General features: G+C 42.3%; 4 protein-coding genes, 5 long non-coding RNA genes and 2 pseudogenes across 10 annotated transcripts in view; 5 read left to right on the top strand and 6 right to left on the bottom strand.

Moving 5' to 3' along the window:
- The first annotated feature begins 807 nt into the window (after positions 1–807).
- On the top strand, positions 808–2,667 carry LOC146975254 (uncharacterized). The gene is made up of 3 exons (XR_015037330.1): positions 808–1,053; positions 1,491–1,564; positions 2,222–2,667. It is a non-coding gene; the product is annotated as an uncharacterized LOC146975254 (long non-coding RNA).
- A 1,071-nt stretch (positions 2,668–3,738) lies between these two features.
- Positions 3,739–74,775, bottom strand: LOC146975255 (protein NLRC3-like). Its single transcript, XM_085794682.1, has 10 exons — positions 74,740–74,775; positions 72,972–73,109; positions 72,330–72,443; positions 69,498–69,576; positions 69,109–69,337; positions 66,426–68,226; positions 66,138–66,311; positions 65,873–66,046; positions 32,462–32,508; positions 3,739–4,276 (listed from the first exon to the last, which is right to left on the bottom strand). Exons 2-10 carry the CDS (start codon positions 73,058–73,060, stop codon positions 3,744–3,746), a joined length of 3,240 nt encoding a protein of 1,079 aa, XP_085650808.1. The 5' UTR covers positions 73,061–73,109; positions 74,740–74,775; the 3' UTR covers positions 3,739–3,743.
- LOC146975256 (uncharacterized) lies at positions 9,666–16,167 on the bottom strand. The gene is made up of 3 exons (XM_085794583.1): positions 15,864–16,167; positions 9,870–10,265; positions 9,666–9,694 (listed from the first exon to the last, which is right to left on the bottom strand). Exons 1-3 carry the CDS (start codon positions 16,039–16,041, stop codon positions 9,666–9,668), a joined length of 603 nt encoding a protein of 200 aa, XP_085650709.1. The 5' UTR covers positions 16,042–16,167.
- LOC146975257 (uncharacterized) lies at positions 20,796–22,806 on the bottom strand. Its single transcript, XR_015037331.1, has 3 exons — positions 22,652–22,806; positions 22,333–22,560; positions 20,796–20,853 (listed from the first exon to the last, which is right to left on the bottom strand). It is a non-coding gene; the product is annotated as an uncharacterized LOC146975257 (long non-coding RNA).
- On the top strand, positions 40,529–41,438 carry LOC146975258 (uncharacterized). The gene is made up of 3 exons (XR_015037359.1): positions 40,529–40,609; positions 40,820–40,906; positions 41,242–41,438. It is a non-coding gene; the product is annotated as an uncharacterized LOC146975258 (long non-coding RNA).
- Positions 42,185–43,032, top strand: LOC146975259 (uncharacterized). Its single transcript, XR_015037332.1, has 3 exons — positions 42,185–42,408; positions 42,475–42,653; positions 42,737–43,032. It is a non-coding gene; the product is annotated as an uncharacterized LOC146975259 (long non-coding RNA).
- On the top strand, positions 43,138–46,151 carry LOC146975260 (uncharacterized; the record flags this gene model as incomplete). The annotated part of the gene is made up of 6 exons (XM_085794382.1): positions 43,138–43,249; positions 43,413–43,529; positions 43,689–43,877; positions 44,020–44,172; positions 44,315–44,511; positions 44,631–46,151. Coding segments are annotated over 5 exons (768 nt in total), but the record flags the coding sequence as incomplete, so codon positions are not given.
- Positions 54,419–57,679, bottom strand: LOC146975261 (uncharacterized). The gene is made up of 4 exons (XR_015037333.1): positions 57,591–57,679; positions 56,616–56,683; positions 55,552–55,595; positions 54,419–54,595 (listed from the first exon to the last, which is right to left on the bottom strand). It is a non-coding gene; the product is annotated as an uncharacterized LOC146975261 (long non-coding RNA).
- Positions 74,776–89,291: 14,516 nt separating the features above from the next.
- Positions 89,292–90,764, top strand: LOC146975262 (E3 SUMO-protein ligase ZBED1-like; annotated as a pseudogene).
- Positions 90,765–106,246: 15,482 nt separating this feature from the next.
- LOC146975263 (protein NLRC3-like) overlaps positions 106,247–144,179 on the bottom strand; it is a 51,706-nt pseudogene continuing 13,773 nt past the window's right edge. Inside the window, exons 2-11 of the transcript XR_015037409.1 lie at positions 124,909–125,046; positions 124,673–124,786; positions 123,365–123,478; positions 111,788–111,866; positions 111,399–111,627; positions 109,075–110,872; positions 108,554–108,963; positions 108,356–108,360; positions 106,968–107,014; positions 106,247–106,815 (exon numbers count right to left, since the gene is read on the bottom strand). The product of XR_015037409.1 is annotated as a protein NLRC3-like (transcript). The remainder of the gene's footprint in view (positions 106,816–106,967; positions 107,015–108,355; positions 108,361–108,553; positions 108,964–109,074; positions 110,873–111,398; positions 111,628–111,787; positions 111,867–123,364; positions 123,479–124,672; positions 124,787–124,908; positions 125,047–144,179) is intronic.
- Positions 138,763–144,179, bottom strand: part of LOC146975264 (NLR family CARD domain-containing protein 3-like) — a 19,211-nt gene continuing 13,794 nt past the window's right edge. Inside the window, exons 9-10 of the mRNA XM_085794732.1 lie at positions 139,511–139,557; positions 138,763–139,364 (exon numbers count right to left, since the gene is read on the bottom strand). Of these exons, the coding sequence (XP_085650858.1) occupies positions 138,778–139,364; positions 139,511–139,557 (634 nt within the window). The 3' untranslated portion in view covers positions 138,763–138,777. The remainder of the gene's footprint in view (positions 139,365–139,510; positions 139,558–144,179) is intronic.

The following is a 144,179-nucleotide window of genomic DNA, read 5'->3' on the forward strand; positions in this document are numbered from 1 at the left end:
TTGATGGACCAGTTGGTTTGAAGAGTTCAACAAAGTGCTCCTTCCACTGCCTATAACCACCTCAGTCAATTCAACAGGGTCCCGTCTTTGCTGTAAACAGCTTGGATGGTCCCCTGCTTCTCCTCCTGAGGTTCTGGACAGTTTTTCCAGAAGCACCTTGGTGCTGTCTGCAAGTCCTTCTCCATGGCCTCTCTGAACTCCTCCCACACCTGCTGCTTTGTCTCCTTCATGGCTGAGGCTATCACCCGTTAGTAGTGCCAAAGTTTCCCGGGACAACGTCTCACAGAAGGCCTTCATCTTCAGTTGGACAGCTTCCCCGACCACCACAATGTTTGAGGCTTACCACCCCTTGGGGTACCTATGGGCCTAAGACACAGCTCACAGCTGCAGCTACTGCAACAGAGGCTTGAACATTGACCATTGTGATTTGATGTTACTTGCCTCACAGGGGAGAGACAGAAGCTCCACCAGAGGTGGGAGTTGAAGTTCTCTTGGGTAGAGGCCTCTTGCAAATGCCTCTGCCACCCGGGTCTGGGTCGCAGAGGCCCCTTGGCCACCCATCTGGCAAATCATCCGACCCCACATTGCTCCAGACCACATGTCCCTCAGGTTCATGGGGACACTTCTCCACCACGATAAGCTGATAGCTCAACATGACTCAGCATCTCACTGCTTCAATAGATTTGACATTTATAGAGTTAAAGTGACTCGTCTGTGATTCTTAAACAATTCATGTAGTTTGTCAGTGTCCAGTGCTCTGATGGAGATGGAGGAGGAGGTTCTACTGAAGAACAACACAGGAACAAAGGAACCACAACTGGTTCATTTTCATGAATGTTGATTAAAAGGTGATTTTTTTGATGTGATGATCAAAGGTGATTTCACATGTAGATGGATCAATGTAATTTATGATCAATAAGCATCAATGACAGTGAGGTGCTGCCAGTGCCGTCACCATGGTGATCCAGATGATGAGTTCTAAACCTGGTCTCTGTTTTCCAGGTCTTTAAAGGTGAATTTCAGCTCCCAGATTTCCTAAAAGAACAATCACAGGTACAGTAACTCTTCTGCCTGTTGCTGAGCTTCTTCTCTTCTCCACATTCAGCTTCTCATTTATTTAGTTCAGTTTTTTTTAGTTGAAACCATCTGTGGCTCGGTTCAAGGTCTCGTTTCAGATTTCCATCTGCTCTCAGTTCATGTCTTGATTTCCTCACCATCTAATGCCGCGGCCTCTTGTTTTGGTCTCAGTTGTTTTTTCTGTTTGTGTGTGTGTGGCAGCGCCGCCCTCTGCTGGTCGTTAGACGCACCTACACCTGTTTCCTCCATGTTTTTATTTCAACTCTTCTGAAGAGAGACTCTGCTTTATGTTTGATCATACTGCACTTATTGGGGTGGTAGTGGGTGGAGCCAGTGTGGGATCTTGATGGAACAGGTGTCACATTGATGTTTCCTGAGCAGATTTGACCTCTGACCTCTGTCCTCCTCCACAGATCCAGAAGTCTGCAGAGAAACCCAACCCCAGTTAGGAGCAGAGGGGGGAGGGGGGCATCACCTCAGCACACAGGTACGACCGGACATGACAGTAACACATAAACATAAACAATAACAAAAAACAACATCAACATAGAGGATGGACATGTGGAACATAGTAAATAAAAGTGTTTTCCCAATGATAACAAGGTATTTAGTATGAAGTGTCTAATGTAGGAAACTGTGTGTAATGTTCTGCAACAACTGTGTTTAAGAATTGCAACCAAAGTGCAAAGCAGAAAATGTGTTTAAGGTATGGTCACAACGTGTTTTAGCTATTGTTACAAGAAGTTTTGGTTTTAAAGCTAAGCATTCGCCTTTTGGGTGTAAGCAATTGGCAAAAGCTGTAACGAAATAGAATATAAACTAATGATCTCAAATAAGAACACACACATTAGTGATAAACTGTAAATAAAAGTTTGAATAATGACGTTTCTTAATATCTTCTCTCTCTTTTGTCTGATGATGAACAGACTGTTGTGAACATGTGACTCAGAAGATAAAAGCTGTTGATGTCAGAGAGAAAACAAGTTCATGTTTGAAACGCTGCACAGAAACAGTGTGAACACTGGTTTTTCTCACTGAGACTGAGACGACAGACGGAGTCTCTGATCAGAGGATTCAAACTGAACTTCATTAGATCAGAACTGAACCATCTCATGTTTTCATCTCCGTCCTCTTCCTGTTTCAGGACTCGGTGCCGTAGAAGAGAAAATCATGGACGTCGTCTCAGCATCTCAGCGTCTGCGTCTCAGAGTGACCACAGTCTCCTCCACCAATCATGGTCTGTGGAGAATCTGGGCCTTTCATATTGTACTGTACAAAACAAACGAATCCTGGTTGTCACAGCCACAGAACGTCTGCTGATTGTTACTTTGGTGTCACATCACACTCCATGATTTTTACAAACCATCTCTGGCTGTTTAGAAAAAACAAAGAACCACTCTGTGATCCTGTTGTACGAAGCTGCAGTGACCTAAAAATCACAACAAGTATTTATGAATGGAAAATTAGCTTTTGGAAGATGCAATACCTATTTTAATGTTTCATGTTGTTTTTCATGCCTTTGTATTGTGCAGTGTCATGGGTACTGATCAGTTTGAAGTATGGAGCGAGATAAAAACAGCTTTTTTTAAACCTTCTGTGGGTCTGAGTCTTTTTCTGTTGAACAGGGGAAACACATGAGGGACAGAGACAGAACTAAAAAAACTGATAGAAAGTCCAGATGCTTGTTGATCTTTGACAGATGCGCAGATACAGATGATTCTTTAAAGGTCCAGCAGTTCCTCCTGTGGGTGGTGGGTCCAAGGGATGGGTGTGTAAAATGGGGGTAAAACCGTGACATCTAGCATTTGGATTCGAGTTTGCAGCGCTCATTTGCACTCACCCCTCCCGTCTGCAAAGTGACAGTGGCCTCCAAGGACAAAAAAACTTGTTTACCACGACTCGGAGTTCAAGAGCATGGAGCGATGAGGTGAAGAGCTAAACCATTTTACCATATGTCTGCTGTTTCCCACTCCTGCTTCTTTCCGTACGCCGCCTTCTTTGTTGGTATATTTATGCACGTAAAACGTGCTCTCTGACTGACTGGATTTTCTGTTCAGGCTGCTGTACAAACATGGCGGAGCAAGATGGCAACGCTCTCTAAAGCAAGACAATTGTTATATGTAGATATAAAAGAAGAATTATAAGGCTACGAAAACCAAACAAATTTTATTTTATAGCGATTATACACTTATACAAATATATTCATGGGTAGTATAGTCAGATTTTGCCAATAAACCTTGCCAATTATTACACACTGAACCTTTAACAGACAACCAGGAAACCAAAACACCAACTTCCTGTGTCCACAGGTCGAATAGTCTCGCTCGCCAGACCCTCAGGTCGAATGACATTTGGACCAAGGAGCTTCAATATCACTTCAAACAGTAATGAAGATAGTTTCTTTTCCCTGTTTCCTGAGGTGGAGAGGAAACTGATGCACTGAAAACCTTCAGTGGAGATTTTTAGTCACTGAATCCAATCACACCCAATAACACCAAACATTGAGAATCATGCTTTTATTGTGAAAAGACAGGAACATTAGACTTTTACCAAAGTAAAAGTCAACATGCTTTTTTTTCCTGTAATAATTGAAGCTTTCATCTGTAAAGAAGAGGAAGAACTTTACAGTGAGAAGGTTTCTGTGACAGGAGGAGACTCTGGTTCACTCAACACAGAGACACTGAAGAACCAAACGACCAGAGCCTAAACCCAGGATACAGAGGTTGAGTGAAGGTGGTGTTGAAGGTGTAGATGTGGATCAGTGAGTCAGAGGAGACTCTGTAGAAGGACAGAGAGCCAGCAGGACAGTCCACATACACTGCTACTCTTCCTCCTCTGTTACAGACGGAGGAGGAAGAGATAAGTGTCCCTCTGTTTCTATGCCAGAAGTAGTAACAACCTTCAGAGCACTCCAGACTCCAGGACTGATTGTTCCATCCGAACACACGGTCTTCATAGTCTCCTTTCCTTCTGATTCGTCTGTAACTCACAGAAATATAAACCCAATCTCTCCACTCGACCTCCCAGTAGCAGCGACCAGTCAGACCAGTTGAACACAGCAGCTGAGGCCACGGGTCAAATCTGTCTAGATGATCAGGATATGACTGATCCTCCTCCACATATGTCGCATTCCTGTTGTTGTCAGACAGTTTGATCTTTGTGTTCACTGTGTTTGTGTCGATTGTGAGTTGACAGGAATCTGATGGAGAGAACAAGACACAGCTGCAGTTATTGATCATGTGATCAGTTATTGACAGTTTGATGAAGACTCATGAGGTCAGTGATGCGACAGTGTGAGGATGGTTGAATGTGCTGCTCAAAGTAAAAACACACTTACACTTCCTCAGATCTTGTGTCAACCATGGGACTCCAGCAGGCTCCACCCTGAAAGAAGGAAAAGAGGTCTTTGTACTACTTTGAGGGGGCATTGTACTCGGACCATGTACTCGGACCATGACACAGCTCGAATAATCTTTTTTTGAAGGCTTTTCAGAGAACTGGGGTAGGTGTTGCACCATATGACATTACAGTAATTAATTTGTATAGGGAGGGAAACCAGGAAATACCATGAGCCTCCGTAGTGTAGCTCTGACAATTAAAGGTAACGAACCAATCCCTAAGACTATAGGGATTATGGCAATGGGCCAATTTGCCAAAATGTTGAAATATCCCTTTAGAGGAGAATTCCGATCATTTTTGACCCCTAAATAGTTTTCCTGATGGTCACCCAGTGTTGGGAGGAGCAAAACACGCGACTAAAATTGATGCAGACAAACCAGAGTTACACCATGGCTACCCGGCGCTAGGGATAGCCACAACGCTAACCTATGGGGGCAATTCTTTCAACCACAACAAACACTCAGAAAACAATCAAATATCTATGGTACATGACTGGAATCCTTAGAGACACCACTGAACTCATATAGTGTAGAGTATAAACAGTATAACTTTGTGTTTTTGCATGTAGTCATCACCTCAGATAGCCGAACTCTGAAACATCCTGGAAAGACATTACTATCCAATCACAGAGCGCCTGCTCTCCCCGCCACAGAAACTAACACTTGTTCCTTGTTGTGATGATTTCTTTACAAAAATAAACGGTCAGAGATATTTTGGACATTACCACTGCACTGCTCGGCCATTTATTTTTGTAAAGAAATAACAACACAACTGATAAATGTGCATGTTGGAGAAAAACTGATGAAAAATATCTTCAATCTTTTAATAAACACAACAACTGACTTTTAGAGAGAAAAAACTTTGTGATTGTTTCAAATTCTGACCTTTCATCAACAGATCGACTGAAGTTAACAGGACAATCCAAGGAGATGTCGCTCTTCATGGACTCACAGCTGGATCCAGGTCCAGGTCCAGGTCCCTCCTCTCTGTCCTCACACTGATCCATGCTGCTGAGCTCACATCCACATCAGCTCACACACACTTTGTAGCTTCACCTGCAGAGGAAACACACATCATTCATCTGCACAGCAGCTCACATGTCCATCATGTCTCCAGCTGGAAGCTGCCATCAGCTGCTGTACTTCTACTATCAGTCCACTAGATGGCGTCATGAAGCTGCAGCCCAGCAACATGATCCATGGACCACTGTTTCCATCTACTGGCACACACAAGGACTGAGATCCACTGAGTTGATGTGACACAGTCTCTGTGTGGACAGCGTCCCTGTAGAAAACCACTGGATCAAACAAGCTACAGCTGATTATTACACACACAACAACTGGGCCTCAACTTATTTCACCTCACAGCTCCACTATCACAACATTCACTCATTTCACTCACACTGGAAATTCAAAGGGAGAAAAACACTCTCCAGCTGCCACTGACACTTATTGTCTCTGTCCATCCATTCATCGTCTGCTCCATCAAATGCCACAAAATACAGACAAATGATGCGTTCAGGTTCCTCTCAGTCTGAGGCCACGTCTTCAAATGTCTCAAAAATATTCAGTTTACAGTCAAATCAAACAGAGAAAACAAGGAAATCTTTTTGATGCTGAACACTGAAAATTTAGTTCAGTTAATTTATTGTCTCCCTTGTGAGACATTTTAATGGACACAAGAGAATGTCTGTTCACATATAACACATGGCACAGAACACAATTGACATATATCCACATATCAACATAAAAGTATAGAAACATAGCACCAGATATCCACAGCCCTTCTATCTCACAAACCCCACACATACATACACACACTCTCTCCCTTTGCACTATTGATTTCCTCACATCATTTAAAAACATCAGCTAGTTATTTGTGAATAATGCAAACAGAAAAGTAGAACTTACACATTCTTGTTGGGCCCCTGTGTTTATTTTAAGTGTTAGAGAGTGTTGAATTTCTGCTTGAAAATGTTGATTAAAACAACAGCAGCTGGAAAGTGACCAGTAGCTTCACCTGTCAGGTACATGAGCTGCAGTACAAGCAGGAAGTAGCACAACAAGGAAATACTCAAGGAAAGTACAAGTACCTCACAACTGTACTGCAATAAATGTTACTGTGAAGAACCTGATGCTGAACATTGATCAACACTGGAAAATCAATCATCAATAAAGAAAACTGGCAGTATTGATCAGTGATAGGCAGTAACAGCTTCTGCTTTTATTCCAGCACTTCTACCCACAACATCCACACAACATGGCGGACACGGTTCTGTTGGTCCAGACTTCACAGTTACAGCTCTGACTCAGCTACAGTAACATTATAATAACACAACAACACAACGACAAGTTGAAGGACAGAAAACTCAGGTAACGACAGGTGTTAACGAGGAAAAACATTCAGACTGTTCACCTTACCTTCACATGAGGAAATAAACTGCGACGCAACTGCTGGGACAACGTTCAACTTTAAAACTTTGAACTGTGTCTCACCTGTTGGACGTGACGCTGTTATCTTATCTCTCTAAGCACAGCTCCACTACTTCCTGAACTTAATGCTGCTCCTTTGTTTCCTGTTTTACATAATTGGACAAACTGATTAGTCCAGGTGTGTCTGAGTAGTCACAATGGTCAAACGCACCTGGATTAATCAGTTTGTCCAATCATGAATAGTTGGATTTTTCATTCAAGATATCTGTAAATCAGTTTTGCCTCTAGTCAAAAAGAACATTTCAGATATCTGCAACTACATTCTTCCTAGGACAAATGACATCACTTTTGCCATTCATGTGTATGGGGTTTGTCATTACAGATATCTACAATTCAGTTGCAGATGTCCGCTATGTGAATTACGAATATCTGTAACTGAATTACGACTATTACTAATTCCAGTTACAGATATCTACAACGTAATTTCTTCTAGTCCAAACTTAATTTAAGGGTTAGGGTTTAAGATATCTGAAAAGGGACATGTAGATATCTTTCATTGAGGTGAATTAAAGATATCTTGAACTGGAATTATGACTTGTCAGAATCAAATTGTAGATATCTCACCTGGTATTACTACTAGTCTGTGGATATCTTAAACGACAATTGTGGATAGGAAGAATGGAATTGCGGATATCTGAAATATTCTTTTTGACTAGGCAGAACTGAATTACAGATATCTGCAACTCATATCCAGTCTGGCTTTTAAATGTTAAAATGTTATAAGATCCCTGATAAGTTATAGCAAGTGTGATAAGTGCGGCTCAGGAACAATGACGACTCAGATGTGATTATTTTCCTGGATTTATTCACTGCAGGGCACATGAAAACACATGTACAGTACATACATACAGTCTCCTGGTCTTTCCTGTTCCTATACAACAAAGCACTGTTGCACTGGCTAAAGCAGGGCTGTGGTGGCTGCACCGTCCCCTAGAATCAGTGCTGTGTTTATTTGGCTTTGGAAGGCGCTTCACCTCAGCCCCGACTGGTTTCCATTTGGGCGGCAGTGGTTCAGGAGGTAGAGTCGTCCAATAATCAGAGGGTTGGCGGTTTGAATCCCGCTCTCTTCCAGTCTCTGTCGTAGTGTCCTTGGGCAAGACACCTTACCTACCAAGACACCTGACCTTGTGTGAATGCATATGAATGTTTAGGGTGGTAGTCGGAGCGGCTGTTTGGCGCACATTGGCAGCCACGCTTCCGTCAGTCTGCCCCGGGGCAGCTGTGGCTACACATGTAGCTTACCTGTGGTATGAATGAATAATGGTTACTGTACGCGCTTTGGGTATCGGGTATCAGTAGAAAAGCACTATATAAATGTAATCCATTATTATTATTATTATGTTTTTAGCACATTTTAACATTTTGATATGAGTGTGACATTATTTTAACCTCTGTCTCTGCGTCAGCTGTATTTCAGACCTGAGTGCTTTCCTTTGTTAATATTCCTAATAATAATAATTATGGCTTACATTTATATAGCGCTTTCCACGATACCCAAAGCGCATACAGTAACCATTATCCATTCATACCATATTCACACCGGTGGTAGTAAACTACGTCTGTAGCCACAGCTGCCCTGGGGCAGACTGACAGAAGCGTGGTGGCCATTTTGTGCCAAACGGCACCTCGGACCACCACCAAACATCCACACACTCTCACACGGGGCAAGGTGGGCAAGGTGTCTTGCCCAAGGACACTACGACAGCAACTGGGAGAGAGCGGGATTCAAGACAACAACTTTGTTTTCCCGCAAAAACTGCAACCAAATGGCTTCACTTTTAAATTGACTTTTTGAGTGAAAGAAAAGATTTATCTGCTGGGTAAATCTTTCTCCAAAAATAGCACAAAATGGTTTCTCCTGTGTGTGGATTCTCAAGTGCATAAAAAAAAATTCCCTTGACATCTTTTTTTTTTTTTTTTTACCACATCATCACAAGTCAAATTGCTTCTCTAATGCATGGACTTTCATAATAAAGACCCATTTTAAAAGTAAATTTTTTACCACAGATTGCACAGTCAAATGTTTTTTCTCCTGTATGGATTATCATGTGTCTTCTGTAATGCCCTTTTGTGCAAAATTGTTTACCACAGGTAGCACAGTCAAATTAACTTACAGTCACTGCGCACTTTATTTTCTACACAGTTACACACATTGCATATTTTTTTTACTTTGCACTAAAATCAACACTGCCAATTCTGTTGTATATACTTTTGTACATTACATTTTATCTATCTCTCTCTCTCTCTATCTAAATGGTTTCTCTCCTGTATGGACTCCCATGTGATTTTTAAGATTATTTTTATGTCTGAATTGTTTACCGCAGGTAGCACATTGAAATGGTTTCTCCCCTACATGGATTCTCATGTGGACATCAAGATTCCCTCTTCGACTAAATGTTTTACCACAGGTGGCACAGTCAAATGGTTTCTCTCCTGTATGGACTCCAATGTGGCGTTCAAGATTACCTCTTTGACTAAATGTTTTACCACAGAAAGCACAGTCAAATGGTTTCTTTCCTGTATGGATTCTCATGTGGACTTCAAGGCTCCCTCTTTGACGAAATGTTTTACCACAGGAAGCACAGTCAAATGGTTTCTCTCCTGTATGGATTCTCATGTGGACTTCAAGACTCCCTCTTTGACTAAATGTTTTACCACAGGCAGCACAGTCAAATGGTTTCTCTCCTGTATGGATTCTCATGTGGCGTAGAAGATTCTTTCTTTGACTAAATTGTTTACCGCAGGTAGCACAGTCAAATGGTTTCTCTCCTGTATGGACACTCGTGTGGTCTTTAAAATCCCCATTATGTTTAAATGTTTTCCCACTCTCTGAGCAGCTCAGAGACTTCTTACCAGTGTCACATTCTTGATCACTTACATGAACAGCTTCACTGTTCAAACCTGACTCAGGTGCTCTGGTTTCTCTCCAGTCATCATCATTGTCTTCAGTCTCAGCAGACAACACTGAGACCTCATCATCCATATCTGGTTGAAGATCTTCAGGCTGAACTGAGTTCCTGTCTGGTTCAGATCCTCCGCAGTCGTCTCCATCGGCCTCTATCTGTTCAGCTGAGCTGCTGGTTGGAGGCTCTGCCTCAGTTTGTCTTTGATGAGGTTGTAGGGACTGAGGTTTCTCCTCCTCTTCGTCACTCCTCACATGAAGAGAAGTGAGGGAGAACTCTGGAGTGGTCAATAGTTCCTCCTTTTCTTCTTCAATATTGTCTGGGTTCTCCTGATCCGGACTAGTGGTCAACTCAGGAGGATCTTCTGCTTTAATCATCAACAGGTGCTGATCACCTGCAGAAACAATGAAACACACATCATGAACAACAGTGTCTTCATACTGTGGGTTGGGCGGTATGACGGTATTATACCGTGTGACGGTATAAAATGTCTACCGGTAGAGATTTTGCAATACCGTTTATACCGGAGAAAGAGCAGATGTCTGCGGCATCTCTCTGAAGTCACTGTAGTTAGACCGCCTAGACACACGGGGGAGCCGGCACTGCAGCAGACTGCTTGGCGTGGTTGCATCAGCACGACGAAGAAGAAACAGCTTTACCGTTACCGGAGGCTTACCGGAGTGATAACAATCATGGCGGAGGCGGAGAGTGAAAGCAGAAGTGGGAGCATAATATAATACATCCATGAGTGGGAGTCACGAGGAAACGGAGGCAGCCCGACCCGCCCAACAAGACGAAAAAGTGAAAAGTGAAAGTAATTCACTCCAGCCGTAATTTTTTTCGATCGATCAGCTGTGTTTACCGTTTCATGTGTCATAGTTCTGATGTTTAGACAGATGAATTAGACCTCTAACACATCCTAAAGTTTGACTTGTCAGAGTTTTTCAGAAGAGGAGTAAGTCAGGTTATAAGCAATGCTAATTTCTGTTAGCCCGTCTATGGTGTTTTACATTATACGTTAGCATTAAGCTAGCGGGCTTTTTATGCTTAGTTGTGACACTGGCTGTGTGTGTTTTAAACGTTATTTCAAACTATGTGGGTTTGATTGAACATCTTTGATGCTTAAATATATATTGCCGCTTAACATATTGCTTTACTCCTCTTTCTATGTGCCATTTTTACTGTAGGACAGGCTAGCATAGGACACTGTTTATTATGGTCACTTCCGTCCCTCTCACCCACCGTTTTTCCGTCAGTTGTTGACATTTGAGCCCGTACTACCATAGACTGTAAAGGTTACTTACTACCTTAGGAACTCTAAAGTAACTTTTTTGATTTTCCCGGTTTGACCTGTTTGAACAGCCGTAGACAGCACAGACCGTAGGCATTTTTGTAAAATGCAAATTTGTGATGTTGTGATTTCTTTTTATATAATTGCACTAACTGGAGCAAGACTGCTCTGACATGTTTCCTGTTTGTTTGTTTTTTTAAATAGAAATCCAAGTTAAAAAATAAAAGAGGAAATTGATCAAATGCGACAGTATGGTTATTTTAAGCACTTGAATTTACAGGGGGAAAAAAACATACCGTGATATATACCGTTACCGTGATATGAAATTACTCATACCGTGATATAAGATTTTGCTCATACCGCCCAACCCTATGTCACTCATATAACTGGTGTCTGTATGAACCCCAATTATCTTCTCAGTAGACACCAACAGCATCTGCTACAGCCATTCATCAATCAGTAATCCATAAAGTCACCCTAATTAAACAGAATCCTCCAGTTACCACCATCAAAGTACACCTTCATAGAAAACGACTACTATAGGAATAAAGTATTGTAGACTATTGGACTCTAACCAAAGCCCTAAGAGCCCTGAGCTACATCAAAGCTTTCAAACTGAGATAGAAAATGTACAGAATGAGAAAAACAATTACAAGTATGATCAATACTATTGTTACTCTTTAGAAGAAGGTCAAGTTTATTTACACTGCCCGTCGAGAAAAAAGTCACACACACTAATATTTGCTGTGGCCCATTGCCACATGATAGTCATAGCAGGAGTTGCGTTGCCTTTATTTGTTGGTGTAAGCTACTCAGAGCTACGCTACGGAGGCTAATGGGATTTCTTGGTTTCCCTCATCAAACTCATCAAATACACAATCCAACGACTCCAAAATGCTCTGGTGGACAAGTTGTGACCTGCACATTCAGCACGCTATGAGATAATAACAGAACGTTACCAGACAGAGTTGTTTTAGAGGGAAATTCATGCAAAACCGCTGATGCGCGTTGCCTTCAGGGACAGTTTTTCAGCAAGCAGTCTCTGAATTTCCCTCTAAAACAACTCTGGTCTGTCTGGTAACGTTCTGTTATTATCTCATAGCGTGGTGAATGTGCAGGTCACAAGAAACACATTGCTCAGGACACATTCCACAAAACAGGCAAGACACATTTCATAAGAAGATCACAAATTAAACAAGACTTTGAATCAGTCATTACCTTCCATCTATTAGACTACTAAACAACTAATCTAACATCTTTATATGTTCGTAAATGTAGGAGGCTATGTGCATGCCTTTCTCTCTTTTAACATTTATTCTGTTTGAATATAAACTGTCGCTCTTCACAAATGAAGTTCCTATAACGTCCTTCAAATTTGAATGGGCTCTTTGCAGAGCTCCACTTTCCTGAACTTCCTGATGCTGCTCCTTCATTTCCTGTCTTACATTATTGGACACTCTGATTAATCCATGTGTGTCTGAGGAGTCACAATGGTCAGACACACCTGGATTAATCAGTTTGTCCAATAATGTAAGACAGGAAATGAAGGAGCAGCACAGGAAGTAGTGGAGCTGTGCAAAGCAAGGGGGCAGATCGGACTACACGCAGGCGTAGCTCACAGTCGGCCATATGAGGACGGGCAACTTGCTCTGACTCTGGCTGCAGTTACAGTGCAGTAGATAGGTGATCCACTCATCTGCACTAAAGAAACGATTCATAACTCTGTGAAAAATAAATCAGTATGTAGCTATTACTTTAACTATTTGCATAATGTCACTATAATGTTACTTTTACAAAAAAAAATACATTATTAAAACTATCCGTGATTCTAAGTATGCTGCATCATAACTGCATAGACGTTCATAAAAATCAAACCGTTTTGAAATCGGACAAAAACTGAGCAAGTTGTGGTCATTATAGCAGAACATGCAGCAGAGGCTTAATGCTCTGAGGGAGAGAGTTGCCCGTCCCAAGATGGCCGCCGTACTGGCTACGCTTTGTCATTGGGAAACAGCTGCGGGTGAGTCATCTAGTCTTCTTATATATATCTATGGTGCAAAGAGCCAATGGGCTCTATGCACAGCTTCACCACTTCCTGAATTTAAGGCAGGTCCTTCATTTCCTGTCTTACATTATTGGACAAACTGATTAATCCAGGTGTGTCTGACCATTGTGACTACTCAGACACACATGGATTAATCAGTGTGTCCAATAATGTAAGACAGGAAATGAAGTGGAGCTGTGCAAAGAGCCCATTGAGCTGAGTTGAGTTGAGGGTCATATACTGTGGGTCCTAGGTCTACCACACAAGCTTAAATAATGTCCAAAACATACTCTGTAGTTTGTGGTTTAAAATTAATATTCTAAGAATGATATGAAAACACTCTCGCCTCGCAAATGGTACACTCATCATCCTCTTCCCACTCGCTACTTCTCTCTTGTACCTGAACTAGGGTGACCAGACGTCCCGGATTTTCGGGGACAGTCCTCGATTTGGCCGACCTGTCCCCGGTTAAAGCTGTCCCTGGAAAATGTCCCCGATTTGAATGGGGGAGAAAAAAAGTTGCGTATGGATGCAAACTCTATTATTATTATGGTTAAACCATAGGGTTACGTGCTGATGTTACGTGCGCAGTAAATGGCTTGTGTCTACCGGCTGGTCTCTTTTTGTTTGCTTTAAAAAAAATAAAAATAAAACACACACGCGCTGCTCCCGCTGTGCTGTGGCACATCCACGCCAGAAGAGCTGAGAGCTCCTCTACTCGTCTGTGCAGATGCAGGTGAGTGACGGGGAGCCGGCTGGAGAGCCCCTCCTTTTTTATTTACATGGTGAAGCACGCGTTGCAGGTTGCACTCAGAGTTTGTTCGGACTTTCTATCACAGGGAGTGCACAGCATAAATGTAAATCCTCTCATGTAACGCTTTGCTGTGAAATATGGCTTAAGGCACGAGTGGAAGTGTGCACGTGTTGACAAGCTCCCATGAGTTATATACATAGCTAAATAACAATAATAATAATTTAAAAAACATAATAAGAAGAATCAGAGTCAAATCAGAATCCATTTCATTTTGTAACATTTTTAGTTAGTGGTGTGCCACGGGATTAATGAACAAAATGTGCCATGGCTCAAAAAAGGTTGAAAAACACTGAGCTAAGAATCCACCCCGGAGTGTGAAAGTGTTTGTTTGTGGCAGAAGCTTCTTCCAGCACTGGCTTCTGTTTTGTTGTTGTTGTTTTTGTCCTGGTTGTTTTTCTGGTTTTGATTGTTACAGCTCTAATGTTAAATGCTGGACACATATGATAGAATAAACAGCTCCTGCAGCCTGAACAGAGGTGGCTATTCTCTAATTATAATACAGTAGCATTTGATGATGTTGTTTATTGCTGCTGCTGTTGAACTGGTAGCTAGAAGTAAGTGACTGAGAGGTTGGAAGGGTTAAGGGTAACTTCTTATTGGCTACTCATTTGCTTTGCCAAAATACATTAACATGTAACTTCCCCTGTTATTCATTTCATAACGATAACATTTTAATTTTGACCACCACGCTGAAAATGTCCCCGATTTTCCACTAGCCTACTTCCTGAACTTAATGCTGCTCCTTCATTTCCTGTCTTACATTATTGGACAACCTGATTAATCCAGGCGTGTCTGACCATTGTGACTCCTCAGACACACCAGGATTAATCAGTTTGCACAGCTCCACTTCATTTCCTGTCTTACATTATTGGACAAAGAGCCCATTGAGCTGAATTGAGTTGAGGGTCATATAGGTCCTAGGCCTACCACACAAGCTTAAATAATGTTCAAAACATATAATACTCCGTAGTTTGTGGTTTAAAATTAATATTCTAAGAATGAAAATGAAAACATTCTCGCCTCGCAAATAGTACACTCATCATCCTCTTCCCACTCGCTACTTCTCTCTTGTACCTGAACTGCTCACACTACTTCCCCTTTACCTCTCTAGCGTTAGTAGTCCTCTTTTGTGCTGCAGCAAACCACAGATTACTTTTCATATGAATAGGGATGTAAACATGAGGGTACTACTACTATTCCCTGGATGACTCAGGGAACAGCATTATTGGGGCTTTGACAAGCCCTGATAGGAGCTGCTATAGGTATTCCTCCAGGCTTAGAAAACACTGGTGGGATAGCCTGCTTGTGAATTATGTGGAGAATTCACTTTATGCACAGCTACACTACTTCCTGAAATAAGCCAGCTCGTTTAATTCCTGTTTTACATTATTGGACCAATTGATTAATCCAGGTGTGTCTGAGTAGTCACAGTGGTCAGACACACCTGGATTAATCAGTTTGTCCAATAATGTAAAACAGGAATTAAACGAGCTGGCTTATTTCAGGAAGTAGTGTAGCTGTGCATAAAGTGAATTGATTCTCTGTCTCTGTGTATGTCTTTTTATCTCTCTCCTTCTTAAATCTGTTTTATCATGTCTGTTGTTGTTCATATGGACCGCTTGTTGTGTCTGCAATAAAGATTAATAATAATAATATTAGCCTAAATGAATGGTCAGTTAATCTACCTTTTTCCAGGGGATTTTTTCTGTGAAATGTAAACAAGCAACATGATTACAGCCTTGTAAAAGTTAAAAGATGAATGTAGTAGGCTACAACATGTCCTCTTTCTCTACAAACCGAGACTAGTAGGCCTATGATGTTAATGGATTTAAACCTGAATCACCGGTTTTGTGCTGCAGGAGAACATCCAGCAGGTTCCTCTGCCGCTCGATCTCCTGTCTGAAGCCCGAAGCCTGCGCCTCGTAGCCGGCTACGACTCTGTCCACGGCCGCTAAGATTTCCTGGGAGGCGGCGGTGAGTCTCTCGGTGACGAATCCTCTCAGAAACTCCACCTCAGACATTTTACTCAAACTCTCGGTTGCTCCGGCCCAACAACAACTAAACTCGGCTGTATTAATGTTTCCCCACAACCAGAGAATTTCTAATACTGAGTCGTAGACAGACTGACTCTGCCCAGACGCGACTCTTCTCCTTCCTCTGCTGGTTTGAATGGCGGCTGGTTTCCAGTTCTTCTCTTCAGGTTTATGGCAGCTTGCTTCCCATTTCCAGGGAGCGTTACCGCCTCCTACTGAGCAGGAGTTTCAGACTAGAGTTCAGTATTCTTCCAAGAATAAACACACCAAGAGAAAAAGGAGAAAAGAGAAAAATAAACACAACTAATAACTACTAAACTTATCCTCATTAACCCGGTGTTACGTAACTCTACGTAACTGACTTTCAGTGCAGCCATGGAGACGAGTAACTTACAACCGTAACTTACTTTGTTTAGAGACAAACGTTTAAACAAACATTCACTTTGATTTATTTAATGATTATTTTTCTATAAAGTTAATTTTAAATAGAAGTCTAACCGCTTCATTTCAGCGATTTGTTCAATACGGACCTTTTATTTTGAAGTTCTTCCGGTAGATGCAGCCCTTTGTCTTGATTTGAGTTTCGCGGGCCTCAGACAAAGGAGGACAGTCATCAGATTTGACTCCCGTAATTAAGCTTCTCTTGTGATGGGTAGCCTACAAGGTATTGTATGTTTTGAGTTTTAAGTAGTAAAAATGATTTGGTCGATTTGATGACAACAAAGTGTTTAAAAGTAACAATATGTGTAGCCTACAGTGATGAGTTAGCTTGCTAGCTAAAGTACAATTACTGTGAACCACGATTGTAGGCTAATATGTTTGTGTTATAATGTGAATGTGATCGTATTATTTTCTCTGTTCTTTTCTTTAAAAAAAAAAAAAAAAGTATAACAGAACTTTTTAAATATTGTAGGCTACTTGTACTTAAAGCAGAAGTAAGCGATCCGGTGGTTTTGGCTAACTTCCTGTCAGCAGATGGAGTTAGCAGTCCCCGCCCTCGTCCCTACGTCACCACATTCACGCGCATCCCTTGGCTGCACACACAGAGAGGACTGCCCCTTTATGCCGTTCTCTCTCCTCATTGGATAAAGATTGTAGGATACAAGGAAAGTTTTCTCCTCGGCTCAGAGCAGAGTGACTGACAGACCCGTGTTTCAGACCAAACACTCTATGTAAGTGATTGCCGTCAGAAGATTTAAGACTTATTAACACAAATATTCCGCTTACTTCTGCTTTAACCTGTTTGTTTCTATTTTAGCATAGGGGGACTGGCAATGGAAATTAGCTTGGTAGCTAGAATTGGGTACATTTACATTTTATTTTAAAATGTGTATCAATGTACATGTCCTCTCTATCAAATAAAACTGAATTGAATTTAAAGTAGGCCTAGGTACTACTGATACTCTTGAATGTCACAGTGATGTGAACCCTCCTCTTGATGTGGAATACAATTGACTGTTAAATCTAGTTTAATTTCAATTTCTGTCCTTTAGGTTTTACAGGGGGTTTAAAGAAAAGGAAATTAAATTTATGTTAAAATCAGGAGGTCAGCTTCTGGAAACATCAGTTCACCATGGTCTGACTGCAGTTAGCTTCAGTAACAGCTTCTCCTTCATCTATGCTGATGACCTGTGACCTCCATAAAGAGTCATGACAGAGGTGTATTTTATATGTGTAAAATAAGAGCCTCACAAGTGACTAGCTGGTTTGTGTTGTTTACTGCCAAGACATGCTTTGACAACACATCACTTTTGACCCCACCTTTTTTTATGACAGCTACAAGAAGAGGATCATCACAGCTGCTGCTGCTACATCACATGCTGTCCACCTGGATTCATCACCCAGCACATCTTCCCATGTGTCACAGCTGATCTACAGGGATTCAGGCAGCGTTCACACAGACTCTACACAAAGGTCAGAGACATTCACATCCACCAGCACTGATGCACAACTCTGATTATTGATCTATTCATATAAAGTTAATCAGTTAATCCATAACTGATTTTTAATTCAAAAGCAAAGTACCTGTAAATTTGCTGTTTCCAAATGAAATGGAAAAAACAACGTTTGACATCAGAATCAAAATACATTCACCTGATCATATTATTAACAATGTAACGCAGTGCCACCTAACAACCACAAGGGGTCAGGGCATGAACATGAATGAACACTCATATGAAAGTGGTGTGTTCAGGTAGAAGGTCACATGACCAGGCTGGACTGCAGGCTCACTTCACTGTGTTTCAGAGTTGACTGGTTTCTGGCTCTAGTCAGAGGAGTTAAACCTACAGTCACTGATGTGTTCAGGCGTATTGTGCGCGCACTGTGAGCAGCGCGGACTCCGTGCGCACTGTCCGCGGACGTTTGAGCTTTCATAGTCGGTCATACGGCGTCACATTAAAAACAGGTCGATGTGAAGATTGCCCGCCAAGCAGTCTATTGTGTGACACCGAGTACGCGTACGCGGAGTCCGCGCGGTCGTAAATATTGAGCTTTGCGCGGACGTGTCTGGCGGACGTCCGCTTTGGGTCTGCACTGAGTCCGCCTCGAGTACGCGCGGACGTCCGCGGACCCATGTACGCCCGAGCATAGACATATAAAGAGTAGACGCCGCATCGAACGTTGGGCCTATTGGCGCTGACGAGTGGTGGGGCCGCCATCTTGGACCGGTCTACCGCTCCACTCAGTGTAAGGACAGGACACGGTTCGGCGTATTTTAATATTCATAGTGGGATTAACAGTAATAGAATATTCTGATATATGATATATGTGATGTATGATAGGTGTTTTGCAAACACTATAAATATAAACACAACAATAGAAATCATTTATAGAGTATTAATAGGCTATATTTCATACATGAATACATAAATCTCTCTCTCACTCACTCACTCACACTCTCTCTCTCTCTCTCTCTCTCTCTCACACACTCAGAGAAAATTAAAATACATATAAATCAAGAGTATCAATACAATTAGGTCAGAGAGAGAGAGAGATGACATTTTGGACACATCTAAATACAAGTCAAACAGACACACTTCCATTTAAAGCACTAAAAGCACAAAAAAAACAAAACAAGAGCCAAACCCTATATGTTTATAAATATTCAGGAATCATCCATGCTCTGCCAGTCGCATAGTCGTGGTAGTGGAGAGAAGAGGGAGGGTCCACATTTGAGCGAGTGTGTGTGTGTGTGTGTGTGTGTGTGTGGTATAAAAATATATATAACATTTTGTTAAATCGATCATTTTCACACTGTTTTGTTCTTGCACAATTACCAATTAGAGTGTAGCTCTAATTGGTAAAGACAGTGATGTTGTAGGAGTACTTTGTATAGTATCTAAAATGACTGTGTCCTTTGTTTTTAGGCAAGGTCTAATTATGTGAATGTCTTCTTTATTACATATTTTAATTATGTAGTAATTGTATTTAATGTGCAAACAAAAACACAGGGCATAGTTCAGTAATATCCATTTTAAATTATACAAACGATTTAAGATTTTTCCTTAGTTAAATAAATGTATGATTTTTTCTTTCAGACTGTTTCAGCTTCTGTGGTACAACTGAACTAAAAAAACCTGGACTCATCAGTTCTGGCTTACAAACGTGATGTGGAGAACCAAGTAAAAATGTAGGGAACATTTTGTTCAGCTGGGAGAATATCGGGCACAGAGTGGATATACATGTTCACACTTGCCTCGTAAATCTCTAATTCATTCTTTATTATAACCCCACATCATGTTGCTCCTGTTTGATGAAACAGTTTAACAGCAAAGGATATTGATCAGATTCTGCCACTTCTCCTTTGATAGTCTAAACTTTAAAAAAAGTGACATGACATGAAAAATTATCTCATAATTCATGTCAATGTCATGTTCAATATTTAAAAAAACAAAACTGAGAATATCTGAGGTGACCTGAGATTAACTGTCTCTGAAGTGTCTTCCTCTCATGAAACCACAGCCAATGGGCTCTATGCACAGCTCCACTACTTCCTGAACTTAAGGCAGCTCCTTTATTTCCTGTCTTGCATTATTGGACAAACTGATTAATCCAGGTGTGTCTGACCATTGTGACTACTCAGACACACCTGGATTAATCAGATTGTCCAATAATGTAAGACAGGAAATAAAGGAGCTGTCTTAAATTCAGGAAGTAGTGGAACTGTGCATAGAGCCCATTAACAGACAACAATATTTAGATATAACTTTTAGTAACAGAGGCATAACAGGTCTACCTCCATCATCATTTACCTGCAACATGTTTCATGCCAACTTGAGCATATGGCAAGCGTCCATCATTACAAATACTTTCTCGCCAGTCACCGGATGCGGGAAACTGGTTTGAAGTGGCTCTTGTGGGTCTCCTTTCAGCTCACACCCAAGCTGGTTACACATGCTAACATTGGAGGCATGCCCATCCATTGTTACGCATACAACCCGAATGCCCCGTGCATGCAGCTCCTCCAAAGCATGACTGAGAAGGACCCTTTGTGTTTCTGGAGACAGAGACTTATGGTGCGTTCCAGGCAGGCTTTTTAACCCGTAAGTCACGACTTCAAGTCACCAGTTACGAGTTTGTAGCGTTCCAGGCAAGTTACGAGTTACGAACTGGGAACTGGGAGTAGATCGATCTAGTACGAGTTCACAGGTGGGAAGTTACGAGTTTGACTGTACGTTCTAACGGGTAACCATAGGAACAGGTCGGAAAAATACGAGTTACGGGTTGCCTGGAACGCACCATTAGTCAGATAATATGCAATGGGAGCCTTCCAATGTCCTTGTAGACCAACGACCAGGGCTGGACTGGCCATCTGGCATACCGGGCAATGCCCGGTGGGCCGATGCACATATTTGGGCCGGCCCAGTACTGTGATAATTAAAAAAAAAAAAAAAAAAAAAAGGATATAGTTTTTTATCGACCGCAACGGTATCTGAGACACTAAACGTGGCCCATTGGTTGATTTTCTTGAAGGACATTGGGCTAGTCCAATGAAATCTCTCAGCTCTCGTTGGCCCGCCCCTCCCCTCCCTCTTGATCATTTGTCTGTGCCGGGGATCACCAACGCCCCCCCACCCCCCAGCAGCCACAGGTGCTGCTGCGCCGGGAGACGAGCGAGGAGGACCCGACGATGATGAGCGAGTGGAGGCAAGTAACATTAGCCTGGGGCTGACTAGGCTACACTTTTGAGACATGTCCAAAACAAAGCAAAAAACGTTTTTACATTGAATGTGATAACTAACTGCATACTGGTGAATGCAGCTGCCACTAATGCTAACGTAGCTCCTCAGGGATTGAAGCAGTTATTTTTCTAACTTTGATAAATTAACATGTGACAACATATTAGCCCATTAGTTGAAGGGCTGTGAGTCATCCATCATACATCTGAGACCTTCATCTTGACTTTGTGAGTTTTGTTTTGTCTCAGATTAAAAAAAAAGAAAAAAAGGTTTGATTATGATTACCGGTATCCTTGTTGAAGCATTAGAGATGATGATCTGCATATCTTTTAAATTCAATTAACAGGAATGCAGTAGGCCTTAGGCCTCTTTTGAGACTTTTATGTCATCCTTCATGACAGATAAATTTGTTCACTAGATGTCACCATGTCACAAAAAGGCTACTTGGCTACATATACTTGTCAGTACACAAATACTGAGTACAAGTTCTGTTTGCTGTTTCTTGCAGGTCACAAATTTGGTGAGAGTGGAGCTGGCTGGCTGCGGACAAGGAAGTAGGGCAATACATACTTGTGCACATACACATATGAGAATGCATATCTATTCAGACCTGTAATTCTTAGACTTTTTTTCCCCAATTCTCTATGGTTTCATAATGACTGAGTCACCTTTTAATAAGTTCCATCTCTAATGCTGCTACTGTCTGTAATATGTTTCTATTTAGATTATTTGTCAGGATATTTTGTTATTATTGTCCCTGTTTGTCCTTATCTCCCTGTCTCTCTCTCTCGCCCCCCCCCTCCACCCAATTGGTAGAGGTAGCGCCCACCTCTAGTCATGACATAATTTCTGTTGTGATTTGACACTATAATGAATACAGATGTATTGATTGATCAATTTTAGTCCTTGAGTTCATAGCTACACGCTTTATTTGTTAACTGCTATCAAGGAATATGACTCTCCTTTGTAGTATGCGTTAGAGAAGACGCCGCAAGAATTGTGGACTTCTACGCTGTGTGATAATGTAGTGGGCTGGTCTGGACAGAAAATGCTCGGGCTGAATTTTTGTCCCAGTCCAGCCCTGCCAACGACCATGAACACCAGAGCCTCTGTAGCAACATCAGTCTCACTGCTGCCATCACCCATGTCTACAAATCCAGACATTGACTGGGTATGTGGATTATATTGAATATGTTTCCTGATGGCCATGGCGTCCAACATGAGTGCAACATATCCATATTTAGCCTGGTCTTCTTGGCATTTTTTCTCCAGCATATCCAGCATCATTTGGTTCAGGCCAGGCTTGTCATCCACTGAACGCAGCCACCTGAAAAAAATTGATACGTAGCTTTTTATTTATTTTTGATGTGTTTGCATCAGTAATTTCCAAAAATTCAATCGGACAACATTAAGACTACCTTTGTAATGTATGTGGATGTGGGAGGGGAAAATGTTTAGTCTCCCTGAGGTATTTGTATGCCTTTGGACCATGCAGATGGAGCGTGAGCGCAAACTCTCTGTAGTCCTTTGTGTACTCATGATGACCCTGTTTTGCCATGAAGTCTATCTGAAGATCTGAAATGTTATGAGCAAAAACTAAAAAGTTCCCTACAGATAAGGAATTTAATAAAGAGTGTAAAAATAACATGTACATGAATTTGTACAAGTGCTAATTTTGTCTTACCCGAGTAGAATTCTCTCTTCATTAATGAGGTTCTTGTCCCTCAAATCCCCCAAAAGACTCTTCACTGTGGTCTTTGCCCTCTTTTCTCTGGCCATGGCATTCTTCTTCTCTCGCTCCAAACTTTCCACTCTTGCTAATGCTTCATTAAGTCTGGTCTTAAGAGCGGTAGGAGAAGCACGCAAGGCATAGCCATGATCCTAGCAGAGGGATGAACATGGTTTGAGTGATGTTTCACTTCACACACCACTAGTGTCAAAACCACTGACAGTACCGTGTGTGTGTGCCAGGAATGCATGTTCAACATGTCTTCAATTGTGTGTGTACATGGGTTTATTTGTGAGTGTGTTTAATATGAGTGGCAGCAAACAAGTGAGATATCCAGGACCATTATAGTATGATGTTTAAAGTAGAAATACTCACATCATTAGGCTGAGGTTGTGGGTGTGAGGTTGCAGTTTCTGGGGCATCCTGAAAGGCCACGGACAGGTTCTCTTCAGCTCTTCTGGAGGTAGACGTGGTCCTGCCCTTTGCTGGCTAAATGAAGAAGCATAATACTTGAAAAGAATATACAGGGATAAGTATCTCACCCCGCCCTGTGATTGATAATAGAATATTTACATTTATGAATGCTAATAGCCTTATGATATTTGGAGGTGAACTGGGAAGCTGAAGACGGATGGAATAACACCATCTCTGAGTCGGACAATTTGACCTGTCCTATCAAAATCGCCCTGCTTAAAATGTTCACAGCAAAGCACAGATGAATCACTTGCAGTGAATCCTTCCCTCCTCAAAGCCACTTCCCACTTCTTCCTCACAGCTTTGTCTTTGGGAAACCTTCAAAATGAAAACAGGAGATTCTGTAGAGTCTACACAAAAACATTTTACAAAGGAGGTCAAGCTTATTTTCTTCCTTCAAATCTCTTACAACCTTTCTTCAACAACACTCCTATTTTGATGCATATCTGTCGATAATGAGCAAAAGCTGCTTAAATTGTGAATAAGCTTGTTTGCAAACTATTCCACAATCAGATGTTCTGTTGTCTGCATTTTCAAAGCAACACTACATAGTATTTCGGCCTTAAAATAATGTTTCTAAACTCATTGAAGTGGTACTAGCTGAGCAGCAGCTCAAGCTAGATGAAATATACAGAGTTAAAGCAGAAGGATCTTATGTGAGATCCAGAAAGCAATGGCTGGACGAAGAGGAGCAAGGCTGGAAAAGTCACACAGTAGAGCGAGCTGCATTCAAAAACTTAATATTGATGGAGCTGTCACAGATGATCCAAAAAAGGTATCCAACCATTGTTTCATGTTCTAAATGAACCTGTATAAATCACACTATGATAAAATGTAACAAACAGTTAAAATCTATTAATATTGACCAAAGGACCCCCTGTGACAAGCAATAACCAGTCAGATCGGCCATTCAGCAACTTAAATTAGCCTAAACAAATCTTCTGGAACTGATGGCTTGACATCTGAATTTTGCATAACATTTGCTGATAAACTTGCCCTCTTCCTCTATGTTGTAGTCACCGAAAGCATCCATAACCAGACCCTTTCTCCAACTGTGTGGACGAGAGAAGTGGCTATTTGATCGGATAGGTGTGTTAATGAGGAAGACTCTGGTGAAGGACGTTATTACAATCAAAGTGTGGCCAATAAGAAAGTCTGTGCCACCTGTGTAAAATTCGCTGGTCAATGTTATACCAGTGTAAAGTTAATATATTAATAGTTGTTATTTTGTAGCCTGTATTCCTATGTGTCGTTATCATCAGCTGTTTCCCCTTGCCTGTGATGTGTGTGGGAGTGGTGATTGTTTGTGGTTGTCATGGTGACGGGGCCGGTCAGTAAAGTGGAGTGTAAACATAAACATAAACATAAAGTACCTGTTTTCCCGATCATCAAGATTTATACCACCACAACGAACCCTCATTCTACACCAGTAATATGTCTTTTATTTCTACAATAGCATTCTTGTGTCAGTTGTAATCTCAGTCAGTTAGTTCATAGCCGGGGAAACACGGGGACCGTGGACATAAATACAGTACAGTAATATTCAATTCACAAAATGCAACCAATAGTAATGTCAGCGTCGGAAATTAGCGGGGGCCATGGGCCATTTGGCCCCAAATTTTACCAAGAATGCCCCCAAAAATCATGATCCTGGGGCCAAAATTGCCCCCAAATTTTCAAAACAAATATATTTATATCTATACATTATCATAAATTTATTTTCATTAATTTACCGTCGCGCCTCATTATTCTCCTGATGTAAACGAGATTGCGCTGATACGTGAGAGTCATGTGACAGCGGGGCAGTGCTGCAGCTGCTGTGCTGCGATGGACCTGATCAGACTGGCGGTGGCCCACAGTGAATCCCCCGAAAGCCCCAGCAAATAATAGCCTACATCGACAAAAAGTTAAAGTGAAATTCCGGCGTAAGTGTAAACCATGGTCAAACACACCGTAACACCGAGTTAGACCCCCCCTCGAGAAATCAATTTGCCCGACCGCTACATTCACGAGATCCACCAACTTCAGCAAATACCGCAATATCGCCACACACGGCGCTCTCCGGATCCACTGTCTGACCGCAACCAAAACGCCACCATTTGCCCAAAATAATGCTCAGAACTGCACCAAATGTCATCAATAGTACACACAGGGTCCCAGCACGTAGTACGAGTTGTCAAACATCTGCTAGCTTTGCCTGTTTTCTTTAGCAAGGAGATGCAACTCAACTCACCTACTTCTCCTCCGGGAGCCGCTCGTTGGTGAGGAAGCCCTGACGAGTCGATCACCGAGTGCACCGGAGTTCCGCAGCTCAATCAACAATTACCTCATGGAAATACAATCAGAGTTTTTTTTTTTTTATCTTGCATATCACTTTATAACTATTATTATCGAGTGCTGGCCACGATATAGGCGCAAATGAGCATTTTTAAGAGCTGCGGAACTCCGGTGCACTCGGTGATCGACTCGTCAGGGCTTCCTCACCAACGAGCGGCTCCCGGAGGAGAAGTAGGTGAGTTGAGTTGCATCTCCTTGCTAAAGAAAACAGGCAAAGCTAGCAGATGTTTGACAACTCGTACTACGTGCTGGGACCCTGTGTGTACTATTGATGACATTTGGTGCAGTTCTGAGCATTATTTTGGGCAAATGGTGGCGTTTTGGTTGCGGTCAGACAGTGGATCCGGAGAGCGCCGTGTGTGGCGATATTGCGGTATTTGCTGAAGTTGGTGGATCTCGTGAATGTAGCGGTCGGGCAAATTGATCTCTCGAGGGGGGGTCTAACTCGGTGTTACGGTGTGTTTGACCATGGTTTACACTTACGCCGGAATTTCACTTTAAGTGGCAAGTTGCACCTTTTCGTCGGCTTATTATTTGCAGGGTTTAAAAAAAAAAAAAATCTTATAACGTCACTGCAACATGCGGCTCTCAGTCCTTGTCGGTGTTGTGTAGTTAGAGCTGTGTCTCCCTCCTGTTTCCCAGGTAGGAGGGGGACAATAGCCCACTTAGGGCTGGGTGATAAAACGGTAGAAATTGTGAAATAACTTTTCCTCAATAGAAATATGAGACATGGTCGATAGGTTTCATTCATCCATGTTTTGGCAAACAATACAAATAGCCAATGATATTGAGAGTTGCGCCGTGCCGAACCAATCATGTGGCTGGAATAGAGCCAGTCAACACGTGTATTTGTTTGGGTTGCTGCAGACGGGCACATCAGCTGACACCGCCGGTAAAATAAAAAATAAAAGAAAGAGAGAGAATGAATGTTGTCTCAAAAGAGAAAGTAAGGAGAACAAGGACGAGTGACTGAAAAGACGCATGGTGCGCAATGGGGACACCAGGCAGTTGGAGTGGACCGTGGTCACGGTGCGGCCGCTCTGCTGCTCACAGGGCCGTTACTAGGAATTCTGGGCCCCCTGAAAGAATACTAAAGTGGGCCCCTGCCCCCTCACGTTTCCACTTTTTTGCTTAGACTACGTATGTATTATCATTTTTTTATTTAGCCTACTTTGTTTTGATGCTAATGCAGCATTACTATGAGTATTAGTCAGGGTCTTATGCAGAATAATTCAGTTATACAAAGATTAGACTACTGGGGTTTTTTGTGGGCCCTACTGGGCGCTGCATGGGCCACTAGAATTATCATCACCTTTCTCCCCTATACAACGGCCCTGGCTGCTCACCCCAGAACGACTGTTGAGTTCACAACAGCCCCCCCACATCGCCCAGCCCTACCTACCAGTGATATTCTCATATTACTGGTAATATCTAATATCTAATATTGACCAACCATAACTTTATATAACCCATTATTTATATAGTTTATAGACTATGATAGGCGTTTATATAGCTTATAGTTTGTTATTTATATATATATATATATATATATATATATATATATATGAAATGGCCCCCAAGTATTTTGAAAATGCCCCCACTTTTTGGACTGTGGGGGCCAAAATTGCCCCCAAAATATTTTCTTAATTTCGTACCCTGAGTAATGTTCAATCTTACTTGTGAAAAGTAATCCCCCGAGTCCGGTTCTCGATTGTCCGCCGATTAGAGCAGGAATACGCTGCACAGTACTCTGGCATCTTGTTCCTTCTGCTGCGCAACTCATAGGCTCAACTAGTCAATCATAGAACTTATCTAGTAGAAAGACCGGTCCAAGATGGCGGCCGCATTTCTCACGGCCCAACGTTCGATGCGGCGTCTACTCTTTCTATGCGCCCGAGTATGTGGGGGCCTTAAACCGGACACTTCGAGCTAAGCTCCGACTTTCCGTTCCATCAACCTGAGCCTCAATTCCGTTCCAGCAAAGTGGTTAACACCATAGACATATAAAGAGTAGACGCCGCATCGAACGCTGCGCCGCGAGAAATGCGGCCGCCATCTTGAACCGGTCGTTCTACTCAGTCGAGCAGCAGAAGTAACAGGATGCAGAGCACTGTGCAGCATATTATTTCTGTTCTAATCAGCAGAAAACCATCTAAAACAGCTGGCTCTGGGGATTACTTTTCACTAATAAGATTGAACATTACTATTGGTTGTATTTTGTGAATCAAATATTTATTTATTTATTTATTCTCTCTCCTCCCTCTCTCTCTCTGACCTCATATGAATTGATTCTCTGGTTTATATATATTTTTATTTTCTCTAATATATAGCGTTTATCTCTATATATTTATTAATAACAGGAATGCTGCTATCTGATCAATTGCTGCTCTCTACGGGCTGTTATTTCCATAGACATATACATGGTTATTTCTGTATAATGAATGGTCGTCAAGTGTAACATACCGTTGCTAGGGACGCCGCTCTGATCAGCGCAGCGCAGAATAGAGAAACTATGCAGGATATTTACCGTATGTTTCATGTTTACCTTCAGTAAAAAGCTTGGGACTAATAGTGATGTTAGATAAATGACTTGTAACCTGTTACAGGGAGAGTGGAGGCTGAAAACCAAACCTGCTGATCAGATCAGAGCCTGTAGTCCGCGACACAAACACGCCCCATAAACCTATAATATCTTGTTTATGACAGGTAAGGCTACACGAATAGTAACACACATTGTAACATATATGTGATAATCCATTGATCCAGTTATTGATTATAAAAGGCTTTGGGAGGAGGCTCAGCAACTCCATTTATGTTCAAAAAATGTCCAGACAGTTCTGCTGGTGTTTTTTACACACTCACCGTCATGTAGCTAGGTAATGATAAAATGATAAGATATAAAATAATGAAATTCATATATAAAAAAAAAAAAGTTAACTAGCCTATTAAAAAATTAAAAAGATTAAATTAATTTAAAACGAATTAAAAAATAATAAAATGAAACTTCATCTCCTTGAATTGATGGATTTGGTATATGATTTTCTACAGTCAATTCTGAAATATATGTGACGAACCATATGAAATAGTTGATAAATGTGATAAATATCACTTGTTAAAATAAATTAATAGCCTACATTTTGTGAATTTATTTAGGTCTTAGGCTAAATTAATTGTTAATAGGTGTGGCTATCTACTGTACAGTATATCCACTTTGTCCCTTTGATGAGGGGATTAAAGTATCTTTTTGGACTTTTACACCTTTATTTCTTATTTTCTTTTGTATAATAGTAGGTAGGTAGGGATTTGGGGGCGTGGCTAACGAGCTTACCCAGCAGGCCGTTCATCTGACCACCTCCCTCACTCAGGGTGTCAGTAGCTACAGCTTTTACTATACAGAGTCATTTTAATACTTTAATCATTGTTTTAACAGACAATCCATTTAGAGCAGTGTTTCCTTTTCTTCTTGTAGAGTCCTTATATTCATCATAAATCTCCATAAGCAGCGTTTAGTAGCTGTGGAGAAGCTTCGGTGCGTTCGTTCCCTTTGCTTTCGGCCATTTTATGGTATTTTCGGCACTCGACTGATGTGGGCTTGGACCAGGTGAGGCTTACAGGTGAGGCTTGAATTAGCGTCAAGTGAAGCCAGCTGGTCTGGTTTGATGGAACGGGTCGGGGCTAGGTTTGGAGTTCTCGCTAATTCAAGCTTCAAGATTACACCATAGTCTGGATGTTCTTAGCAACTTTGATGGAATACCGGTTACGCCTACTGACACGCACGTCTGTCACGGGAGCGCGCACAAATAAGACGGACATAGGAAAACAAAGTAGAGTTTAGTTTAGTTTTTTTATTTGCACATTATAAAACCTGTATAAACAATGAAAATAGTCAAATTAAACATTGTGCAGGCTTATAAAAATACCTCCCCTATGAAAAAACAACAACAGCAACAACAGTGGTGGTCTTCAGAGTAGGAAGACAACACAGAAATTCACAACATAAAAAACAGAAAAGAAAGAAAAACAAGGAAAAAAGAAAGACAAGTTAACATAGAAAAATGAAAGATACTGAATTAATAAAAAAAAAAAAACAGTTTACATAATGAAAAAGGAAAAAAATGTATTTAGTTGGAAACACTGTTACGATAATAAACAATAAAAAAATAAAATTATAGTGAACAATTCTAAATCATCACAATTCCAGGTAGTTTCCTCTTTACCTGTGCACGCTCCCGTGGCAGTGAACATGATGTCAGAACTAATGGAATAAAACTTTAATGTAATAGAAACACACTCTGACTTCTGTCGTTTGTTTCAATATTTTGGGATGAAAAAAAAAAATTAAGAAAATGCATTGGATAAAAAAACACAAAGTGCCAGACATCCAAAAAAATATTTTTATTCATACTTATTTCATGCAACTTACTTAATCATATCTGTACAAAATCTCTGTTCTGCTCCATTTAACAATATTTTCATGCCTCACTAACATTTTGAAGGAAAATAATGAAATCTTGTAGAGAACCAGGGAGGGAAAGAGAAACTTTGTGTTATTATAATGTTTCTATAAAAAGTTATTGAACCAGGAAGTTTGGATCTATAAAGATCTTTCCAACTTTACTGAAGTGTTGGACTGTGTGAAAGGTGATGGAGCTCAGTAGTGGAGCTTATTACAAAGCAGAATAAACTACACACAACAGCAGAGACACTCATCCTCCTCTCTGGATTTTTTTTTTTTTTGAACTTTACATTTTTAAAAACTATATTTTTAAATCAGAATCACTGTTTACAGTTTGATGTGAGTGCAGACAAGGGTATGAAAACCACTGCCCCCTGGTGGTGAATATAGATGTAAGGCTTTATCTAAAATTACTGTAATAAAACCAAAGTCCTTCTAGGCAATATACAATATAGAATGTCTCTGATAAAACACAAAACATCATCAATATACAACCGGCTCAAAGGCCACAACAAAGACAGAAGACGAAGCCAAAGACACATTGATTAAACAAAAGGTCCCATAGTGTCAGTGGAGTGACAGTGTAACTGTTGGAGACAGTATTTCATGGAGTTAATGAAGTGTTTAAAAAGATTAATGAATAGACATATAAATTCATGATAATAAGAGAGTTAAAAAGAGCTTACATTTATAAATAAGTTGATGAAAATTATTTCAGTTGTGATATTTAAAAACCTTCATGTGAGGACATTTCATTTTGAAAGTGTGTGGTCACATGACCCCCTGGTCTGTTATGAGGGTGAACTGTGGGATTGTGGGTCAGAAGTAAAAAGCGGGACCACAGAGAATGGAGGCAGGAAGTCATGACACTGGACATTCAGAGATAAATACACTGCGTTTAATATGTATTTCATTTTGTGGTTGTGTACAAAATGCTTTGAGCATACAGTGGACACTTCATTTGTTTATTTGTTTACGTTGAGTTAGCATTTAGCTACAATGGACTCATATGGACTCTCTGCTTCTATTTGTAGTTTTCACGGTGTTCTATGATTTTACCAACGTCGGTGGAGAAGGAGAATAAAAGAATGAAAATCAAGACATCAGTATGAATCGTGGCCTTTTGTTGAACCGGTGTAGCTACAGACAGAGTTTAATATAAGATAGTAGAAATGGGTGAAAAGCCTCTGATGAATATTCTGATATATAATATAATATATCTGATTGACTTTAGTCTGAACTGAATCAGCTCAGTCGTCGTCACATTCAGAAACACCAAACACTGAGACTGATGCTTTTATTGTGAAAAGACAGGAACATCAGACTCTTACCAAAGTAAAAGTCACCATGGTTTTATCCTGTAATTAGTTTACAAGAATCATTAAGAAGAGTTAAAAAAATTAACAGATTTAATCCATGAATGTGAAAACGTGAGTGAGAGACAGAGACAGACATGTAGAGACTGAACTGTCTGTTCAACAGTGAGAAGGTTTCTGTGACAGGAGGAGACTCTGGTTCACTCAACACAGAGACACTGAGGAACCAGACGACCTGAGTCTAAACCCAGGATAGAGAGGTTGAGTGAAGGTGGTGTTGAAGGTGTAGATGTGGATCAGTGAGTCAGAGGAGACTCTGTAGAAGGACAGAGAGCCAGCAGGACAGTCCACATACACTGCTATTCTGTTAGAGGCAGAGAAGAAGGAGAAGAAGGAGGAGGAGGAGGAGGAGGAGGAGGTGATACGTGTCTCTCTGTTATTGTGACAGACTCTGTAATCACCATAACCATAGCACTTCAGACTCCAGGACTGATCGTTCTCTCCAAACCAACACTCATCACTGTTTCCTTTCCTTCTGATTCCTCTGTAACTCACTGATATATAAACCTCTCCTCTCCACTCGACCTCCCAGTAGCAGCGACCAGTCAGACCAGTTGAACACAGCAGCTGAGACCACCCGTCAAATCTGTCTGGATGATCAGGATATGACTGATGCTCCGTCCCCCATATCGCCTTCCTGTTGTTGTCAGACAGTTTGATCTTTGTGTTCACTGTGTCTGTGTCGATTGTGAGTTGACAGGAATCTGATGGAGAGAACAAGACACAGCTGCAGTTATTGATCATGTGATCAGTTATTGACAGTTTGATGAAGACTCATGAGGTCAGTGATGTGACAGTGTGAAGATGGTTGAATGTGCTGCTTTGTTTCCATGACTCAAAGTAAAAACAGACTTACACTTCCTCAGACCTGGTGTCAACCATGGGACTCCAGCAGGCTCCACCCTGAAAGGAGGAGGGGGGTCAGAGCAGCACCTTCTCTGTCAGCATGCACACATGGACATTACATGGCTCTCACACACACACTGTTTTATCACTGTGTTCACATGGAGGCTGGTATGTATGGATGAACATTACAGTAAGTGCAGCTGTGAACAGAGGATGGTTTCAGTGTTTGATGAGGAAGGAAACACACTCAACACGTTTGTTAGAGCTCAGTGAAACACACAGTGAGTTTAGTGAGAAACACTGAGTGTCAACACAACTTGTGTTTGTCTGAAGAAAACTCCACAGGAAGCTGGAGAATGAGGCTGTGAGCAGGTTTCCACAGGAGCCACAGCAGCAGTGAGTGGATGAAGGAGCTCTAATAGAAACCATCTGGTCACAGTGACAGGACGGATCAGGATCTCATGATCAATGACTCTGTTCTTCTCTGCTCTTCACACAGATCAGCTGCAACACACTGACTCACTGAGATCAGTCACATCATGTGGAATAAAGCAGCCGTCCTCAGGACCAGTCCTGAGCTCCATCAAACCTGTCCACACATTTTGACCGGACCTGAAGTCAGAGTCCAGAGGAAGCAGAGAAACTGTAGAGCAGAGAGAACCAGGCTCAGCTCAGACTCAGACAGGAAGTGAAGCTCCAGCTGCTGGAGACTTTCATTAAGGAGCCACTTTGTGGCTTCATCTGATCTGGAGTCAGCACACACACAGTCTGAAAACAGCTGTTTGATCACACACACATTCAGCCACAAACACTGATTATTACACTGTTCACTACACTCACTTTCTTCTGATTGACAGCTCCAGGCCTCTGGACAGTGAGGACATCTGGATGTCACACTGTGATTTACTGTCTCCTCAACACAACAACACATCTCATCAGGACAAGATCAGGATCTCAGAGAGACTGAGCTGATTATTGATCATCAATATCTGACCAGACAGAGACCTGATGGTGCCGCCTGGTCTCTGGCCTTGTCCACACGAGCCCGGGTATTTTTGAAACCATGAACATATGTTCCCGGTTGTATGTCCTGTCCACACGCAACCGTGCTTTTGGAACCCTGAAACCGTGGTTTTTTGAAACCGGAGTCCAGGGTGGGGTTTTGGGCCGGGGTTGGTTTCACCGGGTGCGTGTGGACACTGCAACCGTGATTGTTTTTCTCGTTTACGTCATAGCTGAGCACGTGCTGATGTAAACACTGCCAGCTGCAGAGGTTGTTTGCAGCGGTTTGCAGAAGTTGACGTGAGCTCGCAAAAATGGAGGTGACAAAGTGGATTTTTATCACTTTTTATTTTTTTTACATCATCTAAAAGCTATTTGTATAGTTTTTCGATGAGAAAAATATAACGAAACGGTCGTCAGGGCGATACTCTTGTCAGCTCCAAACTCACCCTCAATCACAGACCACAGCTGGTTTTCCACACAGCATCATTTACAGTAACAAGTGACGCTACAGATCAGCGGGGCCGCTGCCGGTGTGTTTTTAAAATTACAGAACTACTACAGTAGCGCCGCAGTTTCTTATTCCCCACCTTGTTTGATTGAGCGTTTTTCGGGATGATTTTCATGAATGAACAGGCAATAGCCTAGGTCACTGTCAGACCGGGTACGACGGGAGGGGGGGTCGCACTGCTGTCATGCAGTGATAAAAAGAGCCTATGCGGAGATGAACGGAACGAGCCAAAGGCCGAACATTTATTCGTGACGTCCGCGGTCGATATAAAGTGGATATGTTTCATTCATCCATGTTTTGACAGACAACACAACAGCCAGTGATAATGAGTTGCGCCGCACCGACAGTCATGTGGCTCAGCAGCCAGGTGACGCACACAGCACAAGAGTCAAGACACAGCGCAGCAACATGTGCAGGCTGCTGCAGCAGTGCACGTCAAAGGGACACCGCCGAAAATAAATAATAAATAGCTAAGGGTCCGTGTACGTTTCGTTAGTTTGATTTTTCCTTTAAACCAAACTGTCAGAAAACGAAAGTAAGCTGGTAATTTAGTTTTCCGTTTTAAACCAAAAACTAAAAAAACACAATTCAGGCTGGTTTGTAGGTTTTTTGGTTTTTGGTTTTAAAACGAAAAAACGAGGAAACCAAAATCAAATTACGGTCAAATTTTGATTGTCTTTTCGTTTTTGATCTTAAACAACACATTAACGCCGATTATAGACCGGAAATGTCTGAACTTCAAAATAAAAGCCCAGTGAATTGCATTATAGCCACAGACTGTAGATGAATGGCCTATACAATCTTTTTTTTTCTTTGTAAATGTTGTGTTTTGAGCATATGGATACATTTTCACAGCTGTGTTTATTTTTACACATAGCGACAAGCTGATCGTTAATTAGTTCATCTTCCTCACGTGCTGACCTCAGTCTGTCCGTTGCGCACGCTGCAGCGCTTCGCTCCCAGGTCAATCAGAGCATTTTCACAGTGTGATGAGGTCAGCTTCACTCCACTCAGTCTTCACAGACAGTCCACAAAGAGTTTCTGAACATTTCCTCCTCAGTTTGTCCCAGGCGGCGGCAGATAGTTTTTAATTTAATTAATTAATAACGCCATGAGACCCGGCTATTAATTGAATACCGGCTGAATGATTGTTTTGTTATTTGAGGAATATAGCTATATTACGATCTGCTGCAGTAACGTTCACCACCTTGTGGAATAATGCTGCATGGGGCTGGGTCATAGACCAGACCTTCTCAGAGACTCAACCCGACCCTGAGATCTCCAACCCCGGGCATATTTTGGCAGGTGGCAGCGGCCCCTTTATGGTTCTTACTCTTTTCAGTCACATGAGATCCAGTCCCAGACCTCGGCTACAGTCCGGGATTTCATCAGGCTCCCTTCCCGGCACAGGGCACTCTAATTGGCAGCTTCGATGAGGGGAATCGCCGTGCGTAATGGTCGCGCGTAATGACAGCTCCTCGCCGGTGAAACACAATAAACTGCGCTACTTCTTGCATGTTTGTCTCATGACATGGTGGAGCCTACACAGAGGTACACAGACAGGTGGATCAGGCGGCAAAGAAGTCCGCTGTGAAAATGATCTGACTGAATAGAAGCGAAGCGAAGCGCTACAGCGTGCGCAATGGAGACAGAGACCCAGCGCAGCGAGGAGAACAGTAGAAGATGAGTTAACGATCAGCTTGTCGCTATGTGTAAAAATAAACACAGCTGTGAAAATGTATCCACGTGCTCAAAACACAACATTAACAAAGAAAAAAAAAAGATTGTATAGGCCATTCATCTACAGTCTGTGGCTATAACACAAGTCACTGGGCTTTTATTTTGAAGTTCAGACATTTCCGGTCTATCATCGGCGTTAATGTGTTGTTTAAGATCAAAAACGAAAAGACAATCAAAATTTGACCGTAATTTGATTTTGGTTTCCTCGTTTTTTCGTTTTAAAACCAAAAACCAAAAAACGAAAAAACCAGCCTGAATTTTGTTTTTATGTTTTTTGGTTTGAAACGGAAAACCAAATTACCAGCTTACTTTCGTTTTCTGACAGTTCGGTTTAAAGGAAAAATCAAACTAACACGGACCGCTAAGGCTGCACGTAGTTTTGAAATTGTTTTTGCAAATGTTTTCATCCATAAAATGACCAAAAATGAACACTATAAGCGGATTTCTTGATAACGAATTATTTAAACAGCATTTGTATAGAAATGATTCCGTCCCAAGCCTTTTGATCCATAGGCGGTTTCCACTGTATTTTGATTGGTTAAAACAGCCTTCCACACGTGCATTGCGTCACTTGGTAGCGGATTAGGCTTGGGCGATAGGTAAAAAAATTCCAATCGGCCACCGAACCCCTTTAAATCGGCGGTTGACGATATATTCGGCCGTTATGACACGTGTGCAGAGCGCAGGTGATAGATAAATAATTTCAACAGAATTGCTGTGAATCTGTGAACGCGCGCGTATAAAGGGCGGATTCAAGGCAGCAGATCAGCCACAACAGAGCACCAACGCGTCAGAGAGAAGCGAGGTGAGCGCAGCGCAGCGCACACCTTATTTCTCCTGTGAGGAAGAAAGAAAAAAAGAAGCCTGTGGTCCGACTCCGACCTGACCCGAGTTATTAAATGTTTACGTTTAGGCTATTTAAAAGTAATTTAATTGGTGCTGACTTGTAAATGAATGCTGCTCTGGATCCAAAGTATCCAAACAACAGAACCATTTTATTATATTAGACTATATATTTTCCATCTTTGCTGAGCATGTTCTAAATTAAATAAAAGCCTGTCCCATAGACGCGTGTCTCTATAAGATGGGTCCGCTCGGCGCACATACACACACACACACACACACACACACACACACACACACACACACACACACACACACACACACACACACACACACACACACACACACACACACACACACACTCACACACCCTCAAAAAAAAAAAAAAAAAAAACTATTGGCAGAAGTCCGGGCCGTGAGAACCGGCAGCCTACCTCTCCTATGGATAATCAGCTTGATAATCCGTTGTTGTGATAGACACATGTGTTTTCATAACGTATCATAACGTGGATACAATCACTGCAACTCTGTCCGGAGCTTCGCTACTTTTATTTCAGTATCCTTGGTAACAGTAACCCCCGGTACAAGGATTTCAAAATAAGGGACTCGTTGGAAATCAGTGTGAATAACATAGCCTACATATTACATAGCTGCCAGATCCAATTTACGCATGCTTTGAATTGTGCTCCATGTAAATTAGAGTTGAATTCTGTGGAGCCAGACCATTAATTTGGCGAAATAAAGTGCAAAAAAAATCGCCCAGACAATCGCCAAAAAATAAATCAACCGTGACGGACTCAGCCGGTGGTCAATTGGCGATACATTCGTCCTATCGCCCAAGCCTATAGCAGATTCCATGGTTGCGTGTGTACAGAGTGTTTTTATTACACCACTCGTGTGGACGCGGAGCAAAACTCCGGTTTCAAAAGTACCGGGGCTCGTGTGGACAAGGCCTCTGTCTCTTATTTCCTCCTTGGTTGGAGACGCTGGGAGACGAATGTCTCTGAGCAGTGGACATGGTTTGATTCTTGTTGCTGTGTTGTTATTAGTGTGTCCACACTCAACAGGTGTCTACAGTCTCTGGGACTGTTCAGGTCAAACACTCTGTTGGTTCAGGAGCAGTTCAACCAGCTGCAGCTGAAATGTTTCCTGATACACTCTGAAATAAAGTCTGATCCAAACATCTGGAGAGACTCAGAGCACAGCTGCCAACAGCTGGTTTCATCACTGACATCTCTTCTCCTGAATATGACACAGTGAGTCATGATGAGACACTGAAGTCATCATGAGGAGAAACTCCTGATCCCAGTAGTTAATCACTGTGACTGATGAAAGCTGCACAGCTGATGTTTGAAACACTCTGAGATTATGGCTTCAGTATGAACTGTGTTGGGACCAGGGATGCAAACGGGTCAGGACCAAAAAAGAGAGGAATTGTCAGGGGGGGGGGGTGCGCATTAACAAATGATTACATTACAATATCACAACCCGGTCTCACGGGAAATCGTGTTAACTGACACGAAATTTTAATCTATTGATCGTGCTGGCCAACACGATTTCCTTGTTTTTTTCGTGTTGCTCAGAACGAATTTTAAACTAATGTATTTCAATTGGAAGTTAATTTCGTGCGTGCAAGCACGACATTCAAATGCCACGGCGCACAGAAGGGCTTTGATTTTATTTAATTTCTGAACCTTGACATCAACTGAATACAACATTTTATTCATCAGAGATTCCTCATATATCATATTACATATCGTAGCCATATCGAACTCGCCCCCCCTCCGTTTTTTTAATGTTAGGCTACGTCAAGCCTGTACATTTAAGAAGTGATATTCATCATATCGTCCTATATTTATGATCTGGTGCTTTTATTGTTCCCTTTTGTTGCAGGATTCAGGCATTTTGTGATTAGAAACCTATTTTATGGTTATTTTTAATATCTGCTTCCTGCTCCCCTCCCCGAATCGAATGTCCCGTTAATATAATACATGTCCGCATTTATTTTTCATATTGCGAGGTAAACTTTTTTATATATTCTAACAAACAGTTTTTTTTCCCCGGGTTTTTTAATGTTACGTCAAGCCTGTACACTAAGAATGCAGGGATTCTCGGCATCATAACGCCCATATTTATGATCTAATGCTTTATTCCTCTTATTTGCTGCAGGGTTCAGGCATTTTATGATTAGAAAACTTTTGGTTATTTTATTTTGTAGGAAAAAACAGGAAACAGATATCTGTTTCCTGTCTTTCCTACAATATAGCTAGAATGTCCGCATTACTTTTTCAACTACGGACTACGTTTTTTTTGTTTTGTTTTTGTAAGGTACCACTACGCTGACAGTGTCATCTTATATTATTTTAATATCGTTTTTTCGTACTATTATTGTGGAAGTGTCCTGTATTTCTCTTGTCCCTCTCCTTATGTTGTCCGGTGGAAACAGATTCTCCCCCTTTCCCGCTAACCCTTCACCAGGTAAGATGTGTGCCTGCTGGATGTTCACATTAACATTGGTTTCATTATTAAACGCAAGACTATGTATGAAAACCATCTTCTAACTTGTGAGGGAAAAAATAGCCATATCTTGTAACTTTGTCCAGCTAGCTGACTGATAAATCAACTATGTGTAAGCTTATTCCCGCCGAGCGTGGAGCATCAAAGAATTATGATATGCAATAACATGAGATATAATGTCTCATTGGGCACCCTTAAAAATTGTGTATTGATTTAGAAAAAACGTGACTTTTTGTATACATTCAGAAGATGGGGAAATCATGGTTCAACCAGTTGCATATACTTTTTAAACCTTTCTGCAAATGAACACAGCTAGACACAGCTAGCTAGACTTAATCTATTGATCGTGCTGGCCAACACGATTTCCTTGTTTTTTTCGTGTTGCTCAGAACGAATTTTAAACTAATGTATTTCAATTGGAAGTTAATTTCCTGCGTGCAAGCACGACATTCAAATGCCACGGCGCACAGAAGGGCTTTGGTTTTATTTAATTTCTGAACCTTGACATCAACTGAATACAACATTTTATTCATCAGAGATTCCTCATATATCATATTACATATCGTAGCCATATCGAACTCGCCCCCCCTCCGTTTTTTTAATGTTAGGCTACGTCAAGCCTGTACATTTAAGAAGTGATATTCAGCATCATATCGTCCTATATTTATGATCTGGTGCTTTTATTGTTCCCTTTTGTTGCAGGATTCTGTCTGTCTGTCTGTCTGTCTGTCTGTCTGTCTAGCTCTCTGTTTCTCTATCTATCTCTCAGCTATCTGTATAACTGTTTGTTAGTCAGCCTGTTTGTCTGTATTGGTTGGTTTGTTTGTTTATTTGTTTGTCTGTATCTGTCGGTATTGCAATGGACAGATATAACATTGACCCCCAGAATCCCAAATACAAAGAGGGGAGACGCATGGCTGTTGAACTGAAGCATGATCAGATTCTTGCTGAAGCCAGGGTTAGTGTTTACATCATTCTTTACTTGACCATTCAAATTATATCCCTTACTGAATGTGTGTAGAAATATGAGTGCAGAAGATTTTGTTTTACTGTTTTATTAAACAATGCAGTTGAGTATTTAACATCCAAGCATGCTCTGTGGCGTTTAGAAATGATGAAAAAGGCCCAGACGATGCTGACTCTGTATCAGTAGTGAATAATATCTGCTCTTAGAGCTATGGATTCAGTAAACAAATGAATACAGTAAATTGAGGCCACAGGCAGACTGTTCATGACTGTAGTGCAATAGTGAAATATGTAATGCAAAACATTGGAGAGCAAGTTTTCCAATATCCTTAACTACAGATGGCGACATTATGGTAAGGGTGTGGATAAATCCCTTGATTCAGTAGATGTTGGGGTTTGCTTTGATTTGTCATCTGTTTTTGCTTAGGTACCTTTAACCACATCAGTTTGACAAGACTTTTATCAACTCATAGGAAGCAGCTCAGATGAGGAAACGGACATCAAAGTATAAGAGGACAAGGCAAGGACAAGGCCAGCCCAGGGGAAGGCGTGGTGGGCGACCCAGCGCCTCAGCTACAGGTTGTTTGTGTAAATTGTTGATGTATCGAAAAGTAGATAACAATTTTTTTCAGTGGCATTGCAGTTAATTACATAACCAAGTATTTCATGTGAATATACGTAGTTTGTCTGATTATATCAATTGTTAATTAGTATGTAGGTGGAAAAAACATGATTGCAGTCCTAAGCCTACCCTAATCCATTCTTACTCTTCTATGTGCTTATTTACAGGTGTGCAGCCTCCACCTGACTGCTCCCTGTCATCCAGTGTGGGAGATCTGCCTACTTTCCCCTCAGCAAGTCCTCTGGCAAAATTTGGTAAATCACTTGAAAATGCCTTGAAAATGAGATCTCGATCTCAACTGGTCTTTTTTACCTGGTTAAATAAAGACTAAATAAAAATAAAAACAGTGATGAATGAATTTAACTTTAAATGTTACCTTCAAATCTCCATGTATAATTTAATTTAAGATAGACATTGGAACAAACCTTACACTGTAAGACAATGTATTACATAGATAAAGAACACTAATGGTAATAGCCAGGTCCATGGTGATGAAAATATGTGTATGCTATCTGTTGATTAATTGTTTTAATATTATATATGTAATCTAAATCATCTTATATAACGCAAGTTTATATTTTCTTTACAGAAAAAAATATGGAGAGGCTCTCTGCTATTTTGGCATCATGTCATTCTGATGAGCCTCAAAGAAGCTCAGCATCATCCAGGTCTTTCCGTCAGCATAAAGCCTCGGAGCGCTGGAAAGAGTCAAGACCATACAACCTCCAGTGCCTCATAGAGAAGGAGGCTGTTGGTTATCCTTTGTGTTACCTCTGCAATGAGCCTGCTGTCATTCGGTTGGTATTCTTAAATACTAAACTTATTCCATGATCGGCTTTTAGAATTAGTGGTCAGTGTGTAATTATGTTTTCTTTTGTGCTGGTAGAAAACTTGAAAATTTCAGAAGCATCCCACAGGAATGTGGAAAATTATTTAGGACCTCCTGTGCCCAACTGCAAGGGGCTAAACCCTGAGACACATAAACCAAATAAATACAATTTTGTATCTCACCTGATTCAGAATATCCTAACTTGAATTAATAATTTTTTATAATCATTTTGCCTTTCCCTTCTAGGTGCAGAGATTGTCTTCCCGACGAGTGGTTCAGTGGCGACTGTGATGTACTGCATCACAAAAAGCAGCCACTCCACAACAGGGAATCCATTATTGATGGGTTTTTTTAAAGCTGTTCCTCCAACCACACACATCATGAAACAGGAGGATGGATATTGCACCCATGAGCAAGGTATGTCTCAATCTAAGCCTAATTGTTTCCATATGTATTTCTAACTTGTTACAAATAATGTAATGTAGTGGTTTCTTGTTTTTGTCAGCATGCATTTTGCCAGCTGCGAAGGCACCATGCTGTTCTTGTGAGGGCACAAACATCATCATATCACCAGGGAAACCAGTGATTTTAATTACCATCAATGGTAAGAACAATTCACTACACTACACAGATCATGTGTATTAAGTATGTGGTTGGTGTGTATTCATGATGTTGTTTATTTGCATTATGTTCCAAGGGCGTTATGACTTGCAGCCACTGTATTTGTGTGGAACATGCCAGAGGCAGTGGACTCCTGAATTAAAGGACCTCATTAGGAGCGGATATTGGCCGGCCTCTCTTAATGTGTCTACTTTGTACACATTGGACCTTTTGAGCTCCTTCCAGGAACTGAAGGTAATTTCTCCTGGTTTTGCCAGACAGGCCTTCGCAAAGTTGCTGGAGCACCGCACAAAGTGTGGAGGAAGAGTACGTAAAAAACTGTATTTACATAAGCAGACATCACAAAAATGTGTAATTCTCTGTATCTTCTAGTCTGGACATATCAATGGAGATGCACTGCAGTGCAGTTTCTTAGAGTTTTCGTACTCTTCATTTGAGGAAAACCAACTCTGCTGTGGTGCTGAATTCACCTGCCCAGCCTGCACACCTGAAATGTTGGCTGTTTCGGCAGATGGAAACAGGAAGTTGTATCGCTTTGGCCAAAGTGGAAGGTGCTCTTTTTTCCATTGTTTTTATTGATTCATTTATATTCCTGTGTGACTAATGCATCTATCTATTTGTCTTTCTTCTTCAGCAGTGAGGACCCTGCCTTTTTTGAGGGGCTCTTTGTGGCAAAAGACAGTGAAGTGTCCACATTTACTGAGGCCATCCAAAAAGCAGTGAAAAATGCAAGTTATATTGTGTGACAAAATGTGACAAAATAGCTTTATTGCTGAAATATTACTGGAATTAAATTTAAAGAAACAATGACCTATATAGCAGACACAATTGCAATTATTTTATTTATGTTTGTTGTGTATGTTATAGAGACATGGAAAAGGAAAATGTGGGGACTCCCAATGGACAGCAGCAAGAGAAAGTTCAAGGAGGGCCTCCGAGATATGTAAAGGTAAGTCTGTATTTGTTGGTCACTTGGCTTGTTAATCCTTAAGGGCTTTAACCTGATTATTGTATAACACTATTTATCAGACATGTCAAAGACTCCTGGACGAGACTGCAAGGCTAGCTGCACTAAAAACGGAGGTATATTGCTCAGATGATGAAACATCACAGTGGATCTCTGAGGTGATTGAATGGGCAGCTGGAGGTAAGCAAGACCAGATAACAGAAATCAGTGCAAAGAGTGCACATCGCATGTTTTACAACCAAGTTGTATTAAAATGGATTTTATATGTAGACCAAAACAAGTTCTTAAATTTAAAGTCCTGTGTTCTGTTATATTGAATTTACTGTAACTTTTATTTCTATAGAGACACCAAACGCACCGCATAACACTGAAGGCACCACACAGAGCGAACTTCAGCAGTCCATTGTGGGGCTCTACCTTAGTGTCAGGCAACAGAAGCAAACCCTCTACCGTCAGGATGGTATAACAATAAAACAAGCTCATAAAATCAATCTACTGTAGTGTTAACATTCCAACAAATGCATGTACTTGCAATTCATGAATTCTAACTGTCCATTATTTAAACTGCCATTAGATTATGATAATCTAGATAGTGTTCTTGCTCTTAATGTCTTTTCAGACAGCAGCAAGTTTCGCCACCGCCTTCGGAGGAAGCTGGGAGAGGACAAAAAACTGCTTCTTCAGGAGATGCAGAGGTACAATGGACTAGTACCGGACTCTGCAGCAATCAATGTGGCTGCTGTGGAAAACACATTCACTGGAGAGAGCACTGTGTCCCCTTTGTGGCCATGGGAGGTTCATGGCAGTGGTATGTCAGTTTTGTAAAGCTTCATAAGAATTATTTTGAGTTCTTGTACTTCGAGTATACTGAACTAAATCATAACATATTAAGCGTTTTAATATCCATTAGGTTTGTGGGTGTATTTTAATTTTACTGTTATTGTGTACAGAAAACATCACAATCAAGGAGGCATTGTTTGACCAAGTGATGTTAACAAAGCGCCTGGAGGAGGAGAAGAGCATTTTGCTTTTGGAGATGGAGCAACATTGCACATGGTTGCAGAAGCAGGCAGAGGAGCTGAAGAACAAGGTGGCTGAGAATGGTAAGATGGAACAAAAATGTATTCATTGAAATAATTACTTTCAAGATTAAAAGAAGTGAGCCGAAATCAGTGTCAGTCACAGAAGACAGACATCTTGCTGTGGAGTGCATCTATAATGTGTCTTGTGTCCTTGGAAATGTAGACCAGGGCAACGAAGGACTTTGCTGTCTCTTGAAAAAACAACTGTCTGAACTGTTGGAGCAGTTGCAAGTGGTCCTCCGACAGTACAAGACTGCTTTAGGTCCTGAGGCCTCTGTCCATCTGCACATTGAGGAGGAGGATCAAAGTGACCTCAGCAGTCCAGACAGCAGTGAAGACGAAGAGGATGTCACAATTTAGGTAATTTACTCAAGTATGTACTGTATACTAGTGTTTATTTTGCAACCATACCTGTAAATGATTTATACAGCTTGTTCATTCTAGATTTCACCTTCTCTTACCATGTTTTTTTTTCACAGATTGATGCTGCATGACGAACTGGACTCCGTGCTGCCAGACCCATCAGCCACATACCCATGTACACATAAAAACACGATAGAAAGCACACAATAAGAGTTACAAAAAACACAATAAGATCATAAAAGTTGCAGTGATATTTTAAACTCCAATGCAGAAATGGGTGGTAGGGGGAACTGAGGCACTCAGAGTAGGAGAGTGATTTACAAAGCCTTTTTTGCAGCATGGCCATACAAATTAAAAACAACTAGCCAACGCGTTGCGGCCACAGGCCTTCATCGGGGCTGATATAAAATGGCTGCCCATATGTAACCTCATACCCATATGTAACCTGACTTCCTAGGAAAGGGCCTTATAGTAGAAACACAGATTGTGGTGTTTATCAGTAGAATACAATATACATCCACACTTAAACGGACATGAAAGAAGAACAATACAAAATATACAAGCAAACAACAATAGAGAACATTTCAAGCACTGTAAATCATCAGGTTAGGGTTTCTCATTCAGGAAGTTGAAGGAAGACTTATATTGGCCAAGGGAGCTGGATCCCGCCTAGATCAAAGAAAAGGGGAGAAGTCAAGTTCACCATTTAGGCCTGGGTACTGTGTAGCTTTCAGAGTATATATCCAAATGGATTCTCCCTGTGAGAGACTTTTTAACCTGTCTCCGCCCCTTGCTGAACTAGCTATATGCTCTATGCCTGAGATCTTCAAGGTGTTACAGCTGCTGTGGTTGGTCTTGTTGTAATGTAAAGCCATAGGATATTGGTGGTTGCCTGTCCTAATGGCATGTTTATGTTCAACTAATCATACCTTCAATTTATGTTTCATTCTCCCAATATAAAACCAGCCACACAGGCATTCCAGTCTGTACACAACAAACGTGTTGCAATTTATAAATGATTTAATATCATATCTCTAACCTGAAGTAACATCCGTGAATCGGTTGGCATTGATCTATTATCACAACAATTGCAATTGACACATTTGTGATTCCCTGTTCTCATATTGAGCCATGTTTTATGGGGAGCTGAAGTGAGATGACTCTTCACCAGTTTATCATTAAGTTACCAGTTTATTTCTACTATAAGGCCTGCACAGACATGTGACCTTTCCCTGTATATAGGTTACATATGGGCAGCCATTTTATATCAGCCCTGATGAAGGCCTGTGGCCGCAAGGCATTGGCTTGTTTTAATTTGTATGGCCATGCTGCAACAAAGGCTTTTTAAATCACTCTCCCACTCTGAGTGCCTCAGTTCCCGCTACCACCCAGTCTTTGGATCCTTACACTGAAGAGGACCAGAGGTAGAGACTAAAAGACAAAGAGACCTGTTTCAGTACACACCTTTCAGTGACTACAGATTGTAATGATCTTTAAGGCCAATCATGTTCATGGCTGTGTGAACCAGGTGCAGTAGCTTTGATTTAGTTGAAACAGGGAGGTTTCCAAACCAAACAGGCATACCATATCTGATAACGCTTTCCAACACAGCCTGATAAAAATTAAAACATAATTCTCTGCTCAACTCTGTATAGTCGCAGACTCCTTAGAAAGTACAATCTTTGGAGGAGTCTAGAACACACGCAGTCTACATGGGTGGTCCATGTTTAAGTTTGGTATATGTGGAAACTAAGGTACTTGTAGGACTGGGCTTGTGCAATTGGTTGGTTGTGGATGACAATTTTGCTGTGATCACAAACTTCTGTGGGATCGAAACTGATCTCCTCTGTCTTTTTAACATTTATTGTGAGATCGCACCACTCAACAAACCTTTCCACTTCAGAATGATAAATGTTAGTGTTGTCATGCTCCTGGAGTTAGCTCAGCACTACAGAGTCATCAGAGTATTTGAAAATATAATTCTGTGTGTGACTTGCTGAGCACTCATTTGTGAACCATGTGAACAGAACTGGTCAGCTGACACCCCTGTGGAGCTCCTGTGCTTATGGTTTTTACCTGACAAACACTATTACTGACCTTAAGTAGCTGAGTTCTGTTTGTTAAAAAGGAGTGATACTGAGGGGCTGACAGCCAGTTGTTTCAGTTTCTGAATTAAAAGATGTGGCTGAAGCGTGTTAAAAGCAGAGCTAAATCAATAAAAAGCAGTCCCCCACTATCCTCAAGATGTTGGCCTCTGCGTTTTACTATAGCCTATTGCTGAGTTATACATAGCCTACCATGTCCAAGGCAGTGTCTGTAGTGTTCAGAAATAAAAACCACTGTGTGCACATGAATGGAGGTCATGCATTGTTTCTGTGTGTGTTACTTTGACACTTATTTAATATAAGTATAATCATGTGTCTTAAAATGTATTATGAAACATTTAACTTATGTACAGTATTCAGTATTACACGATTCAATACAACATTAGATAAAAGATGTTTTGCATCCACTGGCAGCTCTGTTCAATAAAAAAATAATACAGACACAACATGACACTATATGAGACCAAATTATTCATATTCACACATACACAACTATCACTGGAACTCTTTCTGTCATCCTCCACTTTGGACAAAGAGCAACTGTGAAATCGCCCCCTTGGTAGGGGGACAACTGGCGATTGCACCGGACTGGACAGCAGCCGACAGATTTATGACGTTAGGTTATGGTTTAATAATCATTATGAATGAGGTGAGTATAGCCTATGGTGCTAGTGTTCATACAATCAACATAGTTGGTGGTGTGTCTGGAGCAGCTGCTGACAGTGACAGTTTCCTCATCACTAAACGTGGACCACAATCCGATCCTCAATCACTCACGTCATGAGGACGGGACAGTCTTTAGACATATAAGCTACATCCATGCATATAAGGCATAGGCGTGTCGCCTGTGTATATTCTGTGATTTTTCTCTCTCGAGCGAGACATGTTTTCAAATCCTCCCGCCCCTGAACGCATCTCCGTCAGTATCTGAAGTTACGTCTGAGAGACGTCTACTACACCGTAACAAATGTATATGTTCATGTTTTTCAAACATACATTTTCAAATTACATGACCATATACCTTAAGTTAATTTTTTTTGTATTATAAAGTAGCCTAACCAGAAATATGTTTTCGCAACCCTAAATCCTCCCGCCACTGAACGCATCTCCGTCAGTCGAGCATAAGTTACGTCTGAGAGACGTGTACTACACCGTAATAAATGTATATGTTTATGTTTTTGAGACATACCTTTTCAAATGACATGACCATATATCTTAAGTTTGATTTTTTTGTATTAAAAAGTAATAAGAACTAGAAAATGCATTTCCTGAAGGAAATACGGGTGAATGCTGAAAGCTGGAAGCTGAATGAGCTGAATAAATTGTTGAAACTATGCTGAATTAAGTTAAGAAACTGCTGAAGAAATCTTGAAGAGATGAAATAATATATGAAGAGTATGAAATGGTTTGAAATTACTTGAATTGTTGAAGATCAGTATGAAGAGATTGAAAGTCTGAAGTCTACTCAGATTTACTTAAAACTGACAGTTTGAAAACATTTTTGAACCATTACTAATGTAGATTAAACAATATCTGAATAGTAAAAGTAGAAGATGAAAGATGGAGGATGTATGAAATGGGTGGTAATTACTTGAATTAATGAAGAATAGTATGAATGAATTGAAAAGCTTGAGTCTACTCAAACAAGTTTAAAACTGGTGGCTTGAAAACATTGTTGAACCATCACTAATATATGAAAGAATATCTGAGGAATAAAAGTAAAATAATATAGAAGTTGTTACAATCCTTTAAAGGTAAGGATAAGTTAGAATAACTACATCATATCTGAAGGCTAAAAGTCGAGCATGTAAGAGTAGAAGGGTTGAAATCTGAAATACATGAGAAAAGATTAAAAAGTAAAACTTATAAGAAGGACGTTGAATTTGTATGAAATGTTTGGAAAATTGCTTGAATTTTTGAAGATTGGTGTGAAAAAATTAACATTTCAGTCTACTCAAATGAATAAATATATTAACAGCTTGAAAGCATTTGTTGAACAAATATAAATAAAGATGAAGCAATACCTGAAGAGTATAACTTGTAAGCAGGAGGCTGAATGATATGGAATGGATGCATTTGTTGTTATTCAAAACAGTTAGAATTTTTTTTTGAACCATTACTAATATTCATGGGTTGCAGTGACGTCACGTCGAAGGGACCGCCGCCATATTTGTGTCCGATTTGACCGTTAATATAATACATCCATGCGTATGCGCCAGGCGAGCAACTTCCATTGAAATGAACGGCGGCCATTTTCCGGTCCGGTATCCAGTTAATATAATACATCCATGGATTTGACAGGTCTCCTCATATGACAGCATGCAAACCGCAGGATGGAAATGACAGTTTCTTGACAAAATGACAGGGTTTCATACATCCTGTCTGGGTTTATATCTCTATAACAACAGACAAACTCAATATTATCCCACTTATTACACAGTTTATGAATTAATTAATTAATTTGAGACGTAATGTTGATCAAAGTCCTTAGTCCGGTCACTTCTCCGCTGTTTGCTCCTCACCCTCCTCCTGTCGACTCGTGTGTAGTTGTTTTCAATGGGCTTCTGATAATCAATCAGTAGATTGATGAATTATCATGTAAATGTTACGTTGTGCGCATTTATGTCGTCCTGTCTGTCATAAGAGATTACGATACGGGACACGTTTGTGTCACGGACTCGCGGTGGCACAGACACAGCTGGTCACAGCTGTGACACTGCGCTGGCCCGTCCGCTCTGTCCGCTCTGATCGCAGGTTTGATTCCAGCAGCAGTGAGGGAGGCAGAGAGCCTCCACTCTCCCTCTAACAAGCTACAAGTCATTTTTCTAACATCACAATTAGTCTGAAGCTGGTAAAAATTAAACACAAGGTAAAAATCCTTGATAGTTCTTCTGCCCTGCTCCGCTGATCAGAGCGGCGTCCCTAGCAACGGCCCGTTTTACTTAGCAACGGTCTGTTATACAGAAATAAAAGACCCTAAATGCATTATCAGTGAGTAATTAATAATAAAGTAATCAAAATGCAGAATTCAATATATCCATGTTATTAAAAAAAAAAGTGAATCCCCTCTTTTTGTGAGACTTGTCACAGCCCACGCTGCCACTGACAGACTGCCTGCAGTCAACCATTTATTCCGCCTATAACTTTATGTCTTTTGGGATGGAATAAAACTGCAGTCCGGGGTTTCTTTGGCGACTGCTATCACAGTCAACAGCACAATATAATCCTGGCATCTTTCAAATAACGTCAATTTTCGGTCTCTTGCTGATTTCCTCCTACTACTCCACTTGTTCTGGTAACGTGACGCTGTGATCTGTTTCCAGATCACCCTGATTCGGACACAAATATGGCGGCGCAGAAACACAGTGACGTCATGTGAATCTAATGAATAGATGAAACAATATCTGAAGTGTAAAAGTAGAATAATATAGAAGTAGTTACAATCCGTTAAAGGGCAGAATAACTACAACATATCTGAAGGGTAAAAGTTAAACATGTTAATAAAAAGTTTGAGGAAAATGTAGAAATCCTGCATCTTTATAGTTTAACAGTTGAATGGTTGAAATCTGAAATAGGTGAGAAAAAAATTAAAAAGAAGAACTTATAAGAAGGATGTTGGAAAATTGCTTGAATTTTTGAAGATTGGTGTGGAAAAAATAGGTCTACTCAAATGAATAAATATATTAAGAGCTTGAAAGTATTTGTTGAACAAATATGTATAAAAATGAAGCAATACCTGAAGTGTATAACTTGTAAGCAAGAGACTGAATGATAGGGAATGGATGCAAATCCCAGAATTGTTTAAGTGTAAAAAATAGTGTGAAAATATAAATTTATAAATGAAAAATATGAAACTCCTTACATGGTTGAGAAATGGCCTGAATTGTTGGAATTAATGAGGAAAAAGTCCAAGTCGTTCAAAGTAAAATGTAGGGATTGAAGGTGGAAAAGTCTAAAGTCAGGACATGAAGAAGCTCCAAATCCTGAAATATCCATTATGAGAACTGGGGTATATATAGAAATGGGGTAGAAACAAGGAAACAAGGAATGAAGTAAAAAGAAAGAGAAAGGGAGTAGAAAGAAAGAAAGAGACTGAATGATGTGGATTGGATGCAAATGCCAGAATTGTTTATGATACGTGTAAAAAAGAGTGTGAAGATATACATCCATAAATGAAAAATGTGAAAGTCCTTAAATGGTTGAGAAATGGTCTGAATTGTTGGAATTAATGAGAAAAAGTTCAAGTCCTTCAAAGTAAAGGGTTAAAGAGGAAAGTCAGGACATGAAGAAGCTCCAAATCCTGAAATCTCCATTACAAGAATAAACTGAAATGTATGTAAGAGAAATAAATTATTAGAGATGTTTAAAAATTCCCCTCAAAGATATGAACTCATTTAGAGGCTGATTATGAGCTGTAAGCCAGTTTGTCTCTGTGTCTGTGTGTCTCTCTGTCTGTGTGTGTGTGTGTGTGTGTGTGTGTCTCTCTCTCTCTGTCTGCACCACACAGAGCAGAGCAGTGAGATTTGAGCTCTGTGCAGCTCCGAACAACAGCCTCTGAAAAGAGAACCCTACCTCTTACCAGAATGTGGTCATGACTATCGGGGCAAGGAGACCTTCCTGAGCGAGCCAATGTGCATTAAATGTTTGTAGGGCAAAAACTTTTCTCACCGTCGCAAGAAATATAAGGAGGTCATTTCTGCTTCTCTCAGAAAATCTGCTCCTACTTTACAATGTGAGTCAATGAGAGGAAGAGAGGGAACTGGCTGCACTTAGAGGCTCCCAGTTTAAATTCTGTTAGTCTCTCTGCGTTTTCGAGCACACTGTCAGACACAGCACAAGTTTGTCTACCAAAGTGGGGGAAAATTATGTGTCTAGAGTGAAATGTGTGGCCGTGGTGACAGGTTAGAGAGCAAAGTGTCAGAGGATTTTTAGACTCTCTGTCACTCTAGCTGATGTCATCATCACTCTAGCTCTGAAAATTCCGTGCCATTGACTTGCATGTTAAATTTGAATTTTGTCAAAAAATGATCATGAACAGTTGAAGTGTACTGATCAATAATGGTAGAAGATATGAAAAAGTTGAATGCAACATGAATACTTGAAAGTTTTGTGAACATTTTAAAAGTTGAATGAGGTCTGTAGGTGAAAGTATGTTGAAGCAGTTGAAGTTCAAAGAAGGAGAAGATTTGAAGAGTTTGAAGACCGTTTCAATGTATTCCTATGGGAAAAAATGTTCAATAAAGTTTGAATATTTTGAAAAGTATGAATGATATGAAAAAGTTGAATGGATCCAATGATCTCCTGAAGAAGCTGCACGTTTTGATATATGAATTGTTTGAATAGTAGAAAGTATGAAGAAGTAGTTAAAGACCGAAAAACGGAAGAAGTGTACAGAATAATAATAATAAAGATTTGAATAACAATAGTGTGAATGCTTTCAGCATTCACCCTAAATATGTTTTCGCAACCCTAATCTATCAACCAACCCTAACATCAACTGAAAACTACAAAGATGGGGACATGTCCGGAAGTTGCAATACACAGTGCTATGCTCCGCCATATTGTTTTGTAGTTCCAATGTGTTTTCTCTATTATGTGAAGTCATAACCAAGAATATTGTTGGCTTATTTATAGTTTTTAAGGATAGGGAACACATTTTTTAGGTCAGATTTTATGCATGTGATTGACAACATGGTGAAATCATGTTTTTTTTAGATTTTGGCCCTCATCAGTGGCGCCCCCTATTGACACTGATTCGGTTATAATAGTATAGATCAAGAGCTTTCCAAAACTGTTGATCCCATATCTCTAGCACTTTCTGTTGCTGATTTATGAGTCTTCAAAAACACCCCAATTTCAAGGTTCAAAGGTCATTCCTGGGGAGAAGGAAACACCCATATGTCTCATTCTGAAATATATTACTCTCTAGGTCAAGACCTTTCCAATGATGTCTTCATTGTCCACCTACGACAAAATTTCATTTTCGACTTGGTCCCAGCCAAGCCACTTTCAGGTGTACTTTCTCAGATGCCTTAGGGTCCCAGCTAGATAAAATAAATCCAACATTTTTTAAGGCCTATTTAATGGCCAAATATGTTCACAATATTGATGTTTGCCTTCCACACAGTCATATTTTTCAATTTGGATCAGTTAAGACCCAATCTTCCCATACAAATACATATTCTTGCAAATAAGCATATTCCCCATTCCCTTAATATGACCATAAACATAGCCTAGGCTATAGCTACTGCACCCTTTCCCACACTGATAGAATAGATCAGTGGTTCCCAAACTTTCTCTACTGGGCCCCACTTTGGTTCATTAGATTTTTCTTTCTGCAATGTCCAGCTTTTATGTATTTTGTATTGATTGAGGCCACAGCAGAAACAACCTACCTTACATGGGCAGGATGTGGTAAAAGGAAAGAGTGGCCTACCTATGGCCTGTGCCTCATTCCTCGCATTGTGACAGGCCTTTGACAGGTCATGTTTTGATATAGTTGCCTGTGGTGAGCATTCAGGAACACTCTCATCATGGACTGAAACCATTTAGGCCTATTGCAACAAAGTTATTAGACTTTGTTAGATAATTCATCTCCCTATAGATAGTTGTGTAAGTTAATGGTCAATCCCTCTGTGTCATAGTGACTTTCTGTAAGATTACTGTTGTGATCAGTTATCTGCCCTATTTTCTCTCTGAGGAACATGCTCTTTGGCGACTTCAATCTCACTCTGGCTGCTTACAGACACAGCTGTAGAGTTAGATGATAATGCCTTCCGTCACTGGATGACACTTTGTGTTTCCTAGCTGGTGTGAATCCTTATCTTCATGTTTATGCCAATTGAATGTTAACACATCTCCCCTTTGCTATCTCAGCCCACCTTTCTAGTATAAGAATCTGAGCTTTACTGTTTGACCCTCAGAATTGAGGTGGACTCATGCACTTATGTTGTGATGACGAATCTTCTGTTCTCCTTGGACCAAGTAAATAAACTCCTTCAGCATAAGACATACAGGACTCTGGTACTTATTCTTCATCGGCATCACCACAAATTCCTCCCTAACAGACTTGGGCTTAAGGCTCCACTCTAGATTGAATGTGATTGGCTAAAGACTAATCAGCTGGCTGTCAGATGACAACAGCTAGGGGCCCCTTATGACTTCAATGTCCTGCATGAATTTGCACAAAGCTTATAGGAGATGATCATTTGTGGATCTGCAGGTGCGCATTGGTCCCGCACCAAGGGATGACTGTTTGCAGAGTTACGTTGCAGACCTAAGTGTATTCACACTAGAAGTATGTCATGTGTTACTGTCTGACTTCTTCGGGTGGAGGCTCTATGGTGGAGGCTGGAACAGTGTGACATGAGTCAGGCCCGCAGGACCACTCGGAGCAGGGCCACTTGGACCAACAGGTCCGGTCAGCGATGTTGATGTCAGCACGGGCTGTGGACAGAGCTGAACTGGGACAGGGTGGAGTGCATGTGTGTGTGTTGTGTGTGTCTGGTGTTGGCATCTCCATAGCAACAGTGCCTCAGGTACTGCAGCATTTACCTTACCAAAAATGACATCAGCGAGGGTCAAACAAATAATAGCCTCACATTATCCTTTTCCCATTTGTTAATGATCTTTATTTCTTTATGTACAGCCATGACCTTTTGTCAGCAACAAAGTTAACAACTTGTGTTTTTCCATACTGCGAAAGTAACCAATTTTAAAAAGCAATAAAATGTCAAGAACATGAAATCAAATAATACGTGAGCTTTGATATAATAGAAGTGAAGTTTATGTGGAGTTCTCCATCTTATCTCAACTAGAAATAAACATGACCTTAAATACAAAATATAAACTTGATGACATATATGCTCCAACCAAAACATTCACATTGAAACAAAAACATTCACATTACACATTTTTATTTTTAAACAATTTGAAGAGAATCCTTTGGCTGCCAGGAATGGGCCCACTCCTTGCCACTGAAAACAGATGAGAAATGTTATTTTTGTTACTGGTGCTTGCTGAGTATTTCTAATAAGCTTAACCTTCTAACACGTGTCACCCTACAGAATATTCTAGGGGTGACCTCAAATAGTTGACGATTCAATTCGGAGAGGTCTGATTTGACTATCAACCTTGTCAGAATAGCACCAAACGTCATCAACAGTACAAACAGTCTATTCTCACGCTTGTTTACGTGATTCTCTCCCTCAAATATCTAAAGTTAGAAATGCCCAATTCTGTTCATGTCCCTGTGAACACTCTAATAACAAACTAATAACTTTTATAAACTGATAGGCAAGATACGTAGGAACTTTGACTGCATTTGCATGGAGTAATCACACACATTTCATCTTTGAGCTGCAGGACTCTACTTCACTCGGTAATCGCCTCCGCGCCAGCTGACTACCTGTAACCATGGCTGTAACAAGCAGACTTCACAGAAGGGAACTGCCACTGAGACTGAATGTTTGTGCTGCCAGTCACCCTCGGACGTGTGTTGTCAGTGCCGGGATGCTATCCTGGACATGAAAAGTTGCTGCATAGCGTATAACTGGAGCAGAGTGGGTGAGTTTTTTTCGTCTCTTTTCAATAGAAACCAGGCAAAGCAAACAGATGTTTGATGCCTCATATTATGGGCTGGGACGCTGTTCTACTGTTGATGACGTTTGGTGCTGTTCTGAGCATTATTTGTCGCTGTGAGTGGCTGTTTGATCGCAATTTGCGCGTGGAGAAATATGCTGCGCTGTTTGTTATGGTGCAGTCTTTGCTAAAGTTGCTACAACTAGAGAAGCTAAAGGTTAGCAGATTTTATCTCTCGAGGGGGGGGGTCTAACTCACCATGGGTTAAATTTATGCTGTAATATCCCTTTAAGTATTAATGCAGACTAGGCCTATAGAGGGAGAGATTAAGCAAAATTGCATAATTACATACCAAACTGGACAGGGCTCCCACTCCACCAACATCTCTGCTTTGCCCTGTAAAGACAGTAAAGAACAACAAAAAAGAAAGACATCTATCATTATTCTAAAAGGCATCAATCTCAATCTTACGAATCAGCTATTATCTGTGGTTGCAGTCACTGAGTTTTGTTGGTGCATTGGGACTTTCCTGATATTTACATTGTTTCATAATGATATGTTCAGTATAAACTGTGTTTTAATCTGTGATTCAAAAACACCCTACAGATGGGCCGGTGCATATTCTCATTTGCCCAGGTCATAGTATTTCAAAGGAGGTTAAATCGAAAGCAACTGGGATCTTAGACAGAGAGGACAGATGGTTTGAAAGAGGAGTTAAAGAAGCCATCTATGTAAAAGTAGAGAAACCATCCCTCAACAGGGGAGGTGGCCTCAGACACCACCTATCTCCAATTTACAATGCTGCCCTTTCATCCCTTCCCAGGAGATTCAACAATCTAGCCTCAAAGAACAACCACTGTTCACAAGTGGCAAGTGACTCCAACGACTGTCGTTATAACACATAGGGCACTAACGAAGTCGAAACCAACTTTCTATTAAAGGCAGTAATTTAAACGACTGTCGTTATAACAACATAGGGCATAAACGAAGTCGAAACCAACTTTCTATTAAAGGCAGTAATTTAAACGACTGTCGTTGGCACTTGGAGCACAAAAGGGAACCAGTGACATCATCACCCTTGTGAACGCCCACACAAGAGGTTAAATAGTGAGTCTCCACACCAGATAGTTGGACCAGTCCCAGCCTGGTCAGATGCTACATGAACTGATGAAGCCTCTTGGATGAGAGGTGAAACGTCTTCCTAGACAAATAACTAAGTCCAGTTGCTTTCGATTTAACCTCCTTTGAAACCCTACAGATGATATACACAAGGATGTTTCTAAAACTGACAGTGCATTTGTGTAGAATTTCAACAAATAAGTATTTTATTTTGTTTTTGCAGGGGCAGTACATGATTACAATTAATTGCAACAGAGTTAGCTAATTTTACATGGGTGTCTGTCTACCCTGTCTAACCTTTCTCACTCTCTCCCTCTTTACTCTCCTTATGGGAAAAGTCTCAAGACGAGCATGGTAAGAGCAATCTGTGAACATAAAAACATAGCTGTTACTAACTAACTTTTTTTTTTTTTTAGATTAGGAGCAACAAGAAAAATACAACTGTGAAGACTTCAGTGGTATGCAAGCCAAGAATGGTTATAGAATGCTTAGCATGTTATACCCTAACTACAAAAGTTATTTGGTAAAATTAAACACATTAAGCCTGATGGATTTCCTGTGTTTTCTGTTAAAAATCATCTCTCATAAAAACTTACAACTATTTGGCAAATAATGTGGGGAAAATGATCAAAGCATCAACCCCTGTAAATACATGTACTTCAGCCTGGACCACTTCAGTCAAAGAAACTTAATTACAATTGCAAAATTTAATTTTGACGGCGTGGCTTTTTTCTGGGACCTCCCTGCTCTCACTGACCTATGTGGAAGGCATGAGGCAGGGAGAGCAGAGTCAGCAAGACCCCCAGAACAGAGCAAGCACCAATGACCCAATTATGACATTGGTAAGTCAGAACAAAATGAGAAGGAGGAGCTGGGTTGTAAAGCAGCAAGCTGAGAAAGCAGCAGAAGCAGATGGCTGACTGATGCAGTTTAAATAGCGCGCCCAATTGAATGAGAAGGAGGAGATATGGTCCGCTGATAAGGAGCTGGCCTATCACAGCCAGCCAGCTGATATGAGCCTGTCCAACATGGCCTGCCCACATCAGCTGATGAGGCGAGCAGCACAGCTTGACTATGTGGCCTGCCTGAACTAATGCTACACTCAATTTTTGCAACTATATGCGCAGTGGCACACAGTGTATGTTTTCTGATTAAGTCAACCAGTAAACCATTATCCAAGTTCCTGCCAAAGACATTTCTTGTGAATATGCAAAATTATTAAATGATTGGTTTGTGCTGTAAGGATAACAAACAGGAATAATTTAAACTTACTTTTTTGTAGCTTCTTTCTCTCTGGCATATGCCTTGTTGCCACTGCAATATAAGATTATACTTCACTCATATATCCTTTAAAAGATGACCCTATCCCTTCTTAACTGTATGTAATGTATTAATAAACAGTGATAATGAGATATTGATAATCAACAGAGACATGAGATTACCAATGTAATTAATTGAGAACACCCTATAAACATTAGTACATACCTGACTTTTTACTCATGTCGGTCTGCTCTGCCTTTCCCTCTGCGTTGGTCTGCTCCGCATCGGTCTGCTCTGCCTTTCCCTCTGCGTCGGTCTGCTCTGCCTTTCCCTCTGCGTTGGTCTGCTCTGCCTTTCCCTCTGCGTCGGTCTGCTCTGCCTTTCCCTCTGCGTTGGTCTGCTCCGCACCGGTCTGCTCTGCCTTTCCCTCTGCGTCGGTCTGCTCTGCCTTTCCCTCTGCGTTGGTCTGCTCCGCACCGGTCTGCTCTGCCTTTCCCTCTGCGTCGGTCTGCTCCGCATCGGTCTGCTCTGCCTTTCCCTCTGCGTTGGTCTGCTCCGCATCGGTCTGCTCTGCCTTTCCCTCTGCGTCGGTCTGCTCTGCCTTTCCCTCTGCGTTGGTCTGCTCCGCATCGGTCTGCTCTGCTTGTCCCTCCTCGTCAGTCTGCTCTGCCTGTCCCTCTGCGTTGGTCTGCTGCTCCACGTACCACTCCATGTTGGTCTGCTCTGCTTGTCCCTCCATGTTCGCCTTGCTTGGCCCTTCCAGTGGGTCACAGGGTGTGAGGTGCAGTGTGATTAGCGCCTCCTCATTTACATCTGGGTCCTGGTTCCAACCTGCAGTTAAACAAATTGTCAAATCTCAACCAGATTTGTGTTCACTTTAGATTACAGGAAACTTTTGAGTCTCCTGGATCTATTCAATTTCTACAAATCTATACTGTATTTAATTCTTTGTGACTGTAACTATAACTCAGAATATTATCATATGGTTCAATTAATTAAAATATTATTTTATTTCTCTGTAACAGACCATTATTATCACTGCTGCTCTTGGTGTATAATGGACCATGTATCCAGCCACTTCGTGTCAAGGTCTTGCATCACCCTGTCAGGGTTTTTTCCTAAACAATGACCCTGCACACTATCCCTTACATACTTTATGGTCAGCGTCCTGTTCTGAAAGCTGATGCCAACAGACTCAATAAACTCATCAGGAAAGCTGCTCCTGTCATGGGAGTGGAACTCCAGTTGGTTGTGAGAGAGGAAGATGCTGAGAAAACTCTCAGCATCATGAACAATTTCTCTCACCCCCTGCATGCCACACATGCACATTACTCTAACTATTATTAGCATTTACTCCATTCACACTATAATAAACCAATAATCTGGCATGAAAATGTCCTTTAGGATTAAAAAAAAGTTCTATCTCATCTTATTTTATCTATAACATTGTTTATACAGGACAATGACAGAGTACTCACAAGATTGACATCAAACTAAACTAAACTATTTAAACTAACATGTGTGTGGTGAAGGAGCACCGTTATTTTGTCACTTTATATTTTGACATGGACAAAGGAGACAGCGACGCCAGACAGCCAAACATTTTACAGGAGGAAACTGATGTTTTGATCCGGCAGGTCCAAGCTCACAGTGGCCGAATATATGGTAACACGGACAGACCTCCACGGACTGATGAAGCAGAAATAGTCTGGGAGGAGGTTATTGTTAATCAGATTTGCCCTGATACACTAAGAACTGTTGCCCAGTGTGGAAAAAATAAAAAAACAGAAAAACGCACCCTTTTCCACTAATAAATACGCTCACATTTACTCTTTACGGTCTGTTATAGTTAACAACGGACTGTTATACAGAAATACAAGACCGTAGGATGTAGAATAAAGAGCGTAATTCATTGTGTTATCAAAACGCAGCATTCAAAAGAGCCGTGTCATAAAAAAAGGTTAATCCACTCCTTTTGTGAGAATTGCTGTCACAGCCCACGAGATGACAGACTCTGCGACCGCTGTGTGATGTCACATGATATGTAAGGGATAATGTATAGTTTGGAGGTTGTTATGGAGAAATAAACCCCGACAGGTTGTATGGAACCTGGTTTATTTCTCCATAACAACCGACCAACTATACATTATCCCGCTTATTACACGGTTCACAAGTGAAATAATTAATTTGAAACATAATGTTGATCAAAATACGACTTTAAACGATTTAAAATTGCATCATTTAGCGAATCTGCAAGACTGGTCACGTCGGCTGTGTTGCTGAGCATCCTCCTGGTCGTGCATTTGAAGCCTTTGATAATCAATCAGTGGATCGATGGATTACCATACAGGTGTTAAGATGTGTGTATTGTGTGTAGTCGTATCTGTCATAAACAAGAGATTAATTTTACTGTTTACGGGGTGCGTTTGTGTTGTGGATCCGCGGTGCCACCGAGACGAGAGGAGAGCTGTGACACCGGGTCAGAGGCTCTGATCAGCAGGTTTGGTTTTCAGGCACAATGTGGAAGGATCCTCCACTCTCCTTGTAAGAAGTTACAAGTCGTTTATCTAACATCACTACTTGCGCAGAAAGTAGACCAGGTTGGAGCTGGCGGGCTTTCAGCACACTTTCGGCACAGCTTTTTGGCACGAAATTGTCACTGCGCCAAGCTGAATCTGTGACACTTCCCCCTGCTGCACCGCCACACCCATCTCAGCGCACTGCTGTCTACCAAATTACCAAACTGACCGTGCGCTGGGTTGCGCTGCATGAAACTTGCACTGCGCCGCTGCCACAAAACTAGAAGGCCATAATTCCTTTCCAATACAATAATTTAATAATACCATTTGTTAAGCATGCATTGCATGCATCTTACCTTCACAAAGGTACTCATAAAATGAGCCAATCTTTTGGAGGTAGTCTTTGGCAAAATCAGTAAGGCTGCAACGAGGGGTGAGGATCTCACACTTGGTTTGCTCCTTCTTTGTCTTCTTTCCAAGAAGAAGCACTGGTTTGTAACCAATAGCATGGAGTTTCTCAAGCTGCAATGACATAAGTTTGTATTATCAGTTGAAAAAAATGGAATAGCAACTACAAAACTAACTGAACACATTGATTAATGACAAAAATATGACATTACTGAGGACAGAATCCATACTAATGCCATTTAGGATGATCTGATTTCGTGATGAGTTTCACTTTTGTATAAAAATGTATGTGCAAACAGGAACAGTTCATTATGTGTAAGCAAAAAACTAAACTTTAAGACAAATAGCAACAGTAAGGGTACAATATGTATCACATTTGTAACACTTGTTTTTCATTTAGATAACTAGAAAGAAACTGAAGCATCAACAATGACAATTTCTAAATGTATTCAAAATAGAGAGAAGCATTTGTGTTTCTGTGACTGAATAGGTGAATGCTGCAAATGCATTTATAGTTGGCAGTGTATACATTTTACAAGCTGTAGTGGTATAAACGCAGTCCATTTCTTCTATGAACTTTTTTGTTATGAACACAGAAATACCTGAGGATCACAGGATTTTCCATGTATACCACATAACTTATTTCCAGTATTGTCTGAGCAGTTCAATGTGATTTTAAAATCTGCACAAACCATTATGGTGGCTTCATCCTTAATGGATGCCACGTTGTGGTTCTTCTTACGGCCAACCACCCATTCTTCTCTCTTATAATCAAACTTCTGAAGCTTCTTTTTAAGGCGCTGCTTCAGAGGCTGCTCTGTCTTGCAGTGAGGACACACCTTCTGCGCACAAAACAAAACTCCCTTGCAAAAGGGACACGTCTTTTTTGTAGACCCTCCTGGCATGACAAAAATATCATAAATATAGGACGATATGATGCTGAATATCACTTCTTAAATGTACAGGCTTGACGTAGCCTAACATTAAAAAAACGGAGGGGGGGCGAGTTCGATATGGCTACGATATGTAATATGATATATGAGGAATCTCTGATGATTAAAATGTTGTATTCAGTTGATGTCAAGGTTCAGAAATTAAATAAAACCAAAGCCCTTCTGTGCGCCGTGGCATTTGAATGTCGTGCTTGCACGCACGAAATTAACTTCCAATTGAAATACATTAGTTTAAAATTCGTTCTGAGCAACACGAAAAAAACAAGGAAATCGTGTTGGCCAGCACGATCAATAGATTAAAATTAAGTCTAGCTAGCTGTGTCTAGCTGTGTTTATTTGCAGAAAGGTTTAAAAAGTATATGCAACTGGTTGAACCATGATTTCACCATCTTCTGAATGTATACAAAAAGTCACGTTTTTTCTAAACCAATACACAATTTTTAAGGGTGCCCAAGCAATGAGACATTATATCAATGTTATTGCATATCATAATTCTTTGGTGATGCTCCACGCTCGGCGGGAATAAGCTTACACATAGTTGATTTATCAGTCAGCTAGCTGGACAAAGTTACAAGATATGGCTATTTTTTCCCTCACAAGTTAGAAGATGGTTTTCATACATAGTCTTGCGTTTAATAATGAAACCAATGTTAATGTGAACATCCAGCAGGCACACATCTTACCTGGTGAAGGGTTAGCGGGAAAGGGGGAGAATCTGTTTCCACCGGACAACATAAGGAGAGGGACAAGAGAAATACAGGACACTTCCACAATAATAGTACGAAAAAACGATATTAAAATAATATAAGATGACACTGTCAGCGTAGTGGTACCTTACAAAAACAAAACAAAAAAAACGTAGTCCGTAGTTGAAAAAGTAATGCGGACATTCTAGCTATATTGTAGGAAAGACAGGAAACAGATATCTGTTTCCTGTTTTTTCCTACAAAATAAAATAACCAAAAGTTTTCTAATCATAAAATGCCTGAACCCTGCAGCAAATAAGAGGAATAAAGCATTAGATCATAAATATGGGCGTTATGATGCCGAGAATCCCTGCATTCTTAGTGTACAGGCTTGACGTAACATTAAAAAACCCGGGGAAAAAAAACTGTTTGTTAGAATATATAAAAAAGTTTACCTCGCAATATGAAAAATAAATGCGGACATGTATTATATTAACGGGACATTCGATTCGGGGAGGGGAGCAGGAAGCAGATATTAAAAATAACCATAAAATAGGTTTCTAATCACAAAATGCCTGAATCCTGCAACAAAAGGGAACAATAAAAGCACCAGATCATAAATATAGGACGATATGATGAATATCACTTCTTAAATGTACAGGCTTGACGTAGCCTAACATTAAAAAAACGGAGGGGGGGCGAGTTCGATATGGCTACGATATGTAATATGATATATGAGGAATCTCTGATGAATAAAATGTTGTATTCAGTTGATGTCAAGGTTCAGAAATTAAATAAAATCAAAGCCCTTCTGTGCGCCGTGGCATTTGAATGTCGTGCTTGCACGCACGAAATTAACTTCCAATTGAAATACATTAGTTTAAAATTCGTTCTGAGCAACACGAAAAAAACAAGGAAATCGTGTTGGCCAGCACGATCAATAGATTAAAATTTCGTGTCAGTTAACACGATTTCCCGTGAGACCGGGTTGAATATCACGGAAAAGTCTATTTCCAGTAGTTCAACCCAAACCTATAGATGGACATAGTTTTCAGAAGGCCAACATTTCTATATTAAAAATGCTTAAAAAAAAAAAAAAAAAATCCTTTGCAATGTTTCAATTTTGGAGATACTGAATTTTAGGTCTTCACTGAATGTTAGTCATAATTATTACTATTAAAATAAACTGAATAAATAAAGACATGGGATGTTTCATTCAGTGTGTAATGGACATATTATGTGTTAGTTTCACTTTAATTGAACACATTCTACATCGCGGAGGCGACGTCTTTCCTTCACCTCTGAAACGGGGCAGAGCTCCGTGGGAGACACCTGACTGACACAGCAACGTAGGGAACCGTGCATGTCCGCGGCGCACAGCTCCATGGACATGCACGGGGGGAAAAAACGGCGTCACCGTCACACCGACTGCACGCGGATACGCGCCGCTTTAATGAGCGCGCACGTCGCGCGTCAACATTGGAGGTCGGCTGTTATCAGTATAATCAGAGACAACCATGAATGAGTTCGCCTCAGTTTCACGTGATTGTCACTGTCAGCCTGTTAGAAAAACATTTTACTGACCCCAGCTGAGACGCTGAGACTCCCCTCCCCTCAAAAACAAAAACTCTTCAGATCTGAACGATTCACACACCTAATTGGTCATGAAAAAAGCGAGTTTCGCTTTTCGGCGCGCTGTTTGCATCCCTGTGGGACGAGTCAGACGGGGACAAAGGACGTCAGTGGAGTGGGCGGAGCTTCACTGTGGCCTACACCACCTCTGGATATGGTCTGAGTGATTAGATCTGATGTCATCAATGCATTGATCACCTGAGATAGATGTTAATACCAGGGGCCAAATGTATAAAACTCTGTGTATATTTAGGTGTAGAAATCTGTGTACGCACAAAACAGGAAACATGCATACGCAGTCTTCCTGTCAGATGCGTTTTTTTCTCATACATCTTAATCATGCTGAAATTGTGCACACGGGCACGAGTCCTTTGACCATGCCCACGATTCACCATAGATGGCTTCCGACACACCCCCAGTTGCCTGTTTTGCATACAAAAGGCCGGGATTTAATTTGAGGAGAAATAATGGAAGCAAGAAAGAAACAGTTGAACAAGAAGCGCCATTTCACTGATTGTGAAATAGAAGTCGTGGTTGAAGAAAATTATCAAAGAAAATATATATTATTTGGAAGCTTAAGCTCTGGCAATGCCAAATAGAACCAAGGTGAATTTATGGGTGCAGTAAATTCGGTGAGTTCTGAGCCACGGACACTGGAGATTTAAAAAGAAGAAAAAAAGCGGCCAGTGGCATTGTGCCAGATGAATCAGGAGACACAGATTCAGTTTCAGACTCAGTTAAAATCTTATTGCAGTCGGACATGCAATGGATATTAACTAGTTTGTTCATAGTTACAACATTATTAAGACCCTGGTGCCTCCAGTGCCAGTGCACACAGCCGGACGCACACACGTGTCCTTATTGACTGTCTCCTATTACACAATGAGATTATTATAAACTGTATCGATGGAAGTGAGGGAACTTAAAGTGATACTGCGGGAATCATCATAAGAAATAAACAATTTTTCTATTTCATTCCCTCTTGTTTCATTACACAAACACTGTTCCACGCTTACTGTCGCTGCATCACATCAAAACGTATTTGGACAGCTGCTGCAGCTGGTTGATTATTAAAGGGATAGTTCAACATTTTGGCAAATTGGCCCATTGCCATAATTGCTATAGTCATAGCAGTAGGTTCGTTACCTTTAATTGTAGGTGTAAGCTATTTTCAGTACGGCGGAGCGCAGCAGCTGGCTGCTCAGAGCTACGCTATGGAGGCTAAGGGAATTTCTTGGTTTCCCTCATTAAACTCATCAAATACAAAATCCCAAAACTCCACAGCGCTTTTGTAGACAAGTTGTGACCTGCACAACCACCACGCTATGAGATAATGACGGAACGATACGAAACGCAGCCGTTTTCGAGGTAAATTCATACAAAACCGCTGATGCGCGTTGCGTTCAGGGACAGTTTTTCAGCAAGCAGTCTCCGTATTTACCCTGTATTTACCTCGAAAACGGCTCCGTTTCGTATCGTTCCGTCATTATCTCATAGCGTGGTGGTTGTGCAGGTCACAACTTGTCTACAAAAGCGCTGTGGAGTTTTGGGATTTTGTATTTGATGAGTTTAATGAGGGAAACCAAGAAATTCCCTTAGCCTCCATAGCGTAGCTCTGAGCAGCCAGCTGCTGCGCTCCGCTGTACTAAAAATAGCTTACACCTACAATTAAAGGTAACGAACCTACTGCTATGACTATAGCGATTATGGCAATGGGCCAATTTGCCAAAATGTTGAACTATCCCTTTAACACAATGTAATGAAAGAAAAAAATATCTAAATGAAACGTCTCTCAAATTCACACATTTATTATCCTTTTTGCCAACTCGCAACATCACAATAACCTGAAACGATGTGAAGACGAGAGGCTACGCATGGTGTGAAGCATGCGTACCAGTACGCACATTCTCAACGCCCGTGGATTTTTATACATGAGGAAAAATACGTGGAAAGTGGCGTATGCACACATTTCATGTGTACGCATGGTTTATACATTTGGCCCCTGGAGTGACCAGGTGTGAATGGGGCCATAGAAAATGTTCCAGCTCCTCCTCCTCTATCAGGCAGTGTGTGTGGCTGCAGCAGCCTCTCCATACCTGAGAGAGTCCAGTCTCCAGTCTGGATCCTCCAGTCCAGCAGACAGCAGCTCCACTCCTGAGGCTCCTGAATGGTTGTAGCTCAGGTCCAGCTCTCTCAGATGGGAGGGGTTGGAGCTCAGAGCTGAGGCCAGAGAAGCACAGCCTTCCTCTGTGACCAGACATCCTGACAGACTGAACACACACAACAACACACAGGAACCCTCTGTCAACACCTGCTGCTGTGTTCAAGTGTCATCAGATAAACAGCTGGATGGATCCTCACCTGAGAGTCTCCAGTCTACAGTGTGGACTCTCCAGTCCACCAGACAGCAGCTTCACTCCTGAGTCATGCAGGTCGTTGTTACTCAGGTCCAGGTGTCTCAGACTAGAGGACTGGGAGCTGAGGACTGAGGACAGAGCTTCATAGCTTCTCTCTGAGAGGTTACAGCCGCTCAGTCTGAAGAGATGATCATGAGGAATTAAAGGAGAATGGTATTTATTATCTTTCCTGTTGAAAAGACAAAAGTGTTTTTATATAATAATGAATAAATCCAACTCTCTCTAAACTTACAGAGCTTTGTTAGAGGCTTTGACCACTGGTAGCAGCCTCAGAAGAGCCTCCTCTGAAGCAGAGTATTTTTTCAGGTCAAACTCGTCCAGATCTTCTTCTGATGACAGTAAGATGAAGACCAGAGCCGACCATTGAGCAGGAGACAGTTCATCTGTGGAGAGACGTCCTGATCTCAGGGACTGTTGGATCTCCTCCACTAGAGAACGATCATTCAGTTCATTCAGACAGTGGAACAGGTTGATGCTTCTCTCTGCAGACAGAGTCTCTTCGATCTTCTTCTTGATGTACTGGACTGTTTCCTGATTGGACCGTGAGTCTCTTCCTGTCTTTGTCATCAGACCTCGTAGGAGATTCTGATTGGTCTCCAGTGAGAGACCCAGGAGGAAGCGGAGGAACAAGTCTAGGTGTCCATTTGGACTCTGTAAGGCCTCGTCCACAGCGCTCTGGTAGAGGTTTGTCTCTGCAGATTTGACTCCTGTTGTTTCAGTCTTCTTGGAGGTTGTTTGTTGTAACATCAGGTTGAGTCCAGAGTTGAAGAAGGTCAGATGGACATGAAGAGCAGCCAGAAACTCCTGAACACTCAGATGGACGAAGCAGAACACCTTGTCCTGGTACAGGCCTCTCTCCTCTTTAAAGATCTGTGTGAACACTCCTGAGTACACTGAGGCTGCTCTGATATCGATGCCACACTCTGTCAGGTCTGATTCATAGAAGATCAGGTTTCCTTCCTGCAGCTGCTCAAAAGCCAGTTTTCCCAGAGACTCAATCATCTTCCTGCTCTCTGGACTCCAGTGTGGATCTGTCTCAGCTCCTCCATCATACTTGACCTTCTTCAGTTTTAGATAAATCACCAGGAAGTGGATGTACATCTCAGTCAGGGTGTTGGGCAGCTCTCCTCCCTCTCTGGTCTTCAACAGCTCCTCCAGAACTCCAGCAGTGATCCAGCAGAAGACTGGGATGTGGCACATGATGTGGAGGCTTCGTGATGTCTTGATGTGGGAGATGATCTTTCTGGCCTGCTCCTCATCTGTGAACCTCTTCCTGAAGTACTCCTCCTTCTGTGGGTCAGTGAACCCTCTGACCTCTGTCACCATGTCAACACACTGAGGAGGGATCTGATTGGCTGCTGCAGGTCGTGTGGTTATCCAGAGGCGAGCAGAGGGAAGCAGTTTCCCCCTGATGAGGTTGGTCAGCAGCACGTTGACTGAGGTGGACTCTGTCACATCAGTCAGGATCTCAGTGTTGTGGAAGTCCAGAGGAAGTCGACACTCGTCCAGACCGTCAAAGATGAAGACGACCTGTAACTGATCAAACCTGCAGATTCCTGCTTCTTTGGTTTCAGAAAAGAAGTGATGAACAAGTTCCACCAAGCTGAACTTTTTCTCTTTCAGCACATTCAGCTCTCTGAAGGTGAAGGGAAATGTGAAGTGTATGTCCTGGTTGTCTTTGTCTTCAGCCCAGTCCAGAGTGAACTTCTGTGTTAAGACTGTTTTCCCAATGCCAGCCACTCCCTTTGTCATCACTGTTCTGATTGGTCGGTCTCTTCCAGGTGGGGCTTTAAAGATGTCTTCTTGTTTAATGGTTGTTTCTGGTCTGTCTGGTTTCCTTGACGATGTTTCAATCTGTCTGACCTCATGTTCATCATTGACCTCTCCAGTCCCTCCCTCTGTGATGTAGAGCTGTGTGTAGATCTGGTTCAGAAGGGTTGGGTTTCCTGCTTTAGAGATCCCCTCAAACACACACTGGAACTTCTTCTTCAGGGCAGATTTGAGTTTACGTCCACAAACTGGAGCGAAATATTCTGAATGAAAATACAAGAAATAAGATACCGTAATTTCCGGACTATAAGCCACTACTTTTTTCTCACGCTTTGAACCCTGCGGCCTATACAACAATGCAGCTAATTTATAGATTTTTACTGGCTAACAGCCTCCCGGAGGCGCTCTAGCAGGAAGCGCAAGAGAGACAGACATGTGCACCGAAGAAGACACTAGTTTTGAGTTTGCCATGTTGGTGCCGTACTGCCGATTTTCAGGCACAGTTAGAAAAAAAAGCATGTCAGGAACTAAGCAGGATTTCCTGGCTATGCTACATTTTTAAAACGCTCCGGAGTAATTGTGATGGTTAACTCACTACATGACTTGTGACTTGTTACGAGTGAGAACCGAGGCTCTCTGTCTTCATCTGACGTCTGACGGCTGAAAACCAACCTTGCCACATCACTACAGTACCTGGTCTCTGCCCCGGTGTCCCAGCTCTCGTCTCTACCGCATCGCGACACAAACGCACTCCGTAACCTGTAATCTTTTGTTCATGACGGTTAAGACTACGCAAACACACGCCGTTATCCACTGCTCCAATTATTGATATTTCGCCGGCTTCGTTGTCAACAAATGCACATGGCTAGGAGCATAACCAAAACAGCAGAAAAGCGAGCGGACTTGCATAGTTCCACACATCTTCCGTGTACTGTCTTTCTGTGTAAATATCTCATGTTACAACATGAAAAACCTGCGGTTTATATTCAGGTGCGCTTCATAGTCCGGAATTTACGGTAAATTAGAAAATATAGCATTTTAATTTCTCTAAATAACGATTATATGAACATGTTTCCCTCCATGTGTTGATGTCAGTGAACGTCTCATTTGTCAATCATGTTGAATCTTTAGAGAAATCCTCTTACTGCTCTGCAGACGCTCAGCCAGCTCCTCCTGCTTCATCCTCCTCAGGAAGTTCACTGTGATCTTCACTAATGCCTCTCTGCTGCTCCTCCTCTGCTCTTCATCCTCACCATCCAACACCTCCTCATCCTCCCTCTGACTCCCTGAGCATTCTGGGTAATCTGGACTCAGAGCCTTGTTGATCTTCTTCAGCTCGTTCTTGACAAAAGTGACCATGTTCTCCTCCAGCAGCTGGAACAGAAACTCTATGAGTGACAGCATCAAACTAAAACCATGGAGCCAAACATCAGATCCATGTTGGACAGACTGACAATCCACTGGTGTCAAAGTGCAGCATGGAGATGATGGTGAACACAACAGATGTAACAGCAGCTGTTGGACATGTCCTCACCATAAATATGGAGTCCAGGTGTGTTTGATGCTGCTGGGCAGACTGACCACTGGGAACCTCTGAGCTCTCCTGGTCCACTCTGTGGAGGAATCAGTGTCAAGTCAACATCAGTACAGAGAGATAATACAAGATGGACTTTATATGTCCCCTGAGGACATTCACAATAGAGGCTGACATTTTATCGGGATTCCCGCGGGACACGGGATTCCCGTGGGAATCCCGTGATTCGGGAGTCAATTTATTTTGAATCACGTGATCGGGACGTGACGGGAAAAAATGTAAACGGGAGTGAACGGGACCGGGAGTCAAAGCGCGACATTCAAAGAAGCACAAGCCAGGATGGTGCGCTCAAAACGGTCCAAAAGTTTTAAGTGTGTGGACTGATGCACACTGCACACCCTCAGTGATCACTGTCGTGGCTACGTAGCAGTGTACCTAAATCAACATACCGGTAGGGAAACGTTTTCGGCCAGTCAGACTGACTTAGAGGAGTCAGCTGATGCGGCGGCGGCGTAATCTCCACCTCGCATTAAACAGGTGATGCAGACAAGCAAAAAATAAAGAAAGAAAAAGAGAGAGAGGGAGAGAGAAAGGACGAGGAGGGCGTTCATTATCACTAATTGAAATAACAAAACAAGACGGTAGATGTGTTGACGCCACATCTACCGTCTTGTTTTGTCTGTCATTCAGCCTGCAGTGCGCTGAGGGAGAGAGAGGGGAGGGGGGATCTATGATGACTGTGTTCATAGAAAAAATCGGGAACAGGACGGGATCGGGAGTGATTTATTCGGGATTTGAACGGGACAGGATTTTTTTTTTTACTTTGTCACGGGACCGGGACGGGACGGGATTTTTTTTGCGGGAGCGGGACGGGACGGGATTGAAAAAACACTCCCGTGTCAGCCTCTAGTTCACAACAGACAGAGACACTTTGGTTTCAGACCTGGTCCAACAACACGTCGTACAAACTGGTTCTTTTCTACAATAACCTGAGTCTGACTGTCAGTTACATCTTACATCTGATCAGCTGATCCACATCCTCCTTTAAAGTCAACGTCCCAGTCCTTTGACCGGTTGCTCTTCAAAGACAGACAGCTGGGTTCAGGAGAGTCTGGTCTCTGCTGCTGGATCCTGAAACAACAACACAACTGATCATTCTGCATGTTGGAGAAAATAATATGTGTTAACTCAGTGAGTGCCAACCACTTAATTTCTCGTTTTTCGTTCCCATGCTTTGAGTGCCAAAAACGAGATTTGGGGACTCTACGACGAGCAGAACTGAAATAGATGAAGATCAAAAACTCATGACAGCTCATGATCTGGAAGTTTTTTATCATAACTCAGCTTTTGCAAACGGAGTTCTGCATGTGGATGCAGCAGCTGCTCTGCTCTCACCTGCGCTGCTGCTCCAGCTGCTCCAGCTGCTCGGAGCAGAAACAGGAAGCTCTCAGCCCACTGTCCCGCCCGGTCTTCATCTGGAGCAACACCGTGTCCTCCCCAAGGTCCTCCCGCGGTAAAATCTGATGGTCTCTGGGTCAAAACAGGCCGCCGGCACCGACCCGTACCACAGAAGGACCGCGACCACCGGCGGGACCGGTGTTCCCGAGCCGCTGTGGCCGTCAGACCCTCACGTTCCGCGGCGAGAGGCTGTGACACGGCACGGTGCGTCTGTGTTATTGTTGTTTAGTGCCCTCCCCCCCGCCCCCGATCGTGGTTTTGTGAATAGAACAACAATTGTTGTATATATTTATCTTACACGAGCCCTTTGATCCAGAAATGCGAGTGTCAGAAGAGCGACAGACACAAACAGAGCAGCTTTCATAAAAGACGCTCTATCTCCTTTTCTAGAAAAAAAGGGATTTCGGTGAAACCCAGCCATGTTTAGCTTGACTTTTCTCAGGAACGGAGGCACGTAGAAACAAACGGTTTGTGGCCATTTGTAGCATAAAGTGGCAATAATATAGAATACACTGTGGCTCTACAAAAATCGTCAAAAATGGTCTAAATTGCCGGTACACTTGACTAAAACTTTGGAAAGGAGCGCGGCACTCAATGAGTTAATAGTCTGAGGCTTTCAAAAAAAAAAAGAACACAGAATGACTTTTTTTCTTAATTTTTAAACAATGTTGTGCATCTGAGGCCACATTCTTATTTTATGGTTTTCATGGTCTTTTTAAACGTTTTTCCTTATAAACATATCATTTTTAGGATTTTATTCAAGTAATGGGCATCTCTAGATTTTGTTTCCTTTGTCATGTAGATAAAAGCTTTAAACCTTGGTGATGAAGGCTTTTTCACCACAGAACATGTCACTTATCACTCAGTTTGTTTTGTCCTGTAGGTGAGTTGAAGTTTCTACCTTTACCTGAGTTTTGCTTGTTCTCTCTCAGTATTTATGGACGTTTGTTTGTCTGCTCCTGTAAAAAGCAGCTGCTGAGATTCTGCTTCAGCTCCCGTAACTGATCTGATCCTCTGTCTCTGCTCTCAGTGTCTGACATCACTCTGAACTCACTAGAAATCACTGATCGGCCCCTCGTCCTGTTGCACACCTCAAAGCTGCCACCAGGAGGCGACTTGATGCAGCAACATCACCATGTTCCTTCTACCAGGTGGAAACAAGACCATGAACATTTACTGCAGATGAAAAGATCATTTTAACTCAGTGGTTACTTCCTGTTTTAAGTAGATGGTTTTGACATATTTCCTGTTGCTACTGGGCTGCACTGTGAGCATCACTGAATATTAACATGTGGATGTTCAGGCAGGGACTCTTTACTCTGGACAATAGGAAGAACGTTAAACAGAAACTCAAAAGTTAGTTTTGTCTCTTACATCTGATCAGCTGATCCACGTCCTCCTTTAAAGTCAATGCCCCAGTCCTTTGAGTCATCGCTCTTTAGAGACAGACAGCTGGGTTCAGGAGAGTCTGGTCTCTGCTGCTGGATCCTGAAACAACAACACAACTGATAAATGTGCATGTTGCAGAAAAACTGATAAAAAAAAAAAATTAATAAACACAACAACTGACTTTTAACTCTTTCGCGACCATTGGCAAGTTAACTCGTCACAGCCTGCCAAACGTTCACGACCATTGACGAGTTAACTCGTCAAAACCGCTTTTTTACAGATTATGATAATAGACACTCTGAGGTACCCTGTGTGTGAATATGGTAGTCCTCTGATATGTAAAAACTGTTTTAAACTACAATCAAAACATAATGTTTTTTATAAACTGTGTGATCTTGGTTTTGTTTCAGTAATCGGTCTCCTTGAACGCTGCTCTGGGGACAGCGTGCAGCGCTGTGCGGCTGTCGGCTACAGTGTTGCGACTATCTCGCTGAATCTGGCGACTTTCCAAACCCTCTTGGCGACTTTTCTTTTTTACAAAAGCGACTGGCGACAAATCTGGCGACTTTTTCTGGTGCTGTTACAAACGTTTCTAGAAAAGTCTCTCTGACTGTTTTAAACTCTGACCTTTGACCTGTGGTCTGGCTCTGACGTCCCCCACACAGAGTGGTTTTAGAGGGAGGGGCTCCCTCCTCTCTGTCCTCACACTGATCCATGCTGCTGAGCTCACATCCACATCAGCTCACACACACTTTGTAGCTTCACCTGCAGAGGAAACACACATCATTCATCTGCACAGCAGCTCACATGTCCATCATGTCTCCAGCTGCTCCTCCACTGATTGGCTCTTCTTCTCTGCTTCATATCAGTGTCAGTTGAATGCAGTCACACAGCAGTGAGGAAGAGGAAGCTGCCATCAGCTGCTGTACTTCTACTATCAGTCCACTAGATGGCGTCATGAAGCTGCAGCCCAGCAACATGATCCATGGACCACTGTTTCCATCCACTGACACACACAAGGACTGAGATCCACTGAGTTGATGTGACACAGTCTCTGTGTGGACAGCGTCCCTGTAGAAAACCACTGGATCAAACAAGCTACAGCTGATTATTACACACACAACAACTGGGCCAAGACTTATTTCACCTCACAGCTCCACTATCACAACATTCAGTCATTTCACTCACACTGGAAATTCAAAGAGAGAAAAACACAAAATACAGACAAATGATGTGTTCAAGTTCCTCTCAGTCTGAGGCCAGGTCTTTAAATGTCTCGTTTTGTCACAGCAACAATCAAAGAGACAAAAATATTCAGTTTACATGGGGCGTCGCGTGGCGTAGTGGTTAGAGCGGGCACCCCATGTATAGAGGCACAGTCCTCGCTGCAGTCGGCCCTGTTTGGAACCCCGCGTCGGGCGCCATTTGCTGCGTGTCATTCCCCCTCTCTCTGCCTCCCCGTTTCCTGTCTGTCTCAACTCACTGTGCTGTCCATAAAGGCATAAATGCCCAAAAAATATACTTAAAAAAGAAAATTCAGTTTACAGTCAAATCAAACAGAGAAAACAAGGACCTCTTCCAGTTTTTGAGGCTGAAAACTGAACATTTCTGCTTGAAAAATGTTAATTGAACAACTGTTGCAGCTCTAAAAGATTCTTCACAACAATATTGATGATTTGTGTCCAATAATCAATAACCCAGAGTGTTTGCTGTGTGTAACCACAGACATGAACAGTGAGGACACACAGACAGTGTCCAGCTGCTCCTCTTCTCATTCATTCTAATGAGTCAGTGAGCTGATGGAACCTACAGAGTCACAGGACAAACATGCTGTGGTTTCATCTTTAATCGTGTGTTTCTGAGCTCATCAGGTGTTTTTAATCTACAACCTGCAGCTGCAAAGTGACCAGTAGCTTCACCTGTCAGGTACATGAGCTGCAGTACAAGCAGGGAGTAGCACAACAAGGAAATACTCAAGGACAACAGGACAACTGTACTGCACTAAATGTACTCAGTTACTTTGACTGGAAAATCAATAATCAGTACAGTCAGTTCAGTATTGATCAGACTAATATTCATCAATAGACTGTATCTAGCTGTTGAAGCAGGAGCCTTTGATGTGGTGTTCACTGTCTTTCTGAACATCATCTAGAGTCTTAGAAACCCTGTGAGCCCCTCAGCCCGCCACACTCAGTCCACACCTGCTCTTATTCCAGCGCTTCTACCGACAACATCCACACAACATGACAGACACAGTTCTGTCGGTCCAGACTTTACAGCTACAGCTCTGACTCAGCTACAGTAACATTATAATAACACAACAACAACACAACGACAAGCTGAAGGACAGAGAACTCAGGTAACGACAGGAAAACATTCAGACTGTTCACCTTACCTTCACACGAGGAAATAAACTGCGACACAACCGCTGAGTCAAAGTGAAAGTAAACGTTAAACAGGGAGTGGACCAAAGGGTTATGTTGTCAGGACCGTCAGCAGGGGGCGACACTGATCCACTGCAGCAGGGACAACACAGACTGTAGTAAAAGGCCAACACCCACAGTACTGTGGTCTTATAATAGATCAATGTAATACATCCATGGAAAAACAGGAAGAAGAGAAGTGTAGAATGAAATAGCCTACTGAAGGGGAACTTCATTGTGCTGAACTATTTTTGATAATACCATTGAATATATCCCATATTCCTTTAGTGTTGCTTTTGGTATTATTAAATGTTGGACTATAGTTTTCTTTCCTACACATCTTTATAATATTGATTCACTTATTCTGATACTTTTTATTTGTAGTTTCTGCCTCTTTAGTTCTTTGTTTATTTAATTCTCTGTAGAATGTATTTGTCTTTTTACAGGCGTTTTTGTGATCCCTTCATGATCCATAGTCCATCTACAGTATATACCTACTTTGCTGCTTTGTTGTTTCACTGGACAGATTAAATATAATGATGTGAATATTCTTAAAATGTTCAATATGCATTGTCAATATCGTTTTCATTATAAACGCATATAAACGCGTTCATGCTTTCCTCTGTCCTCACTCTGCTGTCATGTGTTTTTGTTTATTTGTTTTTATCTGGCTGCTTTGTCTTACTTGCTGCTGTAACAGAGTTAAGGAGTTTTAGTGATTCCACTAAATGTAATTCTGTTTTTATGGAAGGTGCACTACGTTTAATTTATTATTATGTACCTGGCTGTTATATTAAGTCGTTCACTCTTTTATTTTGTCTTTTTTTTTTTTTAAATTATGTATGAGTTAGAAGCTCTTATTTTGAAACGCCACACTAACGAGCCCCTGCAGACTTCGCGGGTTGGCCCCGTTTTGTGTGGGAGTCTCGTGGTAGGTTGACTTGTACTGAGGTCTGTTAATCTAACTTTCTATTTGAGGGTTAAAGGTGACTTTATTGATCATACATGTGAAGATCTGCTCCAGACAACAACTGCTGATGTTCTGTGATGATGCTGAGTGAGAGACATGACAAGTTCATTGATACGGAAAAGCTTGTCACATATCAATGTATTGATTTTTAATGTGTCTGGTTAATGTGAGATAGTTATTTTACTATAAAGCTCATTTTATTTCAATTATTTGTCCTTTAGCCGTTTGTTCAATGAGAACATGGTTCAAAGAAAAGTAAATTAAATTCCTGTTAAAAGCAGGAGGTCAGCTTGTGGAAACATCAGTGTGCTTCACCATGGTCTGACTGGAGTTTTCTTCACTAACAGCTTCTCCTTCATCGATGCTGACGACCTGTGAGCTCCATGAAGGCTCATGACAGAGGCTCATCACAGCTGCTGCTGCTACATCACACGCTGTCCACCTGGATTCATCAGCCAGCACATCTTCCCATGTGTCACAGCTGATCTACAGGGATTCAGGCAGCGTTCACACAGACTCTACACAAAGGTCAGAGACAGTCACATCCACCAACACTGATACACAACTATGAGTATTGATCTAATAATATTAATTTTATTAAGTTACCAAGATGGTAGGCTACACAGCTGATGAGTTACTGAAGGTCTGGGTATCATCACATAATCAATCATTCTTTTTTCTAAAGCAAAGAACCTATAAATCTGTTATCTCAAATGGAAAACGCTGTTTTTTTTAATCAGTTTCTTGGACTTTTTCACACTTGTCTGTGTACCTAGCAACTCTCTCTGCCAAATGAGAAATGAAAAGATTAAAGCAGAAGTAAGCGCTCCGGTCGTTTTCGCTAATGCTGCGTTCCAGGCCGGCTTTTGAAACCGTAAATTACAGCTTCAAGTCACAACTTACGACTTTGTAGCGTTCCAGGCAACCCACTCGTGTTTTTCCGACCTGTTTTACCTGTGAAAGTCACTATAACGGCCACTCGTAACTTCTGACCGGTGAAGTCGTACCAGATCGAACTGGTACGACTTCACAGGTCGGAAAAACATGAGTTACGAGTTTCCTTGAACGCACCATAACAGTCCTCGTCCCTACGTCGCCACATTCACGGCGTTCCTTGGCTGCACACACAGCCCTGCATGCCGTTCTCTCTCCTCATTGGATAAAAACTGTAGGATACGATAAATGTTTTCTCCTCGGCTCAGAGCAGAGCAGAGTGACTGACAGACCCGTGTTTCAGACCAAACACTCTAAGTGATTGCTGTCGGAAGATATAACTATTTAAGACTTATATTAACACAAATATATCACTTACTTCTGCTTTAAGTAGCAAAACAAAACTCAAAACTGGATTTTAAAAAAAAGAAAGAATTAGTTACTCTCATTTAGTTAAGAAACAAAAAAAAACAATTGGTCGCGTGATTTTGTTTCTAGTCTTTGGTTTAGAATTACAAATCAGATACATCCAGATTAATTTTATTTCTGGATTTAAAGTAAATAATGATAAAAAAAAGAATAACAAAAATCAAGGAGGCATCATTTTAAATTATTTAATAACTTCTTGATTGTGGCACCAAAAATCTCTTATTCTCTTTTGGTTTTAAAATAAATCACAGACTGATGTTTTTAAATGATATTAAATGATGTGATGAGACTCAGACTAAAACAGTGAACATTTAACACTCACCTGTTCATATTATTATCAATGTAACGTAGTGCCACCGAACAACCACAAGGGGTCAGGGCATGAACATGAATGAACACTCATATGAAAGTGGTGTGTTCAGATAGAAGGTCACATGTCCACTGTTGAAGAACCATAACAACTGTAACCTACAGACTACATGAGTATAGTAGTTACAGGAGAAGCTTATGGGTTAAGGTAGGAGCCAGCCAATCATCTTCAATCAAACACTATGACAACTAGTATCATATATCGCCGTGACGACAGACAGGACGTTGGATGTGATGTGAGAGAAGTGACATTGTCTGCGAGCCACACGGCTGCAACAAAGGATGTAAGGAGCCAACAGAGCAGCAGAGAGAGGTGAGTTCACTATTCACTACTATTAATGATGCACAGTAGAGTCTGTTGCAGAGCAGCGTCCATGTCAGAGATTACAAGAGTTTTTATTACAACAACTATCAGAGCTGCTCGCCTGTCACATTCACTGAAAAAGCCTCTGACTTTCGGGGTGACCTCCGTGTTATGTGGCCCACTGAATATGGCAGTAGTGTAACTCCCATCATGCATCTGGGCTGAGCCAACGGCATTCTGGATTTGATGCTGCGTGTTCATGAATGCTATGCTAGTGGATTGAATGGATGAGTAATGAGACTTTTACAGGAACCACATGGGGCTTTGAACCATGGATTTTCATCAATGACAACACTGACAAACAACAAAGATAATGTTCAGTAAAGTCAGATGTGTTAAACCTACAGTCACTGATGTTGTGGTTAATTTGTTTTAATCATAATCAGGAATCAGTGTTTAGTTGAAACTGTTTCCATTTTTACTAACACGTGAATATTGTATGTAACGGACTACAACTCATCAGATGAAATTAGTACGAGAGCCTTACTTTTTTATGTTGAAATTCACACAGTACTTCTGCTGACAGTTATAGTTATATATTTCCTGTATCATTGCATAGAGACTTAAAGCTATGGTCTACGTTTTGAAAGAGGATGAGAAAAATTTGAAAAAAGCACCTCTCACACACCCCCGCCCCTCCCCTCTGAGCTCGTATGGCCCGCCCCTCGGGACCTCCTCGCGACACGCCCCCCCCCCCTCCCCTCACAGAGCAGAGCGGAGCAGGCAACAAGCCTGCTGCCTGCAGAAACCAAACGCGGCTTTGAATGCGGAGTAAAATGTCATATTCACAGTCACAACTTCCACAATAAAACCAAAGATTACCTGTTCAACATAAACTCAGCACCGCCGCTGCAGCAGCCTGACCGGGTCTCTCTGCACTGCGGTGCCGCGGAGCTCCAGGCCCCGACTCTTCCTGCTCCTCTTCCCCAGACACAGCACCCTGTCCTGGGTCACCCAGCGCCAAGAGTCTCCCTGTAGCATGAGGCTGTGCTCGACGCTAGCCCACTAATACCGCCTCGTTACCGGCAGCTGGTGCACAGCGGCGGCATCGGGGCTGGCGCCGCCGCTGTGCACCAGCTGCCGGTAACGAGGCTGAATTGGTGGGGTCATGTGGTGGGGTCATGTGTCTGTGGCTGAGCAGCTCAGAGCGGTTACAACTACTTGTAGTTTCTAAGCGGAAGGGGGTGGGGACGAGGCGAGTCGAGGAGGAGCAGGGGAGACGAGGGGATTGGATGGAGGGTACGAGCCAGTGGGAGCCGGACGGGGTGCGCGGCGCCCATTGGTCAATTTCTATGCAGGCCCACGGCTGATAGACTGAATGGATTTTTTTGGTTCTTTTTGCTATTTATATTGTGTATATCGGACCACAGGACCATAATCGCTGTATAAACGATGTTAATAATAATTACCAATGCTCCAAATCGTAGACCATAGCTTTAAGTCTATTTTTCCACTGTTCTCCGCAGTTATGTGCTACAGCCAGGATTGGAGGTAAGTATTATAAACTCTTTCACATTCATTCAGTCATTGAATATTAAATAGCCTGAGAGTGAAGCTTTTTGATTCCTGTTAAATTCAGCCACATGTAGTCTGTTACAGCCAACAAACTGCTCCTGTAACATGTTTTTAAAGTGTATGTGGACTGAAGCAGTGGTTCTCAACTGGTGAGTCGGGACCCAATAGTGGGTCACGGACCCGTTCTGAATGGGTCGCGGACAGCTGGTCAAAAAAGTAAATAATATTTAATGCACATCTGATGTTAGACATGTCTTTTATTTTGAAAAATAACGTGAACACATGCAGTTGAAATGGTCCTAGAGTTTCTTATTATTTGCTCCATTTGCTCTTAATGCAAATATATCAGTTTCTTATTAATGTGGCCTGAATGCAGTGAATCTTGTTTTGTTTTGTGGGTCTTCATTTTGTGCAATTTGATATTTATTCACTTTTGTGGATATGCTCTGAATGCAGAGATACATTAGAAGTCAAATATATTGTTTTGTTGTTCTCCATTTTGTGCAGTTTGATATTTTTTAATTCACTTCCGTACATGGCAGTTGCCATGGTCCTCCTCAGTCTCATTCATGTGCTCTGAAATGCACTTTGCTCAATAAAGAGCAAAATTAGTTTTTAAAGGCTTTAAAAAAAAAAATCTTGGTTTGAATTCTATAAAAATGGGTCGCGACTTAATGACCATGGGAAAATGTGGGTCCCAGAGTGAGACTAGTTGAGAACCCCTGGACTGAAGGACACTTGAATTTCACCACTGAGACAGTTTAAGACGTTAAATAAATAAATGTGTTAGTTGTGAACTGATGAACAGGTGTTGAACTTCAGTCAGGATGAGAAGTGAAGTACAAAACACTGACATGTGTCCAAACTGAAGTATCAAAGAATCTCCTGTTTATCAGACACACAATATTACAGGCATATGGTCAAAGTAACATAAGGGAGGTAAGCTACAGTAACAACAATCAACATGTTCCCAGGTGAACTGAACCATATACTATGACAATTATCTGTTGCTGACATAAAACACTCATAATTCTTATTCCATCCATCCATCCATTTTCATCCACTCATCCGAATCCGGGTCGCGGGGGCAGCAGTCGGAGCAGGGATCCCCAGACTTCCCTCTCCCTGGACACTTCCTCCAGCTCTTCTGGGGGGACCCCAAGGCGTTCCCAGGCCAGCCGAGTGACGTAGTCACTCCAGTGTGTCCTGGGTCTTACTCGGGGCCTCCTCCCGGTGGGACATGCCCGGAACACCTCACGAGGGAGGCGTCCAGGGGGCATCCTATACAGGTGCCCGAGCCACCTCAGCTGGCTCCTCTCGATGTGGAGGAGCAGCGGCTCTACTCCGAGCTCCTCCTGGGTGACAGAGCTCCTCACCCTATCTCTAAGGGAGCGCTCCGCCACCCTGCGGAGGAAGCTCATTTCGGCCGCTTGTATCCGGGATCCCGTTCTTTCGGTCATGACCCAGAGTTCATGACCATAGGTGAGGGTGGGAACGTAGATTGACCGGTAAATCGAGAGCTTCGCCTTTCGGCTCAGCTCCTTCTTCACCACAATGGACCGATACAACGACCGCATTACTGCGGCCGCTGCACCGATCCGCCTGTCAGCCTCGCGTTCCATCCTTCCCTCACTCGTGAACAAGACCCCAAGATACTTAAACTCCTCCACCTGAGGCAGGAACTCTCCCCCGACCTGGAGGGTGCAAACCACCTTTTTCCGGTTGAGAACCATGGCCTCGGACTTAGAGGTGCTGATTCTCATCCCAGCTGCTTCACACTCGGCTGCAAACCGCCCCAGTGCATGCTGAAGGTCCTGGCTCGAGGGAGCCAACAAGACCACATCATCTGCAAAAAGCAGAGATGAAATCAAGTGGCTCCCGAACCGGACCCCGTCCAGCCCTTGGCTGCGCCTAGAAATTCTGTCCATAAAAATAATGAACAGAACTGGTGACAAAGGGCAGCCCTGCCGGAGTCCAACACGCACCGGGAAAAGGTCTGACTTATTGCTGGCCATCCGAACCAAACTCCTGCTCCGATCATACAGTGACCGTACAGCCCTCAGCAGAGGGCCTCCGACCCCATACTCCCCCGACAGGATGCCACGTGGGACACGGTCAAAAGCCTTCTCCAAGTCCACAAAACACATGTGGACTGGTTGGGCAAACTCCCATGCACCCTCGAGCACCCTGCGGAGGGTATAGAGCTGGTCCAGCGTTCCACGGCCAGGACGACAACCGGCCAGGACGACAACCGCATTGTCTCCCGACCCTTGGTTCCCAATAAAGGAGGCGGAGAGTTCCTTACGGGTGCATGAGTTTATTGCTTTGGTGTAGCACCGTGAAAACTGAGGGAATATACAAAAAACACAAGAAGAAAAAGTTTAACACATTGCACTTCACATACCACTTCCCCAACACAGATTCAAAAGCACCCAATTTCTATAAAAACAAACAAACAAACAAAACTACATTTTATTAACCCATTACAAAATCACTAAAACCTTAGTTAAGGAATAAAAATATAATTTGAACGGCATCACCACAAAACAAAAAATAAAACAAAACATCAAAAATAAAGTACTGGCCCAAAATTAAGATACACACCTTGTTCCACAAACCAAGGGGCTAATAGGAGGATGGAAGGTGCCGTCTATACTGTGTGTCACTGTCTCCTGATAACAGAACAAAACCAAACTATAAGGGAACCTGCACCAACACAAAATTACAAATAATTCAACAAAGAAAACTCACTCAACGAGCCACGGACATGCTTCAAACAAAGCCAGCAGCACAAACACTGAGCCAACCAGGGGAGAACAAAGGGAAGATGGTGGTGATGCGCACAGGTGAGCGCACACACCCACAGGAAGAGCTTACAGGTGACAGTGGCCTCCTCCATTTTATACCCCAGAAAACTGACCACTAGATGGCAGTAATACTGGCCTTTACACTCCCACCAATCATGCATGATGAATTTATTACCACAAGAATCATACATGATTTTTAAATAATAAATTACGATACTTGAAAGCTCAGATTCATCACTTTGACATACTTGCATTGAACTACAATTTTAACAGGCCACCATAACAATAGAACGCAGAGTCAATCATTCTCAAAAAGGAACAACAACTTCTGGATAAGCCTTTCAACGGCTGTGGGTTTCTCTGATGATTTCTGATCTCCATGCTCCCACCAAAGAACCCTCTGATAGTTCTGTACTCCAAGTGGGACAGAAAACAGAAGAAACATCCCTTTAATATCACACACCACAGCCACAGCTTCCTTCTGAATGCGACAAAGGACTCCCACCAATGAGTTAATTGGGTCTGGACCAGGCAGAAGAGCACCACTAAGGGAGACTCCACAAGACTTTGGTTGCAGGTGAACAATAGCCAACCCTTTGTTATTCGGTAATGAGGATGGAGTGCTGCTCTTAAAGGGGAGGGGGATCCCATAATGTGCGTCATCTCTCTGCCTTACGTTGTTGCTAGGGAGTTGGAAGAAGCGATCCTTGTCTTGTGACACATACTTGTCTTTGTGTCCCCTTTCATTTAAGTCCATTTCAAGAATATTAAGATCAGCAGTGGCTGATGGCATTGGCATTTCCTTCACTGCAACTCTGTGTACAAAACTCTGGGTGTCCAATCTTTCGATATGGAGATTAGACGATCCTGTTATACTCCACCCAAGCTCTGTTCTCTGTGCAAAAGGTTCATTTCCAACACCTCTGATGACCTCCAGAGGTGCCAGTGCTGATGGGCAATCATATCCAATCAGCAGCCCCACTTCACAGTCCTGCAGTGGTGAAAGTTTGTCCGCCAGGTGTCTCAGATGTGGCCACTGCAGGGCTGTCTTGGCAGTTGGGATATGCGATCTATCTACTGGGATAAAATCCCTAGAATAAGCCTTATGCAACTGAATTTGGGTTTCAGAGCAAATTCCTCTAATTTGAAGACCGTGGGCAATCTTGCTCTCTACGACAGTGTTGACAGCTGTCATTGTGCTTAATTTCAATTGGACTGACGATGCATTCACATTAAGTCTATTCAGCAAATCTTCCAAAATAAAGGTTGAATCGCTCTGTGCATCCAATAAAGCATAAGTGAGTATCTCTTTTCTTGGCTCTTTCACTGATGACAAAAATACAGGCACAATATTAGAGGTGGAGGCAGAACTTCGAGTCACGGTGTGGGACAGAGCATTGTGGACTTCCTGACTTCTGTCATCTTCGATGGGATTGGAATTTGATTCCAAGGCTGCCATCAATGCGGCCCCCTTCTCTTCATGAAGGCAGGTCGGATGTTGGCGGCCACATGTGCCACATGTGTGTCGCCTTTTGCAATCCTTTGCAACATGCCCCTTCCACAGGCAGCCAAAACAAAGTTGGTTTTCTCGAATAAATTGCCTTTTTTCTTCAATGGTTCTTTCTGCGAAGGTAGGGCATTTAGCGATTCCATGCATTTCGTTCTCACAGACTGGGCAAGGTGGTTTGGGCTTAAAATACGATGTTCCATGTACCACAGCAGAGGAGTTGTTAGACTGAGTACTTGTATTTAAAGTGTTTGCTCTTTTGGGTGATCTGTCATCCATGACTTTGAAATTAATCAAAAATGGGGATGCAATGGGGTTACATGCTATCCGAGCTTCCTTTTGCATAAAATCTGTAAAATGAGAAAAGCTTGGGTAGTCACCAGACACATCCAACTCATCTACAACAATTCTGCTCCATCTGCGTACAATCCAGTCTGGCAATTTCTGAAGTAGTTTGTGATTTTCCTCACAATCATTTAAGATGGCTAGCCCTTTAACTCATTGAGTGCCGCGCTCCTTTCCAAAGTTTTAGTCAAGTGTACCGGCAAATTAGACCATATTTGACTTTTTATTTTAGAGCCATAGTGTATTCTATATTATTGCCACCAACACATACTGTAGCTCATTTGAAAGGTTTAACTTTATCCTTCAAATGGCCACAAACCGTTTGTTTCTACGTGCCTCCGTTCCTGAGAAAAGTCAAGCTAAACATGGCTGGGTTTCACCAAAATCCCTCCTTTTTTTCTAGAAAAGGAGATAGAGCGTCTTTTATGAAAGGTGCTCTGTTTGTGCCTGTCGCTCTTCTCACACTCGCATTTCTGGATCAAAGGGCTCGTATAAGATAAATATACACAACAATTGTTGTTCTATTCACAAAACCACCATCGGGGGCGGGGGGGGCGCCACTAAACAGCAATAACACAGACGCACCGTGCCGTGTCACAGCCTCTCGCCGCGGAACGTGAGGCTCTGCCGGCCACAGCGGCTCGCGAACACCGGTCCCGCCGGTGGTCGCGGTCCGTCTGTGGTACGGGTCGGTGGTGCCGGTCTGCTTTGGTCCAGAGACCATCAGATTTTACCGCGGGAGGACTTTGGGGAGGACACGGTGTTGCTCCAGATGAAGACCGGGCGGGACAGTCGGCTGAGAGCTTCCTGGTTCAGCTCCCAGCTGCTGCAGCCTCGCGGGTGAGAGCAGAGCAGCTGCGGCGCAGCTGCATGCAGAACTCCGTTTGCAGAAGCTGAGTTATGATAAAAACTTCCAGATCATGAGCTGTCATGTGACTTTGATCGTCATCTATTTCAGTTCTCCTCGTCGTAGAGTCCCCAAATTTACATATAATGTGTATTAAAGTGTCTATTTTCATAATTTAAAAAAAAAGCAAAAAACGAAAAATTTCGTTTTTGGCACTCAACGCATGGGAACGAAAAACGAGAAATTACGTGGTTGGCACTCAATGAGTTAACATGGGGCATAGCCTCAGCACAGCCTTTTAAGAAGTCTGCAAATTCTCTGAGGGCTAAAGGGTCACTTGCACTGATTTTGGGCCATTTCGAAAGTTTGTCGCGGAAGGCCCTCTGAACAATGAAAGGATTTCCATATCTCTCCTGCAACAAAGCCAAAGCACTGTGATAGGCATCTTCAGAATTTCTGTAAAAGAATCCCTCAACAGCCTTGCGTGCTTCTCCTGCAAGATAGTGTTTGAGATAGAGCATCTTTTCACAAGCTGGGAGGGGCTTCTGGTCAATAAGTGCCATGAAGGAGATCTTCCAGTCAATAAATTTTAAAGGGTCGCCAGAGAATGTTAATGGTTCAGGGGGAGACAGCCTGGTTACACTCAAGGAGCTTGCAATAGCTTGGGCTAGATTGACTGTGTCTTGACTTGTCATTGGAGGAGGTGTCTGAAGTTGAAAAGGCGTGGCCTGTGGGTTTAGTGGATAGCTGAACTCCATCCTATGATGCATCTCGGCAGGTCCACTCTCTTCTTCCTGATTCTTCACACTGCCTTCAAGATTTTTATAGGCTCTTACCCGGGCTGCTGCTATTTCCACCTCATTTTCAACTGTTTTAATCTCAGTTTCCCTTCTTCTCGTTTTAAGTGCATTTCAGCCTCCTTCTGTTTTATTTCTGCCACCATTCTTGCTTCACTCAGTTTCCATTCATTTTCCATTTGGCACAATTTTGCTTGTTCAGCTTGTATTTTCTGCATTGCCTTTGCCTTTTCCAATTTTACTAAGAGCTCTGCTTCGGCCTCCGCTCGTTTGCTAGAGACCATGGAGAGAGAAGAGTGGACTGAAGGTGTCTTTGTTTTCTGCATTGCTCCCACCTTTTCGGGTTTTACTGAGGGACCTGCTTCATCTTCAGCTTGTTTATTAGAGGGCACCTCCGAGATTACTGTTTCAACTAGTATATCCAAAAATGGAGCCATATTCATTTTTGTTTAGTATCTCCCTCACCCTCTCCTTTTCCAATTCATCATTAAACATATTTTCAATAGTTCCTTTTCTTTTACACACAATGTCACAAATCTCAGCTGTGAGGGAGATGCAGGCATCCATTTTCTTGGTGATTTCTGGGGTGGAAGTACAGTTGCGTCTGAAAGGCTCATATAGTTCACTCACTGTGTCATGTTCAGTTTTTATGTTTTGTTGAATATTGTCAAGGTCGTCCAGTGCACAAAATGCCTTCAGTTTTGTCCTGGAGTCTCTTGCTATTTGTTTCCAAAAGCTGTATGCTTTACTGAAGTCTTTCTCATGTTGTTTAGCCCTCTCTTCTCGCAGCTCCCGACCCTCGTCTGTTAAAGTTCTTTCACGGGAGCTGGACCTGGATGATTGACCGTTAATGTTGTCCATCTTTTGTGATTTGAGTGACATTTTATGAGGCTTGTTGTATTAAAGGTTTGTGTTCAGATATCTGGGCTGTGGTTCATTTAGTTCACAAGGTGATGCCTTCACACATTATTTAACAATAAAATATCATAACTGTAGCCAAATGAACACACAACAGCTATGCATAAAAACTTATATTGCTCTTTACCCTTTCAACATTTTCATGTAAAGAGACATTGTAAGTGTATCATTCACGGATAAAATACATGGGCTACTGTGGCCTTTACCGTGTATTTGACTCTTAACCCTTGAAACATTTAATTTCTACTTCATGTTTATTCTTGACATTTAACTCAAAAACAACATTCAGTGCGTTGCTCCATTTTCTTTCTTTCTCCCGTTTCTTTATTATTTCAGTCCAGTGTCTCTTACTGCATTTGGCTGTACCTTTAGAAGATGGGTTACTGTTCATTTACTGCGTGTGTGCCAAAGTGCAGGCTGCGTGGGCTGTGTCGGCTGCTGACAAAGGACGACGAGGATGGCTCGGACGTGATGGTCAAGTTTTCACTGTAGCGGCCCTTGGTTCCCAATAAAGGAGGCGGAGAGTTCCTTACGGGTGCATGAGTTTATTGCTTTGGTGTAGCACCGTGAAAACTGAGGGAATATACAAAAAACACAAGAAGAAAAAGTTTAACACATTGCACTTCACATACCACTTCCCCAACACAGATTCAAAAGCACCCAATTTCTATAAAAACAAACAAACAAACAAAACTACATTTTATTAACCCATTACAAAATCACTAAAACCTTAGTTAAGGAATAAAAATATAATTTGAACGGCATCACCACAAAACAAAAAATAAAACAAAACATCAAAAATAAAGTACTGGCCCAAAATTAAGATACACACCTTGTTCCACAAACCAAGGGGCTAATAGGAGGATGGAAGGTGCCGTCTATACTGTGTGTCACTGTCTCCTGATAACAGAACAAAACCAAACTATAAGGGAACCTGCACCAACACAAAATTACAAATAATTCAACAAAGAAAACTCACTCAACGAGCCACGGACATGCTTCAAACAAAGCCAGCAGCACAAACACTGAGCCAACCAGGGGAGAACAAAGGGAAGATGATGGTGATGTGCACAGGTGAGCGCACACACCCACAGGAAGAGCTTACAGGTGACAGTGGCCTCCTCCATTTTATACCCCAGAAAACTGACCACTAGATGGCAGTAATACTGGCCTTTACAGCATTGTTCCTCCTGAATCCGAGGTTCGACTATCGGCCGAATTCTCCTCTCCAGTACCCTGGAATAGACTTTCCCCGGGAGGCTGAGGAGTGTGATCCCCCGATAGTTGGAACACACCCTCCGGCCCCCCTTTTTGAAGAGAGGGACCACCACCCCGGTCTGCCAGTCCAGAGGGACTGTCCCCGACTGCCACGCGATGCTGCAGAGGCATGTCAGCCACGACAGCCCCACAACATCCAGAGACTTGAGGTACTCAGGGCGGATTTCATCCACCCCCGGTGCCTTGCCTTGTGCGTGGAGGTGAGCCCGACTATCTCTAGCCGATACCTCTCAACCTCCCGCACGAGCTCAGGCTCTTTCCCCCCCAGCGAGGTGACATTCCATTAGGGCTGCAACAACTAATCGATAAAATCGATAATAATCGATTATTAAATTCGTTGGCAACGAATTTGATTATCGATTCGTTGGGTAGCGATTAACTTGGCCCGCAGAGCCGTTTGTTTTGCAGATCAGTTGCTGTGTCGCAGCCTGGTCGCAGCCTGTCACTGGCTTAGAAAGAAAAAAAAAAAAAATTCCTGTCACTGGCTGTGTCGCGGAGCCTCTACGTCACTTACCTTGTCTGAGCACAGCGGCGCTTAAAGAAAACACACATGGCGAAGGGGGAGAAAACCGCAAGACCAAAGTCATCAAAAGTGTGGGAGCACTTCACTTTGACAAAAACGAAAAAAAGTGTTAGCTGCAAATTATGCAAAATGAACCTGGCTTGGCATGGGAGCACAACCGTAATGCGAGAGCATAAAGGAAACATGTCGGTGCCATGGATGACGCCGCCGGGGAAGGGAGCTCGGCTGGGTAAGTTAGCTAATGTTACTACAAAATCTTCATCTTGATTTTCATTAAACAAAAGATTAGACTCATGTGCGTAGCGGTGAGGAAACGTTCATATCACAGCAGGTAGTTCGTTTCGTTTATCTAACTGTAATAGCCGCTGTTTGCTCGACAAGATTACCCGGCTAACGTAACGCAATACAAGGCTAACGTTAGCGGCTAAGCTATGCTTGTCAAGCTGGATGGCAAGCAAACAGTGGGTATTAACGTTAGATAAACGAAACGATCTACTTACTGTGAAACGAATGTTTAGCTGGCCCGCTAAGCTTTCAGTCTGTTCTCATATAATTCTGTATTTAGTCCTGACTCCTGTCCCTTATTTATTGTGCGTGCGTGTGTGTGTGCGTGTAGTTAAGTGTGTATGTGTGTGTGCGTGTGTGTGTGCACGTGCGTGCGTGTTGTCAAAAGTCTAGTCTGTACTTGCCCTTTGGGTTACTGGCCTTTACATAAGCAATAATAATTAACTAAAACAACGAGGCATGTATTAAATTTTATGTAAATTAATAATTGTGCTTTTATGCATACTCATACAGTCTTTCTAATTTCAGACAAAAACAACTCACCATGAGTGGCTTCGTGGTGGGGAATAATGCACCATGTACACCACGGCAAGCAGCTGTTTTGACAGATAGCATCCTCAACATGCTTGTGACCGACATGAGGCCACTATCAATGGTGGAAGATGATGGCTTCAAAGCAATGATCCACACCCTGCAGCCTGGTTACACTCTTCCCTCAAGGACCCATTTTACAAAGCTGATGGAGAGGAAACATCAAGAGACAGTCCAGGAAGTGATGACTGCAATAAACAACAGCAGCAGCAAGATTGCTCTCACCACTGATGCCTGGACAAGTGTAGCCACCGAAGCCTACCTTGGCATTACATGCCATTTCATCACAGATGATTGGAACATGCAGTCAGTTTGCCTTACCACCATGCCACTGCAGGACAGACATACTGCAGCCAACATCGCTGAGTGGTTGGAGGAAGGAGTAGCCAGGTTTAAAATTCCTCCTACCAAGATCATTGCCATTGTGCATGACAATGGGGCCAATGTTGTGGCAGCGGCAAACATACTGGAGGAGAAGCATGGGTGGTCCTCTGTACGCTGCACAGGCCATACCTTGCAACTTGTGATCAACTCTGCACTCAAGCACGCAAGCATTGATAAGGCTCTCGGGGCAGCAAGATGTCTTGTGGAACATTTTAAAAAAAGTTAGAAGTTAAAAGAGAAACAGAAACAAATGGACCCACCTGAGCAAATAAAAAAGCTTGTGCAGGATGTAAGCACCAGATGGAATAGCACATACTATATGATTGAGCGACTGATTGAGCAAAGATGGCCTGTAACGGCAACACTTTCGGACCCCTCTGTCACACAGAGGGGCAAAAGGTACCTGGATTTGAAAGCTGACCAGTGGAGCCTGCTGGAAGAACTTTCTACAGCTCTTAAGCCTTTTGAATGTGCCACTGTCTTCATGAGTGGGGAGAAATACATAACCATCTCTGCAGTTCCGCCACTTGTGAAGGGGCTACTCAAGTCCACCCAGAGTGCTGCCTTCGAGTCAGCACCAATGCGGGCTTTCCAAGTCACTGCTATGGAGCAGCTTCAACAGCGATGGAAGAGGGAGACTGCTTTTTCAGACACAGCACCAAACACAGTGATCCTCTCAACTGCCCTGGACCCGAGGTTCACACTTTTCAAGAGACTTAAGTTTCTAAAACCTGAGGAAGTCCTGCACGTGCAAAACAAAGTGCACAGCCTGGCACTCAAAGAAAGAAGGGCGATGGATGAGCAGCAACGTGGCTGTAACCAAATAACCAGTGCCACCTCCACCACTACAGCTGCTGCAGCAGCTAAACCTGCAGCTCCTGTCTCTTTACTGGACTCACTCCTGGATTCTGATGGTGAAGAAGAGAACAGAGAGGGGGAAGCTGTGGACCTCCAGAGTCAAGTGAGCAATGAAGTACTCACCTACTTCGGAGAGAAGCCCCTTGCCAAAGAAGAAAGTCCATTAGATTGGTGGAAGGCTAATGAGGACAGGTATCCCACCTTGGCCAGGCTGACAAAGTCCTACTTATGCATCCCTGGCACTTCCACACCATCTGAGCGGCTGTTCTCTGAGTGAGTGAGTGAGTGAGTGAGTGAGTGAGTGAGTGAGTGAGTGAGTGAGTGAGTGAGTGAGTGAGTGAGTGAGTGAGTGAGTGAGTGAGTGAGTGAGTGAGTGAGTGAGTGAGTGAGTGAGTGAGTCTGCATAAACAATCCACCTTTAAGGTTCATGGCCTGTTGTTAGAGCCATTTGATGTAGAAAAATCCTGTTAACAGTGATTTCAGTGATTTCATTTTTTACTTTTTTATAATTTATTATTGTTTACACAGCTCAGGTCCATTCAAGCAACGTAAAATACCTCTTTTTTGTGCACTTTAATAAAAAAAAAAAAAAAAGCCTACCGGTATATCTTTGCACACATTGTACAGCATACATTTGTATGTATTTTGTTTTAGTCTATGGCTATTTGAGAAAGAAATAAATGATGCCAGCGATGTGCTGGATCAAACTGAGAACCAACTCGTCTCCTCGTTCTTCTCTTCCCTATAATGTAAATAAAATTTGTGCATTTTTTAAAAATCCGATTAATCGAAGAAATAATCGACAGATTAATCGATTATCAAAATAATCGTTAGTTGCAGCCCTACATTCCATGTCCCTAAAGCCAGAGTCGTTGTCCGGGGATTGGGTCGCCGGGGCCCCCGCCCACGGCTGCCACCCAAAACACACGGCACCGGCCCCTCATGGTCCTTCCTGCGGGTGGTGGGCCTACTGGAAGGCGGGCCCACGTCGCTCCTCCGGGCTGGGCCCGGCCGGGTCCCGTGGGCAGAGACCCGGCCACCAGGCGCTCGCCTGCGAGCCCCAACCCCAGGCCTGGCTCCAGGGTGGGGCCCCGGTGACGCCGATCCGGGCGACGTGAATGTCCTTGATATTGTTCCACTCATGAGGGGTTTTGGAACCGCTCTTAGTCTGACCCGTCACCTAGGACCTGTTTGCCTTGGGAGACCCTACCAGGGGCATTAAGCCCCGGACAACATAGCTCCCAGGATCATTCGGGTGCTCAAACCCCTCCACCACGGTAAGGTGGTGGTTCAAGGAGGGGTAATAATTCTTATTATAAACAGTTATTGGTAGTCCAACAGCTATAATAGTGCTGTGATGTCACTTACTGTCCAGCAGGGGGTTTAATACAAGTAAATACATCAAGAGGAAACTACTGAAGTGAAATAACCAAGTCTGACTCATCCCCAAGGTTTCAGAGAGATGACGACCTCCTGAACGAGCTCTGGTCACTTCTGTCTCTACACACAGTTTACCAGTGAGTGCAGTGTTTGGTCTCTTTTCAGGACAAATTCACTTCTGATTTATTGTGACAGAAAACGTCACTGGCTCCACATTTAACAGCTAAAACAAATATTTATATTCTGTCCTGTCTGTGACATTTTCACCTTCAGCTGAGACACTGTTACTGAGACACAATTATTAATTTCTGCTATTTATTATGTGTTTTAACCACACATCACTCTTTCATGAAATCATTCTATCACAAGACACGTTGGGTAATCACAGCAGGGAGCACACAGGAAGAGAAGACACTGACTACAAAATAAAACAGGAAATCAACAGGGAAAGAAGGACAGTGGCTTTAAAGCAGAAGTAAGCGATCTGGTCATTTTGGCTAACTTCCTGTCAGCGGATGGAGTTAGCAGTCCCCGCCCTTGTCCCTACGTCACCACATTCACGTGAATCCCTTGGCTGCACACACAGAGAGGGCCGCCCCTTTATGCCGTTCTCTCTCCTCATTGGATAAAGGTTGTAGGATACAAGGAAAGTTTTCTCCTCGGCTTACAGCAGAGCAGAGTGACTGACAGACCTGTGTTTTCAATTGAAGAAAACACAAAACTTGCTGCAAATACACAAAACATCATCAATATACGACCGGTTCCCACCTGAGTAACTGAGATGCAAAGAAAGAACTGAGCGTCACTTGCGATGGCAACAAACCCCCCTATTCTCCTTCAAGAATCACCAGATGTCACAACATCTCATTTCACCTGAATCTTTCAGGGGTAAAGTTCTCCGTTGCCACGACAGATTTCCGTCAATGGGAAAAAATGAGGGGAGAAAAAAAAGGGCAACACGTGTTTTTGTTGTGGTTTACTAATGCTGCTATCAACCAATAAAACTAGCCAGACCATAGTATTAGCCTAGTGGTTCTCAACGAGAAGGCGGGGCACTCTCCAGGGGGGGTGCGAGCACGAGCCGGCTCCCGTTCGGTAATTTCTCCCACTAATCAGTGAAGGAAAAAACTAAGATTGTGGGGGATATTTTTCTGGCAACCCTGGCCTGCCTGCTCGTATGAGCCCGGTGACGTAACTGTCACCCGCTGGAGGCAGATACCGGTACGTAGTAGCGTTGGGTCCATAGGTTGGGTCTCTTGCCGCTGTTGACGTCGGCATGAGCGGACCTGTTGTTCCGAGTGGTCGCGGTCCGAGCGGACGTAACGGCGCGCATTTGGTTTCTTTTCTTTTTTTTTTACCGTGCATGTCCACGATACAGTACACCGCTGCATGGACAAATAGCAGAGGAAACAGGCCCTTGAATGGCTGGTCCAGAACCCTAGATTTAGAGATTTGTTTTTGCTCCCCACTAGACCAGTTCTGAGTTCAGTTTAAGTTTCATACACTCCAGCCATTCTTGCCTTGTTGCCTTACAATGATAGGAACCTCAGTCAGTAGGCCTACTCAACGTGCTTTTTTTATCTGAAACAAATGTTCCCTTCATGTTCTTCTCAGAGTACACCAGAATGCTTCAGAATGCAAAATCACAGATTTTTTTTTGCTTTAACCCTTGATCTTTGTGTCGGCTTTTCCTCATCCAAAGCTGTGGGTGCTCGTGGTCCGCTCCAACTTACTCTTAAAGGGCTTTCCAGGGTCCGACGTTAAGGTTTTTTCGTACTTGCCCTGTCGGGCAAGTACCTTTCAAATCTACTTGCCCCATCTAAATTCTTACTTGCCCTGCCTAGGTTTTTTTTTCTGGTTGTGTGGTGCATACTTTTGCTCATGACTTAGCCTATATCTTACTAAAATCCTTCCTGTTGACTATACACAACACTACACAACACTTCTTTCTTCAGAAAGCAGTATTTATTATTATCTATAATTGCATTTAAATGGCAATCATTGCAGACATGTAAAATTAACTGCTATTTCACATTATTTGACCAGTAGCAGTTACACCCTCCATGCCCTATCTGAACAGGTGAGCCACCTGTTTAATGCCTGATCACAGTTGAAATCTTGAACTGAAGGGCCTTTTAACGGCTAAAAACATTAACCTGGACAACATTTTAACAGATAGCTGGCTCCTCCAATCAGATTTTATTCTTTTCATTGCATTCACATGCTGCAGTGGACAATTTAGCTTCAGTATTAATGCAGTATCTAAATATATATATATATATATATTAGAAAAGACCAATTTAAAAAATATTTTTTAATATGAAAATGTTCATGTCCATCTATATGCTCTCAATACTTGAATGGGGCCATTTGACTTGAACTACTGGAAATAGCCTAGACTTTTCCATGTTACTCTAGTTTATTGAGTTGCCCCTGTAAAACTCAAGGATGTGGGACATTGAAACAACAGTGACAGGCAAACAGCCAATCATGTGTGTCAAATTCAATTTAGTTCAGGGGTAACAAACAGCACAATTTGATCTCAAGTAGGCCTAACCAGTAAAACAATAGCATGATAGCCTAAACATATATTTTAAAATTTTTATTTTTCCTCTGTTTTAGTACATTATTAAGATGTTTACAGTTAATGAACTATCCTTTTACAAAACATATTATGAACCACCTGAAATTTCTTGATAAAAATATGTGCAATTTAAAATTTTCACACTTGCTGAGGGCCGGATTGGACCCACTGTTGGGCCGGTTTTGGCCCGCGGGCCGCATGTTTCACACCCCTGGTTGAAGTGCCGTCTCCACGTGTGTTTATTGACAACAGGATTATAACCTAAAAAGGGCACGTTAGCTCGTCGCTAACTAAACGGTAACGGGTGACTGTTGTGTGCGTCTGCCCCGAGTCTCAAACAGCGGCGGCGTTAATGAAGCAGCGTCAGGCCGCTCACCGTCAGTGAAATGCTCGGTGAAATCGCCGATTAAATACGGCGAGCCGCGAGCGACGTACAGCCTATCTCACTTGGTAGAGCACCCGCTGCAGCGACCCAGCTCGATCCCACCTGACAGTGCCTTTGCTCCGCGTCAACCCCCCCTCTCACTCTCTCCCTCTCCCCCGTCTCTCTCCAGCTCTCCTTTCAAAATAAATGCATTAAAAGTCTGAAAATAAAAAATAATAAAATCTGAGTCGGTGCTTGCCCGACCGGGCAAGTCCGCGCAGGTTCTACCTGCCCGCTGGTAATTTTTACTTGCCCCGGGCAATCGGGCAACCGTTATTGTCGAACCCTGCTTTCACACCTACCTCGTTTGGTCCGGATTTTCCAGATCGTTCCAATCAAATTGACAGGTGTGAAAGCTCCCCCGGACCACGGTCCGGACTAAAGACGGAGTCTTTGGTCCAAAAAAAATTAAGATGTGAAAGCGCCCTTAACTCATTGAGTGCCAACCACGTAATTTCTCGTTTTTCGTTCCCATGCGTTGAGTGCCAAAAACGAGATTTTACGTTTTTTGCTTTTTTTTTAAATTATGAAATTAGACACTTTAATACACATTATATGTAAATTTGGGGACTCTACGACGAGCAGAACTGAAATAGATGAAGATCAAAAACTCATGACAGCTCATGATCTGGAAGTTTTTATCATAATTCGGCTTTTGCAAACGGAGTTCTGCATGTGGATGCAGCAGCTGCTCTGCTCTCACCCGCGAGGCTGCAGCAGCTGCTCTGCTCTCACCCGCGAGGCTGCAGCAGCAGCTCGGAGCTGAAACAGGAAGCTCTCAGCCGACAGTCCCGCCCGGTCTTCATCTCGAGCAACACCGTGTCCTCCCCAAAGTCCTCCCGCGGTAAAATCTGATGGTCTCTGGGCCAAAGCAGACCGGCATCACCGACCCGTACCACAGACGGACCGCGACCACCGGTGGGACCGGTGTTCCCGAGCCGCTGTGGCCGACAGACCCTCACGTTCCGCGGCGAGAGGCTGTGACACGGCACGGTGTGACTGTGTTACTGTTGTTTAGTGGCGCCCCCCCCGCCCCCGATGGTGGTTTTGTGAATAGAACAATAATTGTTGTATATATTTATCTTACACGAGCCCTTTGATCCAGAAATGCGAGTGTCAGAAGAGCGACAGACACAAACAGAGCACCTTTCATAGAAGACGCTCTATCTCAGCGGTACTCAATAGGCGGCCCGCGGGCCGCATCCGGCCCGCCGAACCTTCCAATCAGACCCGCGACTGAGTTCTACTAGTTTACATATGACTGTATACTGTATTTCTCGGGCTCCGTGCGCCTGTAAGTCAAAGCGCTGGGACATGGAAACACGTGCGGAGCGTTTGTGTGCCTGTGAGGCGCTGCACTGGGATACAGAAAAGCTGACGAACCCAAATCGCCATGCGCGAGTGTTTGGGCAGCGGGCTGGACTGCAGGGTTTTCCCTGCTTGTCTGCAGAGACCATGGGTGATTTTCACCGCCGTCTTGGTTCAACTGTCAACTGTGCACTTCATCGTGCATGGGGGCCGTTCAGATGAAGCGTCTTTTGCGCGCGCTCAAACCCATTCAATGTAGCCGCGCGTCATGCACGCTCACAACTCAAAAGCCGTAGCCGCGCGCATTTGATGAGACGCAATTGTTTTTTCGTGCATGTCTGCGGCGCACAGCTGCACGACCTGCTCCCCCCCAGCCCCCCCGGTGTTGTGTCCCGGTTCCATCGGTCTGTGTCTCTCCTAATGTTTCCCACTGAGCTCTGCCTCGTTTGAAAGGTGAAGGAAGCCCGTGTGTGGAAAGACGTCGCCTCCGAGATGTAGAATGTGTATTATAGAAGAGAAACACACATTTCAGGACCAATGACTTGTATCCTCAGAACAGAGTTGGTCAGCCTCCTTTCATATTTAAGTTGAAAATCACAGGGCATGTCTGAGGATACAAGTCAGCAGTGTAAAGCTCCAGCATGATATGTAAATGATATGATAATGTCAAGATTTTTCATATCATACAAAACACCATGAAGTGTATAAATAAAAATTATGTGCTTACAAGTAAAATAAAAATATTTAAATTATTAGACGAAAAAGGTGAATTTAATTTCAATCTAGGCCTATTTGAATGTGCGGCCCCCAAGGTGTCTGTTAAGAAAAATTCTGGCCCTTCGACAAATGTATTTGAGTACCCCTGCTCTATCTCCTTTTCTAGAAAAAAAGGAGGGATTTTGGTGAAACCCAGCCATGTTTAGCTTGACTTTTCTCAGGAACAGAGGCACGTAGAAACAAACGGTTTGTGGCCATTTGAAGCATAAAGTTACACCTTTCAATTGAGCTACAGTATGTGTTGGTGGCAATAATATAGAATACACTATGGCTCTACATAAAAAGTCAAAAATGGTCTAAATTGCCGGTACGCTTGACTAAAACTTTTGAAAGGAGCGCGGCACTCAATGAGTTAAAATCAAGTCTAGGAGGGATTGTCACCTGATAGGAGACCACACACACATAGGGCGCTTTCACACCTAATAGTCCGGACCAAGGTTAAGGTCCGGACTTAATTTTTTTTTTTTGTTACATTGTTTCCATATAGTCCAGTAAAGTTTGCTTTCACACTGCTATTATGACAGCGGACTAAAGGATCTACCGACGTCATGACGGATGAGCGTGCGTCTGACGTTAGCGCATAGGAAGTGCTCTGAAAAAAATAAAATAAAAATATGTGTAAAAAAAGAAATATATATCCTACTGCTGGAAAGCACGCTGTGGTTTGTAATCGCGGTGCAGAAGAGTGAGTTTAGAGCTGATGAAAGGAGAGAAAAAAAGAGGGTTGTGCCGCAGCGAAAATGCTCTCATCAGCGATCAGCTGTTTTGTGTAGTGGACGGGAACACACACACACGCTATGCGCAAACGAGCGATCCTCCTGTCAGATGCGGCTGCATCTCTCCAGGTCACTTGTGTGTGTGAGTGTGAGAGAGAAAAAAAAGCTCTGACTTGCTGGGGCAGACGTTGTTTGGTGTCACCCGCTGATAAATATCCGTCTTTTTCAGACTTTTTTCGGCGGAAAAAATATATATTCGGGTCAATGTATAAAAAAAATAGGCTATATAAAAAAATACATGTATCGTTTGGGGATTTATATTGAACACTCTAGTACTGTTTAATTCCGTGTAAACGTTTACAAGTGTAGCCTACACTGACACACCCATCCCTCTGACCAAATCTGGATATAATATGATCTCCTCCTCTCCCCAAGTGTTGCCGCCGGTTGCCGCGGCTCCTCTTTCCTTTTTTTCTGTTTATTTACTTTTTTCGGCACGAGCAAATCTGACGTGACTTCCTGTATTTGGTCTGATAGTTCGAACCTTCCAAAAAAATGCTTTCACACTACGCAGCAGCGGACCTTGGTCCAGGATAGTCCGGACCGAGACCACCTCCTGAGGCTGGACCAAAGACTCGGTCTTTAGTCTGGACCGTGGTCCGGGGGAGCTTTCACACCTGTCAATTTGATCCGAACTATCTGGAAAGTCCGAAAGTCCGGACCAAACGAGGTAGGTGTGAAAGCCCCCATATTTTGAGACTGTCCAAAGTCGAAAAACTATTGGGAAGGGATTCAGAAAGAATTATTTTCTATATTAAACATTGATTTACCTCTGACCTCACAATTTTATATTATAGAAGCACTCCCTAAGGGAAGATGGGGGGAAAAAGAAGCTGTATATTACATGTCCTATTATTAATAGCTAGGAAGATGATAACTGTCTTGTGGTTAAAACCGCTCCCTCCTGCTATACCCCAGTGTCAGGAGAGAGTGAAAAAGGTTTATGTGATGGAGAAGATTACAGCACACCTTCATCTTAAGATGGACATTTTCACAACAAGATGGGGCCCTGTATAATTGATTGATTGATTGATTGATTGATTGATTGATTGAAGTGTTTGTTTCGAATATGAAAATAAAATAATAAAAAAGAGAATAAGACAAAACATTTAAACATGAGATATAGAATACATATTCGAAAAGGAGTGAGAAGAAGTAAAACTTATAAACTCCCACCCCCTCTCCTTATATAGGGTGTAACGGTACACAAATGTCACGGTTCGGTACGTACCTCGGTTCAGGGGTCACGGTTCGGTACGGTTTCGGTACAACAGACACTAATTGAATGTAAAACTAAAATCTGTCTTGTGTTATAAAAGTTAAAAGAAAAAAGAATACAAAATAAAACAAGTGCATTAGGAGTGTTATAATGCCATTCATTAATTCTAGAGGGAAAAAAACGTGCACTTGACAACTGGCAACTATTATTCGAATTATTAAATTATTATTATTAAAAAATATTATTAAAAAAACAAAACAATAAACTGACATCAATGTTGGTTTACACAGTTAAATTAGACTAGCAGTTACTTTGGTGATGTTTCTGGTCCTGCCTGTGTTCATAAAACATATTAGGCAGCTACACGCACATCCCCCAAAAAACTGGAGACTAGGTGCTGGACCACCAAGAAAGACACAGGTAAGGAAAAAAGGAGACCGCACACTAGTTAAAAGCTCCCGTGACAGTTTAATGTCACTCACACGTTTCGGGCGTCAGCCCTTCATCAGACAAAATGTGTCTGATTATATATAGTGTGCGGTCTCCTTTTCTCCTCACCTGTCTGTGTTCATGTCAAGAGGCTTAAAAGCTGCGGGATAAGTTGTTGCACACAACTTGTCTTTTTCCTTGCACCAGTGATTGACATATCGGGTTGAACATGCGCTACGTGTTTGATACGTTTCTAGCGACGCACCGCGCATCCGTGAAACATCGCCGACGGACTTTGTCCGGTGGACCAGTCGCGAGCATGGATGTATTATGGTCGCGAGCCGCCGCCGCCGCCGCCGCCGCCGTTTGTTTCATTGAGAAGCCACAGTGACATGAATGAAGCAGACAGCTCTCCTCCTCTAACTTCACTCTCTCATCACTTCTCTTCTTCGTCTGCTATGACGGCTGCAGGCAGCTTCGAGGCTCATTACCGCCACCTGGATTCAAATGAGGACTCGACTTTTTTTTTTTTTTTAATATTCATTCAGACGTATTCGTCGTGTGACTGTGTGCACCGAACCGTGACCCCCGTACCGTGACGGCACGGGACGAATACATATACCGTTACACCCCTAATGACTAACTAAGATCCTTGTCTAAACATATCTTATGATGCCCTGTAAGCAAATACTTTAACCTACCAGTGTGAAACATGGTCAATCTATGATATCTCAGATTAGTTTTTTTTTCACATGTATGTAACAGAAAGAAAAATCTGATGTAAACTAAAAGATATGTGTGATACATATGAACACCAATAAATGCTTAGTTCAAAAAAAAAAAATCAAGTCTATACATGTCAGAGAGAAGTGTTGAAACATGGTAGAAAGACTTTATGTAACCACGGCTTCAGCTCCCAACATTTTACTCAAAAGACACCTGCCTCATAAATCAGAGACAGTGCATTCTGTGACCTGCACAACAGGCTTCTATGAGAAAGAAACCACGAAAAACAAACACAACCTTAAGTAAGAAGATTTTAATTTGAATAGAAAAATGTGTGCTTAAAACGTATTGGTTTTAACAGCTACAACAAGTAATTACATGGGCTAGGCTTCACTCATTTACTATTAACATACTTCAGTGATATGGCAAAAAAACAAAACAAATTATAGCTGCTGCGCAGCAATGGGTCGGGTCCGGGCTACTTTTGGGCAAATTTAGGCAATTCTGAGCAACAAACAGGAGAATAGGAAGACAAGACAGTTGACCTTATAATGTCCAATTTGCATCATTTGAGGATTGAACCCACAACCTCAAGAACCAAAGACCGTTGTTTATCACACTGAGCTAATTGCCAAGTGGCATTTAACAGTGGCTTCACAAATTGAGTAAGCCATTCACTGTCGCGCAGGCAGATTTGAAACCACAGTAAAAAGAAAAATCCGTTTTGAGGTAAAATAATGATATGTATTTGTTAAACATCTACTGTGACTCTAAGATGTTAGGAGCCTTCGGACATGGTCCAGTCCAAACTATTTGGATTTTTAAACTTAGAGGCTTGCTGTGATGCCACCATCAGTACAACTGTCTTGTGTTTCGTGTTGAGGACAACTGACATTTTGATCTGTCATCATCATCATCATCACCCTTGCTGGGTCTCGAACCCACAGCCTCTGACACCAAGAACCAGCTCCTAACTCACTGAGCTAATTGGCTGGTAGTGAGACCTGCTGTGTAGCTTCATTTATCCACTCAGGTGAGTCAGTGCCCGGGCAGCTGTTGTCAAGGCAGATTTAAGAAAGTCAGAAATTCTATTAAACAAAAATCAGTTAACACATAAATTGCATCTAGACAGCAAAACAGCTTGTGGACATGTGACATTTTGAGCCGTAATCATCATCATCATCACCCTCGCTGGGTCTCGAACTCACAATCTCTGACACCAAGAACCAGCTCCTAACTCACTGAGCTAATTAGCTGGTAGTGAGACCTGCTGTGTAGCTTCATTTATCCACTCAGGAGAGCCAGTGCCCGGGCAGCTGTTGTGATGAAATGGTCAAAATTTCAGAAATTCAGTCATCTAAACAAAAATCTGATAATACATAAATTGCATCTTGACAGCATGGAAATGTTGGTGATTTGTTTTTAATGATAAGTGTTTTGCTTCATAAGAGAAAATATGATGTTTATAAATTCCAGTCTCACATTGACTGCAGTTGTTCCCATGAGAGCAGAATTCAAAATGTTCTAGAAAATTCAGTTTTTGAGATAAAATTCTGATATTTGCCAAACTTCATCAACCATGACTCCAGAATATTGTCATTTTTTTTCAGGAAGATTGAAAATGTATTTATCAAGAATTTGATGGTATATGTTTACAGTACTGTTTACAGTCAAACGTTTTCATGCACTGTAGGCTCAATTTTTGCTTAATCAAAAATCCGAGAAACAAGTTTTGTGGAGGACAGTCTGGAGATGCTCTGTAGCAAGTTTGGTGTCAATTGAGCAAAAATTGTGGGAGGAGATACATTTTAAAAGTTTTACAGTTATTGAAAAAAACAGAGTGATGGACTTCATAATTTGTAATAAGTTTAAGTGGACAAAAGTTTCAGCAGTATTGAGGCTACATTGTGGTGAAGTTTCAACACTGTAGCATCTACCGTTGGTTTGGTAGGAATTTTTAAAGTTTTTAAATTTAAATGCTTATTGTGCCCCCCCTAGGAGGGGGGGGGGCACATGTCCTTCGAGTTGAGTGAATCTGGCATGGGGTTGGATGTTTCTGTGAAGTTTGGTGAGTTTTCACCCATGGGAAGTATGACTTCCTTGGAAGAAGAAGAAGAAAGAAGAAGAAGAAGAATTCCTAGGAATACAATAGTGTCCCGGCAGCTTAGCTGCCCGGACCCTAAAAACAAGCAGTAACCAAAACTAACACACTCTTGGAATGAAGTTCACATAAAACACATGAATAAAGATGAACATCAGAATGAATATAATCTCTGTATAGAGATAAATAAAGCATACTAAAATATTATGTCTTAGATAATAAGACAGCAGTAACTGCCTGACCTTTAAAAACCATCCCATCATCTTAGTGCAGTCTGGATGTGACAGTTTGTTCACTTCAACATGAGAATCAAGTTCAACTTTAGAAAGACTCATATTTCAGGAGGCTGTGAGCGCATGGTGTAAATCTAAAGTTATCAATATAACCATGGTTCTGTATCTGAATCCGGGATGACCTCCAGGAGTGGAACTACAACACTGTCACCTGTGACCTCAGATGATCTGAGAGCAGGTATCACCTGGTGTCGTTCGTACATTTGTTATTGTTTAACCTTCTCATAAGCTCTTGAGGATTCTGACTGACTGAACAACCATGGTCAAGAACAATTCATAGAACCATTTTGTAACTTTAGTTATTTTATATTCTAAAGTGGAAGCACTGGATGACTTAAACTGAGAAGATGGAAAAATAACTATTTGACTGATGACACCAGAAGACAGAGCTGCTGTCAGGTCATCTGAGGTCACAGGTGACAGTGACAATGATATTAAATACTTGACCTGTGTCGATACGTGACACTGAAGATCCAGTGATTAGAGTTATGCCTCTGGATGAAGGACGGAGCAGAACTAAACTTTGGGAGACTTTTATTTTGCTGTTATTTCTGCTGTATTTACATTAATATAATTCTTCTTATTTTTTAAGTATATTTTGGGGCTTTTTATGCCTTTTTTATTAATAGTACAGTTGAGAGAGACAGGAAATGGGGAGGCAGAGAGAGGGGGAATGACATGCAGGACAGGACCGCCCAACGCGGGATACGGACCGGCACCGCCTGCAGTGAGGACTGTAGCCTCTACACATGGGGCGCCTGCTTAACCTACTGCGCCACTTGACACTCCTTAATATTCATATTTTCACAAAGATCAGCAGTGAGCAATATTCAAGAAATTCACAATAAAACAGAGTAATAAAGAGAAAAAAAATCATATTTAGACAAAGATATTTTCACATATTAACATTCATGTTCCAGAAACGTACTGTTAGGAAGAGTCATAGGCTCCAAAACAGGAAGTCACAGGTGATCAGATTCAGACTCAGTCAGAAACGTTCTAAGTACAGTTACCTTTGAAAAATGTAGTATCATCATAGTTTAAAGTCAAGTGATAAAATGATCTCGATTCGGGATAGTGATATATTTTTGTTCTGTTACAATGATCAGTTTTGGCCATATTTACTTAATATCATATGGTAGAAATAAGTGTCCAAACAGGATCGTGTGTGGAAAACTTTGTGAGCAAAGGGCCATCTGATCTACAGAAACAAGATCAGGTTCCATCTGCATGTATCTGCTGAGGACATTCTATGGAGTTCAACAAAAACTTCGGGAGAACGGTCTCGACAAACACTGGATCGTCTTTGTAGCGACCCATGAAGACCGTACTCACACCTTCGATACACTGGCCGCAGTTAACCAATTGCTTGTCTGGGAGATGAGGCAGAGAGTGGAAATGGTGGACATCCGACGAGCATAGACTTTTGTATGAACAGAACTCCACATATTTTTTATAAACTGAGAAAGGATATTTTTCTTTTTCGTTAAAGTAGCAGATAGCTCACTATTTGTATGGGGGTGAGATGAGAGATTTATAATTTCCTTGAGCGACCCTGGACTTAACTTTATTGAAAGCTTTTTTTTTTTTGGTGTGTGTGGTTGTTTCTCTCCGTTCTTAAAGACTGGGTAAACCAAGAATAAATATGTGTTTTAAGTTTATAATACCACAGGAAAACATATTATTAACCACTCTGTCAAATTTGGAGGACTATATAAGTCGTTAAGTATATAAAATTCTGCATCAAAGTTGTCAATAAATGAGCAGTTTTCTCTGGTTCCGGACGGTGGGGGCGTGTCACGATATGGTCGTGCTGCAGGCAAAGAAACCACGCCCTATGGCAGGAGAGCTGGACCTCACTGAACGTCTCTGATACACGACCTACACATACACGTCGTCATGAAATAAAGACGGGAAAGTGACCACAAACACACTCCACCACACACCCCAGTCCTCAGCTCTGACACAGCTGATAAACCTTGAGGAAATATTTCTTACCTCAACTCTTGGTGTCAAAAACAGTTGCAGCAGCAGCAGTCATCCAGCTGCAACGGGTTATAATCCACCATGCTGCTCCTGTTTACATCTCGTTACCGGTCAGCGTGTTGCATCCATTTGCATTGTGTGAAAAAAATAAAGTTTTTAGCTAACGTTAGCTTAGCTTTAGCTTCAAGTGTCCTGACAGGAGAAGCAGTAGCAGAGACAGTGAATTATCTCTGGACCTGGTACAGAGTCCAGACCCGGTCCAGACCGCCCGGCGCCCGTGACACACGGCGTCCGAGCTGAGCAGCAGCCGTGTCCCGGTGGGAGGAGACCGGGGGAAACAACTCGGTGGAGCCGGGATCAGAAACAGACCAGGGGAAACAACACAGTGGAGCCAGGAGGCTACGGCTGCTACCGCGGCTAAAAACTTTTTTTTTTCTTTAAGACAATGCAAACGGAGGAAACGGGCAGACTGCGAGTAACGATCAAAACGGGAATAATATCGATCGGTGGATTATTAACGTGGTGCTGGGATGACTGATGCTGCTGCCTGTTGTAGAGACCAGAGTGAAGGTAAGAAATGGTTTGATCAGCTGTGTGTCCGCTCGGACGTGTGGTGGACTGAGACCACGGCAGAGTTTTTTTTTTTTTTTTTTTACGGTGTTTTCTGTCTGTGAGTTTATGGCTGGTCTTCCGTGTGTCTGGTTGTGTGCGTGAGTGGAGGCTGTTTCGTCGTACAGTGTGTTAATGAGGGAGACTCTGGTCAAAAGACGTTGTTGCTGCTGCTGTGTGTGTGTGTAACGTTGCGAGGGGTGTGTGACGGGGGAGTCAGCCTCTCTCCCCGCGGTGACGGCTGTTTATCACGGTGTGAATACGTTAACGTTAGCACTGTGAACTCGTTATATGAATGAACAAGACAGTAGTGGTCTCCCCTGTGTGTGAACATGAACTACATTTAGCTAGCTGGCTGTTAACACGTGTTTCAGCTAGACTGAAGAGCAAGTGGGACGGAAAACCACAGAAGTCAGTTGGCTGAATGTATTTACGTAGAGCAGAGCAGGGGGTGGGTTTATGTAAGTACGGCCGCTTTACGTAAAGCGGCCTTCGACTTAGGCCCGCCCATTCAAAACCTGCACACAGAACAGTCTCTGAGGCCTAGCTCCTCAAGGAAATGATGAATGGCAAACGTATTTTTTACATGTCTTGAGGGACACATTTAAGGCCTAATTAATATGATAAGAAGCAAAATACTGAATTTGGTTTACCCGGTCTTTAAGCCGTTTTGATTTTGATATTTATATAAGGACTTAAATGGCAATAATAATGCAGCCATAAATGTTTCTGATGATAAATGGTTCTCAAGCAAGAAGGCTGAACTAAAAACACAGCATGGTCTTAATGGCTGACCTCCAGCGAGTGATGAACAGTATACAAAAAAAAAAAAAAAAAAATTATGTGAGCCATGATATCCGTTTTGTTGAATATTTTGGTGACAGGAAAAAAAGGTTAAAGTGGCCTAAAATTCAATTCTTTCGGGCAAAGAATAATAAACATAGCAATTACAATTAATTATCCAATTCAATGGAATACATGGAAGGTATCCAATTCAATGGAATACATGTTTTTAAGAAACATTGAGAAGAGTTTTAAAAAATCAACTGATTTAATCCACGAATTTGAATTTGTGAGTGAGATACAGAGACAGACATGTAGAGACTGAACTGTCTGTTCAACAGTGAGAAGGTTTCTGTGACAGGAGGAGACTCTGGTTCACTCAACACAGACTCACTGAGGAACCATAGGACCAGAGTGCAAACCCAGGATACAGAGGTTGAGTGAAGGTGGTGTTGAAGGTGTAGATGTGGATCAGTGAGTCAGAGGAGACTCTGTAGAAGGAGAAAGAGCCAGCAGGACAGTCCACATACACTGCTACTCTGTTAGAGACAGAGGAGGAGGTGATAGGTGTCCTTCTGGAGGAGGAGGAGGAGGAGGAGATCAATCTGTTATTGTGGTAGACAGAATAACCATCATCAGAGCAGAACAATCTCCAGGACTCATTGTTCTCTCCAAAGAGACACTCTTTTCTGTTTCCTTTCCTTCCTATTCCTCTGTAACTCACTGATATATAAACCTCTCCTTCCCACTCGACCTCCCAGTAGCAGCGACCAGTCAGACCAGTTGAACACAGCAGCTGAGGCCACCAGTCAAATCTGTCTGGATGATCAGGATATGACTGATCCTCTATCACATGGGTCACCTTCCTGTTGTTCTCAGACAGTTTGATCCATCTGTGCACTGTGTTTGTGTCGATTGTGAGTTGACAGGAATCTGATGGAGAGAACGAGACACAGCTGCAGTTATTGATCATGTGATCAGTTATTGACAGTTTGATGAAGACTCATGAGGTCAGTGATGTGACAGTGTGAAGATGGTTGCATGTGCTGCTTTGTTTCCATGAATCAAAGTAAAAACACACTTACACTTCCTCAGACCTGGGGTCAACCATGGGGTTCCTGCAGGCCACACCCTGAAAGGAGGAGGGGGGTCAGAGCAGCACCTTCTCTGTCAGCATGCACACATGGACATTACATGGCTGTCACATACACACAGGAGGAAACACTTCATCATGTGTTTTCTCCATGTCATGTCACTTAAGTGTAAGACACACACTAGGGCTGGGCAGTTAAAGGGACAACAAAGAGTTTTGGAAAGCAAAGTGTTCTCATACTACATTTACCATGAGCCTCCGTGCGCACGGTGAAATTCTTGGACCGGTGCAAGACGGATGTTTTGCCAAGAATGTTTTCATTCATCAACAATGAAAGTCAGACATTCGAAGACAATCACATACCGTCGTAGTTCCGACCATAAACGGCGATTCGGCGGCATTATTCCCATGACCCGCCGGGCAGCATCCGCAAAACCGAAAGAAAGGAAACGCTGGTCGGCTCGCCCAGCATTTCCAACATTAATTAAAATAACAAAATAACGATAGAGACAAAACGATATATTTATCGAAAGTGGAGCCATTAACAAGAGTGGTATTCATCCACATTAACGTGAGACTTTTTTGTAACCAAATAGAAACTCCTCGTTGTCCCTTTAATCAAATTTTGATTACGATTTCGATTTTGGAAATCTTATATAATCAAAGACAGTGTTTCCCCTAGAATATTTTTTAGGCCCGGTGGTACCCAAGGAAAAATCCTGAACAGACGAGGCGCGTGAGACAGCACGCACGTGTGTGTGTATGGTTGCAATTGTGTATAATATGTTTTGGCTAAACTGCTCACACAAAATGGTTGATTTTGATGTTGGTGTTGTATGACCGAAATAAACAAATTTCAATTTCAATTTCAAATTTCGTGTATTTAAATAGATAAACAAATAAATTATAGGCCTATATCAATAGATGACTGAATATCAAGAGTTTTAAAACATTAAATAATATACAGCAGGGCAATATCAGTCACAATGAATTTGAAAAACAGCATGGAACAATGAGAAAAAAACAGTGTAAAATTACAACATATTTTTCAGAACTTGTACTTTTAAAAACACAATTATGTTTTTAAAAGTACATGTTCTGAAGAAATATGTTGTAATCATACACAGGTTCTCCTGGTTGTTTGTTCCATGCTGTTATTAAATTACTGAAATATAATAAAGTATTTCATGCAAAAGAAGTTATGATGTTCCTTATTTTATTTTATTTTATTTTTCATCGGAGGGAGGGGGGGCACCAAAGTTTTCAATGGTAAAAATATGGGTCCCTTAAGAAAAAGGTTGGGAACCACTGATCTAAAGCATAGAGCAACTCATCTCTGTCCCTTTTGAAAGACATTTTGACAGGACTCAGATAGCTTACGTGTGCTGTATTTATTTACCTTCACCACTGTCATGTGGTGAACGATCAGCGACTTGCTCAATGACTACTATGGATTTGACGGCTATGGCGCCAGCATCAGGAGAAATTTATTTCCAGGTGCCATAGCCTTCGCAAAATCTGCCGTTGCTTAAAGTCCCTAGTGTCCGTGTCTGCAGCAGCCTCTCCATACCTGAGAGACTCCAGTCCAGCAGACAGCAGCTTCACTCCTGAGGCTCCTGGATGGTTGTAGCTCAGGTCCAGCTCTCTCAGATGGGAGGGGTTGGAGCTCAGAGCTGAGGCCAGAGAAGCACAGCCTTCCTCTGTGACCAGACATCCTGACAGACTGAACACACACAACAACACACAGGAACCCTCTGTCAACACCTGCTGCAGTGTTCAAGTGTTATCAGATAAACAGCTGGATGGATCCTCACCTGAGAGTCTCCAGTCTACAATGTGGACTCTCCAATCCACCAGACAGCAGCTTCACTCCTGAGTCCTGCAGGTTGTTGTTACTCAGGTCCAGGTGTCTCAGACTAGAGGACTGGGAGCGGAGGAGTGAGGACAGAACTTCACAGCTTCTCTCTGAGAGGTTACAGCCACTCAGTCTGAAGAGGTGATTATGAGGAATTAAAAAAGAAAATTTATTCTCTCTCCTATAAAAGGGACAGAAGTGTTTTTATATAATGATGAATAAATCCAACTATCTCTACACTTACAGAGCTTTGTTAGAGGCTTTGACCACTGGCAGTAGCCTCAGAAGAGCCTCCTCTGAAGCAGAGAATTTCTTCAGGTCAAACACATTCAAATCATCTGATGACAGTAAGAGGAAGACCAAAGCCGACCATTGAGCAGGAGACACTTTATCTGTGGAGAGGCGTCCTGTTCTCAGGGACTGCTGGATTTCCTCCACTAGAGAACGATCATTAAGTTCATTCAGACAGTGGAACAGGTTGATGCTTCTCTCTGCAGACAGAGTCTCTTCAATCTTCTTCTTGATGTACTGGACTGTTTCCTGATTGGACTGGGAGTCACTTCCTGTCTGTGTCATCAGACCTTGAAGGAGATTCTGATTGGTTTTCAGTGAAAGACCCAGGAGGAAGCGGAGGAACAAGTCCAGGTGTCCATTTGGACTCTGTAAGGCCTCGTCCACAGCGCTCTGGTAGAAGTTTGTCTCTGCAGATTTGACTTCTGTTGTTTCAGTCTTCTTGGAGGTTGTTTGTTGTTGTGGCATCAGGTTGAGTCCAGAGTTGCTGAAGGTCAGATGAACATGAAGAGCAGCCAGAAACTCCTGAACACTCAGATGGACGAAGCAGAACACCTTGTCCTGGTACAGGCCTCTCTCCTCTTTAAAGATCTGTGTGAACACTCCTGAGTACACTGAGGCTGCTCTGATATTGATGCCACACTCTGTCAGGTCTGATTCATAGAAGAGTAGGTTTCCTTTCTGCAGCTGCTCAAAAGCCAGTTTTCCCAGAGACTCAATCATCTTCCTGCTCTCTGGACTCCAGTGTGGATCTGTCTCAGCTCCTCCATCATACTTGACCTTCTTCAGTTTGGACTGAACCACCAGGAAGTGGATGTACATCTCAGTCAGGGTCTTGGGCAGCCCTCCTCCCTCTCTGGTCTTCAACAGCTCCTCCAGAACTGTAGCAGTGATCCAGCAGAAGACTGGGATGTGGCACATGATGTGGAGGCTACGTGATGTCTTGATGTGGGAGATGATCTTTCTGGCCTGCTGCTCATCTCTGAACCTCTTCCTGAAGTACTCCTCCTTCTGTGGGTCAGTGAACCCTCTGACCTCTGTCACCATGTCAACACACTGAGAAGGGATCTGATTGGCTGCTGCAGGTCGTGTGGTTATCCAGAGGCGAGCAGAGGGAAGCAGTTTCCCCCTGATGAGGTTGGTCAGCAGCACGTTGACTGAGGTGGACTCTGTCACATCAGTCAGGATCTCAGTGTTGTGGAAGTCCAGAGGTAGTCGACACTCATCCAGACCGTCAAAGATGAAGACGACCTGGAACTGATCAAACCTGCAGATTCCTGCTTCTTTGGTTTCAGAGAAGAAGTGATGAACAAGTTCCACCAAGTTGAACTTTTTCTCTTTAAGCACATTTAGCTCTCTGAAGGTGAAGGGAAATGTGAAGTGTATGTCCTGGTTGGTTTTGTCTTCAGCCCAGTCCAGAGTGAACTTCTGTGTTAGGACTGTTTTCCCAATGCCAGCCACTCCCTTTGTTATCACTGTTCTGATTGGTCGGTCTCCTCCAGGTGGGGCTTTAAAGATGTCTTCTTGTCTGATGGTTGTTTCTGGTCTGTCTGGTTTCCTGGACGCTGTTTCAATCTGTCTGACCTCATGTTCATCATTGACCTCTCCAGCCTCTCCCTCTGTGATGTAGAGCTCTGTGTAGATCTGGTTCAGAGGAGTTGGGTTTCCTGCTTTAGAGATCCCCTCAAACACACACTGGAACTTCTTCTTCAGGACAGATTTGAGTTTACGTCCACAAACTACAGGAATTCCTGAATGTACAAGTAACAAATAATATCAATGAGGAAATTATTTTTATTAAGTCAACATTTCAGTTGCTCCTAGGAACACATATATCAGTATATTTCTCTCCATGTGTATTCACCTTATTTTTCACGGAATCATGGAGGCAAGACTGAATGCAACCAGCTTCCGGTTTTTTTGTGTGACACTTTCGGTCCAGCACTCTTGACCACTGTGTAGCTATCTCCACTGTTTTCACATTTAAAAAGGTCTTTGTTGCCTTTGTACAGAGACAATATAAGATTTGCTTGTAGCTACACCACCTAAAAAACCCACTGTAACCTATTTTCTAATCCTTCTTCTCTGGAGGAGCTGGCGAGTGAGACTACCTATTTTCATACGCACACCCAGCCTTGCTTTCAATAAAACACACACTCACATGACCGGAAGTGCCGCACAAAAACACGGAAGTTTGTCAAAATTTACTTCCGTGTTTGAAAATAAGGTGAATATGGCTGTAAACATCATGTTGAATCTTTTGAGAAATCCTCTTACTGCTCTCCAGACACTCAGCCAGCTCCTCCTGCTTCATCCTTCTCAGGAAGTTCACTGCGATTTTCACTAATGCCTCTCTGCTGCTGCTCCTCTGTTCTTCATCCTCACCGTCCAACACCTCCTCATCCTCCCTCTGACTCCCTGAGCATTCTGGGTAATCTGGACTCAGAGCCTTGTGGATCTTCTTCAGCTCGTTCTTGACAAAAGTGATCATGTTCTCCTCCAGCAGCTGGAACAGAAACTCTATGAGTGACAGCATCAAACTAAAAGCATGGAGCCAAACATCAGATCCATGTTGGACAGACTGACAATCCACTGGTGTCAAAGTGCAGCATGGAGATGATGGTGAACACAACAGATGTAACAGCAGCTGTTGGACATGTCCTCACCATAAATATGGAGTCCAGGTGTGTTTGATGCTGCTGGGCAGACTGACCACTGGGAACCTCTGAGCTCTCCTGGTCCACTCTGTGGGGGAATCATGAAGAATGAGCTCATATCATGTATGCCCACACAGAGCCACATAGAATCTTAAGTCCATGATGGTATGTTTGACATGTCTCTGAATTTGTCTCTTCTGTCAGCTCTTTTTTCATTATTTTCATGTAAACTATTAACTCATTGAGTGCCAACCACATAATTTCTCGTTTTTCGTTCCCATGCGTTGAGTGCCAAAAACGAGATTTTAAGTTTTTTGCTTTTTTTTTTTAATTATGAAAATAGACACTTTAACACACCTTATGTGTAAATTTGGGGACTGTACGACGAGCAGAACTGAAATAGATGACGATCAAAATCTCATGACAGCTCATGATCTTGGCAACCTCTGACGCCAAGAACCAGCTCTTAACTCGCTGAGCTAATTAGCTGGTAGTGAGACCTGCTGTGTAGCTTCATTTATGTCAAGGCAGATTTCGAAAATGGTCAAAATGTCACAAATTCTAATATCTAAACAAAAATCTGATGATACATAAATTGCATCTTGACAGCATAGAAATGTTGGTGATTTGTTTTTAACTCTAAGTGTTTTGCTTCATAAGAGAAAATCTGATGTTTAAAAATGTCACTCTCACATTGACTGCAGTTGTTCCCATGAGAGCAGAATTCAAAATGTTCTCAAAAATTCAGTTTTTGAGATAAAATTCTGATATTTGCCAAACTTCATCAACCATGACTCCAAAATATTCTACATTTTTTTCAGGAAGATTGAAAATGTATTTAGCAGGAATTGGATGGTATATGTTTACAGTACTGTTTACAGTCAAACGTTTTCATGCACTGTAGGCTCAATTTTTGCTTAATCAAAAATCTGAGAAACAAGTTTTGTGGAGGACAGTCTGAAGATGCTCTGTAGCAAGTTTGGTGACAATTGAGCAAAAATTTTCCGGAGATACGGAATAATAACTCTGAGATTGCAAGGATTAAAGGGAAACTTTTTTCATGTGTTTTTCTGTATACGTGAGTGATGGACAATATTTTTATTGAGGTGGCTCCAGTATAGGCTACATTGTGGTGAAGTTTCAGAACTGTAGCATCTACCGTTGGTTTTAGGGATGGGAATCGAAAACCGGTTCCTCTTCGGAACCGATTCCAACTTGGATCAATTCTTGGAATTGTGTGCGTGTCTGCTTTAACGATTCCCTTATCGATTCCGTTTGGTTCAGAAACTTGCGCATTTGTAAAGAAAAAACAAACAAACAACACACGCTGTGTTCGGGTCAGAACAAAGCAAACACGGCATGGAGGCAGAAACCTCAGTCTGGGGGTTGAGTGATGTGACAGCATCGCCTGCCACACCTATGGCACACACACACCTGTGTGTGTAACCTGGCCGACACTGTGTAGTGGACACGTGGGCTGCTCTCACGTCAAGAGTTGATTTCAGTGTTTACTGGATTGTTATTTTTGCGAGCCTCTCCCCGCCGCGACCCGATGGACAGGCCAGTGTGTTCCTGGCTTTAGTTGATCAGCTCCAGGTGTTTTACAGTTGTTCTACCTGGAGCCGATGTAGCTACACAGTGCCCACAAAGACCCGTTATTACCGGACTGAACAAGAGATTAATGATGTTACGTTACGTTAAAACCAATCATCATTATAAATGAGGGTGCTTAGTGTTTATATCCACGTCCGTTTGTTCTCCCAAAATAAAGTTAGTGGCGTGTCTGCGTGATGCAGCTGCTGACAGATGCAGCTGACAGTGACGTTTCTTCATCACTAACCTGTGAGCCACTCTCCGGTCCTCCCTCCCTCACGTCGTGAGGACAGGTCAACGTCTCCTGAACAGGCTACATGTCTATTCTTTGTGTTTTTCTCTCTTCATTTCTCACCACCTTGTTTTAGGTTTTGCCCGTAGCCACGTGAAACGGTGCGCCCTGTGTCTTTTCTCGCGCGCGCGCTCTCTCTCTCTTTTGCTCGCTCACTCCGCATAAATGTCTACTAATTGATAATAAAAAAAATTTTTTTAAATAAACTAATTAAGTATTTTTCTTTTTAAAATTATGATTAAAAACACCACAGACAATCTTTGTTTGTGATGTCAAAATGGGGTCATGAGCCAAAAAAGGTTGGGAACCACTGCATTAATGCAAACAAACCCATTTCTCTTTTGTTCCCTCACCCAATGAGAATCGATAAGAGAATCGATAAGGAATTGAATCGATAAGCAATATCGATAATGGAATCGGAATCGCAAAATTCTTATCAATTCCCATCTCTAGTTGGTTTGGTAGGAATTTTTTAAGTTTTTAAATTTAAACGCTTATTGTGTCCTTGGAGTTGAGTAAATCTGGCAAGGGGTCGGACGTTTCTGTAAAGTTTGGTGAGTTTTCGCCCATGGGAAGTATGAAATCATACTTCCCATGGGCGAAAACTCACTAAGAAGAAGAAGAAGAAGAAGAAGAAGAAGACCTAGGAATACAATAGTGTCCCGGCAGCTTAGCTGCCCGGACCCTAATAAAAAATACTATTTAGATAAATAATATGAACCGTCTGCAGTAAAAACTAGGCTGTAAAACAACTGCCTGGTGTCTCCAGAGATTTTCTTTTTTTCCTCACGTAAACATGACCACGCGTCTTTTTCCGGTCAGTCATCATGGAAACGTAACACTCACGGATCTACCAAAGACACTCTGTAATGTACTGTTTAGACCAGAGAAAACAAACGTGTGTAAACCAAGGGGGCAGTTGTCGGTCTGAGAAGTGAAGCTCACTTCCGCGTTCAAAAAACTGCAATCCCCCCGGCTTCCTCTGGGGGCTGGTGTCAGAAGGGAGCATTCTCTATAGACCCCCATGTTAAAATCGCCGACTTTACATCCTCAATAAACATGATAAAAGCCTGGTGTCGGAATGTTTTTTGGTCTCAATCGATAGTTTCTACCCCCGCACACACTCTGAGGGTGGTGATTTTTTTTTTAACTCTACTGTTTTACTGTTATTAGGTTAAAACTCTGGCCAATTAGGGCGTGGAAACGTTCAGGGACAGGCCAGTGGGCGGGTTTTCGGCCGGCCAATCCAACATGGTGCTGTTCAGGCCGCCATATTTGAGTCACAAAAACGACTCCCCAAAACCAATGGGTGACGTCACGGATGCTACGTCCATTCTTTTTACAGTCTATGGTGTAAACGCGAACCTTACGAGCTGAAAAGTGAAACAGTGGATAATTTTCACATCTGGTGAAAGCACCTCGGCTCACAGAAGTCCGGAGCTCTGAAGCTACAGAGGATGACGTGTTAACGGCTAACAGCTACCAGCCATGCTACAGCAGCTGGCTGAGCCTCTTGGAGCCGCGGCTCAGATTACGTTAACGGCAACGAGGTCGTCATGGACTCGGTGCGTTTCTCTCGGCCAGCTGGTGAAGCAGTGGTCTAATGAGCATGATATCCGTGACGTGTCCCGTTATGTGCGACAAAGTTGTGACGCTGTCAGGTGATGAAAAAGACACCTGATTCAGGAGGGCGCTGCTCATGTGGCGACCGGCAGCAGGTTCCTTTGTTCCTGTGGTTGAGTGTTTTTTATGTACTGTCTCATCTCACATGGGCTAGATTTCAATTACAAGCAAGTCCAAATTGCTGTTGAGTTGGTGTTTGGAGAGATGGAGATTTTATTTCGCCTGTTTTTGGTGGTCTTGTCCATGAACTTTGTGTGGAGTCACAGGCACTCACAAACAATTCGATACACACGTGAGTTTCTTTTGAACTTACAATGGACTCACCAGACCCTGGATCCTACACTTTTCCTAATTCAGATCTCCAATACAAGTCCGGAGATACGGAATAATAACTCTGAGATTGCAAGGATTAAAGGAAAACTTGGCCCTGGGCCCTGTTTTCATGTGTTTTTCTGTATACGTGAGTGATGTATAATACTTTTATTGAGGTGGCTCCAGTATTGAGCCGGGTAGGCAGCCTGCAGCCCAGATTACGCTCTTCAACCGGGCAAGTGGTCAAAGTTCGTCCTATAAACGTGCATTTTTTTCACACTGACAGGCTCAGATAGTTACACTGAGTGTCCAGTAACATACTAGAAAGGAGAAATGAACCTATGTCTCATGCTGTTGTCAAGGTGGCTATGGCTACGGCTACTTTCATCCCATTTGCATTTTTCAGAGAGATGTTTCAGGTCTCAAAAACCTCCCAAATCTCAACAAAAGGGAGCAGAAAGAAGAATAATCTTATGTAGAATCTGCTCCTTTATCCCAGAAAAGAGAGAAAGAGAGAGAGGTTATGTCAGATGAATTAGTCCTCTAACAAACTACAGTTTGACTTGTCAGTAGTTTTTCCAGTAGGATGTAGTTAAAAGGCAGGGGTCTGGTTTGTTTACTGCTCCACAGAATGACACAAACAGGAAAGCTGGTGGCGAAAAAAAAGAAAGGAGGCAAACACATAAGCCGTGAGTCTCCTTCGTCTTGAGCCTCTCCAAACTGACCCAGAGCCGGTCCATCCAAAATCGGAATTCTGGATGGTCGGATTTAGCCCTGGTCGCAATATAGGGATTATTTTAGTCGGAGCAGTGGGCAGTCGGATTAATGGGTAGACGGAGAGATGGGCCGTCGGACTTTCGGGTGGTCGGACTGACGTATGCCCCCCCCCCCCCCCCGCAGCTGTCCAAGGTGCTGAACAGCGTGACGTTGTTTAAACTCTGTGTTACGGCTTGTCTGTGAAACGTGTGCTGCTCAGAGGGGCGCGAAGCTGTTGCAGCCGCCGCTCGTGCTGACAGCTCTGACTTGAGGGAGATGCTTTGGTTGGGCTCAGGCAATGAAGAAAGGAGTTGGTTAAGTTTAGTAAAAAGACCAGGTAGAGGCTAGACAGGCTAGAAGCATAATGAATGTTATAAGTCATTAATATGAAGTATGCTTGTTTTGCAGTTAATTATGCACATGATCCGTTTGACCCCAAAAAGGAAAAAAGGATCAATGCGCATTGCACACTGCACAGCCTCCGGTTCCTTTCTGATTACGTCCGTCTGTCCGTTCGGAGTGGGGGAGTTTCCCCAATAGCCTTTTCGGAGTAGCGGGGTCTTTAGAAAAAATAGAAAACCCCGCTATTACGATTAATGGAAGTCTATTTTCGGAAAGGCGGGGCTCCCTCAAGAGACAACGGAATAACAATTAAATAAATAAATACAATAAATAAGAGAAAATAAAAATAAAGAGAATTAAAAATAGAATAAAAGATAAATGTCACCCGTCTGGAGAGCAGACTCCCTCCAAACAGGTCTGGGGGTTGCCCGGTGATAGAGGTGACAGGGATGGATGGATCCATTATGGGCCAGTGACCTCCCCAGGGTCTGGTTGCTGTCCCAAGCAGGATACCCCCCCCCCCCCAAAAAAAAAAAAAAAGCGCTACCCGTTGGCCCCATCCCGCCAGGGCCCCCCGTTTCGGGCCGCCCGGCTGCCGGGCCGGGTGCGGGGTGCCCCCTCGCTCGGCGCTCCGGACCCCCAGTCCGGCCTCGTCATCCAATATCTCAGTTTATTGTAACTCATTTAACCAAATTATACAGAATTTGAATTAGAATGATCATCTTTGCCTTATATTATGCTATTCTATGCCTTATTAAGTCATGCCATGTTATGTTATGTTATGTTATGTTATGTCATGTTATGCTATCTTATGTCATGCATAGACACGTGCATACACACGCATACACACTCACGCACCCACCCATATACACACACACACACACACGCAATGAGTCTCTTGTCATCTTGTTTGTCTATCACTGTCACTGTCTTGTCTTGTTTACTGCACGTAAAATAAAAAAAAAAAAAAGGAAAAAAAAAAAAAAGGAAAGGCGGGGCTTCGGAAAGGCGGGGTGTAACCGCCCCCGCCCTATATCTATTGGTCCTCGTCCCTATGTCACCACATTCACGCGCATCCCTTGCGCCATTCTCTCTCCTCATTGGATAAAGCTTGTAGGATACAAGGAAGTATACAAGAAGTTTTCTCCTCGGCTTACAGCAGAGCAGAGTGACTGACAGACCCGTGTTTCGGACCAAACACTCTATGTAAGTGATTGCTGTTGGAAGATATAACTATTTAAGACTTATATTAACACAAACATTCTGCTTACTTCTGCTTTAAGACTTATATTAAAGCAATACTTACCTTTCTGGAACTTTTGCACATTTCTTTGTCAAAGTTAAAATGCTATTAATAATAATAAGAGAAACCCAACAGGGTTAAAAACTCATCATTTTTTCATTCTCATATAATTCTGAGAAAAGTCTGACCAATAATATTATTCGGTCCGATTAATAAGATTTGACGAGCGACCGAACCTACTTAATATGTAATCACTTTGTGCACCCCTCTCCTCCTCTCCCCCCTCCCGACCAGGAAGAACGCTTATTGACAGAGCAGTAGCAGGACATGAGCAGAGGAGACTAGAGTCACAACACACAAGAAAAAAGGTTTTTGGAAATAAATAGTTTTTTAAAAGACGAATAACTGCAGCCGCAGCTGGTCGTGGAGTTTCATGTCTGATATTGTAACGTTGATAGTGAGCAGCCCCGAGTGATACGTAAACACAGGAAGTCACATGTGTCTATAAAGCATCCAGTGCTAACGGCTAGGCTACTGTTAGCTCTGTGCTAACGACTAGGCTACTGTTAGCTCTGTGCTAACGGCTAGGGGGCTAGGCTACTGTTAGCTCTGTGCTAACGGCTAGGGGGCTAGGCTACTGTTAGCTCTGTGCTAACGGCTAGGGGGCTAGGCTACTGTTGGCTCTCTGTGAGTTCTCAGCGGTCCGGACCCGGTTGAACTCCGGACCGGCGCGGCTCGACTCGGCTCGGTCTGGATTTATTTTGGCCCTGAACCAGCGCATCAGGTGGCGCTGGTCCGGCCGCCAGCCCGGCTCGTTGAGAACTGTAATCTGTAACAATCACTTGCGTCTCCAGTAGCAGTAGGCTAACAACAGTTTATTATAAAACTCATCAGTCATCATCACTGAGTCCGTTTATATGGTTTAAAACTCCGGTATTGTGTTTGTTTGTGTTGTTCCCGTTTCACTCGCGTTCCTGTTCTGTTTACCGTTGCCATGCCAACGCATGCAGCGGGGAGGGAGGGGGCTCGTGGAGATGCGGCAGGAGGGAGAGGTGGGTGGGACCATAGACTGTAAAAAAAAATGGACGTAGACTTCCGGTCTGAAAAGTGAAGCCAACGCGGAAGTAACTTTACTTGCAATCCCCCCGAGATCCGCTAGGGGTGTTTCCAAGAAGCCCTGGTTCCAATCCACTCCCATTCATTTTCAATCATGAAATACTCGATCAATAATTTTTTTTCACAACTGATAACGGTCTAAAAAGCTAAAGTTCCTCATCCTTAAATATGACCTGGTGGTCCATCTGAAAAAAAATATATAATTATTTAGATATTAATCCTTAAAGGTTGGTATAACTGACCAATCACCTTCCAGCACGGAATATGATTGACAGCCTGATGACTGAGACGTCACAGGTCAGACACAGTGGATCAGACACAGGGGACCTCCCGTCGTTTGTGTATTGTGTTCAGTCAGTTTTAATTTAATTTCTGATATTTTGTCGATATGTGTGGATGATAGATAGCACGGGTACAGTGTTGGCAGTTAATTAATTTCACCCAGTTTTTCGTTTATGATTCGTCCGACGGTGCTAACAGACCGGAGGAAGCTGATATCACGATTTGGTGAGTAAGTTATTTTTTTCTTTTTCTGAATGTGTAAAAATTATATCTAATTTGTTGTATATTCCAGAAGACCACTGATTACTTTCCCGTGTGTTCTCCAGTGTGTTCTGACCGGAGAACATGAGACTGTCACCGTCCAAGACAAGTTAATTTATAGTTAATGTGAATAACCGATTCACTTTGCTACACGGCTAACGTTAGCTCGCCGTTAGCTCCGTGTTAGCTCCCGTGTTAGCCATGCTAACCGTTAGCTCGTCTCCGACTTTTACCGGACCGGGATAAATCCGGTTTAATATTTAACGACCACGGCGTCATGTTTAGCAGAACAGTGATCGGTAGGATCGGTCTACAAGCTGCAAAGCCCCCAGGTTTATCCATCAACTTGTTATCTTGCTCGTAACGTTATCATACTGTAACGTTACTGATAACTACAGGTGGGGATTTGTCATTTACTGCTGTAAAATCACACACAAAAAACTGAAGCAGACAGTCCTGCACCTCTCAACAATGTTTTAATCTAAGTTCTTGTGTTTTACTGTGATTCTAAGGAGCCACTGAGAACTGAGTGACCGGTGCCAACAGAAGGAGGACATCATGTGAAGTTGTGGAGCTGTGATGATGATGAAACCAGAAAACCTCTGATGAGAGAACAGACCAACTGTTTTATTATTCTATGTCCACATTTGACCTCACACTTTTTAGGGTGAACCTAAAATTGACAGTGAAGATTTTGAAGCAGCTATTTTCATAGTCCAGTTAATACAAATGCTTTATTCAGTCGATGATTATCATTGAAAATGTAATAATAAAGAAAGTTACTGTGATTAAACTTTAGTATTTCTTTTACATATTTAACATAACCTCGTGGCCAAGTGGCTTGTATTGTATTAGCTGAATTTCCAGTACATCTACATGTTGGTAACCTGCAAAAAAGACGTGCATATATATAATAGGAATGTAAAATAAATAGCTAATAGCTGGGTGAATGCTGTAACGTGGTCGACAGGTCGGAGCTCCAGCAGCCGATCATCGGTGATGCAGGTGAGGTAACATCAAGTCCAGGAGCGGTCACCCACCAGTCTCAGTCCATGACAGTTTAATGTGTTGCAGGCAGCTTTACAGTTTGAGACAGAAACTAGTCTCTGGGTTCTGTAAAACAATTTAAAACAATATCAAAATACGTTTGACAGCTTTACATTAGCTTATTAATGCTAACATCGGCTACAATAACGTGTCACATTACTCCTCATGGGATCTTATGTAGGCTAGTTCAAACATGGATATGTATTTAATAAGCTTCTGAGATTACTTTCACCATTAAATATTAAGTTTACCTCGAGTTGTAGATGCTAACGGTGTTAGCAGCGTAGCCGCTCAGCAGTTAGCCGGTGTTGCTGGGTAAATTAGCAGCCTCGCAGACACGGGTCCGACCCGCCCCTCGACCTCCTTAGCTCCGCCCCCTCGTCCAAATATGGTTTCTTCTGGCTCCAAAAATCAAAAATGGCGGCGCCCTGAAAGCCAATCTCCGGGCTTCACAAACGGCCCTTCACAAACCAATGGGTGACGTCACGGAGGGTTGCCACCTGGGTGGGACTTGTGAGGGAGGTGGAGCTGTTGATTTTCAAATGTTTGTGCTGTGCTGAGTGAAATGCCAGATCGGTAAGTATTGCTTTAACACAAAGATTCCGGAACTCGGGTCTGCTCCTATTATTTGTTTGTACATTATTGGCACTTTTTAATCATATTTTATCCTGCAGTAGGTCCTTTTAATCTGCCCATGATATGTTACATGTTACCATGTTTGGTGTTGTCTATTTGTGTACGTGTTTGAATGTGTGGATCTTCCTGGCTGCAAATCAGTTTTCCCTGTTTGGGACAAATAACGACACTTTGACTTTGACTATGTGTTGATGGAGTACAAAAACTGATTTTAAAAAATAAATAAACGATGCTTAGCCTGGCGGGGGTGGTGGGCAGTAAGACCTGGCGGCAGGCTTATAATACACTAGGGGGAATCCTGCTTGTGCGCAAAGTAATTCCACACAGCTGACATGATGAAATCGCTAGGCTGTCACTCATGACGTTCTGTTTACACATGCTGCAGCGTACGCTGGGAGGTTGGTAGGAAAAAAGTTTTTGACCATCTCTATTATATATATATTGTTTAAGGACATTAAATTACTCATTTTGTTAATTTGATGATATTTTTGTAATTTATCATAATACTGAAGTACGTTTTGTCATTATTTTCGACTGCTTTTGGATAGTAAACCTTATAAAGTCGCCTTTTTTGTCTTTGAGGTGTGTTCAAACACCACAGGCTGCTCATCATCCATGCTGCGACATTTACTTAAAATAAAATAAATATGGACTTATATGACACGTTCTATGTCCGCTAAAACAGGGGTCTTCAACGTTTTCCAGGCCAAGGACCCCCAAACTGATGGAGAGATGGAGCGGGGACCCCCTACTTATATATATTGTATAAAATTGTGTTTTATATTTAACTGGTCCTGTAGTGCCATACAGGGCCGTTGTATAGGGGAGAACGGTGATGATAACTCTAGGGGCGCAGCGCCCAGTAGGGCCCACAAAAACCCCAGTAGTCTAATCTTTGTATGACTGAATTATTCTGCATAAGACCCTGACTAATACTAATGCTGCATTAGCATCAAAACAAAGTAGGCTAAATAAAAAATGATAATAGATATGTAGTCTATGAAAAAAAGTGGAAAAGTCAGGGGGCAGGGGCCCACTTTAGTATACTTTCAGGGGGCCCAGGATTCCTAGCAACGGCCCTGGTGCTTTTTTTTAGGAGTTTGGCTGGTCATGGGACTCTTTATATTTCGAAGGGACTTACATAAAAAATATATGCCATGCCATCTATGATCACAACAGGTCACAACTACGCTCGTGGTAACTGAACGCTGCTACTGCACCAATGAAAGAATTACTAAACCATAAAAAGACAGAGAAAACAAAGCAGTGTTTCCCCTACTTTGTTTTTTTCTCTGGCTTTTTATGCATTTATTTTGAAAGGGCAGCTGGAGAGAGACGGGGGCGCGGAGAGAAAGTGAGAGGGGGATTGACACGCAGCAATGGGACTGTCCGAGGGTCGCTGCAGCGGCCGTGCTCTACCAAGACATATGACGCTCGCGTCTCACCCCCAATCGACAGCACCGTGGTCACCGGAGCTGATTCTGGGAACATTCGGGCCCGCCGTGTCATGTCTCGGTTCCACGGAGCGTTTCAGTGACGGCCTGACGCTGCTTCATTGTTGCTGCGCTATGAGCAGACGTGGCGGCGCGCGTTAATGTCACCATCGTATGAGTGTGTGCTGTTAATTAACGAGTGTGTATGGAGAATGAAAACATAAAGTCCCATCGTTGTGTTGTGCAGCCGACGGTTCAGGGACCGAGTGTCACAGCACCAGTGGTGTGTGTGTGTGTGTGTGTGTGCGTGCGCGCGCCCGCCATCGGGCTGATTTTAGAGGGGGGTGGGGGGGAGTGAGTGAGAGAGAGAGAGGGAGAGACGGTGCGCCGTGTTTGTATCAGATACAATACAAAGGCTCGCCTGACACCTATATTATAGGAAAACAAAGGACTTTTATGTAAAAATCTGATGTTCAGCAGCAGGGAACACCCCTATATTCACAATGGATCTTTTTTCATATTTTTTTTCCCTCAACCAAAACTTTCGCGACCCCCCTGGTCGCGGACCCCCTGTTGAAGACCTCTGCGCTAAAACATATTTAAAACTGGTTCTTTTCCACAATAACCTCTAACTGTAAATTACAGCTTACATCTGATCAGCTGATCCACTTCCTCCTTTAAAGTCAACGAACCAGTCCTTTGAGTCGTCGCTCTTTAAAGACAGACAGCTGGGTTCAGGAGAGTCTGGTCTCTGCTGCTGGATCCTGAAACAACAACACAACTGATAAATGTGCATGTTGGAGAAAAACTGATGAAAAATATTATCAATCTTTTAATAAACACAACTGACTTTTAGAGAGAAAAGTCTAAAAGCCCTTCTATGACTACATCTCTGGCTTCTCATAAAAATCAATTCTTGTGGAGTTGTAGTAAAAAGCAGCTGGACTTCTTTTCTTGCTTGAAGACATTTCACCCCTCATCCAAGGGGCTTCTTCAGTTCTGAGACTAATGCCAGAAACCCAGGTATTTAAACCCAGAGTGGGTGGTCCTATGTTTGGTTTCTAGTGAAACATGACCACACCCCCGAAACTGGAGGGGTGGTCCTAGTCACATGTCTCCAGGTGTATTTGGGGTTTAAACTTCTTGGGGAGAGCTCCCAAGACGGCATTGTAGGTGGCAGATAGATTGTGTCTTAGGCCCCCACCTCTGTTTAGAGAAGGTTTCTCTAAGTGGACATAGATGGCTTCCTTCACTCCTCTCTCAACATCTGCATCTGAAGGAGAAAGGTCACTCTTTTGAGGACTCCAATGTCCTTGTTTTGGACAGGGAGGACAGATGGTTTGAGAGAGGAGTCCTTTATGGGTGAGTGAGTGCACCTCCGTTACACTCACTCCGCTGAACTCACTCCAGCCAGGGCATCCAGGTCACGGCACCACTGTAGCCGATGTTCGTATCTGGCCCTCTGCGTTGTGTTTTCTCACGGCCTGCCCTAGGTGGGGTTCGAACCCTGGTCTCCTGCCCGGCAGGTGACGGTGCTAACCTCTTCGCCAAGAGGTTGACAACCGCTTGGCAAATTGGTTAGCACGTCCTTTATGGGTGGAGTGAGTGCACAATGCACATCCATTACAGAAGCATTCTTGGCAAGATGTCCGTCTTGTGCTGGTTCAAGAATTTCACCATGCGCACGGAGGCTCATGGCGAATGTAGTGTGAAAACACTTTGCTTTCCAAAATCCAAAACTCCTCGTTGTCCCTTTAATATTGAAGTACATTTTGTCATCATTTTCGACTGCTTTTGGATATTAAACCTTTTTTAAAATAAGTATAAAGTCGCCTTTAACTGTCTTTGAGGTGCGTTCAAACACCACAGGCTGCTCATCATCCATGGCATGGTATGCTGCAACATTTACTTAAAATAAAATAAATATAGGCTTATATGAAACGTATATGTCAGCTTACATCTGATCAGCTGATCCACGTCCTCCTTTAAAGTCAACGAACCAGTCCTTTGAGTCATTGCTCTTTAAAGACAGACAGCTGGGTTCAGGAGAGTCTGGTCTCTGCTGCTGGATCCTGAAACAACAACACAACTGATAAATGTGCACGTTGGAGAAAAACTGATGAAAAATACCTTTAAAAAACACAACAACTGACTTTTAGAGAGAAAAGTCTTTCTGACTGTTTTAAATTCTGACCTTTGACCTGTGGTCTGGCTCTGATCTTCCCCACACAGAGTGGTTTTAGAGGGAGGGGCTCCCTCCTCTCTGTCCTCACACTGATCCATGCTGCTGAGGTCACATCCACATCAGCTCACACACACTTTGTAGCTTCACCTGCAGAGGAAACACACATCATTCATCTGCACAGCAGCTCACATGTCCATCATGTCTCCAGCTGCTCCTCCACTGATTGGCTCTTCTTCTCTGCTTCATATCAGTGTCAGCTGAATGCAGTCACACAGCAGTGAGGAAGAGGAAGCTGCCATCAGCTGCTGTACTTCTACTATCAGTCCACTAGATGGCGTCATGAAGCTGCAGCCCAGCAACATGATCCATGGACAACTGTTTCCATCCACTGACACACACAAGGACTGAGATCCACTGAGTTGATGTGACACAGTCTCTGTGTGGACAGCGTCCCTGTAGAAAACCACTGGATCAAACAAGCTACAGCTGATTATTACACACACAACAACTGGGCCTCAGCTTATTTTACCTCACAGCTCCACTATCACAACATTCAGTCATTTCACTCACACTGGAAATTCAAAGAGAGAAAAACACTCTCCAGCTGCCACTGACACTTATTGTCTCTGTGGATCCATTCCTCGTCTGCTCCATTAAATGTCACAAAATACAGACTAGGGGTTGCATGACTTAAGATTTTTTAAAGTCGACTCTCATGTTATTAAAGTCGAGTCAACGTCGACTAGTCACTGATGACGTCATTCATATTTTTCCCATCGCAGGAGGAGGGAAATGCTTTGCAACAATCTGTATTCACTGACAGACGCTCATGCGCAAAAATTAGTACACAGAACAGCAGGTGGCTATATAAACAACAAGCTGTAAATCAGTTTTGTTTTATTGTAAAATACACTTCTATATATGTGCAAAAGAAAATACTGTAGCCTACTGTCCGTTAAACAATTAGGGAGGAAAACGACACACAGGCCTCCTCATCATCACAGTCCTGCTCAGTCACAGTTTCACTCACAGTTTTTGTTTTTCGGTCCTGGTTGGTTGGTTGTTGCTGTTGTTGGTTGTTGTTGTTGTGTGCGACGTAAAGCTGTTGATATCAGTTTTTTTTTTTAAATTGCCGGCAGCCCGGACACACTGCCCGTGGAAGCAGGGCTCCAGACTAACTTTTTTGAGTAGGAGCACAGTGGAGCGCAAGCAGAAAATTTAGGGGCGCACACTGAAATCGACTTGCAAAGTAAATTTTCACATTTCGTCTAATTTTCACTGTTATACTGATAAATACTTTGATAAATGCAGAAACTATAATGTTTAAAATTCACATTTTATTGTGAAACGATTTCAATATTGAAAATATAAAGTTAATGTTTAGGCTACGCTGACCAATAACGGAACAAGTAGACACACAACTTGTGGTAATCTCATCTTAGAACAGACGAGCCGTCGAAAAAAAAACATCGCGGGTGACGTTCAGCACACACACATACGCAGGTCACCGGTCTGTGTGTCTCCTGCTGTTTCACACGGAGCTCTGCTGTGGAAAGACGTCTCCTCCGAGATGTAGAGAAGAGAAACACGTTTCTTTTCACACATTAGCCAATCACAGTGGTCATTAAAAAAAAAAAAATCGGCAAATTTACTGGTCGCACATGCGCGAGTAGATGAAAAATTTACTCACACTGTCTCAAATTTTAGACGCAAAATGCAACCATTTAGTCGCAGTCTGGAGCCCTGCGCATAAGTGCTGCGCGCGTCCTCGCAGGCACTTGGCTGGTCGCACAGGGAGCGTGCTTCCCCTGCTCTCTCCGCGCCGGTCAAACGCCGTCTGTACTCGGCTTTCCACACACACAGGTCTGTCTCTCACTCTGTGGCCTATGGATGTGTGTCTTGTGTGCAGACGTTCTGACAAATATTTATAGACGGACAAGCAAACTTAAAGCAGAAGTAAGTGATATATTTGTGTTAATATAAGTCTTAAATAGTTGTATCTTCCGACAGCAATCACTTCTATAGAGTGTTTGGACCGAAACACGGGTCTGTCAGTCCCTCTGCTCTGCTCTGAACTGAGGAGAAAACATTTATCGTATCCTACAGTTTTTATCCAATGAGGAGAGAGAACGGCATGCAGGGCTGTGTGTGCAGCCAAGGGACGCCGTGAATGTGGTCACGTAGGGACGAGGACTGTTATGGTGCGTTCAAGGCAACTCGTAACTCGTGTTTTTCCGACCTGTGAAGTCGTACCAGTTCGGTCTGGTACGAGTTCACAGGTCAGAAGTTACGAGTGGCCGTTATAGTGACTTTCACAGGTAAAACAGGTCGAAAAAACACGAGTGGGTTGCCTGGAACGCTACAAAGTCGTAAGTTGTGACTTGAAGCTGTAATTTACGGTTTCAAAAGCCTGCCTGGAACGCAGCATTAGCCAAAACGACCGGATCGCTTACTTCTGCTTTAATCATTTAATTTATTTTATTTTGAAAATTGACCGGATTCTCTCACCTTTTCTGTGCCCGACTTCCTGTCTGGTACGATCTTGTTTTATCCAGCTTGACAAAGCGCTCGTATTTTTTTCATTCAACGCACTCAGCTGTTGTTTCAAGCAGCTCTTCTCATACTGTCACATGATCAGTGACTAGTCGACGTCAAGCTCAAACCTCATTGTGGAGCAGTAAAGTCGACTAGTCTGTGCGGGAGCGTGCCTATGTTCCCACAGCCCTATGTTCCCTCAGCCCTATGTTCCCTCTGGACTCTCTCTACCTATCTGGACTCTGTCTATCTGGCCTGTCTAGCCTCTACCTGGTCTTTTTACTAAACTTAACCAACTCCCTTCTTCATTGCCTAAACCCAACCAATGGTGGGACCAAAGGGCTGAGGGAACATAGGGCCTAATTTTCAGTGACAACAAAAGTTAGAAATGAGGGAACATAGGGCTGAGGGAACATAGGGCTGTGGGAACATAGGAATGACCCCGTCTGGGCAACCCCTAATACAGACAAATGATGTGTTCAAGTTCCTCTCAGTCTGAGGCCACGTCTTCAAATGTCTAATTTTGTCACAGCAAAAAACAACAAAATAAAAGCTAAAATGGCTCCTACACATACTAAACCTACAAAGGAACATGTTAACTTGAGCATATTGTTTAGAACACTGCCTATAAATATCTCTATCATCGTGCCAATCATCAGTAAGATAATGCCCAAGATACTTTGTCTCCTGACATGTCATGAGCGGATTATCATCTAGAAAAAACAGAGGAAACACTAATCTCTTGTCCTCTTTGCTCCTGTCATGACATTACTCTTCTTGTCATTAAATTTAATGTCATAATCATTTCCATACTGTGAAAATACCTTTAGCAAACTTTATAGACCAGCATTATATGGACTAAAAATAACCAGGTCAGTAGCATACATTAAATGACAGCATTTCCAACAAGACAACCTGTGTTACATGTGTTCGGCTGTCTTGACAGTCCATCCATGTAGACATTAAACAAAATAGGAGACAAAATGTCACCTTGGCGAACACCATTATTAACATGAAACAGTGCCGACACAACATTACCCCATTTAACCCTCATTGTTTGGTTGGCATACCAGAATACAAGTATTCTAAGTATGTACTTTGGAATACCTCTGGCTGACTGTTTCAAAAATAATTTTTCATGATTAATTCTGTAAAATGCCTAGATGCATGTATGAAACAGAAAAATACAGTGGAATTTTGACTTTTATAATGGGCAACAATTTCTTTAAGAGCATAAATACACTATGTTTTCTTTTAAAACCAAATTGATTATCCATGGTTAAAATGAACATTTCTATTCTTGTTAATAATATCCTTTCTAGCACTTTGGATAAGGGCAATAGGTAAATAGTTATCCATGCAGTTTAGTTTCCCAATCTTGTCCTTAATGACAGGCACTAACAGAACAGAGGTGAGAGAATCTGGGAGGACCCCATGGATCATAAAACCTGTGAAGCACATTGCGAGCAGAGGGCAAAGCCTATGGCTGGCATTTTTTAAGTGCTCAGCTGTTATAAGATCCATACCACAAGCCTTGTTGCTTATAAAACAAAGTGCATATTTAGGTAACACTTTATTTTAAGGGGTCCTTGTTCCTGTGTATCTACCTAATTAATTACAGTGTAATTACCTATGTAACCGTATGTAATAACATGTACTTACATTGTAAATACATAGTGTATTTTGCTGTACTTACAGGTCCTTGTTACACTTGTAATAAGAAATGCTTGTGCAGAGAGAGGCCACTTTGGCATTTCTTATTACAAGTGTAACAAGGACCTGTAAATACACCAAAATACACTATGTATTTACAATGTAAGTACATGTTATTACATACGGTTACATAGGTAATTACACTGTAATTAATTAGGTAGATACACAGGAACAAGGACCCCTTAAAATAAAGTGTTACCCATATTTATATTTTGCATTACTACGTTTTTTATGCTCAAACAATGACCCTTGTTTAGGCCTAGAGTTTGAAAGCTTCTCTTACTGCAGCATGCTGTTCAGCTACAAAGTCATTCCATCCAGGTTTGATGTTACAAACCTTGATTTTATGTTTACTTAAGGGCCTACTAGAAGCATTAAGGGCAGCCACAATATTGTCATGCAAACCACAAAGTTTGATACTATGATTTGGATTTTTACAGTTCATGTTAAGACAGAAGAGCATCAATAGTCAGCTCAATATTACTTAACAAGTTATCCGTTACAGTAAAACATCGTTTAAATCCTCCTTAGTCAGATTTGTCCAATCCAGCTTCCCACTATTAGTATCAGCAACTTTATCAGCCAGCAATGGTATATTTTCAACATTCATGGAGATGACAATTGGTATATGATAAGTAGTAGCCATTCCATAGTATATATCCATATTATATAGCTGCATGAGCATCTGCTGTACACATGCAGTAGTCAAGACACAAGGTTGAATTAAATATTCTTCACAATAATATTGATGATTTGGGTCCAATAACCAATAACCCAGAGTGTTAGTGGGTGTGAAAATACCACACAACCATGGCGGACACAGTTCTGTCGGTCCAGACTTTACAGTTACAGCTCTGACTCAGCTCCAGTAACATTATGACAACACAACAACAACAACACAACCGTAAATTGAAGGAGAGAGAACTCAGGTAACGATGGGTGTTAATGAGGAAGATATTAAAACGGTTCACACTACCTTCACATGAGAACAAAAACTGCGTCACAACTGCTGGTTCAAGGTGAAACTATGAAAGTTGCCTCACCTGTTGGACATGAGGACATGGTCTTACCTGGACAAACCTGCTCTACTGCTCTTTGCTCCATTTCTCTCTCTGTCAGTTGATAATCTAAACAAATGCTCCATGAGCAGGTAGCGTGTCAGAGCTGTGGGTGTTGTGGGTTGTTGTGGGTTACAAAGGTTTGTTCTTCATAAAATAGACACGGATACAACAGTGAGGCCGTTAATTCACAGCTAAACTTACATGCCCACATACCTCAACCTCAGCCTATTTCTCTGAAATAGAAAACAAAAAATAAAACACAAAATACAGATAAATGATGCGTTCAAGTTCCTCTCAGTCTGAGGCCACGTCTTCAAATGTCTCGTTTTGTCACAGCAACAATCAAAGAGACAAAAGTATTCAGTTTACAGTCAAATCAAACGGAGAAAACAAGAAAATCTAAACTTTTTAAGACTGAAAACTGAAAATTTCTGCTTGAAAAATGTTGATTGAACTGTTGCAGGTCTAAAAGATTCTTCACCACAATACTGATGATTTGTGTCCAGTAATTACCGTAATAACCCAGAGTGCTTGTGGGTGTGAAAATACACATAATGGTATGTGTTTATGAGCTCGTCAGGTGTTTTTAATCTACAACCTGCAGCTGGAAAGTGACCAGTAGCTTCACCTGTCAGGCACATGAGCTGCAGTACAAGCAGGAAGTAGCACAACAAGGAAATACTCAAGGAGAGTACAAGTACCTCACAACTTTACTGCACTAAATGTACTCAGTTACTGTGAAGAACCCAATGCTGAACATTGATTGATCACTCATTTGACTCATTTAATGAGGTGATCACTGTCTTTTGATGCTCAGAAAGACAGAGAACACTGCATCAAATGAGTAGAGCCTTAAAAACCCTGTGAGCCCCTCAGCCCGCCACACTGAGTCCACATCAGTCCTGTAGTGTAAATCTAATGACAGACCACTCACCACAGACAAAGTCCCAGCTGTTCTCCAGTGGCGGTCCAGACGAGCTCAGACCGCGTTTAGTGGCTCAGACAGCGGGAGAGCAGCGGCTCCTCTCCGCCTCCTCCACAGGCTGATTCAGACGGTAAAGCTGCCTCCAGTCACCAGGAAGTGGAGCTGCACAGTGCACACAAAGACAAGTTGAAAGGCAGAGAACTCAGGTAACAACATGTGTTAACAAGGAAAACATTCAGACTGTTCACCTTACCTTCACACGAGGAAATAAATTGCGACACAACCGCTCCTGGGTCAAAGTGAAAGTAAACTTTAAACAGGAAGTGTGTGTGGTGGTGGTGGTGGTGGTGGTGGTGGGGGGGGGGGGGGGAGTGGTGTTTTTACTGCTGTTTATTTCTAGAGTTAAAGCAGAAGTAAGCGGAATGTTTGGAATGTTTGTGTTAATATAAGTCTTAAATAGTTATATCTTCCGACAGCAATCACTTCTATAGAGTGTTTGGTCTGAAACACGGGTCTGTCAGTCACTCTGCTCTGCTCTGAGCCCAGGAGAAAACTTTCCTTGTATCCTACAACCTTTATCCAATGAGGATAGGCAGAACGGCATAAAGGGGCAGTCCTCTCTGTGTGTGCAGCCAAGGGATGCGCGTGAATGTGGTGACGTAGGGACGAGGACCAATAGATCCATGACGAGGGCGGGGACTGCTAACTCCATTGGCTGACAGGAAGTTAGCCAAAACGACCGGATCGCTTACTTCTGCTTTAAAATATTAATGATAATATCAATCTTCAGTCCGCCGCTTGTCAGAAGAACATGTGTGTGTTTCCCCTGTGGGTGTTGTTATGTTATCAGGAATGTCAGAAGGGGGCGACACTGATCTACTGCAGCAGGGACAACACCCACAGTAGCTACTGCAGTCTTATAATAGATCCATGTAATACATTCATGGAAAAACAGGAAGAAGAGGAGTGTGGAATGAAATACTGAAAGGGGAATTTCATTGTGCTGAACTATTTTTGATAATACCATTTAATATAGCTATCCCATATTCCTTTAGTGTTGTTTTTGGTATTATTAAATATTGTCCTACATATCTTTATAATATTGGTTCACTGATTCTGATTTGGAAAATTATTTATTTTTAGTTTCTGCCTCTTTAGTTCTTTCAGGCGTTTTGTAATCCCTTCATGATCCATGGTACATCTACTAGTTTGCTGATTTGTTGTTTCACTGGACAGTTTAAATATAATGATGTGAATGTTGTGAATGTTCTTAACTCTGTTACAGCAGCAGGTACAAGACAAAGCAGCCAGATAAACACATGACAGCAGAGTGAGGACAGAGGAAAGCATGAATGTGTTAAAGAATGACTTGCTGGCACAACATTTGTAAACAGATGAAAACGATATTGACAATGCATGTGGAACATTGGAGTTATAGTGATTCCACTAACTGTAATTCTGTTTTTATGGAAGGTGAACTACGTTTAATACCTAGCTGTTATATTAAGTCGTTCACTCTTTTATTTATTTATTTATTTTTAATATGTAGCCTATGAGTTAGAAGCTCTTATTTTGAAATGCTACACTAATGAGCCCCTGCAGACTTTGCAGGTTGGCCCCGTTTGTAGGCAACAGTCTGCTGTGGGAGTCTCGTGGTAGGTTGACTTGTACTGAGCTCCGTTAATCTAACTTTCTATTTGAGGGTTAAAGGTGACTTTATTGATCATACATGTGAAGATCTGCTCCAGACAACAACTGCTGATGTTCTGTGATGATGCTGAGTGAGATACATGACAAGTTCATTGATACGGAAAAGCTTGTCACATATCAATGTATTGATTTTTAATGTGTCTGGTCAATGTGAGATAGTTATTTTACTATAAAGCTAATTTTATTTCAATTATTTGTCCTTTAGCCGTTTGTTCAAAGAGAAAATGGTTCAAAGAAAAGTAAATTAAATTCCTGTTAAAAGCAGGAGGTCAGCTTGTGGAAACATCAGTGTGCTTCACCATGGTCTGACTGGAGTTTTCTTCACTAACAGCTTCTCCTTCATCGATGCTGACGACCTGTGAGCTCCATGAAGGTTCATGACAGAGGCTCATCACAGCTGCTGCTGCTACATCACATGCTGTCCACCTGGATTCATCAGCCAGCACATCTTCCCATGTGTCACAGCTGATCTACAGGGATTCAGGCAGCGTTCACACAGACTCTACACAAAGGTCAGAGACAGTCACATCCACCAACACTGATACACAACTCTGAGATTCTGGATTCTGGACTCTGGATTCATAGTAAATAATGATAAAAAGAATAACAAAAAAACAAGGAGGCATCATTTAAAATTATTTATTTAAAGCAGAAGTAAGTGGTCCGGTAGTTTTCGCTAATGCTGTGTTCCAGGCAGGCTTTTGAAATCGTAAATTACAGCTTCAAGTCACAACTTACGACTTTGTAGCGTTTCAGGCAACCCACTCGTGTTTCTCCGACCTGTTTTACCTGTGAAAGTCACTATAACGGCCACTCGTAACTTCCGACCAGTGAACTCGTACCAGATCGAACTGGTACAACTTCACGGTCAGAAAAATACGAGTTTCCTTGAACGCACCATAACAGTCCTCGTCCCTACGTCGCCACATTCACGGCGTTCCTTGGCTGCACACACAGCCCTGCATGCCGTTCTCTCTCCTCATTGGATAAAAACTGTAGGATACGATAAATGTTTTCTCTTCGGCTCAGAGCAGAGCAGAGGGACTGAGAGACCCGTGTTTCAGACCAAACACTCTATGTAAGTGATTGCTGTCGGAAGATACAACTATTTAAGACTTATATTAACACAAATATATCACTTACTTCTGCTTTAATCAATTCTTGATCGTGACACCAAAAATCTCTTATTCTCTTTTGGTTTTAAAATAAATCACAGACTTGTGTTTTTAAATTATAATAAGTTATGGATTATTTTATGAGACTCAGACCTGAAACAGTGAACATTTAACACTCACCTGTTCATATTATCATCAATGTAACGCAGTGCCACCTAACAACCACAAGGGGTCAGGGCATGAACATGAATAAACACTCATATGAAAGTGGTGTGTTCAGGTAGAAGGTCACATGAGCAGGCTGGACTGCAGGCTCACTTCACTGTGTTTCAGAGTTCAGTGGTTTCTGGCTCTAGTCTGAGCAACATGACTGGGAACACAGTCAGTCCACTGTTGAAGAACCATAAGAACTGTAACCTACAGACTACATCAGTATAGTAGTTACAGGAGAAGCTTATGGGTTAAGGTAGGAGCCAGCCAATCATCTTCAATCAAACACTATGACAACTAGTATCATATATCGCCGTGACGACGGACAGGACGTTGGATGTGACGTCAGAGAAGTGACATTGTCAGCGAGCCACACGGCTGCAACAAAGGATGTAAGGAGCCAACAGAGCAGCAGAGAGAGGTGAGTTCACTATTCACTACTATTAATGATGCACAGTAGAGTCTGTTGCAGAGCAGCGTCCATGTCAGAGATTACAAGAGTTTTTATTACAACAACTATCAGAGCTGCTCGCCGGTCACATTCACTGAAAAAGCTTCTGACTTTCGGGGTGACCTCCGTGTTATGTGGCCCACTGAATATGGCAGTAGTGGAACTCCCATCATGCCTCTGGGCTGAGCCAACGGCGTTCTGGATTTGATGCTGCGTGTTCATGAATGCTATGCTAGTGGATTAAATGGATGAGTAATGAGACTTTTACAGGAACCACATGGGGCTTTGAACCATGGATTTTCATCAACGACAACACTGACAAACAACAAAGATAATGTTCAGTAAAGTCAGATGTGTTAAACCTACAGTCACTGATGTTGTGGTTAATTTGTTTGAATCATAATCAGGAATCAGTGTTTAGTTGAAACTGTTTCATATCAACCCACTTACTCATCACTAAATAATTTTTCATGTCCCACTGTCACTGCCATAGATATTGCAACCCTGCTGTAAATAACACATATATATATACATATATTTATCCAGTATTTATTATTTATCCCATTGCACTACCTCATTGTTTATTTGCACTACCGACTGACCACCTTAATCCACCTGCCACTTTATTATCTATGTTTGTACTTGTACGTGTTCTCTGTTGTATTATGTCATTGCTCAGTTCTTGTTGCTGTCTTTCTCATGTGTGTACAAGTGAGCACATAAACCGGAGTCAAATTCCTTGTATGTCTGTACATACTTGGCAAATAAATCTGATTCTGATTCTGATTTTTACTAACACGTGAATATTGTAACAGACTACAACTCGTCTGGAGCAGAGCCTCGCACACGATGAAGGAGCGGAACCACGGCGGAGGATCCAGCATCATCGGGTCCTTGAACCGCTCCGCGTACCAGCGCAGCAGCCTTGTAACCATGGTGACTTATGCTGCCGGCCAATTCTGGTCTGGAGCAGGATTAAGGTGAAGATTAACTCCATTTATGTTCAAAAAATGTCCAAAAGACAGTTCTGCTGGTGTTTTTTACACACTCACCGTCATGTAACTAGATAATGATAAAATGATAGAATATAAAAGAATGAAATTCATATAAATTTTTTTTTAAAAAGTTAACTAGCCTATTAAAAAATTAAAAAGATTAAATTAATTTAAAACGAATTAAAAAATAATAAAATGGAACTTCATCTCCTTGAATTGATGGATTTGGTAAATATGATTTCCTACAGTCAATTCTGAAATATATGTGACGAACCATATGAAATAGTTGATAAATGTGATAAATATCACTTGTTAAAATAAATAAATAGCCTACATTTTGTGAATTTATTTAGGTCTTAGGCTAAATTAATTGTTAATAGGTGTGACTATCTATATCCACTTTGTCCCTTTGATGAAGGGATTAAAGTATAAAGTATATTTTAGTAGGTAGGGATTTGGGGGCGTGGCTAACGAGCTGCTGTGTAAAGTTACCCAGCAGGCCGTTCATCTGACCACCTCCCTCACTCAGGGTGTCAGTAGCTACAGCTTTTACTATACAGAGTCATTTTAAGAGTTTAATCATTGTTTTAACAGACAATCCATCTAGAGCAGTGTTTCCTTTTCTTTTTGTAGAGTCCTTATATTCATCATAAATCTCCATAAGCAGCGTTTAGTAGCTGTGGAGAAGCTTCGGTGCGTTCGTTCCCTTTGCTTTCGGCCATTTTATGGTATTTTCGGCACTCGACTGATGTGGGCTTGGACCAGGTGAGGCTTACAGGTGAGGCTTGAATTAGCGTCAAGTGAAGCCAGCTGATCTGGTTTGATGGAACGGGTCGGGGCTAGGTTTGGAGTTCTCGCTAATTCAAGCTTCAAGATTACACCATAGTCTGGATGTTCTTAGCGACTTTGATGGAATACCGGTTACGCCTACTGACACACACGTCTGTCACGGGAGCGCGCACAAATAAGACGGACATAGGAAAACAAAGTAGAGTTTAGTTTAGTTTTTTATTTGCACATTATAAAACCTGTATAAACAATGAAAATAGTCAAATTAAACATTGTGCAGGCTTATAAAAATACCTCCCCTATGAAAAAACAACAACAACAACTGAAAAAACAACAACAACAACAACAGTGGTGGTCTTCAGAGTAGGAAGACAACACAGAAATTCACAACATAAAAAACAGAAAAGAAAGAAAAACAAGAAAAAAAGAAAGACAAGTTAACATAGAAAAATGAAAGATACTGAATTAATTAAAAAAAAATCAGTTTACATAATGAAAAAGGAAAAAAATGTATTAGTTGGAAACACTGTTGTTAAAATCTAACACTATTACGATAATAAACAATAAAAATAAAAAAAAATTATAGTGAACAATTCTAAATCATCACAATTCCAGGTAGTTTCCTCTTTACCTGTGCACAATAAAACGTTAATGTAATAGAAACACACTCTGACTTCTGTCATTTGTTTCAATATTTTGGGATGAAAAAAAAATATTAAACAGAAAATGCATTGGATAAAAAAACACAAAGTGCCAGACATCCAAAAAATATTTTTATTCATACTTATTTCATGCAACTTACTTAATCATATCTGTACAAAATCTCTGTTCTGCTCCATTTAACAATATTTTCTTGATTCACTAACATTTTGAAGGAAAATAATGAAATCTTGTAGAGAACCAGACTGGATCTCTACTGTAACAGGGAGGGAAAGAGACACTGTTTGTGTTATTATAATGTTTCTATAAAAAGTTATTGAACCAGGAAGTTTGGATCTATAAAGATCTTTCCAACTTTACTGAAGTGTTGGACTGTGTGAAAGGTGATGGAGCTCAGTAGTGGAGCTTATTACAAAGCAGAATAAACTACACACAACAGCAGAGACACTCATCCTCCTCTGGATTTTCTTTTTTTTAAACTTTACATTTTTAAAAACTATATTTTTAAATCAGAATCACTGTTTACAGTTTGATGTGAGTGCAGACAAGGGTATGAAAACCACTGCCCCCTGGTGGTGAATATACATGTAAGGCTTTATCTAAAATTAATAAAACCAAAGTCCTTCTAGGCAATACAATATAGAACGTCTCTGATAAAACACAAAACATCATCAATATACAACCGGCTCAAAGGCCACAACAAAGACAGAAGACGAAGCCAAAGACACATTGATTAAACAAAAGGTCCCATAGTGTCAGTGGAGTGACAGTGTAACTGTTGGAGACAGTATTTCATGGAGTTAATGAAGTGTTTAAAAAGATTAATGAATAGACATATAAATTCATGATAATAAGAGAGTTAAAAAGAGCTTACGTTTATAAATAAGTTGATGAAAATGATTTCAGTTGTGATATTTAAAAACCTTCATGTGAGGACATTTTATTTTGAAAGTGTGTGGTCACATGACCCCCTGGTCTGTTGTGAGGGTGAACTGTGGGATTGTGGGTCAGAAGTAGAAAGCGGGACCACAGAGAATGGAGGCAGGAAGTCATCACACTGGACATTCAGAGATAAATACACTGCGTTTCATATGTATTTAATTTTGTGGTTGTGTACAAAATGCTTTGAGCATACAGTGGACACTTCATGTGTTTGTTTACGTTGAGTTAGCATTTAGCTACAATGGACTCATATGGACTCTCTGCTTCTATTTGTAGTTTTCACAGTGTTCTATGATTTTACCAACGTCGGTGGAGAAGGAGAATAAAAGAATGAAAATCAAGACATCAGTATGAAGCGTGGCCTTTTGTTGAACCGGTGTAGCTACAGACAGAGTTTAATATAAAATAGTAGAAATGGGTGAAAAGCCTCTGATGAATATTCTGATATATAATATAATATATCTGACTGACTTTAGTCTGAACTGAATCAGCTCAGTCGTCCTCACATTCAGAAACACCAAACACTGAGACTGATGCTTTTATTGTGAAAAGACAGGAACATCAGACTCTTACCAAAGTAAAAATTACGTAACATGGTTTTATCCTGTAATTAGTTTAGAAGAATCATTGAGAAGAGTTTAAAAAATCAACAGATTTAATCCATGAATGTGAAAACGTGAGTGAGAGACAGAGACAGAGACAGACATGTAGAGACTGAACTGTCTGTTCAACAGTGAGAAGGTTTCTGTGACAGGAGGAGACTCTGATTCACTCAACACAGACTCACTGAGGAACCAAACCTGGGCAAGAGGAGTCCTAACCCAAACCCAAACCCAAACCCAGGATACAGAGGTTGAGTGAAGGTGGTGTTGAAGGTGTAGAGGTGGATCAGTGAGTCAGAGGAGACTCTGTAGAAGGACAGAGAGCCAGCAGGACAGTCCACATACACTGCTACTCTTCGTCCTCTGTCAGAGACAGAGAAGAGGGAGGAGATGGAGGAGGAGATGGAGGGGGGGGTGATAGATGTCACTCTGTTATTGTGACAGACGCTGTAACCACCATCAGAGCATCTCAGACTCCAGGACTGATCGTTCCGTCCAAACCAACAGTCATCACTGTTTCCTTTCCTGCTGATTCCTCTGTAACTCACTGATATATCAACGTCTCCTCTCCACTCGACCTCCCAGTAGCAGCGACCAGTCAGACCAGTTGAACACAGCAGCTGAGACCACTGGTCAAATCTGTCTGGATGATCAGGATATGACTGCTTCTTCTCCACACGTGTCGCCTTCCTGTTGTTGTCAGACAGTTTGATGTATCTGTTCACTGTGTCTGTGTCGATTGTGAGTGGACAGGAATCTGATGGAGAGAACAAGACACAGCTGCAGTTATTGATCATGTGATCAGTTATTGACAGTTTGATGAAGACTCATGAGGTCAGTGATGTGTGAAGATGGTTGAATGTGCTGCTTTGTTTCCATGAATCAAAGTAAAAACACACTTACACTTCCTCAGATCTGGTGTCAACCATGGGACTCCAGCAGGCTCCACCCTGAAAGGAGGAGGGGGGTCAGAGCAGCACCTTCTCTGTCAGCATGCACACATGGACATTACATGGCTCTCACACACACACTGTTTTATCACTGTGTTCACATGGAGGCTGGTATGTATGGATGAACATTAAGTGCAGCTGTGAACAGTGGATGGTTTCAGTGTTTGATGAGGAAGGAAACACACTCAACACGTTTGTTAGAGCTCAGTGAAACACACAGTGAGTTTAGTGAGAAACACTGAGTGTCAACACAACTTGTGTTTGTTTGAAGAAAACTCCCCAGGAAGCTGAAGAATGAGACTGTGAGCAGGTTTCCACAGGAGCCACAGCAGCAGTGAGTGGATGAAGGAGCTCTAATAGAAACCATCTGATCACAGTGACAGGACGGATCAGGATCTCATGATCAATGACTCTGTTCTTCTCTGCTCTTCACACAGATCAGCTGCAACACACTGACTCACTGTGATCAGTCACATCATGTGGAATAGAGCAGCCGTCCTCAGGACCAGTCCTGAGCTCCATCAAACCTGTCCACACATTTTTACTGGACTTGAAGTCAGAGTCCAGAGGAAGCAGAGAAACTGTAGAGCAGAGAGAACCAGGCTCAGCTCAGAGCACATGGACTCAGACAGGAAGTGAAGCTCCAGCTGCTGGAGACTTTCATTAAGGAGCCACTTTGTGGCTTCACCTGATCTGGAGTCAGACGTGTTGGAGCAGCACACGCACAGTCAACAGCTGTTTGATCACACACACATTCAGCCACAAACACTGATTATTACACTGTTCACTACACTCACTTTCTTCTGATTGACAGCTCCAGGCCTCTGGACAGTGAGGGCATCTGGATGTCACACTGTGATTGACTGTCTCCTCAACACAACAACACATCTCATCAGGACAAGATCAGGATCTCAGAGAGACTGAGCTGATTATTGATCATCAATATCTGACCAGACAGAGACCTGATGGTGCCGCCTGGTCTCTGGCCTTGTCCACACGAGCCCGGGTATTTTTGAAACCGTGAACATATGTTCCCGGTTGTATGTCCTGTCCACATGCAACCGTGCTTTTGGAACCCTGAAACCGTGGTTTTTTGAAACCAGAGTCCAGGGTGGGGTTTTGGGCCGGGGTTGGTTTCACCGGGTGCGTGTGAACACTGCAACCGTGATTGTTTTTCTCGTTTACGTCATAGCTGCACACGTGCTGATGTAAACACTGCCAGCCCGTAGAGGTTGTTTGCAGCGGTTTGCAGGTGAGCTCGCAAAAATGGAGGTGACAAAGTGTATTCTTATCACTTTTTTTTTGTATAGTTTTTCGATGAGAAAAATATAACGAAACGGTCGTCAGGGCGATACTCTTGTCAGCTCCAAACTCACCCTCAATCACAGACCACAGCTGGTTTTCCACACAGCATCATTTACAGTAACAAGTGACGCTACAGATCAGCTGGGCCGCTGCCGGTGTGTTTTTAAAATTACAGAACTACTACAGTAGCGCCGCAGTTTCTTATTCCCCACCTTGTTTGATTGAGCGTTTTTCGGGATGATTTTCATGAATGAACAGGCAATAGCCTATGTCACTGTCAGACCGGGTACGACGGGAGGGGGGGTCGCACTGCTGTCATGCAGTGATATAAAGAGCCTATGTGGAGATGAGGAACGAGCCAAAAGCCGAACATTTATTCGTGACGTCCGCGGTCGATATAAAGTGGATAGGTTTCATTCATCCATGTTTTGACAGACAACACAACAGCCAGTGATAATGAGTTGCGCCGCACCGACAGTCATGTGGCTCAGCAGCCAGGTGACGCACATAGCACAACAACAACACACAGCACAAAAGTCAAGACACAGCGCAGCAACATGTGCAGGCTGCTGCAGCAGTGCACGTCAAAGGGACACCGCCGAAAATAAATAATAAATAGCTAAGGGTCCGTGTACGTTTCGTTAGTTTGATTTTTCCTTTAAACCAAACTGTCAGAAAACGAAAGTAAGCTGGTAATTTAGTTTTCCGTTTTAAACCAAAAACTAAAAAACCACAATTCAGGCTGGTTTGTAGGTTTTTTAGTTTTTGGTTTTAAAACGAAAAAACGAGGAAACCAAAATCAAATTACGGTCAAATTTTGATTGTCTTTTCGTTTTTGATCTTAAACAACACATTCACGCCGATTATAGACCGGAAATGTCTGAACTTCAAAATAAAAGCCCAGTGAATTGCGTTATAGCCACAGACTGTAGATGAATGGCCTATACAATCTTTTTTTTTCTTTGTAAATGTTGTGTTTTGAGCATGTGGATACATTTTCACAGCTGTGTTTACTTTTACACATAGCGACAAGCTGATCGTTAATTAGTTCATCTTCCTCACGTGCTGACCTCAGTCTGTCCGTTGCGCACGCTGCAGCGCTTCGCTCCCAGGTCAATCAGAGCATTTTCACAGTGTGATGAGGTCAGCTTCACTCCACTCAGTCTTCACAGACAGTCCACAAAGAGTTTCTGAACATTTCCTCCTCAGTTTGTCCCAGGCGGCGGCAGATAGTTTTTAATTTAATTAATTAATAACGCCATGAGACCCGGCTATTAATTGAATACCAGCTGAATGATTGTTTTGTTATTTGAGGAATATAGCTATATTACGATCTGCTGCAGTAACGTTCGCCACCTTATGGAATAATGCTGCATGGGGCTGGGTCATAGACCAGCCCTTCTCAGAGACTCAACCCGACCCTGAGATCTCCAACCCCGGGCATATTTTGGCAGGTGGCAGCGGCCCCTTTATGGTTCTTACTCTTTTCAGTCACATGAGATCCAGTCCCAGACCTCGGCTACAGTCCGGGATTTCATCAGGCTCCCTTCCCGGCACAGGGCACTCTAATTGGCAGCTTAGATGAGGGGAATCGCCGTGCGTAATGGTCGCGCGTAATGACAGCTCCTCGCCGGTGAAACACGATACTTTGCGCTACTTCTTGCATGTTTGTCTCATGACATGGTGGAGCCGTCACAGAAGTCCGCTGTGAAAATGATCTGACTGAATAGAAGCGAAGCGAAGCGCTACAGCGTGCGCAATGGAGACAGAGACCCAGCGCAGCAAGGAGAACAGTAGAAGATGAGTTAACGATCAGCTTGTCGCTATGTGTAAAAATAAACACAGCTGTGAAAATGTATCCACGTGCTCAAAACACAACATTAACAAAGAAAAAAAAAAGATTGTATAGGCCAGGGGTTTTCAAAGTGTGAGGCGCGCCTCCCTTGGGGGGCGCCAGAGAGTTTGAGGGGAGGCGCGACATGAGAAAAAGAAAAACTGTAAACATTCAAACAAAAGATGAGTTACATGTCACTTGCACATAGGGCTAAATGATTAATGTTTTTGCAGTAGTCTATAATTTGCAATTATACTGCGATATGATAAAACACGATCTTGTTGTAACACACAGGCTGCGATTATGCTTGACTGATGTGTCAGGGAGCAACACACAGTCTCACTCCCGACGCGTCATAAACTGACGCTTGGTCAGGGCCCTTTCGCGTTGTGCACTGATGCCCAAAGTGCCCCTCAGCGCCGTATTTCTTTATTCCAACGCAGGGGGATCTCAATTGATTCCAATGCAATCCCCTCCGCGGCGATATGTGACGCTCAGAGCAAGTGATCTGTGTTGCAGGGAGAGCAGAGCTCAGCTGGCCTCGGCTGAATGTAGCACTAGTAGCCTATAGAAAAAGAAGAGCGTCAGGTGCTGCACAGCGTCAGGTATAACTTCATATGAACGCAGCTCAGAGCGACCCGGTGCCTCACAGTGACCAAGCTCAGATAAATACATTGGATCAGCTGTAGCACCGCGTGTCCTCCCGCATAAAGCCGCAATATACCGCTCCTAAAAAAAAAGATGCACGTCGCGGCGGAGCTGACCAGCTGACCAGCTGACATGTGGTCAAGACGTAGTGGAGACCTGTCACAGTGTCACCTGTGCATTGATATAAACTTCAACCTCAGACTGTCTGCTTCCCAGATGATCACACAGGGAGAGCATGTAGCTGCTTAGTGATGAGTGTGTTACAGAGTTCTATATCAATGTTTAGGTTTATTAGTCAATGCTTTATGTTAATTCATGATAATTAATACATGCGTTTAATGAATCAAATATTGTTTTGGTCATAGTAACTGATAATAAATAGGCTATGTTTAATTCTCTCTCTCTTTTTTTTGGGGGGGGCGCAGAGCTGTTTATTTTTCATTAAGGGGGGCTCACTCTCTCACATTTTGAAAACCCCTGGTATAGGCCATTCATCTACAGTCTGTGGCTATAACACAAGTCACTGTGCTTTTATTTTGAAGTTCAGACATTTCCGGTCTATCATCGGCGTTAATGTGTTGTTTAAGATCAAAAACGAAAAGACAATCAAAATTTGACCGTAATTTGATTTTGGTTTCCTCGTTTTTTCGTTTTAAAACCAAAAACCAAAAAACGAAAAAAAAAGCCTGAATTTTGTTTTTATGTTTTTTGGTTTGAAACGGAAAACCAAATTACCAGCTTACTTTCGTTTTCTGACAGTTCGGTTTAAAGGAAAAATCAAACTAACGAAACGTACACGGACCGCTAAGGCTGCACGTAGTTTTGAAATTGTTTT

This window comes from Trachurus japonicus, chromosome 13 (assembly GCF_045865225.1).
Source record: "Trachurus japonicus isolate A0001 chromosome 13, Traja_1.0".
Taxonomy (NCBI): Eukaryota; Metazoa; Chordata; class Actinopteri; order Carangiformes; family Carangidae; genus Trachurus; species Trachurus japonicus.

Bases quoted from the DNA above. Each gene is read 5' to 3' on its own strand.
- LOC146975256 (XM_085794583.1), bottom strand. From the start codon at position 16,041: ATGTCTGAGGTGGAGTTTCTGAGAGGATTCGTCACCGAGAGACTCACC. The intron at 10,266-15,863 runs GTGATTCAGGTT...TTGTTTCTGCAG, and splicing joins TCTCCTGCAGCACAAAACCG to GTGATCAGCACCTGTTGATG. The intron at 9,695-9,869 runs GTTTGAACAGTG...TAAACAATTTAG, and splicing joins AACCAGAGCACCTGAGTCAG to TCAAAGAAAGAATCTTCTAC.
- LOC146975255 (XM_085794682.1), bottom strand. From the start codon at position 73,060: ATGGATCAGTGTGAGGACAGAGAGGAGGGAGCCCCTCCCTCTAAAACC. The intron at 72,444-72,971 runs GTCAGAGTTTAA...TTGTTGTTTCAG, and splicing joins AGCCAGACCACAGGTCAAAG to GATCCAGCAGCAGAGACCAG. The intron at 32,509-65,872 runs GTATGGAGAGGC...TCCTCCTTTCAG, and splicing joins TGGAGACTGGACTCTCTCAG to GGTGGAGCCTGCTGGAGTCC.